This window comes from Phalacrocorax aristotelis, chromosome 8, assembly GCF_949628215.1.
Source record: "Phalacrocorax aristotelis chromosome 8, bGulAri2.1, whole genome shotgun sequence".
NCBI classification, from domain to species: Eukaryota; Metazoa; Chordata; class Aves; order Suliformes; family Phalacrocoracidae; genus Phalacrocorax; species Phalacrocorax aristotelis.
The window spans coordinates 7481834-7604235 of NC_134283.1; the positions used below are offsets into that span (position 1 = coordinate 7481834).

Here is a 122402-nt window from a genome sequence, read left to right on the forward strand (position 1 = left end):
CAATCCATTATGTGACACTGACACATTCAAAGCAATTTGCTAAGAGTCACAAGGCATGCCTAAGAGTTAAGCGAAGACTGATAAATTTTAAAGACCAAGACAACAGAGTTTCAAGAAAACTTCAAATTCTGCCAATTATGTCCAAATTAATTGGACAAGAACACTATTAGCCAACCCCAAAGGGGGACTGTTCCCTTCACACAACACCAAGGAGTCTGAACCTTGTTTTTCTCCATCAAACACGTCAACCAGTCATAACCAGCACAAGCCCAGCTCAAATTACGTCCTCTCTCAGAAGCCCTTAGCGCTAGGGAAAAATAACATAGGTTACATAAGAAGCATAAACCCTAGAACTGCTTTCTCCTTAATCCATGCTCCATGGCAGTTGGTAAACAGTATCAGACACTAAGCCTAAGACTACAGCAGTATTAAATGCAACATGGTATGCAAGAGTTTTGTGTTATACAGGCCATAACGCCACCTTAATCACATATTTGCTACATCACCTTCATAAGTTTTGGGCCCCTTATACCCTAACCTCACATAGCAGCACAAGCCCAAGGCTTATTTCACTAATGCTCCCACTCTTGGTATGCTTCTGACCAGGGCTGATATCCTGCCCTCACCTAAGAACAGAAATCAAGAAAATATATATATGTGTGTATGTGTATACATGTCTGTGCATATATGTCACAAGCAAAGACGACGTCATGCAAGGATATCCTTGCTTACTTGTGATCAATCCAGATTATAAACTAAGGGAGAAACAGGAAAAAAAATCTTGACAAAATCATGTATCTCGGATTAATCTTTTGCCATATATGAAACACTTTCAGCTCATTCAGCAAGTCTGAACAGTAGCTCTTCTCCTGCTGAAGGCAAATCATTTCAGTCCCAGTAATTCTTAAATGTTCTGAGACTGCACAGCTGCATACAAAGCAAATTCTACTGCTTGATGCAATATAAAGACATGCTGTACCAAGAATCTGGAATGCAAACCTTACTAGAAAACACAGATTCCTCACTGAGACAGATAAGTACAACAGTTACTGCCCTAATTGCAATACCAGTCTGCAGTAGCTTATCATGCAGTGACAGCAGGACCTGTGCTGGTAACGCCTAAATTGCAAGCCACCATAAAACTTTAAATTCTTCATCTGACTCCTGTAGGATAACACTCCCTGAAACAATTAAGAGGTAAAGACCAAGAGAATTCAGCGTGCTAAGTCCTGCCTTTAACCCATTTTCCAGAACATCTCCAACATTTTCTAGTGTCCTTATAAATGCATTTATGTCAAGATCCTGCACTAAAAGAAGACGCCCAATAATTTGTATAAGGACCCTTTCAATATTGATGTAATCCCACCATAATGAAAAATGCAAACCACAAAAGGGAACAAGAGATTTACAAAGGTTCAACTCTAACACCAAACCACACCAATATTTTAATATTTGTGGCTCATCCACAAATTTAAGTCACAGAAAAAGACATACCCTGTGCAGGTTGCTGAGTGAAACTTCAAACAGCCTAGCAAATTAAGTTGGAAAAGAAATCGTGTCTTCTGAGAAGAAAGGCAAAGCCCCTAAGCACCAATGCTTCATTATAAAATGAAACAAAAGCAGCTAATTAGAATCTCTAAAATACTGTTACTTCTATAGTGGGTGAGTATGTAACAGATAGCTAAACAAGCTTAGTGTCTAAAAGGATTTATGAACCTGCTAGAAAATACAACTAACAGGGATTTCAAAAGGTCATAGACATACTTTTTTTTTGCCCTAAAGGAGCATTGAATATGACATTCTGACACAAGTTCATCATCAGGTTGACTTGAAAATACCTTCAGAGATAAAAATTCCACAGCCTCCTTGGAAAAATCTTTACCCGAGTTTACTTGCTGCCATTAGAAAGTTTTTCTATATACTTTATGTAAACCCCCTGGCAGCCACACAAACCTTACTCCCTGTCCTAGCCTCTAAGATCATAAAAAGGAACTTCCCTTTAACAGTCAGCCTCTGTATATTTACATAATGTAAAAATGCCTCCATCAATATTTTTCTAGACAAAAATCAACTGTTTCAGAACTTGATGTCTTCCCTGTAGCTCTCCTCTAAGCTCCAAATTCCCCACACTTCTTCAAAAAGCAGTACACAAACCTGAACAAAGTTTTCTAACTAGAGGTTGCATATGGAAATAACACAAACCGAGTCTGAATACCAAAAGTACAGATGTTTAAACAACAACTTGATGTTCAAAGGAGCCTGTAAGATCAAGACTGTTATATTTTACCTTATGAGTAATTTTAACCTACCTATTCCTGAATTTGCTCCCGTGATTATAACCACTTTTCCACTCAAGTCAAGGCCCTGGAGTATTTCCATTGCAGTACTGTTTCCATCATACTTTTGTCTAGTAGTAGGTTTTACTGGATTATCTTCAACTGTAAAGGCCAGTCTTGGGTCAAGGTAGGTAGTCCTTTTGTTTATGTGGCTACAAGAGAACACAAAAATTCAACTGCTTTGACCCTTCTGTACCCTGCATTTACATTTTAAATGTATTTCAAGCACTGTTGTGTACAATTCCAGTGGATTATTTATATTCCCCAAAATCAAATTATTTTTTCAGTTTTGTTAAAATGATCCCAATTATTTTTTTATCAACCTTTTTTCCAATTGTGACAGTGTCCATTATTAATTGTATTCACTTACTTCACAGTGCCATTACGAACTTCACGTGAACCCGACACAAGAAAGCAGAATTTTGTCAAAGGAAAAAACGCATTCTATTAAGGAAGATTGTCTTCTCTTAGGAGCTCTATAAAAGGGGCCTACGCTACTCCCTTGAAACAATATACCAATGAGAAATGTAGCTCAGTACTTTTTTTCTCAAACAACTGAAAACAAATCATCTCAGCAAACAGCATGACTCGGGTCAGGCTCACCTTTCTAAAATGGAGTTTTAGTTTTCTTTAGACAATATCAGAAAAAGGCACTAAGCAACAACTTTCAGTCTTCAACCCTTCATTCCAGGACAGAGAGGCTACACTTACTATTTTGGCCTGTGAATATTCTTCATTCTGGCAAGTAAATTTAAGATAACTAGCCTATTTTGACCGTGCCATTAAAAAGATACGGAAGGAAATGTGCCCAGAAGTCTCCTTCTGCTTCTGCGAACTTCCTCCTCCCTTACCTTTCTAAAAATCTTTGCTAGTTCAAGCCCTGTCCTCTCTTCTTTCTGTGCTTTACAGGGCAAGTAAGTCAGAGCTGACGCAATTTTGTTTTCATCTTTTATGTTTAAAGCACTACCGCAATGTTAACAATCGGCCCTGAAGTTCTGGATACATTTTTGAAGTTATACATACACAGTTTATCCATGAAGGTATACAAACAAAACAAGCCTACACATTCATTGCCTGAGGGTCAGCTCACACTGAGACGCAGCTACGCAAGCCGCTTCGATCTGCCACCCAAGTAGGTATTTCTGTGCTCATGGAAGAATTTAGAAAACCACAAATGGGTGTTTAGACACTGCTACAACTGTAATATCTGCATATGGACCCTGACACTGTACTTACGAATTTCTTTGTCTTTCCAGCTGATGTTGTCAAGTATTGTAACTCAGAAAGGCTACCCAACATGAAACACTGTTGCCCTACTTGTCCATATTCTATATATTGATATACTTACTCCACAAAATAGACTTGTCCATTTTCATCAGTCTCCTGCTCCCATCCATATGGCAGGCCTAGGAAACACATAAAACGTTATCTTTTTGCAGGCATTACAGCGCACTCAGATTTGAAGTTCAAGTGATTTTTCGGTCAGATGTGGCAAAATTTTGCATTATTTCTGTAGGTAATGCAGCTACCTGCTGCACTTCAATATTGGAACATGGAAGGAGGATTGCTTCCCTAATCACACGCAACTGCTCTCTAATAAGAGTACAATACACAGGAGATCTGCTACCACTGTAATGACCAGAGCATTGAGCATAATCTAAAAATTCTTTATAAAAAGATTATTTCACGTTATAGCACAAACTGGCAAAATGCAACCATGCATCCTAGTACATACACGCCTATACCAAACACAGTTTCATATTCATCCCTGATAAAAGCAGATAGCAAAAACATTGAACTAAATGTAGGAAGAGTTACATGTAACACATACCAAAAGCTGGAAGATCATAACCCTCAAGTGGGTATGGGATACGCTAAATCAAAGTTGGAAGGACAGATAAAAACAAAAATGATAAATCTTTACAAAATAAATTCTCATATAGAAGACCCTACAGAAGTACCTAAGAGACAGCATTCCCAGTATTTCTAATCCTGGCTGAAAAGTATTCAATTATAATTCATTCAGCTCGAAATCTACTGACACATTGCCAATGCCAAAAGAAATACGGCTTGCCAACAGTATAGTACCTGTAGGTATGCCATATAGAAGCTTCTGGGAAGATCTAATTTAAGGCAATGATCCAAGGTCCTTAAGAAGTCATACCTTTGGAAGTGTCCTGCAACACTGGCTGTCTTCTGTTCTGGCACAACCATTCAATTGTATTAGAGAAAACAAGCAAAATTAAAACTAACGGGACTTCCCTTTGTGCCAGGGATATTCTTTGATCAAACATATTCTTTGAAGAATGTAATCCAACTATAAATATTATCTGATGGACACCAGGGTATCAGAACCCAATCAGAGAATTCCAGCCTTTGACTATATTTTTTACAAGCCACAGTAAAACAATCCCTTTATCCTGGAATTAGTACTTTGGCTTTATGGAGCAAAACAAGCCATAAAACTGCAAAGTGATCACTCTGCAACAGACACATAGGTACAACCACACTGAAATCAGCTCTATTTTGCAGGCTCGGTTTGCCTAGGTGATTAGTGTCAACTAGAAATCAAAATGAGATCTAGTTCATGCACAAAATCCAAATGATGCTTGTAACATAATTTCAGTTCATTTCAAAAGCTTAATACAAACCTCCTGCAACACGTTTCCTCTTGCCAGACTTCGGATGTTCCCACTGTGTTTTTTCTTCCAGGTGGCTGTAGGAAAAGAAAAGTTTAAGATTTTTTAAAATTGTTTAGTAATTTTTCTGATGTAATCCATTTCTTTTTTTTATATACAGTAAATACAGTTTAACTATTTTTTAAAAAATACAGTTCAGGAAATGGCTTGTCTTCCACAAAAAAATCCCAAACATGTCAATCCCTTGTTGAAGAAAGGTCAAAACTGCTGTTAGAAGTTACCAAGCTTCCATATTGCCACCGTTCTGAAGGAAAAGTAACTAACCAGAGAGCACAGGAGTCCATAAAAATTCTAATAAATATTTGACTTCCAATCTCAGTTTTGTTGCTTATGATGTGAAGAAAGAAAATGTTATTCTTTAACTACTTTTGGATTAACAGACTCAGAAAACTTCTCAAAAAGATGGTAAACCTTGGCAGGAAAAAGGAATAAAGAAGCAAGAAAATAGTTTATCAGAAACTAGTAAGAATAATATTAGAAAGTTTTCAAATAACAAAAGCACCTTTCTAAAACTGTTGTCTAATAATATTGATTTGCAAGCTCTTAGGTAAATATGTCTGGATGTCTACATGAGCAACTGCAGCTTTGAACAGGTAAGTTTATCCAAAGGCCTTGACTAACAGACTATTTATTTAATATGGGTGATAATGGTATCACATCTCTTCTTCCAATTCAGAGATTTTATTCACTTAAATAACTGTAAGAGAATTAGTATACTCTATCATAAGGGTTTCTGCACTACAGACTAATAAGCAAAGTGATGTACACATAAACAACATCTTACAATACCCAAAGTGCTAGAATCAGGTTGGATATTAAAATCTTATCTTTCATTAAAGTAATAACCAAGCTTGTATATAAAGAGTCAGGCAGGGATTACTAGAAAGAGTGTCGAAATTGATAGGTGCTCAAGGATGAAATAAAGACCGACGGCATTATTGAATAACATACACAAATAATCACTAAACTATAGATCTAGTACCAACAGCAACTTAGACATCACATAAGCAACTTTTCCTTCTTGTAACAACCACGCAGTTAGCCCACAGCGACAGCATACTGTATTACAAGAATCACAGCTGGGGGTCTGAGACTGACTAAGCATGTCTGTGTGACCTGCAATAGCACTTGAACTTCAGGACACTTGCACACTAAATGTATAAGACCCTGAGGTACTCCAGTCTGATGCAAGGTATGCTACCAAATTACCATAGCTCAACAAACAAACGCGTGCCCACCAAGCTTCAGTAACTGACTGTGTTCATACCCAACTCATCACAGAGACCTTTAAAGGTCTTAAACCAACTCTATTCCTGTTAAGTCTAAAGTTCACATTGTTGATAAAGTTTAAAAACAAATTTCCAGAAGATGCAGAGGTCTCACAGATACAGAGCTTATGTTAAAGGTAGCAGTAACGTAACACCTCTTCATGTCAAGTATTTTTAGACACACCGGGCAAGATTTTCAGCTGGTAAAGACATATTAATGTCATGTCATTAAATTAAATGGATTTAGTTCAGTTTCACAACAGTTAAAAAACAGAACTGTTCAATGAATTGTTTGTGTAAAAACTACTCTCAGTAATATCTCCCTATTTTGTAGGTGATTCCTCTTTAAAAGAGCTTTTGAAGTCAAAGCAAATATAAGGATACTTGACCTAAGAAAAACAAACACCTAGAGAGAATTTCTAGTGTTTATAAACCAAGTTCAGATAAACTAAAGCATAGCGTCCAGTGTTCTTAAAGCAGAACTTGGGACGAAGATGCCAACTCACCACAGGTGAGAATGCACAATGCTTTTCCCCCTTTTTATGTAAGGGAATAAATCTTGCCGCTTTAAACAGCCTGAAACAGGTTTTTCCAAGATCAGCACGGTTACAGAAAACACAAGAGACGAGAAAATATATAAATATATATTCTACTGAGTGAGTTAGCCCGGTAGCACATCCCCTTTTGTAACAGTAATCATTTGCAGAGTGGCACAAGCAGATGGTGCCAAATGCAAATTTTTAGTTCTTGTCAAAGCAGTGGCATACGGAAGGGCCGAGGGAGAGCATTTACAACTTCTAACTTCCAAGGTACCTCTTTACTCTCGATTCCTACAGGGAGGAAAACTAAGAGAACTACCATATTGTGTAGGCTCGCTGCCCGGGCGCATGGAGACTCCCCACAGAACCACGAGGCGTGCTGCGGCAGCCACAGCCGTGTGACAGCTCCCCCCCGTACCCCGGAGCGCCCCGAGCGGCCCAGCGCCGCTCCCAGCGGCGGCGGGAGGCTGAGCGCTGCCGGGGGCGGCCAGCACCGCACGGGCCGGCCCGCCCGCTCCCGGCGGGGCTCGGCGCGGCGAGGGCGGGCCCAGCTCACGCCCGACGCCCCCGCGAGTGCCGAGGGCACCGCACACGGAAGCCGAGTCACACGGACAGCGCTCCCGACACCAAGCCCCGCTCCCGCCCCGGCCTCTGTGGTGAAGGGCGGGAAATGGCGGCTCCTGCGCCTCCCACCCTCCCGTGCGCTGAGGGGCACCGGCAGCCCCACGGACGCTGCCCCGGTGCGAAGCGGCGGGTGGTAAGAGGGCTCCAGGCGCGCTCGCCCCCCTCCCTTACTTAGCGTAGTAAACCCAGCCGTCCTTGGTGGTGCGCTCCTCCCAGCCCGGCGGCAGCTCCTCCTCGCTGTCCGTGTCCTCCAGCCCCGCGTACTTCAGCGCCGCCATTGGGACGGGCGCCACGCGCAGCCCCGCACCGCCGCCAGCCAGCGGGACCGCGCCACACCGCCCCTTCCGGCCGGCCCAGCCAATGGGACGGCAGGGCGGCCCCAGGGCACCATGGGAAGCGTAGTCCGGCCGTGAGGGGAGCGCTCACCTCGCGGGTTTTACGCCTGTCACGGAGTTTTTAACCCCAAAGGAGCCCCGGGCTGAGTTGAAATCGTCACGGATGGCATAAGAATCTCAGATTTTGGGGGTATTAAGCGTTTACAGCCTTCTGTTTTCAGAGACGGGTGTGAATACAACGAGGCCCTTAAAAGTGACAAAATAAAAGAACTTCAAGATTTTTTGACATTAGTTATCATCTCCTGATCTCTGGGACGAGACTCTCCGTTGTAGCCGCGTTAGGCACAGCTCCTCCACGTTGCTTTGCTTGGTGAGGAAGTCCTGGCTGGAGAGAAGCACTTCACCACACCAAGCACCCACCCAGGGGGCTGCAGACTGCCTCACCAGCCCTTCCCCAGGCCAGTGTCACCTGGCGACATAAATACGCTCAGCTGCAAAGACTGAAGCACTACAGGTCAGTGAATTGACATTAACCTACAGTAACTCCTGTCCTGGCAGCTGGAGCTGTGACGGATGAAATACCACCCTCTCTGTCACCATCCCTCAGCTGACATGGCATACGCCCCCTGGCCTGCCTCGGTGCTTTTGAACCCGTACCTATATGCTGGCATAGTCGTATCTATTTATATAACCAGCCCTAGCCGTCAGCATTTGTAACAGTATCTTCCCACTGTAGTCCTTTGGCAGGTGTTTTCAGTAAAAAAGCCAAACCTCGTGCTGGACAGAGGCTGTGATTACTGAGGACTGCACCAGGTGGCAGCGCAACCCCACAAATGCAGGAGAGTGCTCTGACTCCTGCGGGTAACGTTTTTATGCACTGACACCGACCTATATGGCTCACTCACCCCCCACTAATGGCAGGCATATCTCTCTAGAAAAAGCAGCCTGAACTTTTTTCTGCCCTGCTGCTCCCTCACTTTGCAGGTTCTCCTGAGGAATTGTTTCCTCTTGCTAGAAGTAAAATCTCATGCATCATCAAGAGGCAGTTTTCATGTATTACTGGGAGTATTAGAAATGGTTGTGACCATACTCTCTTGAGTAAATATATGGGAAGGGAAACTTCAGTGACATGCTCACTTCTGGCCCAGGAAACAGCAGAAATATTCCATAGATAACTGAGTGGAGAGGTGTGCCAGGGCTCAAGAGAATAGATTATTTAATTAATAATTGAAATAGAATAAAAAGAGTATTAATCTAGCAGTAGTACTGTAGGAAAAGGTAGTTGTTAGTTTTCTTCCTGTTGCACTCGGTTAGTAGTCAGCATCCAGCGTTCCATGACTTCTGTTCAGTGGGAATGTGGAAATCCTTTTTGACAGTTAACCTACCCCAACCACCTGTATTGCATAAAGTATGCATTATGTCCTAAATGTAAACCGCAGAGTTGTAGTATTTGAATGCTAAGTGTGTACAGTGACTTTAGAAAGAGAAATAGAATCTCAAAATTATGTGTATACATGTATATATATACATGATTACCTACATATCTTACCAACATAATCCAAATTACACCAAGAAACTTAATGCACACATACGAGATATAAGTATGATTTCAGTGGGGATCCATGCAAGTTCAGGTTTTTGTCCGTTTGTATTAAATTGCAGAACTAGTTCTGTTCAGTTTCTCAAATGCCAGAAAGCAATGGCCATGATTTCAGTAAGAGCAGGACTGTACCTTCAGGACACATCGACATCTGTAACAGTTTTACTACAAACTAAGACACTTTTTCGAATCTTAAAATGATAGAAGTAATGCAGCCTTCCTGCTTATCACTTCTTCTCCATCAGCTCCGTGTTAGGAAAGCAAGAAATTGTATATAAATTGATTGAGTATACGCACTTATCTTTGAGGTATACAGTATGTGCATTGTTCTAGTTGGGTTTGGGGGTTTTGAGTTTTGTTTGGGTTTTTTTTTAATACAGGTTGTGTAAAGTTACTATCCGTTTTCTTGCACTGCAGAAAAAGAATGGGTCTCTTATTACAGTGATGTCGGTCATCATATTCATTGAGGCAGGGTAGTAAACAATCCATTCTGCTTAAAATCTTCTGACACTTGCTTTCAAAGTCATATTTTAGCAAACACGGCTTCAAAGATTTCATTGTGATCCATTGCTGCAGCAATCCTGTAAATTAATTCTTCTGATGATTCTAAGCATCACAGACCAAGATTAATTCCACAGCCTGCCAGAAAGTGGTTAAATTAAAACAAGAAGACATTTAGAAATGGTTGTTGATTTTACAATAACAAAAATGTCAATTAGAATATTAATCTCATTTTCTGTTGGCTGTACTTTAAACCATCAAAATCAAATGTGTTTGTCTAGCTTCTCCATGAGAAACATTGATAAAAATTTGGTCATATAATTACACTGGCAAGCCTAAGGCAGCAAAAACTTAACATTTCTTTGATGTTATTCGCAGGCTTATGTGCTTTGCTGAATCATGGCCATTGTCTGTCAAAGATCTGAGTACTGATTTTTCTGACAAGGATTTGGACACTGACAGTTGTCTGGACAAGAGAAAAATAATTGTGGCATATTTCAAAAGCATCCAGATGACACAGCAAAAGGTTGATTCATCCCTTTGATTGAGAATGTGTCTATTAGTTAGAAATCATGATTCAGGAATATGACAAAAATGTGAACAGCCCTCAGATCAAAATTTTTCAGCAGCTGCCAAAACATGTTTTCATAGGTTACAGCTGTTTCTTTTCAGGTGAAAATTCTGTCTCTGTGACTCATGCCTTTCTTACCTCAGCATTAGACTAAAGCCGGGCAGTCTGCATAAGGCTATGATTTTAATACACTGGGACCCGATAAATGACTGTTTGTGTTACTGCATAGTGTGAATGTGCCACGTCCTTCAAGTGAACATTTTGGTTTTTTGGTGGAGTTAAACTCAGCTTTCCACAAAAATGTTTACAAGGTCACTCTGGACTTTCTTTCAAGTTATGAAAACTGTTTAAACTTTTTAAATCCCTGAGTTTTTACCCAAGTTTATTTTTAGAAATGTCAAGAATTTTATCCTCCTTCCTTACAAATAATGTCATTTTCAACATAATTTCAAAGTTAACAGGATTAAAAAAGGCTTTGTTGTTGATGTTATTCCGGTTTCCTCTGAAAACAACATAAACAACGTTTTGCATATGGAATCTGTCTACGAAAACTCTGTGGAAACTGCAGTGCTGGAATCCCAGTCATAAGAGTTTCTGTGTCCATTTTTTTAAAATAAAATTTCCAGAGAAAACAAAATACTAATGGGATGCAGAAAACAGTGAAATACAATTGTTCCTTGATACACTTGTGGCACCAGTAACCTCCTCCAGGCGGTATTTGAATATTGTAAAGTCTACCTTTCATATTTAATTTAATAATTTAATATTCATTCATTAAGAACATGCACAGTGTGGAAATTAATGTGCAGGGTCATATTAGATGTCCTTACCTTCAAATTCTGATATGTTATGATAAAAATATTAAACTCGTTCAACTTAATTAACAAAATAATGGTAGGAAGTTATATTTAACAGTTTTGGTATAAATGCTAAAAAGGACAATATTTTATCCTTTTATTCATCATTCAGGCAAGAATGTTCTGTCACTCTCCAGGAGCAAACTTTACCCACTGCAGAAAAGTAGAAGTCAAATAATTCAAAAGATGAGGCGGTGTTCAGCCAAACCTTCAGCCCATATAATATGTTATTTCAAGAGCTTATAAGTTTTGCTTTATACACTAGTAATTTTTCATGCTATTTGTTTCTTTCTGAGCTTTAAGTATCCTTAGCCTTGGGTGCTCTGGTTCCACTAGTAGTTGGGCAAACACACTGATAATAAAGCGTTTCCTTTCTTCCATTTTGCATGATTCAGAAGTTTCCTTTTTTCCATAGCTATATATGTACATCAGCATGCATAAAAGCCTGTAAGATAAATTCCAAACTTACCAGTGTCAAAATTCATCATTCTGGGAACTTCTTCTGCAATGACACTGAGCCCCTCATTGAAGGCAGTTGTCAACCTTCTGTGAGCCACTGTATCTGTTAGTCTCCTGCTATGTCGGATGTGACTCAAAGTCAGTTCATTCACCCTGGATTCTATATCCATATTGGATGGACTGAAAGATTGATGGACTGTTCTTCTTGAGCTGGTTAAATAAAAAAACAGACAATAGTCAAGCCTCCCTAGGTACAAAACCTGTATTTGAATATAACAGAGAAGTATTTACTCACACCTACTAAGTAATTATTCATCTTCCAGGCTGCAAAATTGGACACTGATAAGCTAGAAGAAAAAAAAAAAAAGTGGAATTCGGGTATCTAAACTCTTTTAAACATTTGGCTTTAATTGCTTTGCACAGACAAGAAAGCAAGAGGTAAATAAAATTAATTAGTGAAAGAACACATTTATGGTAAAGTTCTTGCACCTCAGTGTGATGAACACTTATATTCACTTTTGGTATTGCAGTGTCTCCCTGAGGTCAGGGATGCTACTCACACATCTAAACCTAAACATGGAAATGTTTGCACCATCAGACCTGGAGGGTATAGGAGAATATCTGGTTCATCTTTCATTATTAGCCCAGCTCCCACCAGAGAAAACAATGAGAAAACTAGAATAAGCATGTGCAACATTACTGGCAATGGAAGAAGATAGGGAATTACCAGTATATTCTAAAATGAAGGTAAGAGTTGATATTTTACCACAGACATGAAAAAGATGAAGTTTTCATTCTGAGAGATTTAAAAGTATTCAGATTATTTGTTTGTAATTATTCAGGAGAAATCAAAGAGATGGAGCATAATGAAAAGAAAACAGAAAAATCATTATAACTGTTTATAAATATTAATCACCAGTACCCTTTCTTAATCAAATTAGCTATCACTCCTGATTAATCTCATCTTTAATGAGCTTCTTCACACCCATAAAGATGGATGCAGTCCATGCACAATCAATACAATTCAAACACAGTTGTTGTTTAGGTTAAACTCCAGCATTTTTCTTAGAAAAATTGTTCTTCCCTAAAAATTATTCTCTCCTAAAATGATTTCAGCACAAAAGCCCATTGTAACGAAGTAACTGCACGCAGGTCCTTTCCTTGATCTAGCAGGTTAGTGACCAGGACTGCCTTATTTATGAAAGCAACTCATTAGAATAGGTATTGAGCACTGATGATATGCAATTGCTTTACAGCACCATGGAAGAAAAGGTATTATCGAGATACAGGATCAAATGGAAAAGACTTCATCCATGCTAAACAAAGCATTCTACTCCATATAAAACTTCCAGAAAAAAAGAGAACTGCCACAAAGAGAAACAGTATTTCTGATAAATTTTCCAAAAATATTGTAGTGGACATTTTTTTTTCATAGGCTGGCTGCTGAATTATGTCAAGGGAAAACAGGACTAATATGTCAGAGATGTTAGTGCAGTATGGACTGCCGTTAACTTATTTTGGAAATACTCTGAAAAATCTTGAGCTGATTCTGGTCTTGCTTATTGATAACTGACACAGTGACTTTCCACTTGTGAGAGATTTAAATCCAGCCTGTATTTTAAAGGAACTTTAGTGTGTAATACATTCACATAAAGAAGTATCATACGTCCTTCTACACCCCCCTCTCAGTTACCTTTGGATGACCTACACTGTTTATCTGTTTAAAAATCTTGCTCTTGTTTCCATCTCTCTCTGAATCTCTAATGGTCATCCCAGCGAAGCACATCACATCTGGTTTGCGGTAATAACTTTACTTCCTTGGTAAGACTCTGGGAATTCTTCCTTGATGCATGTTACATACAACCCTGTAACAGCATTTCAAGGTGTCTGATAGAACTTGATTTTAAAGATGCTTCATCAAGTCGTTCAGGATATCCATATGCTTGGTGTGAGTGATACTGTACCTCTTAGAAAAACATCCACGAATGCAGGGGAAAGGATCCAACTATCTAAATTCAGCTGTGTTTCATTCATATTGCACATGACCTTCTGCAAAAAGTATCAAGCAAATCTTGGTGTAAGGCCACCTATAACAACAAAATCATGGCAAAACAGTTCTTAAGGCATGTGTGGGTTATGACAGGCTAGCCCGTAGGTTTTGACACAATAGAAAAGGGCTCCTCATATAAGGCTTAGTGAGTGTAGAAGGGATAGAGAGGAGCCTGGCAGCACAGACTAGTGACAAACACCTTGTTTTTGTAAAATTTGTATGTCAATCATTAGTCTTGTTTCTTTGTTTGAAGTTAAATGGTCTACAGTCTTGCAGGGCTGAAAATGTGTCCTGCAGAGTCAGCCTTGTCATCTAAATAAAATAAATTAAATAGTGTGAGGCCTAATGCATGTCCCTGAGGCATTTCACTGGGTTCTTCTCAGTGGTCTATTATCTCCTGTTTATGGTCCTTCAGCCGATTTTTGTTCTGCCTGAAAGTCAATTTGAATTCAGTAAAAGGCTAGCAGTACATTCATTTACATTCCTGACGTCTACTGATGCTGTAATTCAGTAACAAAAAAGCAGTCACAGTTACTTAATCTACTAACTTAGTGTTACAATGATCTAATGACAACAAAAGCATTTATGGAGGTGCAAATTAGTGGATACATTGGATTTAATTTCAAATGTTACATAACGACCTGGAAAACACCGTGCATTTCACTGAATGGTAAGTCCCTATAGGAGGAAAAATTTCAAATGGCCAAAATCTCATGCTGGCACCGAGTAGCTGGATTTTTCAAAGGGACTTAAGTTATTGAGTGTTGAATGCTGTTGAACCTTGGGTCTCAAGTCTGAATGCACTCTTAAAAAGCTGGTCATGAGTTCCCTTGAAAGTCTAGCTTATATTGTACAAGATGTTTGAATTAAGGTGTTCACCTTTCCTTACTGAATGAGAATATATGTTCTGTGGTTTTGAAGAGGGACCAAAGGGAAAGTTACTTCCAAAAATAGTTTGTGCTTGTGCAGCTTTTAAAAATGAAAAATAGATCTTTAAAGAGTAATGGTTAACAATGTGCCCTCATTACTCATGTTTAAATTGCTTTTCTTGGCACGAAACATTTCTATGCTGGAACCTCTATGCCGTAGTTGGAGAGAATCCAGCTTTTTAAATCTCAGATCAAACTCACAAAACTCTTCACAATTACTTTGTCTTCGGTGGTAAAATTAAACCCTCAAAACGTGTTAATAAAAATCTTCAAACACACACTTTTGTATCCATAAGCCAGACACAAGGCTCTAATGGGGATCTTCTGCTACAAATCTTCAACAAGTGTTTGGAACACTCAAATGTAGCATATGACACTGTTAAAAAGCAGATCTCAGTCCTCTCAGCTAAAGATCACATTCCAGAATGTTTTTCACATTATTCATTAGCTTCTAATAACAAGCGTGATTCCGTTGGGAGCAGAGCTTGATAACATACTATTTAACTTTTTCCTCAATAAAAGTCAACTGTGTCTTGATCTTACAGAATATTGTAAGGAGCCATCCTAGTTCCTGACACAAGAGGGGGAGCAGATGCCCACGTAGTTTACATACCACTGTCGAGCAAGAAGGTGGGAAGAAGCACAAGAGAAACAGAGGTTCTTACCTTACCAAGATATTTCCAGCAAAGTTTGCTGTATCATGACAAAAAAGTAGTATAAAAAGTCAGCTTTTAATACTACCTGGTTGACATGGCAGCTAAGAAAGACTTGTGAAACAGCCACAGATTATGGCTGTCGGGATGCTCTCGCTTTCTCAGGATTGAGTTTAAAGGCAAAAGAGGCAGATAGTTGTTGTCAGTAGAGCTTCTCAACTCCATCCTTAGTGATTTCATAGCTTCCAGAAAGGAAACTCACGTCTAGCTGTCTCAGGACATGTAACTTAAAGGATCTGACACTGTGGACATACCCTCTTCGTTCTATCCTGAAAAGTATCTGTTCTCATCAGCTGTTTTGGAGAGGATAGCTTGTCCAATTGCTACCAGGCAAGGCTGATCAGAAATCAGCTTGTCTTTTTTTGTTGCCCCTCTCTCCCTACCCCCCTTCCCTGCATGCAATCTCTCTTTCATCTTCCCTCCAAGAAAATAAAATTTTAATAAAGCCTCAAAATTTTCTGCTTAGTTTGATCATTTTTCCCCTCCTGGTTTTTTGGTTTGACCACAAAACCAGACAACCCATTATTCACGCAGTTCTACTAATGAGCTCCTTTCTCAGCGTTTTTGTACCCTGCATAATGAAGAACATCTGCATCTTGTGTAAAGCTTGACATTTCCCTGCCTATTCACCAGTGGCCTTTTTCTCTTTTCTTTCAATGACTGAATGGATTAACGCTGCAATACTACTAATGCAATGCATGGGAAAGGAAACTGGCAGGGTCTCCAGAACATTCTATTCTTATCAACTTCCCTTAATATTTCAGTAGAATTACCCAATTCATATGGTAATCATTTACTTCTAATCAATGTTTCATATGTAACCTTGCTTATTCACTCCTATTTATTCCCCCTTGCCAAGAAAGTTGAATGAGACTACTGGGGGTATCTGTCTTTCATGATATTGAGAACAGATTAATAATGCTGGCAGCATGCTAGCAAAAAGGTGTTTTTCATTAATTAACACTTATAAATAATTTGTTAAAGGTTACAGAGTGCTTAATGTGTGCCTTAATAAACAGCTATTACATGGACCAGCCAACCAATAAATTGCTTATAATTGTAAAAGCTCTTCTGATGTGCTTAGGGTACTTCTCAACCTTTCCAGAAACAAACGGCCACCTACTGTCCTGAGAAAAATGCTGCCTGCCTAGTCCTGTAGAAACAGACTATTTTGTGCATCACTGCCATAATGTGTTTCATATGAACATACTGTGTTTTATTATTCATATAAACATATGCCTTTTTATTTTGCCTTGATGCTTTGGTCAGGTGCAGAGGATTGTTTGTGAGACCATTTTTTTGGAAGGGAGAGACCATTTTGCCGGCTACCCTGTGATGTCTGTCAAACCACCAGTGGCCCAGGTTGAGGCACAGTGATGTATGGAACACACCGCTCACGTAAGATGCTGTCAGCAGTTTCCTTATTAACTCTTACTAGAAGAGTACTCGTGGACTTAGATTCCAGTCATTACATTATGGAACCACTGCATACACACACACAAGCATGCAGATACAGTTTGTATTTCCCAAGAAACCGTCTGTTTTTAATTCAACACTAGTAGAATCTCAAGTTTCAGTAGGGCATCTAAGGAAGAATGAAAAATCTGGATTTAAAAATTTGAAAAAAGTTTGTCTCCTGGTGGGTAAGGACTACATTAAGTCTCCTAGTGTCCCTGCTATGTCACCAAGACCCTGTGGACATTACTTAATGACCATATATTGCTAAAAATACTGTAGAAGAAATTATAGTGCTGTGCAGACAAAAGTTTGGGAAGATTCACATGCTTATAAAATCCCCATGAGCACATTGTCTTCCATTTACCACAGTGTCTCTATAGCTGAGTATACAAAAGAAAGATGAAGCTGTTTTCTTTGTTACCTGTCTCTGATCTCAAAAGCCGCCTTTGCTCCATTACCATTCCCAGATTCCACAATGTGATCTGGGCTGATCCCAAGAACTGAACTAGATTCTACACAAGATCCATCCACTACCACAGGGTTTTTTTGGCCAGTCTCAAGATAAATGCTTCCTTTCAGAATCATCTGAAAAATATTTTTTAAAAAAGGAGATTAGTATGTGATTATTTTACATTTGCTAGGGAAAATGCATGAAGTAGTTCATATTCTTTACCACATGTATACCAGCAAAACGACCTATGAAAATCTAGTCCTATATCAGTTAAACTCATTATGAACAAGTTACAAGAAATCATAAACCAAAACGTTACACCTCATTTGAAAGATCCCTTGTCCAGGCTAAACACACCTGCCAATTCTTTAGAAAGATCTCAAAGTACCACAGCAGTATTAGTAAAATTTTGCACCTGATAACACTTTGAGCTAGTTATGTATGTTCCATTTTATAGACAGGGGATGCAGCCTAGGCAATTAAGCAGTTAGGATTTAATTGCATTTAAAGCAGTGGAGAAATTCCACTGAGGTCTTTGCCTAGAATAAGTACCAAAGTTTTCATGAACTGGAGACTAAGCAATGTTCACATAATTGTCTTTACACACAGATTTTATGAAATGTAGGGTTTATGGTGGCCGAAGGGCTTCTTACCAGTGCCTTTTAACTACCTTTTGCAATGTTCCAGAATGGTTACAGTGATTCTTAGTAAGCATTATTCTCAGCAAATGTTGTGTTTTAATCAGCAAAAGAACATACTAGATGGTTGCAGGTAATACGTATGATGATTAACAATAAGAGTGGGTTGATAATGTCAACAACTCCAGAGCCAAGATAAAATTAGGCATGAGTAAACATCTTTGAAGATAATGTCTGAACCTCTCACCTTGGTGCTTGGAACGGAGGAAGCTATTTCTCATCTAGCGTACCGACACAATTATGCCTACAGACTACAGACCACACAGTCTGAAATCTTTGCATTAGCCATATTTTCATAGGAAAAAGTTTAACTTCATGTAGCATGTATGAAATATATTTGCAATAAGAACAGAAGTAGTTTTCTCTTCTTTCCATTCCTCTAACCAATTAAAATTCAAACATTATAAAAATACAATACATATCTGAACCAAGACAAATATCTCCATCTTTAGCGGGCTACAGTGAAATTAACTGAAATAGAGCCTTCTCAAACTTGGACAGTTTTCCTAAAATAAATTTGCCTGCAGTATCCATGTTTGCAATTCACCGTATTGTTCTCTGCTTAATTAGATAGTAGCCACAGTTTGTTTCATGCTTTTAATCTTGATATTTTTCACATTGCTTTAGCTAGCCTAGACTGATTGCTTAGCTAAATATAGAAGATGATAATTAGTTTAACAGCATGTTAGATTTATAGAGCAGTTCAACAGCAACTCATTATGGGCTACACTAATCACGTAGCGCACACTAATATAATTACTCTAGATGTACTGGAGTAAATATGAAATATAATGTTTATCAGCTGAACGTTTGGCATAGCATTACTTGACTCAAGAATCAAAAATAAGTTAATTTTACAAGGGCTTTTTCATAGGAGGAAAATTCAGGGTCACTGTCACAGGACAGGGTAGTTCTGCCAGGAACAGCCCTTGCCCTCCTCACTCTCCCAGCTGCTGTCTGTGTTACCCGGCACTCAGACCCTTCAGCCTGGCCAGCCCCTGTGCTGCTCCCACACATGTACACTCAACTGCTGCGCACAGGGTGCAGGTGATAATGCTTCACACACCTCAGGTCTGACTCTTGAGAAAGAAAGGTAACCTGGTGGCTGTTATACTGGGTCCAGAAGATTTCATTTTCTTTTTCTTGCTCGATGATGTTTTATTTCAATCCTTAATTTCTTAATGCTTCGTCTTCCCCTTTGTAAAATGGGGATAACAATCTTCCTTTGGTCTATCTGGACTATAAACGTTTTGGAACAGACACTTTGTTTTACCATCTACACAAGAAGTCCCTGAACATGGGACATACTAAGTCCCATGGGACATTTTAAGTTAGAGTAAGTAACTCTGATTATATACAGGGAAAAATTAAACATATCAGTCATCTTTTGAAAGGGCTAGTTCTGCAGCTCTCCTGTTCCTCTCCCTCTCCCTCTCCTCCGCAGTGCTCGACTCGGCGGAGAAGCGGGCCGGAGCCGGTGGGCTCTGTGCGGGGCCGGGGGCTGCGTCCGGGACCGGGACTCCGCCAGGGTGCGGGGGTTGCGCCTCTCCCCCACCGGCAGCTTCAGCACCGGGGCGGCGGACAGCTCCCCGCCCCGCGCCGCCCCGGCGCTCCCGCACGGCCACCCCTCGGGTCACGCCGGCCTCGGGGGGCAAAAGATCATCTCAAAAAGATAAAAAAAAGCCCATCCAGTCGCGGGCTGGCCATTGCAGAGCTCTGGGTGCCCAGGGCGGGCAGCTCCTGGGGTGCGGCTCAGCGCCCTGGAGCCCCCGTCGGGCGGGCGGTGAGTGCGGGCTGCGCGCACGGGGGAGCGCGAGAGCGGCGTGGAAACAGGTCCTCAAGCACGCAGCGGCTTCCCCCGAAAATGCCCTTGCTCTCGCCCACCAACCTCTCCCTCTGGGTCCTAGCGGAGTATTCAGGAGAGCTGCTCTCACGGCGGAGGTTTCTGAGCAGGGCCCGTCGAGGGACAGCGGTGATGGCATCGGTATTTAGGGCAGCCAGCACTCACCGGCACTGCTATGCCAGGAGACGAAGCCTCTTGCTGCTGAGATACCCCCTTATCCCACTGAGGATTCACACCTCTTTTGGGCTGGGAAATCATTGGGAAAATATCAGGGTTTTCTCTGCTTTTTTCCTTCTCAAGCTGATGTCTGCATTTACTAGTTTAAACACCTCCAGAAATGAAACCAGAGTGATAGACAGTAAAAATAGAGGACTAACAAGTTCCTGTTTTGACCTAAAGTCTGTTGAAGTAAATGGAAAAACAGTCCTTTTCTTTCAATAGTTTGCAGATCAGGCCTCTGCACCCTGAATGGACTGAAGGAGTTTACTAGTGAATACATCTCCAAAGCAAATGCCACTTAGAACTAGTTCTGCTTCTGTGTTTCCTTCACTGGGAAGGAAAAATTCACTGCTATTGGTGGAGGAATGAGTCTTTTCATTTACTGTTGAATTTTCTGAAAAAAGCAAAGGACCAGGAGCACCATCTTTTGAACAGCCATCTTCTTCAGGAGCACTTGAGAATGCCTGCCTTAAAGCAGACTGTGCTTCAACATCAGTGTATTAAGAGTTTGGGATAATCTGGTGGAAACCCCCTTGCATTCAACAGAAGCCTTCCCATTCGCTTTGAAGAACTTTGGGTCATGCCCTAATAATGCAACATTAGGAGGTTTCTGCTCCATTTTCCCTAAGGATGTACATTTTATTCTACAAAATGATTACCACTACCTAGGCAAATAGTGTAGTACTTCAGTAGAACAAAGAACTCTGCTACTGAGGGGGCTGAATATCCCTGGAAAAGCTATTTTTCATTATATTTGTTTAAATTAAGGAGAGAGAGATTACTCTAATTTGGAAGGGTTTACTAATTGCTAGCAGGTCTCATAGCTGTGATATTGTACAGAGAAAAGACAGCTCATTTAAAAGTACATAATTTACTTTAAGTTTAGTGTCTTGGTCCTGCTGTGCTGCTGCTTTTCTTTAGAACTACACCTGTATTCATCACTGCTGCCCTGACAGAAGGGGTCTATATTTGTGGAATTTTCCACATTGCTTCTGCAGAAGCATAGAAAAGCAAATCATGGTGCTTTAGTACGTGTACCATGTTGCCATGTTTTAGGTCTGAATATATCTATCTTATAGGCAGCCTGTGTAATTAAATGTGCCATCCGCTGGCACCTGGCCATACTGTATCAGTAACAGGCTTTATTCACTACCAAAAAAAAAAATTTTAAACTTCTTTCCTGCTTAGTTGACTGCAAGTATGAGCCAAAGTAATACCCTGAATGCCACAGGGTGATTTTCTCAAGAAAAACTGCAAGTGTTACAAGTTTGGTTAAACTAGGTTTTACATTGAAACCCCCGTACTACAAATTCTCCTTCTTTTCTGCACAGGCAGTGCAAATAAGCAACACTCTGCACGCACACCAGCCTCTGGGCTATTGCTCCCTAGCAAGTGCAAGTTTGGCCATCTGTACCCTCATTTTAGGTGCTGCTGCAGGAGGAGAAGGGGCTGTCTGGCACAGCTCAATACTGTCCCTCTATTTGTCTGAGCCTATAGACAGCTGCAGCTGGAGAGAGCGAAGATATATTTAAAATACTCTCAAGGCATCCCCTCCTGCCTAAAACTTGGCTGGAGGGAGGAATGCTGTATCGAGACCATCACTCCAAGGAAGTTATCTTTTGTTTAGACAGCATAAAGTGAGATTGGTGTTATATTTATCCGTGCAATAAACTGTTCTAAGGTACTCATAATTTAGTTTCCAAGATCTAGTACAGCTTTTATCCTTCTCTAACGTGATCCACAAGACAGAATTTAACAAGAGAAGAGAAGCTATGGAGGCTTTGTAGGAGAAAGTCTATAAAAAACTCCTATATAGTAAATAGAAAAACAATAAAGAAGGAAATATTTCCAAACTTTGAGGAGTAATGGCAGGCCAAAGAAGGGAAGAAATAAATGGAAAAAGAAGTAGAGTTCCTTTAAAGAAGAAAGTATGCATAGTTTAACCTTACTCTTTTTTCCCCCCCAAGAAAATAGTGCTGGAACTGTTAGAGGTTTAGCAAAGCCTACACGGGCCAAATTCTGCCTCAATTTGTAAGCATTCATCCAGCTGTTAGGAAAAATACAAACAATATAAGATTGTGAATCGTATTTTTATTTTAAAATGTGATCTTTGACTTGGTCACCAGAAAGGCTAGTCTGATTAATGGCAGAAGTTCCTTTTTCATGTGTTCATATGATCAGTAAGTAGGTCTGGGACTCCTTAAAGGAGATTGTTTGCCTCCTTCCAAAGGTGGAGGGACACAGCTTGTACTAATGAGAAAATTCTTGTGCAGTTCAAATAAGGCACAGCAAAACCCCTGGAGTACTTCTGTTCTGCATAGTGCTTTTCTGCTCAGAGAGGTTGCAAGGCAGGAAGCTACACACCTGATGCCAGTAAACAGGCTTTTTGTATACAGGTGGTGGCTGTGTGCGTAATCCCCACCTGTGTCCTGTGCTCAGCAGCCTCCTGCTCCCAGTGAGCTAATACAGCTCTTACTGAAGGTTTTGAGCTCACCTGGTCTGCTGAGCACAGAACGGTGCTTCCAGCTGGGATGCAGAAATTTTATCCGGGATTACATCCTCCAAACCCCTATCTTGGAGCCTGGTACAAGAGGACCTTCTCCTTTTATACACACCCCTACAGTGGAAGGAACACATCTTTCCTCATAGCACCGACATCTCTGTAGTCTGTAGAGCTGGCTTAATCCCAGAAGAAGGCTTAAATTGGAGATTAAGACCAAGCAAGCTGAAATTTGAAGTAATTTCCCAATATTTTAATGGATTTCCAGTTAGTTTTAGTTAGTAAACATTTTACTATTTTCCATTTTTAAAGCTTCTGCTGCTGAAATCCACATCACATTAATCCATCAGACAACCTGTGCCTTATGCACAGCTGAGAACATTTCACTGCAAACCAAGCATTCAAGTGGGAATGAGCGATGTACGCTAACAATCTTGGGCTGAGCTTAAATATGAGCAGATGTTCCAAATGATGCTCTTTGCTCCTACAGAGGAATCCCCTTTGCTTGTTGCCATCAGAGATAAGGCTCTCTGAGGCTGTTTCATATTGTTCACAGGTACGGTTGCTGTCCTTCAGTAATTACCCAGGTTTAGGTTGTTGCAGTGTGTGATTCAGACAAATCATATGCCCCTGTGAGATAGCAACAGGTGAATTCATAACTGGACTGAGCTTCCTGGGACAACATCAGTGCCTCAGAAACACTGAGTGCCCCACAAGGTACTAGGATGTTGCTGATGGATGGAAGGAGTTTAGCAAGGTTGATTTTTGCTGGTAGTAAGAGGAGTACTCAAGAATAGATCTTTAAAGTTTTTTAAATTGTAGACCTGGCTACAGAAGCAAATTTCTATGCTCCTAGAAAATTGTCTTTCCCAGGGGGTTAATGTGTATGCATGAAGACTATGGAAAATAACACATGGAGAAAAATAAATGGCAGGAATAAAAGTCAAGAGAGAAAGGTGAACAAGGGGAAAATACCAGTAAATAAGAGTACTGTGTTTACATTCTTGTGTGTAAGGCCAGCTCTGGGCTTAGCTTTAAATTGTAAGTTCCTTCCACTCCAAACTGCTCTACTTCATGCTTTATACTCCCCACTAAGCTCTCCAATGAAGGTCAGGGCAAATCAGCAAGCCTTGGACTCTGCTGTGCAGTTTGAAAAGCTTGGGAGATGCTCCTGAGCACCTCTCAGCTAGTATCAGAACTTTCCCTTCAGGAGCAGACCAAGGAGGGTAACTCTAGTACAGCGAAGCTCTCAGTTGGACACTGGTGCTGGCAGCCTCTCTTCCACCTCAGACTCTCCCCTTAGTGGCCAGCAGTGTCAGCAGGCTCACTGGAATGAAGACCAGCCTGGTTTAATATATGCAGGCAGGGCTGAGGTTGTCAAAAAGAGAAAGGAAGGAAAGAAGCTGAGTGAGTTGTTGAAAATCGTGTGAGATGTAGCACAACTGAAGCCAGACCAAACAATGCTGGGCATATACCATGTGTAATGGACAGGATGAAAGAGTTTCTCCTTCTGACAAGCTCTTGGAACTACCAGCTCTTACGCTAGAAACAAATTACTGCTAAAAGACGTAGTAAGGCAAAGAAGCAAAGAGATGTGAACTCTGCAAGGGACAACCTCTTGCTCTAATAAGAGATGAGTTGTCCAGGGATGGAGGGGAGAACGGTGACCTAAGCCTGTGCCACCCTATATGGTATGTGACTGTGAACATCTTCTGTTATCAAGTCATAAGGGCCAGGGAGGGAACTCCCTCCCTCAGGTGCCCACAGCCAGCTTTGCGTTCCTTTAGGGCAGGAAGGTGGAAGAATGAGACCTCCTTTGGGGTGAGACAAAGGAGAAGGGAAATCCTTGGACACATCAGATGCAAGGTAGGAGGACAAAGTGTGAAATAAGTGGGGAGGAAAATCACAGATTATTTAACCTGTGGTAATGCTGCAACACAAAGGGTGGTTTTAGTTTTTTTTTTAATGTTGTCATTTCATATATTCAGGGCACCATTCCTGAGGTTTACCACAATGACTGCTTGGTCTGTCAAGATAGTGTCCATGAAAGAGTTTAAGTTTTTTTTTTAAAAAATACTTATTTCTGCCTAAAATGAAAATTTTTGAATACTTGTCATAAAAATTAAGAAGAATGTAGGTTTAGCAGCTGAATGTTAAGCACTTTTGAAAATTAGTAGAAAGTCTTTAAAAATTTGTTTTCTGTTTTCTTGCAAAGATGCGAGTAGATGTTTGGACGTGTTACCTCTGTCCTTTAGCAAGCAACTAGAAGCAGATTTTGTTACAGTAATCGCATTTAAGTAGCACTTCAACTTCTGTAAACCCTGCATTCTCGTGTTAAACCACTAGGTGTGAGTGTTGGAGCTTTTTCTGTCGTTGGGTTTACAGTAACGCGTATAAAAGATGCTATCGTGTGTCCTGTTGAATTCCCAGTCACCCAAGCAATTCCCAACTGAACTGTGATGACTACCCAGTGTGCAAGTGGGAAACCACTGAGTGCCCACTCCATGGTACCGCACCCAGCTGCAGAGCAGAATACCCCAGCTGCACGTGAAACTCTAGCTTTTCCATCCCTTTTGCCAGTTGTACGTGCACGTACCGTGGAGCAGGGGTCCCTGGTGCACAGTTTTGTGTGACTTTTGCAGAGATGAGATACCCAGAGTTGGAATTTGAAGGGAAAACGTCACTGAGAGACCTCGGAGGATTTCAGAAACTAAATGTGGGAGACTGGTGTAGAGAAGGGAGCCCAGTCTGCTTGAATGGAAAAGATGGGCAATACCACCTTTATCAGGAGAGAGGAAAGGTAGGGAGCAAAGGTCTGGGGACAAGAACTGGTGCAGCAGCGGGTCAGAGCAGACCCACCAGGCAGCAAATACTTATCCTCACTCTGAGCTCACTTTGCTTAGGCACATTCAGTCATTGAGGGGAAAGGTAGTGGCAGTTAATTTGACAGGACAAAGTTTGTCTCCCTGCTGTGTTTCTACTTCATTTTCTGTCTTGCTCACATTGCAGGCACTTCTGGAGGAGTTTTTTACCCTCCTACCACCTCCTCTCCAACTCTACCCACCTGACCTTTCCTCCATAATTTTTCCTGTTTAATTTATGTCCCTTTGGAATTTCTTACCTAAGCGTTCTGCTGGGAATCTTCAAATTGATTACCGATTTCTGTGGGGTAGGTTTTGTCTTTGTGCAGTAAATCATCTCTAAAGAAATAGTTACTTCTGTCTCTGGTAGCTGTTCCACCGGTTGATAAACATCCACCAATAATATCTATAAAAGTTTTCAATTCCTGTGTACAACTTTAAAAGCTTGGTTGAAATAGATTGAATAGGACAAAAACTTATAAACTCCTCAAAGGTAACCAAGTTCTGGAATTTGTGGTGAATTTTCAATTTGACTGTAGCTGTAGGGATGTGCTGAGATACTGACCTGTTTCAGACAAGCCAGAGGTAAAGACGACATACAAAACTACTACAGACCTTTAATCATGTTAAAATACAGGTAAAAGGAATGTTGGTCACAACCTTAGCAAAGGTTGGTAGATTTGGAAATAAAATTGTAGATATTGGGGGTCTTTTTGCTCCTGTATTTTAACTCAGGGGCTAAGTGAGAGAATTCAGAATCAGGCCTATTTGTAAAATACATTGAATGTCGGAAAATTAAATTAATTACAGCACGTTACAGCGGTGCATTGAAAAATTGCATCTCATGCAGCATTTAGGTGAGCAGGGATCCAAATTTTGTCCTATGGCATATATGGACACCAAAAGAAAAATGTATAGAAAAACGCCCCCAGAGACGGTACTCCTTTTGAATCCTCAAGAAAAGTCCTAGGAAAGAGTGGCCTTTGCATAGATGCATAAGCTCTCAAAAATATGACGACAGCTAAATACCAGTAATTGCAAATTTATTGCATAATTTAAGAGAATCTTGTACAACTATAAGATTAAAAAGTAGGAATTAGCTTCCAAGCAGCAATATATTTAAATATTTAAATGAAATTCCTTTACACAAGAGAGAAAATGCTGTTTATAACAGGAAGGCAAATCTCTACTGTGAGAATAAGAACCGCAAAAAAAAATATCAGCGCATTTTAATTAATTTTCAAATGTCAGTTGTTAAATTGGGAAAATTTATATGTGGCCAAATGAGCAGCGGTTTGGCCCCATTCTTTTATGCCAATGAGGCGTGCTGCCTGCCATGTGAAGAGAGGTGAACGAGCGGTGATGATGTGCCCAGAAAGGGGATCCTTCCTCTCCTCTTGTTCTTTCAGGCAGTGTTACTGCCTGAATTATAAAGCCTCTTTCTGATCCTGCAGGAGAGAAGGCTTTTGCACACCTTAAGGCATTACATAGTAGAGGTATGATCTAGTCCCAGATTGGTTTCTTCTATGAGAATGTTCCAAATGACATCTAATATTTAACCATAATTGAGACATTTAGAAGCAAACGTGCTTAGACTAATTGACATTTTAGAACAGCTACTTCCCCCATTTTCTAGCAGTATCACTTTTAACTCCATGCAGTTTAAAAATTAACATCAGATTTTTCTGTTTCCTTTGGTTTTCTTAACCCATAGGTAAAACTTTTGGTGACAGATCCATCCTGTTAAACTCTATATGGATGAGGGCCATTTTTCACAGGAGCTCACATAATCCCAAAGTCCCTCTTAAGCGCTGGAACTGAAAGGATCCCTATGCCTTATATTGGCACGTTACCAGACAGCAATCTTTTGTAAACTTTCAATAAATTCACTAGAGTTCCGAGTTCAACTAAGTACTATCCTACCATGGAGAGATGAAGTACAGAAATAGGAGGTGAATTCCAGCAACCCGAACATCAGGCTGAAATAATATGCCAAAATATGATACAGTGTAGGTCAAAACATAATACATATTCCTGTACATAATGAGAGAACTCACTAAACATAACATTTTTAGCATCTGAATAGAAAATAAATTAATAGAGAAAACTTCTGTTTTAGGATAGAGTAAGTACAATGCAGGAGACAGATATTTTTAACTCACCACTGTCTAAGTGGGAGGGGTTACTAACAAGCAAAACTGCATGTTAATAACCCTAAACATGGTCATGGGCATTTGTAATGTAATTATGGGATCAGAAATTCACAAATATATCTTTTGGCAGTACGGCAGACTTCATCCACCCACTTGCCTTGTGATGACTGAGAAAAAAAGACACAGTTTTCACGCTTCCCCCCATTTGGTTGGGCACGATCCCAATTGAAGTACTGTAGAGCCATGCCATTGACATCAACAAATTTCCCTTCATTTATCATGTCATTGACACCCAACCAAAACTCAGACACTCCAGGCATACTTTTCTTGCCATAATCTCGAAGAGTGTTTGTTTCATCGTTATTCCTTGGGATAGCCAGCGTCCCTCCCTTAGCTATGCAGTCTTCGTTGGCTTCATGAAAATATTTGGTGCCTTCTGATGTGAGGTAGCACTTCTTATGGGCCTTTGTCCCACGAAGACAGACTGTGAATAGATATTGGTTTGCATGTTCAGTAAAAGTTTGGGCTATAGCTTTGAATTATGTTTCACAAAATGATAATTTTCTAAAGGTATGTTGGGAATTAAGCAGACAAGTCCCTCGGCAAGTGGGGGGAGCTCTTGCCTCCACAGAGTGGGCCTGAAAGTAGCAGTAAGGTCAGACTTTCCTGCTATTCCTGCTGTTCTCGTAGGACCTTGTATGCAGCCAGCACGTTAGCATGCCTTTGGGAAGTCTGAACAGACTGCTCACAGGCGCTCTGCAAAGCACCTTGGACTGCAAAGGATGACCAAAAGCAGACCATGCTCTTATAGCTGCTCCAGAGAAGAGGCACATAAAAGGAAGGACAGACATAGCTGTGATCTAAACACCATAAAGTGCTTTAGAGAATCTTTCCTGTGTTTACGCTGATAAACCTCAGGCGTGATCTTGAGCCCTAGATTCCCTCCAGCAATGTAATTCTCTAAATGTTTTTTCTTATTTTGCTGTTTCAAAATGCTAAAATATAACACAGGTCTGTTGTCAGTGTATCTAATTTTAGCAAATAGTCCTACTTTCACACATTTTTACCTTATTTCACCAGTCTTAAAAATGATGGAATGGATGAGGCAGGGATGTTTATATTGTTGGCAGACGTGAGTCGGTCATCAGGAAATCTATACTTGGTTTTATAATAAAGAGACAAATCTAAAAGTCTTTTAATATTTATGACATTTCAGTGCCAAAGAAAAGTAAAGTTTTATGCATTAACTAAATAAGCGTAGTTCCTAGCAAAAAAAAGGCAGGACAGAAAAGTGCTATTTTAAATGTGTCCTGCTCACCAGAAAAATATCAATTTGAAATTCATAATGCAAATCTCTGGATGATTGGTAGAAGTATATTTCCACCTGCAGGAGAGTATACATTTGCGTCTTTAGTTCTTAAATTCTGGTCTTTCCAGCAAAGTCTATCCCTTCAAACTGTAAATTCAAATGAGGTAAAGTGACTTAAATCTATAAATACTTCTAAAAAGTGTACACTTACTACTGAGCTTGCATGACAATCTGAACCAAGTAAACTAAACATTTGCATTTATAAATCTGTTTGCTTTTAGTTCTACTGGAATATATCAGGGAAATCTTGATGTAAAGTCCAAATGTACTAGAACATTAATTTGGCATGTGGTCTGTGACTGGAATTGCCCCGAAGAACCGCTGTCAGAGTTCTTCCAGCCCAAGGTCTGTGCAGGCGGGCTTGCAGGAGCGAATCCTTAAACTTTGCTTTCCAGCTCTCCCAATGCAGAGATCTGAAAAAAAGATTATCCCAAGAAAAATACTTACAAGATGAGGGTTCTTCTCGAAGGAATGTTCCTTCTGAGCTTAGGAAGGTAGCAAAAGCCTTGAATAGACTCCGGTAACAATTATTTTTAGAATCCCGTGTGTGACTACTTCCAGATTATTTCATTTATTGCTTAAACTCATCTTGTACTTATATTAGAAATATGTTGTGAAACAATATGAACATCTTCTGTCCTGATGTTTTCTATAATCTGTTTCTAATTCCTGTCATCTGTTCTTGTAAAAAAGTAATTATGTATCTGATCAACAGGATATGGAAATCCACTTTGGACCATATCCTATATGTCTCAGTTTTTTAGTTATTTCCAGTTGTAGGATTCATTGCATTCTTTAGCTGCATTTTCAGGGTCACCATTTTATATTAGCTCTTATCCATCAGATTTTGCCTTTTTCCACTGCTAATGGCCAAAGAAAAGTAATGAACATATTTGCTAAATGTTGAGTTCTCTAACAAATTTATATTAACAGGAAAGGTCAGAGAGACCTTATCTACTTCAGCAATGCTGCAGTAATGATGGAAACTGGCCCTCTTCAGGGAGAAACTCTGTGCTGCTAAATGGCATGTGGTATGATTTCACGGTATGTAGAAAGGAGTCTGAGGAAATTCAAGCAAAAGAAGAAATCAGATTGTAATGTGTGTCTTGGAAATGCCCATAACCTAAAAAAGCAGCTCCTTTTTCAAGTATCATAAGGCCATTAACAAACACACTCAGAGCTAGAGGGGTGATAGAGCTCTTTTTGCCAAATTTGGAATCCAGTTGAAGAGTGTGGGCTCTGAATTTAGAATATAGCTCAAAATAAGTTTTGAGGATAGAAAATCTCCTGGCTCTGGTTTCATTTCTAAGCCACGCCATGCTTACTCGCAAGCTTCTTCTGGAAGCAATACAAGAACTCCTTCTAAACAAGAGTTACTTGTCTAGCACAGGCTCCCTCTTTTAAGAAACTTCTAAAATCTTCTTATAAGAAATTTAAAATAAAAATATTTTGTAAAGCTCAAAAAGCTCTGTGTAACCCAAGATGTAAAACAGGACAACCTAGTTATTAGCATCCCTAAGGAAAATATGTTCTGTTTCATGTGAATGATGTAATTTCCTCTGTAGTGTCCTCTTGTACATGTTTAAGCCAAGTTTTGTGTCAACAGCTGTGAAAAAGCACAACTGTCTGGTAGGTGCATGTGTATTTAACCTTCTTATTTTGTTTGGAAATTTCCATCTGGCTATTTAAATACTTAAAGGACTATGCACATTGATACAGGATATTTGCGAACTCACAGTGGGTATTACTTTGAGGTTTTATGGCAACGTTCACATTTAAATGTCACAAACTGCAGACTGAGAAAAGTCTCGGTCCTTTTAGCTTCCTTTTTAGGGGTATTCTCAGCCTTTTCCAATAATATTTTTTGCCTTGATAGTTAGCCCATGTTCATACCAAAGCTGGGGATCTAATTCATTGACCATCTAAACTCTCAAACCCAGCAACACTCATTGTGTTGCCATTGTCTGATTATACCTAAAATCACAGCTTGGGGTTGTGCATAGAAAAGGCAAAAGTAGCTCTTGCTCCAGATTATTTCTTACTCTTAGTGAAGAATCATCACTTGTATGCCATTAGTTCAGACTTGATTTATTTGAATGCTTCCTTCAACATTTGTCTCACCATTACAGATGTGACATACCACACCCTTAAGGACTTGTATTTCTCAGTCACAAATCCCCATTGAAGAGAAGGATGGGAGGGAAGGAGAGAGGAAAGGCAGCGACAACTCGTGGAAGACACTGACCAGTGTGAGCGGCTTTACCTGTCTGAAGCGCTTGCATTTCTTTCAGAGCATTTACTTCTCGCCACAATTTGTCAATTTGGGTCTTCAGGTCATCCTTTTCTTAAATAAAAGAAATATAGAGAAATTAACAGATACATGTGCAAAAAAAAAATTTAAAAATTACATGTTAAAAGCTGTTTCAAAATATCATGGGTTTTGCGTTGCTGAGATATGTTTTGATTTCTTTTAAAGTTTTTCCCTTAATCAACAGATTCCTGTAGAGTTCCTATAAAAAACAGGAGGATCCCACCTTTACCTTTCACCCTCATAGTTTAAATCTCATTTTCAGTTGGACTGTACACTAGTAACTGTTTGAAAACCATGGACTGTTGCAGCTAATAGTTATTTAGAGTGTTGGTATCTAATTTACAGCAAGATTTGCCTATTTACTTTTGAACCTGTACACCATGGCGTACATATATGACATACAAATAATAGCAGGACACAAGTTTGTTTATTCAAATAAATATTATTTCTGTGAGCGTGCAAGTTTCATGCAAGACCTTTTTTAATGCAGTGAGGAACAACTAATACAAACTTCACAGTCTGAATGTATGCAGACAAACTTGCTGAGCTGCAATTTCCCCTCTCCAGAAGGAGCCTTCCTCTCTCCCCGAGTACAGAGAGGGCCTAGTGGCTTGAGTCACACAAATTCAGTCTGAATCACCATTTTGTTGCACTTACAAAGGCACCGAGAAGATGGTGGGACAAGTAAAGAAGCTAATTTGCACATAACTCCATTTTCATGTCCTCTTTTCCATTCTTTTTTCTTAATCGTTACAATATTCCACCACCATCAAAAAACTAGCAGGCATGTTTCCATTGCACAAGATGACAATTTCATTGCAGCAGTAACCAGACCTTCCAGAAGCCACACGAATGAACATGAGGAATAAATAAGCTCTTTCACGCATAGCAGAACTAGCAAAACCACAGTTCCTACAGATCTGTGTTACATCACCTAATCCTCCAGCTGCACCCCAGAAAGTTCATCTCTTCTCCATATTCTCTGCTGCCTGTGGAGATAACCCTGGCTGTCCTTCATGACTCCCTTGTTCCCCAAGGCAGGACTCCCAGTTCCTCAATCCATGCTCCTCCCTGTGATTCCCGGTTCACAGTAGCCTCCCCTTGTCCCCTGTCTGCTTCAAAAGAGGCAAAAAGCAGAACAAGCTGAGCTCCTGGTGCAACCTTTCCCTCGTGAGGCTCTAATGCAGATTCTCTCTCTTCTGTGGTTTTTTGCCTTGGTTTTTTACCCTCATTCTGAATTTCATAAAATATTGGGAAACTTATCGTCATGAGCTTCATTCTTCTGCCAAACTGTTTCAAATTCAAAAGTAGCAGAAGGTTGACAGACAAATATGCTGGCAAAACAAATGCATAAGCAGCCTGTCCTTAGGACACCAGGCTAAAAACTATAGAGATTCAAAAGGAGAAGCAAGTTTATATAACTGCAGCCCCAGAGCAGTGTAGTCATGTTGTACGATGGCTTTATCAAAGCTGCGGTTTTTCAATGACTAGTTTAAATATTTGCCATTAGCGTAACCTCCATCCTACCCTCTTTTCTTAGAAATACGTTTTTAAATTACACAGACATTTCCAGACAACACTCAGCATTTTCATTTGCTCTGTAAGCTTTGCTCTGGGAATTTATGCTTTACCTTTTTCTGCTAATTCTTTTTCATTAGTTTGACTTGCCATTTCACAGTACTTGTCACGCAAGTAAAGTAATATTCCACAAATATTAGACAGATATTCTGTTAAAGTTAGGAAATGGTACAAAAATCTGAACAATAACTCTTGGAGGCTGAGTATGTTGTTCTGCTCTTTTCCGCCATATGTACATGAATTTCCATTCTTCTGATCTTAGTCAATACAACTACATAACTAATGATGGGCTGGAGTCCTCTATCAGCTGTGCCTCTGAGTCCTAAATGTCGACGGAGGTGAATAGGCATAACAGGGCAATATATTTACAATCGTTATACAGCTCTATTTCCATAACTCACTCAGCCACCTTATTTTTAGCTTTGTTAACTCACATAATAATATTTTGAAGACAGATATAACATAGACTCAACTGTCCTTTGTTAGCAAGCATTTGTATAATGTTAGTTTCTGGTTCATGCAATGTTATTTAAGTACATAGTAAACTTGCATAGCCTGTAAGCTTCTATCCCTTCTCCCACTTAAAACCCAGTACCTTTCACTCTACGTTTGCTGTGCTTCCTGGCTTTGAGTTTGGAAGCATGGCTGATGGTCTGGTCCAGCAGTAGTATGCTTACGAGTAGAAAAATCCAAAGCCCAGTTTGTGCCATGTCTCTCCTAAAGCACTTTAGAAGGAGCTTTGAGAGATTCTCTTTAGCAGCTCTGAGAGAGTCGCATAGCCACGTCTCAGCAGGGACTGCCTGAGGTCAGTTTTATAAAAGTGTAGTGACAGGGTTGGCTCTGCTCCTTGCTTACGAAATGTGTTTAATACTTAAGCTGGCCGTAGCATAAGGCACCCCCTTGTTCTCACGTCTCTTCTGAAATTCCTATTTCCCTTTTGAGTTCAGCTGGGACAGGTTGCTCTTACAGAGGCTGTACCAGCACTGAACAGTGCACCGATCACCACTAATGAGCACTGTATCTCCTGTTTTAACTTCGAAGCCAACATGTGCAGAAAAGCAGATGGATGCTCAAAAACACCTTGTGCAATGCCAGCCTTATGGAGGGGTAGCCAAAAGATTTCTACAAATATGACAGGCTTACCCAGCATGGCTCTGACCCAAGCTGGCTAAGTCATGACAATGGTCATGGTCTTATTTACATTGAAACAAAAAAAGAATTTACCCCTGAGTAAATGCAGACATTGCAGCTACACACACACGCATACGTACGTGGATACTAAGATCACATTGTGTGAGGAGTGCATTTATTAATTTATGAAGGGTTAATAAATACCTAAGATATGACTGCATTTCTGATGAAGAGCAACCGTACGTGCTATCAGCAGGGTCTGGTCAGGGGAACAAAGGAGAGCCATACTCTTCCACGGGTTCCCAAGTGCTGACTACAGGGTCAGAGGAAGGGATGCTGCTCTCAGTAAAGCACAAGATGCTCAAAGCGGGACAGCGTCTCTCTGGACTCTGGAGAGCTCTCTGTATACAGATCTTTCATTTTCTCTTGGGCTCTGCTGAGCGTTTTGAGGCTGCCTTTTAATTGGGGTTGCTATAAGTAGTAGAACCTCTCACTGATTTTGGTGAACAAATGAAATTACCACAATAATGTGCCCATCCATCACGCTTTTTTGCTGTCCCCATGTCCCCCCCAACCCAAACAAGAGAGGGTTTGTTTAAAACGTTGACACTGAAGTCATCACTGGGCAATGGGGTGCTGGCAGGTGCAGTTCTTGGCCTTCAGAGCTGTGGTTCCAGGCATCTCTTTGCCATCTCTGCCTTGGTTACATTCTGCTCGTGTTGCCAGATTTTTTCAGAACTGTAACAGCAAGAGACTTATTACTTTATTAAATGAAAGCTGAGATTTAGGGATGTGTTGTTATACTACATGAAACACATACTGGCTTTTTGCAACCCCCATACAGTCTAAAAGCACTTCAGTACTTAAAATGTAAAACACACCTACACCATCTGTTTTGGATACTTTTAAACAACTAGCTATATTCTGATAATCTGTAACTAGTAAGCACCTATTATTAATTAACAAACTTTCCATAATTGCACCCTGATATGATAAAACTTAGTGTCAGTGGTCCTGCTTCAAGATATTGAAGTATGTTACACTGCGTAGGGAAACCTCTGCATCAACAATGCTAAGTCCCCCCTGCTAATACAAAGCATAGCACACCAGGGGTGGTTACTACAGGGTCCCACCCACCCAGGAGTGCCTAACAAATCGCTCACACAGCTTCACGTTTCAGTACACAGTGAAGCGTGGAAAAGGCTCTCATACCAACCAGCACACCAGACAGGGAATGTGAGCTGTCGGAGAGGAAAACAAGGAGCTTTGCAAGGGTCTAGTTCAAGATTTAATCAGTCATTTAGAACTAACCCTAAGTTCAGGGTTGATCCATATTTTATCCCAGCAATACTGGGGCATCAATATAAGTTAACTAAGGGCAGACAGCTGAATCAATAACTGCCTCCGGTTAGTTTTTCACTTGGTCCCTTGTCAGAGGTTGTGGAATTGCACATGAAGCTGATCGGGAACCACTGCAGCTTGTAGCCTGACATTAAACTAGTGCTAATTTTGGTTTACCTCAGAAAGGGAGATGTAAACCCCTGGAGCTGTTTCACGTGGAGCTTAGCTGTCCCACATGCTGTCAGAGAGGCAGGACCAGCAGCTGGGGTCAGCAAGCATTTTAGTGTGTGTGTTTAAGAACTCAGTACCAGGATGTATTTGTTCCTGCTCCTTGGAACTTGAGTTTTCTAACACAGGCTTTCTTTTCTTTCTGTGGAAAGAGTCTGACAGGAAAAGATTTGTACTCTACTGGGGCAAGCACACAACTCACTAGAAAAGGATGTATATGGAAAACACAAATTTGGTATTCTGAGAGTTGTTGGCCAAGAGCCTGAGTAAAAACCCGTGCTTTTTGGAGCGTGCGATGTTATGTCCTTTTAAGAACAGACTGAAACTCTGTTTTGAAAGCTTCACCCCCTCGTTCAGTAGTCTCTTTGAGCATTTTACCAATCTGCCAGTAGCTCAGCTGGACTTCACTCCTAAAACCTGAATCACAGAGCTGTCTTTGCAGCTGCTGTGAGAGACCACTAGGGTACAGAGGCTTGTTTGTCTAGAATTTGCCTAGAGTACCCGAGAAATAGGTTTCACATTTATGACTAATCTATAGCAACTGAGGAAGCAGGTTTATCTTCTTGTATACAGTGTGTGGGCAGGAGAGTCAGAGAAAAGTCAAAATATGTTGCTGAGAAGACATAAACTCCCAGAGCTACTGTGAGGAAGCAGGAAACAGACCCACAGAGGAGGTGCAGAGCCTCACTGAAGTGAGTACCTGGTCTGTGTATGGTCTTGAAACCAGTGTTACAATGTTATTTAGAGTTGTAATTTTTCTTTTATTAGCCTAGTTATAGTAATATAATGCAGCCCGGAGAGTGATAATACAGCCCTATACACCTATGTATAGATGTAATTTTTCCAGGGAGAAATTATTCCTCTTTCCATATCAGAATGTGCTGTACAAGTACAAATAGACTCATATCTTTACAGCTGCATCCCGACTAAGATGGGATTGCACTTTATTTACAACAGTGCAGTGGAACTTTTGCATACAGACAAAATCGTAGTTTCTCTTGAAGTGCTTAGTTCACTTCAAAGCACACTTGAAGTGCTTTGCTTGATAAGAAACATCTTGCAAAAGCTATAGCTGCTGTACTGCACAGGCACCTGGTTTTATGTCTCCCATCACCACAGCCCATTCTGTTTGCTTTCAGACAACTGAACCATTCAGAGCATAAACATCCTTTGGTAAAAGGTTTATTTCAGTTTCCCCACAGAGGCTTTTCAGGGTAAAAAGTCTATTCCCCTCAAAGACAGTTCTACCTTTATATGCTCCTGTGAACTGGCTCAGAAAAACTCTTCACACAGTTGTTTTTTCCTCTCCATTCTCAGCCATCACCGGGTTTGTGGAAAGAACATGCAATTGGGCACAGAGTATGAGAAGTCAGTGTGAGATGAGGACTGGATGCCGGGCCGAGATCCTGAAATAGGTCTGGCTGCAGAAGCCATTTCCCGTTGTGTGGAGTAAGATCCTATGTAGGGAGATCATGTCCTTTACTTATCTCCTGAGGTAGCAGAGCTACAAATAAAACACTACTTGTAAAAAAATATCTTTAAAGAAAATTAATGCCTCAGTCTGTTGAAATGTGAACTGCTCACATATTGCTAGTGGACTGGCTATGTTTTACTGAGATCTACGGTCCCCTCCATGCTTCAGAGCTAATTGTGTTGTGGCATGTTTGACCAAATGGGACACTGATGGGCTGTATCTGCTACTGAAATCATAGCAAACTCTTTTTTTGTGGCACCATTTCAGTTGCAGAAAATTCAGCTCAGCACAGGATTTGGAAAAAAAGCTTGTATGTGCATAACTATTTGCCCCATCTACTCAAGAGTATAAGGAGAAAATGAAAACTGCCCAGAGCTGTTGTCCAGCTAAGGTATTTCAAGTGAGGCAATCCAAAGCGCCAGTAAGACCAACAAAAGTAGATAACACACAGGTTAGTAAAAGATTGATCATCTCCCATGAATCAGTTTTTATGACTGTCTTGGTTGGTAAATGGGATCCACTGGTTGATTTTAATTTCTTTCAATTAAATGTAACAATTTCGCAAATCCTGCTAGTCAAGGATTATGTCGTGCTTGGAAAATTACTGTGTGCCTGGTTTCTTTGGCCTTGAAAAGTCTTGCAAAGCCTTCTTAAGGATTTGATCTCAGTCCAACCAGGTATGAGGTGGAATTATGGCTGACATCCCAACACCAAAGTTATTTTGAGGAAATTTGTACAAACAAACAGTGTGTTTAGAAAAGGGAAGGGCTAACCTTATGGTATGTGAGGTTCTGTGAAGCTTATTAATGATGTTTTGGGGTTTTGCAAACAGTTCAAGCTTTTCCCCTGTCATGCTTAATTGCTCTTTTGAGAGGAAATTTTCTAGCTACAAGTGATCTGCTCTGTCTATTAGAATTAAAGGAGGTTCCAGGTTTCCTGCAAAACTGGGCTGCCCACCAGTGACCTGCACTGAAGGTCACTGAGTGTTGAAATGAGGCCATTCATGCCATCTTTAGATATGTGATGCTGCTATCCCAAATGCATGCTTCACCTTGGCACGATGGTGCTGATAATGGGACTGATCAATAAACAGGCTTCTTGAGGTGGTATTTTTCACTGTTTTTCAGTTCCAAACCTAGCTGTTATTACCTACAGGTCTGGTGTTTTTCACTTCCTATGCTGTAAATACAAGCTTCAAAAAAATGAAGGAATTTTATACATATATATATACACACAAAATATATGTGTACTGAAAAAATGAATCAGGGCAGTATTTTGAGCTTTGGGAATAAGTGTTTTTTTTATCTCTTATTTAGGGTTTTTGTCACAACAGCATCTCACAGCTGGGTCTTGCCAAGCAGAGAGGGGGATAAGCAATTTGCAAGAGGAGCAAAAAGATGTCTTACATCTGTCACACATATTTAAGGCAAATATCATCATCTTGTCTATGGGACCACACTATCTCACCTGTACTCTTTCATTCTCTTGTAATGGCAGTGAATATAGATATGGGTTGTAAAGCTGAGAAGATACTGCTTATCAAAGTCAGAATAGATTCAGAAGTCAAAAGACTCACCCGATCTGCATGAAGCAATGTTAGCAAAGCCACTGAACTCTTTTTTTGGTTTCCTATCCAATGCCGCTCTGCACTGATAACCTTGCCTTCTTACAGGGTTCAGATATCTTAAAGGAATGGCACACTTGCTAAATCCTTTTTACTTCAGGCCTTTAGCTGCAAAAATAAGTAGGTGATGAGTGTTTTGCTGACTGTCATTGCCTATTTCTTTAGGCAGAAAGGACACCAAAGAAATAGCTACCTATTTAGGGATAAATGTTTTGATGGCTATGTGAAATGTGCAAGGGGAGCAAACCATAATCCCCCTCAAAACAGACTTTATTTTACAGATCAGCTGACTCTGTGTCATCTCTAAAGATAAGGGACTTTAGGAGACAATTTAAAGCAGTTTCTTTGCATTCCAGGTGCAAATAGAAGAGTTGAATGGGGTCTATTTAAAAGGCTGCTCCTGCAGACTTGGCAAAATTTCCATGTTGGGAATTATTGGCAGCATCTCAGCTTGTTTACCCCTCGGGATGTGTGTGAGAATGCGTGTCTCTCTCTGTTTTGTAAACACAAACTACCTGTTGTGCTAATTTTTCTCCTGTAATGTGTGCTGCCTTTTTTTCTTCCTGGAAATGATCTGAAAACATCCTAAGCATTTAATTTCTTCCTTTAAATATTTTATTTTTGATCATCAGACTCTCCCTAGTGTGAGGTTTTCCAGCTTCACGTTAACATGATCTCGATAGGTTCTGCTCATCCATACAAGTGCGAGACAAAACCATTTGGACAAAGCCTTGATTTAGGCACTGTGAGGCTCTCCAGACAGTCTGAATTGCACATTCACAGGTTCACAGCAGGTTACCAACAGTGCAGCTTTGCGTACTGCCAGTAGGGCCGGCCAGAGTGAGGATTACATTTTGGCTTGTGTAGATGTTTGTAGGATTTTCCTATACCAGATGGAAAATCAGACCTTCTCAGGAGTGTGCTCATGTCTCCCTTTGGTGGCTGCACTTCGCTGAGGACTCGAAGGTTCTGCTCAAGGGCCAAGGCCTTCTGCTTTGCCAACCCAGAAACTCGAGTTTGCAGCTCGTGTATGGCCGTCTGGCCTTTGAGGTCCCTAACTCCTGTGCCATGGCCCTTCTACAGAGGTGCTCTCAGAGGCGCTCCCAGTGCTGCTGCCCCTGCCCAGCCGGTGTGGCTGCCCGCTGTCAAGGAGATGCTTCAGCAGGGGCTGCCAGCCTGGCTCGGGGCAAGAAGCCAAACCACGGCTCTGCAGTCCAAGGCTGTCACAGGATCTGCAAACCGCTGACCCTGCCGTACCATGTCTTAGAAGAGCGCTACCCTCATGCACGGGCATAATCAGCTCGTGCACCAGGCCCCGGGGCTGGAAAACATGTGATGTGGGCCAAGTAAAGCACCGTTCTTTAAAATTTAAAGGAAGTTTTTAGCTGCCTGGTCAGGAAGGAAAAATAGCACCTAAATGTAAATGCTGGAGAGATGTCTGCTTGTCTGAGAAAGCAAACTGAAGCAGTGAGAAGTGGAAAGTGGCCCTGCCTTGCTGGAGGCTGGGAAAGGGGCAGCTGGGGGCAGCGCGTAGCTCCTACCTAGCAAGCCCTACCACCACACACCACGCACACCCCTGACCCCACGGTGGGATAGAAGTGCAAATCACACATCGCCTACTGAATACTGAGGGTGGAAAAGAAATAAAATAACCTGTATCGGTGCAATTTTCTTTTAACAGCCCAGTATGTCTGTTGAGAAATAACGTTCGTTTCTGGGAATGCTGCCCTCTTGTGAAAGGTCAACAGTATAACATCCCCTCCTACCCTGAGCTCTCCTACCCTTAAGGCTGGGTTTTGATGATACACAGATGAGTTACATGCTCTTACTGTATTAGATGTCATTTCAGACACGGTCCCTGAAATTTTCCTGATTACAGCACAGAAATCTGTGAGGGCTTTTTCGAAGTTTTGGTTACTTTTCGCTGCTAAATTCTAGCTCGGGCAGAAAGAACTATGATAAGGTAGCACAGCATCCACCTTTCCTGTTAGCTGCTGTCTCAAAGGATTTGAAATCTTAGTACATGTCTTGGGTGGGTACTGTAGCCAGACTGCAATGCCTGTAGTGAAAACTAGCAAAACACATACTTACCTATCTTTTCTGACATGTTCTGTAACTTGTTTGCTGAGAGCACTGCAGCTATCGGGTATAAAGCCGCCTTGTTAATGTCTATAAAATAGACTCACTGCACTGCCTTTGCAGATAGACCCTGGCTGAGATGCTGGCAATATTTAATGAGGAGAATTAGCCTGTTTCAGAAATCGTGGGATGTTCCAGCTCCTGCACTACGTGTTTGGTAGAACCCCAGTTTTTAATTAAAAGCTGAAGGGGTCAGCAAGAAGGTAGCTGCAGTTGTAGCTGAGAGAGTGCACTCATCTGACGTTCAGGGAGATTTCAGAAGCAGTGTTGTGGGTCTGGATATGCCATTGTTTGGGATTCAGAACAGAAGGAATCCACGTTATAGCATTATAACTAGCTAAAAGTGGTTGTTGGTCATGAAAATGGGGATACAAATCCTCATCTTTTCTTCTTGAAAAGTGAGATTCCTCTGGTAGAGTTGGGGGATGCTGTAAGACATGTATCTCTCTGTGCACTGATCGGGCTATGTGTGAACCTCATGTCACACTCCTGGATCATCACCCATCTGCCATGTATTTCCAGCCTGGTGCTGCATCCTCTCGCTGCACCATGACCCAACGAGCCAGGTGTCACCAGAAAACCTGAGCTGTGGGATTAAGCAGCTGAGGATCTGCAAGTGGCAGGGCCACACACCCTGACAAGATATACACTGCTCTGGGAAGCTCTTTAAAGAGGACTTGGAGTCACATTATTATTTGAAAACATTATTTGTAAGCAAGATCTGTAAGTAAAGGGAGAAAGAGATTTGTGTGATCCCCTGTAACCTACTACAAAGGCAGCTGATGCTCACGTCCACCCAAAGCCTGAAACCTGGCCTGTACTTTAGTGTCAGAGCTTCTTCCTGGCACATGTTGCTACATATTGTGCATGTATATCTGTTGTGTGACCTTACACACTAGGGAAGGAGTGAGTTCAAAGACTGCATTCGGACTTGAAGTTTTTGAGACAGGAATTTGATTCCTCTGTGGCAACTAGAACAGCAGGAATAAACAGGCTATTTATTCAAATATTTCCAAATAGTACTTTCAAATGGCAAATATTCTGGCATTGGCCAAGTAATTTCAACACTGTGTAAATGTAAGCTTCACAGATTTTTTCATTATTTCATTATTCATTCTGTCATGTACATTCTTACTGCAGTTTATTCTTGTTTCCAGCAGATGTCTTAAGTGCCCTAGGAATGATTAGGAGAGCTCTGATTTTATATTGCTTATCCATCAAAGCAGAAGTGAAAAGACCAGGCTCTCTTCTGTCTGCTTAATACTCAGGATAAATCCATTTTGTTGTATGGCCTTACACCAGTGTTACCCAGTACAGGATCGGGCTCAGTGTGGTTGTACAGTTTCTAGATACTTCATTACAGTAGGAAGAGCAGTTGCAGACAGACACCCCTCAGATCAAACATGTTTGTACAGTTGAAGTTCCAGAAGGAATGGGAGATTGTTTGTACTGGCTTTGTCAATATTGTTTCCTAAAATAATGCTATGGGCTTTGCCCAGATTAAATCAGCTTCATATGAAAAGGTGACATGATTTCACAACTTACATGGACATCTAACCGATTAATTGGCTGATTAATCTTCTAAAGACCTTTGAATCTCAGGATCATTTGTGTTTGACACCACTTCATTGCAGTGTGAGAACAAACACGTTAGGCTTGCCTGGATTTGACATTCACTGCCCACGTTCACTCTCAGCGGCCTCTCCAGCCACGCGACAAATCTTTGCAGTTCTCATACCCCTCCCTGCAGGGCCAGGCTCCCCCTGACATGGAGGCCTGCAGATAACATGGACCTGCCAAGTCTCATGCTTTACCTTGCTCGTTGCCCTGTGCTTCTCCCCCTGCAGCACTGGCAGCTGTACACAGCTGCTGCGCAGTGCTGGCAAGCGCAGGCTCAGGTTGCAGCCATGTGCCGTGGTTCCTTCCCTCTCGCATGCACTAGGCAATCAAGTAGTGGAGAGAGCTGCTATTTTATGTGCTCTCCCTTGCTCAACAGACTTGCACGTTACTGGAAGGCTCTCAGCCCACAGAAATGGGGAAGGGGAAGTTCCTGTGAGTTAAATTCTTACTAAAGGCAATAGAGTTTTGCCTGCGTAAGGCCAACGGCCCCTGCTCCTTCTCTGGCAATTAATGGCAAAACAGTCAGGGACCGTCCCTCTATGCAGAGGAGAAGTGCTGCCAGGTCACCAAAGCTGGATGTGTACAAATGAGCCGGTAATAACTGTGCAGGACTAGGTCTAAGCTAGTCCAGCCTGCTGAGATGGCGAGTTTGCCTCCAGATATGAGCTGGCAGGTTTGCACAGAGCTACATGCTGGTACACAGACCTAACAGCTTGGGTCGTCGTTACTTTGAGGAACTTGGCACTGCACACTGCTGCTTAATATAGATGCTCCCCGGGTTCCAAGCAATGAATGGTCTCCATCAGGGCAGTCCCTTTGCAAGGGATCTAGTGTGACCACGAAACAGAACAGTGGTTTGGAAGAAAGGCTAGCAGATTCATCTCTCAGTGCAGAACTTGTCAGACAAGTGCTTGCTTTATATATCCAAGCTTCTTATACTACCTGGCACTTGATGCAGGAGCTTGGCCGGCCTTTGCGCGTTGCCTCTGGTAGAGCGGAGGGCCCTGAATCCCCTGGAGTGTCAGAAGCAGCACAGCTGCAAATGCAGAGGAGCAGCTGTAGTCTCTGTGCAAGGATTTTCCATTCTTCTACCTCACTTACTTGCTCCAGTGGCTCCATAAAACCAGTATAAACAAATACTGCATCCTCAAGAAAGATAACTTGGTTTGGAAATGCATATGATGTATTTTAATATGGAGAATTGAGTAAGGATTAAAAAAATCCTCTTTTTTTTCCCCCACCAAAAAAGTTATGAGATCGAAATAAATATTACCCCTTGAATTTTTAATACTGCAGCTATGACTAGGTTCAATTAGAGGACCGATCAACTTGATGCTGTCTGTATCAAAGCCAGTGGTAAAATTCTGTGAGACTCCAGTTTAAGCTGAATTTACCATGTTAATGGGAATCAGGTAGGAAGCTTGCAACAATTATTCTTTTATTATCCTGTTTTGTTGGATGACTAGCAAACAGAACACTGTGTAATAACTTTATACATTGCTGACATGTTGAACAAAATGCAGATCAGAAATCTCATATGAATCATATTATGTACGCTTTATTAAGTTAACCGACAATGCCAGGGAATGCGCTGCAAGACAGACGATATTGAAGTGAGACTAACAATTAATGTGTGAACTGTGAGAACTGGTTAGAGCAAGTGTCACGCAGCGTAGCCAATGGCATCTAACACGTTTAGGTGATCGGTTGCAGACTGATCATTCAGGTGAGGCCTTAAAGACAATTCCTTCTGTAAATCTCCTGTCGCATGCCTATGCCGAGTCTCTGAGTACTGCTTCTCTCCACACGCTGCATAAACACACCACTGATGTACCGGTCCAACATCACTTGGCAATCAGACTTTATTATGGCACTCATTTTTACAGCCCAGTATGCAACACCATTTCCCATCTGAACCTTAGATGGAACAAGCCGGTTCCCCCATGGGGTGAGGATGAGCCAGAATGACAGGATCTGCAGTCTCGTCTGAATCTAGGCACTGCTTGTTGGAAAAGGTTGGGTTTGGGGATCGGGTTGCTCCTTTCCCTGTGATGCCTTGCCAGAGGCACTTACTCAGATATACGTGGAGAGGATGATCAAGAAAATAGTAGAAAATGCTTATAATGGCCACATTCGGTGTTGGTTCAGGTTCTGAGCTATTGTATTTGATGAGAAAGCACGGAAAATTTATACTGTTGTCTCAGCTGTGTATATTTCTGTGGGGCTTTGCTGACAGGGTCTCAGCTGGGTATTCAGCATCTCCTTCACTTTGGAGCAGGTATGATCTGAGGCACAGCTTTCAGCCATGGGGGCAAAACTTCCAGCTCAGCTGCTAAGTTTGATCAGGATTCCTTCAGTAAGTGGAGAATTAAATGCCAGAGACCCATAAGTCCTTAAACCAAAGGGCAATAGTATTGCATTGGACAAGTCACTTAACTTCATTTTTCCTGTCTACAGCAGAAATGGTCCAGGAACTCAAAGGGATGCTTTCATAGGACCAGTGAGATACTTGGTGAGTCACAGGAGACTTGCTTTGATTTTTTCTTTTTTTAACAGTGAGAAAATATTCCTAAGATAAAATGCAGACACTAGAAGGAAAAAACAGCAGCAGAGAAACAGAAACATAATCTGCCAAAGCAAACTGACTTAGAAAAGAAAAACACTTCAGTTGTCAACATCTCTCTTCTGAGTTAGCAACAAAAGAAATGTTTTCTCCTGGAAGCCTCTGGAAAACATCACTGATCTGACACATCCTCCAGGCCACACGATGCCTGTATCACCAGAAGACACCCCTGTCACCATTTAGCTAACTTCACCCACCACCCTTTACAAATATCGTCTGGTTATTAGCTTATCACCTGGCCAGCCCACGGGCCAGCCATTTCAGGGAAAGCACAGAAATCCTTATTATAAATAATGCACCTAGCGTATCTGCCATCTCATTCCGTTCTTCTAGGGCAGCTAAGATGCTGCATCATTTACTGCTGCACTATATAGTGAAACACATCTCTCCATGTGGGAAATGTACTTACAAAGATTACCCAGGAGAAGAGCACAAAATGATTTGTACTGGAACCTGCAGCTTATCAAGAAAATGATGTTTGGCAGCTAATGTCTGGCAGAACGTAGCACATTTCCAGTTCTGGCGGTTGCAGAGGCAGAGCTGCTTCCAGCAGGGCTGCAGGTAGCAGGAGGCTGATTGATGGCAGCTGGGCCTCAGAAGTGGGACCAGCAGAGCCCCCGTGCCTGGTGGGCACAGCAGCTCGCGGGAGCTGTGGGCATGGGTGCTGCAAGTATGTCACAGCTGTAGCTCTGAGAGCAAACCTGCCCCCAGAGAAGCGCTCCCTCCTATTCCCCAGCCCCTCAGCCCTCACATAGATTTTCCTCTGCTATTTTTCCCAGTTCTTTTGGGCTAATTGTAGCATCTCAGCATGGTCACTAAGCAAGGGAAAAAAAAAGAGCTCTTCCAGAGAGATCAAAGCCCTCCTAATCTCAGCAGGAAAACAAGCAGGCCCCCATCCCTGCAGCCCGCCCTCGGTCACAGACCCCATCGACCCAAACCACAGCCCTCTTCCCCTTTTTACAGCTGGCAGCTGCTGCTCCCAAACTAGCGCGTGCCAATGGCATCTCTTAGCCCACCCATTTAATCCCTGGCTGACCAGTTTGCAGCGTTGTCTAGTGGTGTCTGTACCAAGCATTAAACATCATGAGGGTTCAGAAGCTGCCAGATTAAAGAGCCTTCATTTGTCTTTTTAGGTTACGTTTTAGTTCAGTCAGTTTTAAAGCCTTCACCAACTGTGAAGCATGTTCCTTTCTAAATGAAAGCTGATCTTAGATGATGGCAGGTATTTGAGTTTTTAAGAGACATGACAATCACTATGAAGGCTGGCAATGCTTGTTCCTGGCTTTTTTTCTCATCTTGCCCCAAACCACCTGTGGAAGAGAAGAAAGGCTCCCATATGTGAAGGGTTAATCTACCTGTGTTAAATCCTCTAGGAGTTTGTATGTCACTCTCTGTGGGGGATGAAAGTGACTATGACCCAGTAGTCTTCAGGAGGTAAAAATTATTTTTCTTGAAGGGCTACCAGAGAACAACGATGATTATTGAGTATTGCAGGGACTCTAGAAAGCCCACAGAGGAAGGCTGGGACCCCCCCATCAAGCCTGGTGAGAGGTGGGGGGCTGTTAGAGTAGCTCTAGGGAGGATACTGACTTCAGCAGCAGTGCCAGCGTCAGGCACCCCTTTAGACAGTAAAAGGCTGCTCCTTTTGAACCTTCCCCTTTTCGGCTTTGCACAGCCCTGGCAGGCTGGGGTGCAGCTGCCCTGTTTACCTTTCAGCTCTGTGTCGATGGGCTGTTGTACAGCCTGGTGAACATGTGTGGCTTCCTACAGAGAGACAGGAGCTAAACTGAACTCTGAGCACTGAGCACTCTCCCCAAAGTGCGTCAGGTTTCCAGTGATGTGGTCAAAAAGGAGCAAGACCAGAAAGCCTTAGAGGCTGCCACACAGGAGTGCAACAGTCTGGGCAGCGACTGAACCCCATGCCTGTAACAAACCACCCTGCAGCCTCCCTTTCAAGCATACAAATGAATCAACAGGTAACATGCGACAGCTTGTATTCACTTGTTACTCTTGGGCAGAGATATATATGATTCATTCCTCTTCATACGTTCCTCCTCCAACTCCACCACCTTCCAGTTCCAGCGCAGCATTCTGGTGGCGAGGTGCCCAACACCGCGTTGTTACAAATGGCAAAGATTGAGGCGATGTTCAGAAATACACGACACGCTGCAGAGCTAGTTGACAGAGAGCGCTCAGGTAAACATGAAACGAATGGTTTGCTTGAGATCAACCGAGTGCAATCAATCAGCACGACAGCGCAGACGGAGGAGATAAAGCTACAGGTGCCTTTATGCTCTAACCTGTTCTCTCAAAGGACAGCGCTAGGGTGTTTGCCTAGACGTTACAAATTACTTGGAAAAAAAGGTGCCTTGATGCAGTGTCCTGGTTTTGGCTGGGATAGAGTTAATTTTCTTCACTGTAGTTGGTCTAGTGCTGTGTTTTGGGTTTAGTATGAGAATAATGTTGAAAACACAGCGATGTTTTAGTTGTTGCTAAGCAGTGCTTACACTAATCAAGGACTTTTCCAGCTTCCCGTGCTCTGCCAACTGAGGAGGCTGCAGATACGCAAGAAGCTGGGAGGAGGCACAGCCAGGACAGCTGACCCAAACGGGCTGAAGGGATACGCCACACCATATGACATCTTGCTCAGTGTATATATATACATGTATAATCTAGGGGAAAGCTGACTGGGGGCTGCTGCTCGACCTGGGCATCAGGTTGTGAGCAATGGCATTATACATCACATTTTGTGTACTCTTTTATCATTAGTTTCCCTTCATTTTCTGTCCTATTTAACCACCTTTACCTAAAAAAAAAAAAAAAAAAAGAAAAAAAGGCTGGGGCAAGAAGAAAGAAAGGGGGACGTTTGGAGTGATGGCGTTTGTCTTCCCAAGTCACCGTTAGGCGTGATGGAGCCCTGCTGCCCTGGGGATGGCTGAGCACCCCCTGCCCGTGGGGAGGAGGGAATGGATTCCTTGCTTTGCTTTGCTTGTGTGCGCGGCTTTTGCTTTACCTGTTAAACTGTCTTTATCTCAACCCTGAGTTTTCTCACTTCTACCCTTCTGATTCCTTCCCCCGTCCCAGCAGGGGGCAGCGAGCGAGCAGCTGTGTGGGGCTTTGCTGCCGGCTGGGGTTACACCACAGCATGCAGATAGCAATTACTGCGTGTTGGTTGGTTTGGCTCTTTCTGCAGTGAAACAAAACACTAGCTCACACCAAGGGATTTAGGTCCTGCCAGGGGAAGAAACTCCTGCACGGCTGTCTAGGAGCTGGAGTTGTGCAGTGTGCTGGCAATCATGGCCATACCAGAAGAACCTTTCCTAACAAAAACCAACCAGGATTAATCACTAAGCTCACAGAAAGTGAGAGGGGAAGCTAAAAAGGAAGAAGGGGTGAGACCCGGGGATACTCAGTATACTAGGATGTTTTTTGCACATGATCTGGCCAGATGCCGGGCAAAGGCAGCCCGCTGCATCCCTGCTTGCCTGGTAGCAGCCTCTGTGTGTTAGACTGTATGACAGGCAAGTATAGATGGCCCAGTGGGAAAGCTGGTGAAAGGCAGAGCTTTATTAGTAATCGCAGAGAGTTTGCAAAAGGCTATGGCTGTTTGCTTTCAGCCTTATCCTGACCCGGTGATTAGGGATGTACTGATAATTATTCGCTTATTAAGACTTGAAAACAGGGCAGAAATTTCCTCTGCTCCTCTTCACAGTCGGCAAGTGTTCATATGAGCCTTTAGATTATAGAGCAGATGCAGTTAACTGCTGATTCAGAACATGTCCTGCATGACTAGAATGAATGAAAGCTAACATTTCATCTTGTTTAGATATTAAACTGAGGTTTATTGAACTATTCCGTCTTTTCATGCAGGGAGACCTTTAAAGCCACGTACTCAAGTAGACTTGAAATGACCCGTAAGGTTTGGTAACCGTAATCCATTCTTTGAAAGGAAAGGTGTAAGCCTCCTTGCAGCCTTAAGACCAAGACCCAGGGAGAGTGGGGTTTTAGATTCTATCATGTCCTCCTGCTTTCTATTAGCTAATTTGGTGGTGGCTGTTTTGGATCCTATTTTAAGATTATTCCCTTAGAGTATCTTCACTTTTGAAAGGAACCGTCTCTCTGAGGATAACTTGTGCGTCAACTCATCTCCCAGTGCAATCCGAGTGCTAAAATTCTGGAAACTAGTTTCTATCTGTATCAAAATACATTTCCCTGAACACATCATGAATGGTGCTTATATCATGTTTTGAATTTCTTAGACTATAACATTCAACATTTTATATCTAAATTGTTAATGCTCTGTAAAGCAGCACACTCAGCCATTTTAATAGCCTCGAGGTACTCTGTAATAATAAAAAAATTCTTTGTATATCCCTCAGTGACCAAGGAAAATAAGACCTCAGATTTTTCTCTTAACCAATTCCAAGTCAGTTCCCTAATGACCATAATATTAGAATAAAACATGTAAGCCAGGATAATGCTATGCTCAATATTTTATTTATATTTTTATGTAAACATAATTTGCTTTGTAGGCACAATATAACAAAAGCTCTAAAGCAACAAATACAATTAAACAGTGTTTCAGTTCATTTCAATCAGGCTTAAGTTAAATGAGAAGCTTTCACAGTTCCTTTAAGGCAAATTGAGAAATAATTTGTTTCACTTGAAGAAACCATCCAATTGTCTTAGAGTTGTTCAAACAACACTGTCAGTAGTAAGCACAAACCTTCATTTTTACTGCAGTAAGACTTGGTCAGTAACAAGCCTCAGCATGGTCATTTTGGATAGCGTGCCCTCCACCACGGCAGGCGCCATACTACTGTTTGCGGTATTCTAAACGTTCTTAGGGCTTGTGGGCCAAATTCTGCCAGCACAGATCCTGCTCCCAGAACAGATACCTGAAAAATTTCCATTCATTTCAGTAGTAACCTTCATATATGCCATATTAATACCAGTAAAACACAGAGTTGAGTTTAGCTTGCTGATGGTAATACTCATCTGTGTTGCACTTGGGTAGACCCAGAAGTATTCCTTTGTACTCACTGCAATTACCCGATATTCTGCTGATCAGAAAATGGCCCTAAAATTCGTATGAATTAGCATGAAGAGTATTTTTGCCTTGCTAACAAAACCAGAAAGAACTAGCCAAAATTATTTCATTTGATTGTTGTCCCCATGGTGTCTGTGGCCACAACCAAGATCACCCATCGTTATTTGTCTCAAAGGGTAATTTAACTGTAGAGCCAACCATACTGCGGTTTATAACAGAAGAACGGATTTGCTATTCTGCTTGCCCTACTAATTTAAGGCCTTGAGAATGCCACTTTACTGCCAGCTCGAAGGTCACCAGCAATATTGCTCACTTTGGCGTCAAATCAAAATTCCTAGTTATGTTAAGGTTTGTTGCAGGACAACATCATTACACTAACTGCAAAACAAAATCGGGCATGTTTCCTACGGTTGTCAGCTTATGAGTCGTGAAAACTTAACGGCCTTTCTTAAAAGCCCAATTGGCAAGCCCAGAACGCGGACAACTCTCACCGAATATATTGTTTTTCTGTGGATAAAGTCACTGTTTGGGCCTGATATGGCACTGGAAGTGTAGGCAAGTCCAGCTGGCAAAGAAAATCAACTACAGTGAAGTTCTGCATCTAGAGAAAACTGAAGTTCTGGTTCGATTAATATTTCAAAAGCTTTTTTGGCATTTTTCTCCACAGTTATTTCTTCTCATTATTTCTGAATTTGTTTAACCCAAGGGAAACTCGTTCAGAATGAACATTCTGCACAATTATCTGGTATTAGAACAGCAACTTCATAAGTACAGTGTAAAGAGATGGACATTAATACTCAGGCAGCAAGATGAAACAAAGAGAAAAAACAAGAGAGAATCTTCTAAAACCACACATAAAAGTCATCCAGACCCACAAGTCCTTTCACTCTGAGAAAAGCCCGAGAAGTCCTCCCTTGCCGCTTGTCTATGTAAGTTTTTAACTTCTATCACTATGGGATGCTTGTAGATTTAGGTGAACAGCTAGCCATGCCTGGGGAAATACTTTGTTCTGAAAAAAATACACTAATTCAAAGATACCTGGCATTATACAAGGTCTCGGACATTCCTTTAGCATTCCTACTGTAGGTGATTGCAGTTGTTTTAAAACAATTGTTTTAACAAGACAGTTGAAGACCTGAGTAGCTGCTGCTTGGACAGGTGAAAGACATGGACAAAATATTTATTTTTGTCATGTTTAGATATAGTTTCCACTAGTGGGAGGTAGATAAGACTAGCTGGTCTTTGAATACTTGATCCTCCAAATAATTACAAACATAACTGTACACATGGAGCAGAGCTTTTGACAGAACTTCTCACCTAGATAAAGTTATCCCTGTGCACAATTTCTGATGGGGTTAAGGCCTAAAACTCATTTTTAACAGGGTTAACTTCTGTAGGAGTTCAGCTCCAGCGTGATAGTTGATCAACATGGTAGCAATTTCCGAGCAGTAACTCCAGTAACAAATTTCTTTCCACATACTGATGAGTGATCCTTACCAATACAATTTTAAAAAGAAATTTAAAATTGGTTTGGATTTTGGACACAGATGGGTCAATGTGTCCTCAGCAGACGTTGATCTGTCAATAACAACGCTAATTGCTACAGGCAGTTAAAGTTCCAGGTCTAAAAAGAGAGGCTCACTGACCTTTTTCTTCACCTGTAACGTACGGGGTGATAGTCAGACCAACAGGAAAGCATGACAATTGGCACTTTGAATGAAGTGTTTAATTACTGGTGCTGATGACTAATGTGATTACACAATACTAATCAAAGTCTCTCAATTAATGACTTCTGGAACAATTTCAGATTCCACCATTCTAAATGAGGTATTTTTGAAAATGAAGATAGGATTGCTTATAAAATGATAAAGCATGACTGAGGAAAACGGAAACTAATCTTTTTTGCAACTTTTATCTGTGGTTTATAAAAGGAAAACTATTTTAACACCGAAAATCCACAAAATTAAACTCCTCCCCCCAGTTACTAGAATCTTCCAGAAAGCAAATGGGGAATTTATTTTTGTTACTGTTTCCAACTTGCAAAAAAAGACCAAACCCCCCCAGTAACTTTATGCAAGATGTTGGAATTCGCATGAGAAAGATGCCCATCTAAAATTACACAGTAAGTTAATAAGACCTTTAAACCGGAACAGAAAAATCCATGGGACTCCTACGGGGAAATTGGGTATTACACAGGAATGTCATAATACTGCACTGGATGACAATGGCACTTGAGTTCAAAACAACAATGATCAACAGCTCATAGCTCAGCTGACTGCAGACAAATACAACACACACTGTACTACAGCATTTGTTCACTGATGCACAGAATAGATTTCCCAGTCTTGTTCCCTTCTACTTCATCAATCTTTCTGCTTCTGCCACCTCTGGCTGTTACTGGATGAATGGCATGCGCTCTTTATTCTCATTGTCCCCTTCATGGTCTTCTTCCTCTTCTCCAGCCTCACTTGTCTCTGTGCTGTCGTTGGCCATCTGTAGGATGAAAGATGAAGGACATCAGAGCACCTTTCATGTTGTTTTATTCATTCTTATTTCAGTCAGATTCATTGGATAAAGTGACTTTTAAAAATGAAAGACAACATGGTTGCAACACGAAGAGAAACATTCTGTCCGTGCAGAACTTTTGCTGGCACTACCCTGCTTCCAGCTGAAGTCGCAAGCTGTTCCCTCACGGCCTACAGCCGGATGATGCTACAGAAAGCTGCTTTGTAGGACAGCTGCACAAGCTGCCTCTGATCTCTGCACTTGTAGCAAACTGACACTAAGGCTCTCAGGAAATAGGACCGCGTACGAAGGTTACAGAATGCGTGAGACCTCTGGTTTACAACAACTGCTGTATCTGCTCTTCCCAAAACAGGTAACACTGTTCTTCAACACCAGCCAAGGGGTGGGATCTGGCCCCACATGAGGCGTAGTGTCATGAACACTCACAGAGCAGTTCTTTTATATAAAAAACAATGAAACTTCATGGAGCAGTGGATATGTGGATGCTGGCAGAATATACCCATGAGAGTGCAAATCTTGGATCATACAGGAGTGGGGAGAAACTGCAATTCCATGTTTTATTGAAGATGCCTGTACAGGTGGTGGGCAGTTGCAGAAACTTATAGTTAAGGAGCACATAATTTTTTTTCATGTGGTAGTATTTATTACAAGCTGTGTAAAGGTGCAAGACCCTCCAGTACACCCTGGTGAGACCCTTGTCAGTTTGACACGTCTCTGGAGACACAAGAGTCTGGTTAACTGGTCAGGGAGTAGTGTTTAACAGCATATTTTAGCGTGACTAAATTTTCTTATACACCAACATTACCTCTCTTAAGACAGAAGAAAATTCTTGTATTAGCCTATAACTATTTCAAAACCAACTAAGGAAGGGACCCATTTACTTTTACAGAGGAATGCAGTGACATTATACCTTCCCCGCTGTATTATTAGCCTCTGCTGGAAATAAAAAGCTCAACACAAAGCAATGCTCTGAAGCTACCCATCTTTTTAAATTAACACCTGTTCATGAAGGTGTATCAGATTTGTTCTCACCTTCTAACCAATGGCTAGTGTGAATATACAATATCAAGAGAAGAGACAGAATAAATGTATTAATGTTGTGTTAAGGATTCCTGTTTACAGTTTTAAAATGCAATTCAGCTACAAAATAATGCCCAGTTTCCATGTGTGAGGTCCCAAAAGCCTTCCTTTTTCCCGCAGCAGTTTTGTATGAGATTTGTATGAGATTTAGAGTAGGAGCCAGTAAGAGCTTAAGTTAATTCCAAGTTCTTTTCTGTTCTTTCAAAACAGGACATATGTCAGGTCTGAAAGCAAACTTCATAGATCAGTATCAATTTGAAGTCAATTTTTAATTATCTTCTTTACTGCTCTGTCCTACATCATCAGTGAACGTTTAGGCAGGAGCCTGACTTTCATTTACCGCTGCTATCTGTCATGTTTCAGTATCACGTCGAGTGCTCCAAACCCAGTGGACCAGAGCTCCATCATAACCATCTTCCTTCAGAACATTTCTGGAAGGAAGTATTTCGATATTATACTTCATGTAATATAACAGGAGTAAAAGGAAGTCGTAGCAAAGGTATGCTCCGGCTTCTCTATGGGAATCGGAAAGCACTCCCGTGTTTGTACACTGAAGTAATAGCGACTGGGTCTTTTTCTGTTCAATCCACTTCTTACTAATACAGGAATTTTGTATTACATGGAAAGACTATATGTTTTCCATCACAGGACAGAGATAAATGTGGCAGTTTTACCCTGATCTAAGAGTTGCAGACACATTTTTGGAGAGGCAGATAGCCATTCGGTATAGAAAACTAACTGCTGGGGATTACAGTTGCATTTCACTTTGGGTTAAAAACATAAGTTATGATTGTTGGTTCTATTCAGGTGCTATGGATCTACAAGAAAACAGTACAAAAAATCATAAGGGACATTTCTTCAAAGGTCACTACCATGCTTTACCTTGTGTGACTGTACACCGTGTATGTAGTGCTTTGCACTCACCAGGGGAGTGGGTGCTTTCTCCACATCCAGAATTAGTTTCCCTATATTTCCTCGGTCATGGATTCTCTGCATGGCCTCCTTCACCTGAAAGAAAGATAACCTATTGATGATAATTTTCAGGCACACACCAAGAGAAGCCTGAACTCCTTCCTTCCAAAACCAGCAACACATTTAAGGCATGCTACGTGCATGGTGATTCAAACAGCTGCTTGAAATGTAATTAAGAGTTAAACATTTTGAACAAATTTGTAAGGCCTGATTTTTGCTTTGTGTTTGCAAAAATAGGACGTGAGTCTTGATTACAGTTTCTGAATAGCGTAATACATACATAATGTTAATGTACTACAAAAGTAAAGGTTAGTGGAGGTGCAGAGAGAAACATAGGCTCAGGGAGTTAATCCTTACAGGTTCGTTAGATTTTCTCTTTACAGAACATTTATCAAGAAACCCAACTTTCACCGTAAGTACGAAATGTTTTTCTAATTGACCTTTGGTATTTTTCAATTAATTTTGTGTTCCTGTAGAGGTAATGCCACATCCCGGCAGTGGCTGTGATTAGTGCAATACCGTCGTTCGCACTGCGTGACTACTTCTTTCCTTCTTTTTTCCACTTTTTTTTCTTTTTAAATTTTAAATAAGTAGTGTGCCACAGATACCACTAAGACTAGATGTTTAGCAGCTGGCTGCAACTAGCACATGTGAGAGAGGAACAAAACCCCCCTTCTTACTAGTGCACTGGAGTGGAGCTTATTTTGATGTATGAAGTTTCAGAACTTGTGAAAGCTCCATGTTGGTTAATTGAAGTTGTGTGTGTGTTGCACTGAATGTTCAAAGTGCAGCATGCAGACCACTATTAAATCACTGAAAATTGCAAGGTGTCAAGACTTTCCTCGCTTTCATTGTAGGAAACTTCAGGAACTGAAAATGTACTCACAAAGGCTGTTTCATATCCTCATCGCACTATTTTTTGCTGGCATAACAGGATATATTGAGTTTTATGTTAATAGAATCTACCATCTGTGACATAGTTTTATTGAATAATTTAAGAATAATGGCATAGAAGTTTGTAACAATATGCTGACTTGGGAACAGGTGGGTCCCACAGTACATTTAAATGCCTGAATTGGGGTCCAGGCACCTCAGACCATTACTGAATATCTAATACAGGAGGAGGTATGAGATTTTTAAAGATACTAAGTGAATACAGCTTTCAACTTCCAATTAAATTTAATGGATGCTGGGCACAAAATGTCTTTACCATCTGTCGGCCTTATTTTGAAAGCTGACTGCAGTGAACTCAATATTACAACCTTAATTTTGCCAAGTGGTTCCCTCAATTAGTAAATAGCAGACTTAAAAAAATAATCTGTTAGAACAAAGGAAAAATTGCACTGCAAAGCACAATGGGGCATAACTGTAAAGTAACCTTGGAAAACACACTCTTAGGAATCCCATTGGATAGAAGGTCGACCTCTAAATGTAGCCCACGAAACCACAATAACTTTTATGAAGTTACCTCACAGCATAAACAATACCTAACTATCCTATAAGACTTGTTCTGCACTATGGACAACAATCCTTTAAGAATATCCAAGAAAGACTTTGAAGAAGCAGCAGCTGTATTATTTTCTATGACTGTTGTTAGCCAAATCAAGCTTTTAGGAGTCTAGAGCACAGCATAAATAACCAACACAGATGTGACAGAATTGGGAAAGTCAGCAAGCACACTTGCCCATCCATTGGAATTTATTACCAGCACATCATGCGGAAAGCAGGGCACGCAACATTTGTTTTAATTTGTACCATATCATATTTAGCAAGGTAACTTTGAGGAAATGTGCTTTCCCTGCATTTTTCACATGCACAGTATCAAATTTAAGACTCTGGAGTTCAGGAGTTGTTTCCAGGATACTTGTAAGTACCTTGCAAATGCAAACAGCAGGCAGAGGGAACAATAAAACTTAAAACAATAATAATGACAATGGGATCCAGATGGAGCTATGAAAATATATAAAATATTTGGAAAAAAGCTTGAAGAGCTGATACAACATCTGTATATTTTAGTGTTATTTAGAACTTACATACCCAGTTAGTCAAATTCTGTACTAGTGCAATACCTTTCAGTACACTGTCTGAGTTAAGAGACCATGATCTATTTTATAAATGAGTAATTTTTATGTTTATGGCTGCTAATGGTCCACTTATTCAACCAAGTCTGCAACTACTTGTTTCCCAAGGTGCCTGAATATTAAAACCATTCCCTCTTCTGCTATAAAGAGCAGAGAGCATTAAAAACCTCCTTTGCTCTGCAAGTATGGCTAAGGCTTAAGTTGTTCTATGCAGACTAAATAAAACCATTTTACTTTTGTTCCAGTGAACATTTAAGTGCTGTGTATAGCCTGCCTTTCACAGAGTGCAGCATGGAGCTGATCCTAAGCCTGTGCCTGAGTGTGTGCACGTTACCAGTAAAGATGGTGAATTACCCCGTACTTGGTTAAAATCAGGCCTGGGCTTAACTGGTGGTACAGTGAGGCATGTGGAAATCTGGAATTTATTGGAGGTTCTCTGAAGTGGCTGAAGTTTGATTCAAAATAAATACCCTTTCCAGAAGCAAGGATCAAAAGGGTTTCCCTCTTCTTACAGAACTGTGTCCCTAAATTACCGTTCACCAGTTATTCTGCATTGGTTGCTATTTGCATTTGTCAGCTCAAATGTAAAGCAAGTGGATCCTACGTCTTTTTTTTATACAGAGGAGCTAATTGAATTTCTTCTTGTGCAGTGTCATCATCAGCGGGCTCTTGGGTTGGAAACAGTGCAAGGGACTCTTTACTAATATAAAAAGTTTCCATTGGAATAAAGGACACAAATTCTGTTGGCCTTTGTTTGCTTTCAGTATGGCCCAGCCCTTAGAGGGTTTGTGTCTAAACTAATGCTGAACTACTGATTTTATCCTTGAGAGGCCCCAAATTGACACAAGATGTATCACAGAGCTCTGCGATGGAATCAGAACTATTTTTACACATCAGTGGACAATTGGAAAATGCTTCCACTTTCCCGTAAGGAAAGCTGGCAAACCAGTTACCGAAAAACAAGACAGACCCAGAACGCCGCACAGCCACGCACTGTCTGATGAATCCAGCGTGGGCCCGCCTCGGCAGCAGGAGAAGAAAATGATTAATAGCAAAGGACAAATAAAAGGATTCCCAAGTTTGCCTTTTCCCTCCAGCACGCTTGCATTAATTCACACTTTAGTTTGACATACTGTTTTTAAGCATACTCTAGAGCAGAATCACCCTCTCCTATCTGTTCAGTCTAGTGGAAAAATGGTAACAAACACAGGAAAAGAACCTTGCTAACCCCGTTTGAAACAATTTGCATTTGCTTTAGGGAATACATTTATAATTGGAAAAACAACTTTGAACAAGCGTATTTCTCCTGTCCCCTTCAGCTCTACAAATGGTAGAGTCATGGATATGTTATCATACATTCAAGTGTTTTTCAGCAATGACAGTGAGTCTGGAAATTAAGACGACCTATGCAAAAATGAGGTAATCTGTAAAACAAGAGACATGGTCTAGAAAGACAAAACCAATGTACCTCAAGGTCCTTTACAAGCCTTGCTTACCATGCCCTGTGAGAAATATTCAAATTCTCATGTTCCATCATAACTCCCCAAGCGCCGCAGATTTTCTGAGCCTTCTACGAGCTCCCTCCTCATACCACTCTGCTGGACCCGAGCAGGGAGGCAAGGAATATAAAATGTGTAGAGCTTAATTGGGAACGTACAGAAGCATTGCTCTGCGTTAGCATTACAGGCAAAATTTAGCAGCTTTAACATTTCTTAGAATTTTCACCTATTAACACACACTTGTGAATTTAAAGAGGCGTTATGCTACCAATGCTAGCAACAGAATTCTTCAAAGAAGTCTTGATACAAACGTAAGATTAAAAAAAAATAAAATCACAAAGCTGGCAGTGAAGGCCTGTTGTGAAAAAGCCTATTCAAGTATACTTTTCTGAGGGGATGTTATGGTTGGGATCTCAGAGCTTCTCTTGGATCAGAGCCATTTCTGTCCATCTGTATTGTGTATCATACCAAGAAGAGCAACAATTACTGTCAAAAGACCGTGGTAGGAGGGTAAGGGCAGAAATGCCTTCGCGGTACTGGTCAGAGAATGTTCTAAAGGAGGTTTCAGGACAGCTGTGTTCTCTGGAAGTATGAAGTCTGACAGCTGTACTGACGCCTCTCCAACACCACCGTGGTGTCTCTCTTGGGGTTCCCCTCAAAAGCATCAAGAACTTTGGATATGGTGTCCTCTTTAAAATTTATTATTCTGCTTCAAATAGGCTCTTCTTCTTCAGCCTCAAATCAAGCCAAGGCACTTATCTTAACAATGGTAATTTTCAGAGTACTGTTTATACTTTCACCTCCTACCAGACTGGATTTTCTGTTTTCAAAAATAAGCTGTAACGAGGCCTCCCTCTAGCAATTTTTATACAGAGAAGTATTGCAAAAAGTTAGTGTTCTTAAAATTCTGCATACAAGCTCAAACAGAAAAGCAAGGAAGAAGCAGGCTGAGCAGGCACACTGGGTTCTAGATTCAAGGGGCAGGTATCTGCCTTGCCTTTCTGCTTTCAAACATCTGAGCACTACTGGCTTTCAAAGGCAATGCAGATAACGATATACACTAAAGAACAGGATTTTGGGAATTCTAACAACGGATAAGCCTGGAATTCCATGTGCGTCTAACAGACTTTTAAAACCTGGATTGAGAAAGCTCAGTACCTGTTCCTCCCAATGAGAACTGCGACAATACTGGCTGTGCAATACAAATTCAGAAAAGGCGCCATGCCCACTGTCGCGGCATGGAACATGCTGTTCAACCTTCCTTTACCGACTGAAAAATTTAAAATATTGAATATTCTAATCCTGTCCTGTTCAGAAAAGAGCAACACAAAGAAAACAACAGGAAAATCTCAGCACATCTCAGGGCAATGCTTAGACTAGAGAGGTGTATGTGCTTTGGGGTATTCTCTTTTGTGTGTTTTGGGTGCGTGTTTACTTGTGCTTTGTGATGGGAAGAAGATTACTCTGGTCTTTACTTCTTTTTTTTTTTTTTTTTTAAATATACTTTTCCAGTGGAGCGGGTTGCTAAAATTATTCACTCAGTGTTGCTGATTCTATTGGACTTGGGGAATTTTATATCATTTTAGAGAGACGGGTTATGTACCTTGAAATTACTGATACTTAGGTCTTGATGCTACCTATTACCAAAATAAGCCAAAAGAGAGACACAGAAGTTAAATAATTTTTTAAAGTTTCTCTGTGAAATTTTAAAATGGTATCTTTTTGTAACAAACTTAAGTTGTCACTGCAGCAAAGGGAATATTTTCAACTAGGCTGCAGTTCACAGAGATTTCTATGCAGCCTCAATTTAACAAAACAACTAATTTAGTAGTACCACATTAGCTCTAGAGATTGTTAAAGAGAAATAGCACGGTATTATAAACACAAAATGTTTCCTGTTCCTTGTAGCAATGATACGCTAAATTGATCCAGCATCTCTAAAAGAAAGACGGATTTCCATATTTCTTTAGCTAATACCTCATGGCAGACACTATGACTTGCAAAGCTTTCATTTCAACAAAAGCAAAAGAGAATACATTACAACCACAGCCATAAGTTATTTTCCTCTACTGAATACAACAGCAGTGCATGCACTGGAAACATGGTATGACTTTATTGTAGCCAGTCTGTCATTAGTGAGCTGATAGCAATTCTCATACAAAATAAAGTACAAGCTTGCATTAAAAAAAAATAGAGAAAAACCAAAATTTTTATTTTCTTACTAGCATTTCTAAAATAGTAAAGTACTAAGAATAGCTGAGTCCTAATACTGCAACTAAGAAACCAGCTCTTTTAGGAATCACATTATATCCACAAACGACTTACATAAATTTAATGAAGTGCCCCGTCAGTGCCCCTGACTAATTTGCAATACATTTCTATGTGAGAAACATATGTTAAAAAAGCACAAAATTAAGCATGTTATTACCTATAGCCACTCAGACCAGAAAAAAAGATTTTCATACTGAAATTAAAAATAGCAGCCACAATGCTTTTTTTACTCAAATAATTTCTGCAAATATAAAATCATTAAAAACAAGAAAACAAGGTATATTCCGAACAGAGCAAGTAACATAATACGCTATCAGATTATGACATTGTATTTGGATATTTGCAGCTAGCTTCTGATTACATTGCTTTTTGACAGCTTTTGATGGGGGTGTGTAAAAACAGTCCATTTTAAATTGACTAAAAGACTTTTTTCCTGAAATGCATCTCGTACATCTGCCTTAGTACTCATTTTTTCCTGTGTTCTGCTTGGATTTTTCTTGTTTGCTATACTTTCCCCACCTGAAATTAGTAACTGGGACAGATTTCCTTGTCCAGCTTTTCATTTTAAGTCATTGATTTCAGGTCTCCACCTCTACTGTCCTAGTAGTCATGGCACTGATCCTTTGTTTGCTGAAGACTGCAACCAAAGCAAGGAGTGCAGTGCCTTACAGAGATATGATATAACCTTGGATCCTCACCGCGGAACAAGCTTGCAAATTGTACTGAGACGATGATTACTTCGGAAAGTCCTGAATAGAGATGTTTTCCCGGATGTAAGTCTGACCCTTTATAATTAGTACATGCCTGAAACAGTTACGCTTCAACTTCGTATTGCTATAGTCGAGCCTCCACTTATTTACCCATTTTAATTCAGACTAATCTGTTGGCTGTTCTGCGTTTGAAATCAAGAGCCAACAATCTCTACTGAGGTACTCATAAATGCTTGCTGACATTCAGTTTTCTCTGGAACTTCATTTTGTAGTTAGAATGTAGCAAAAGCAGTCTACGGCTTCATAAATATAGGAAAAGTTAAATGGAAAATGTACTACTAATTATCTGTTGCACCACTTCACAGCATGAAAGATAAACGTAGCCTGCCTAAGAAACGGATGCTACTTTTCAAGCCTTTGGATATTATTTTAAACATAATGATCCATTTCTGTATTTGGCTCTTATAAGGCACCAATCTCAGGAGTAAAATAACAGAGACTGCAAAGCTGGAACGCTAAACCGCTCACTATGCCAATATAACACACTGGGGTCTTCAGGCCTGTGCTGGTAATACAGATGCTGAGTAGAGAGAAACAATGAAGGCAACATGCCATGGAAAAACTTCCTAGTGTGAATGTCAAAACATAATGCTTTCAACATCCTACATGAAGCTGTTCAGCTCAGTAATATAATGAATTTTTATCTTTTTCTTTTTTTTAGTAGAGTTATACATTTACTTCAGGAAAAAAAACCTGAAAGACATTGGTGCAACAAGAGTGGATATTCTTTTAACTCCACAATGCTGAATGCAGTTTGTTGCACCAACTGCCATCTACAGATTACAGTTTCAAGCTTGCAGATGACTTCTTTACCCCCTCATTCTCAGCTAAGGCAGGTTTATTGGATGGTGGTGGTGGACTCTGTACTTTCTTTTCTTGGGCCTCTCTGGTGACAATGGGTTTCCCTGAGGTATAGGAAAGGATTTCTGCTTACGATAAAGCAATCCTTCATTCCCTGTTTTAGTAAATTAGGCCAAAGAGGCTGAGAATCTTATGCCAAGGTTACAAATTTTAATCCAAGCCAGAAGAGAAATTAGTTCAGTTATCTCAGCGTAATCTGTCAAACTCGCCAATTGTTCTAAAGCTGTATCATCATGTGTTGTCAAAAAGGTGATCAGCACCCCAATGAAGGGAATGTCCCTCACCTCCAGATGGGCACAATGGAACAGAGCATTAATTTAGTTTATGATCTACAACCATAATTTTTCCTTCTCATTAGTCTCACATTAGGTGCAATATTGCTGTTTATTTTCACACATCATCTCAAAGAATCACTTTTTCTCCTCTGTTTACACATTGAAAACATCCAAGCCTTCCAGCATGTCAAGACTGTTCCCCTCTAGCCCTGAAATAAGCCCCTCCTCCACTGAAACCTGTGCTGCAGAGATCACCCCAAAGTCTTACTTTTCCAGCTATGTCCCTTCCCTCCTTAATCCTTCAGTTGATATTTCAGACTAACAGTGACAACAGTAAGTAGCAACATTTACTCTCTGCATCAACCCGAGCCTTTTCTGCCCCCATCACCCGCTATGAGCACTTTTATCCAGTATTATTTCAAGCACTGCACGGTTTTAACCTATGCTGCATTTACACATAAAAAATAGTCCAACAAAGACATCTCCAGAGCTGGTGCTTTAGTGATTCTTTACAGTAATCCCCCAAATGGCAATGTCATTACACACCTCAAATTCCTCCTAAGTCTCTTTTGGTGCGTATACGGGAGGCTGAAAACAGCTCATTATTTGAGAAGTAGCAGCCATCGTCATGTAACAGTTACCCCATGCTCCCCCACTTACTGGCTCATACCATGTGATGCTCTTGGACAGTTTTGGGAGCAGGGACTGTGTCTTCTTAGGGGGTGTGTATATCATGTCAACAGAACCCCCAGCTGATCATAGCCAAGCCTGCTCATCACAGCTGTAGCACACAGAAATAGTACCAACACCTTTTAACCATCTGTCATTGTACAGCCGATTTCACATATTCATAACAGAGGTGGAACAGAGCATTTTGCAACAGCAAAATACCTTTATCCTGAGGCTCTCTTACTTCTGTTCTCCAAAGAACGTGGGGGGACAGGAGGGAGCACCCATTTAGCCTGCTTAACCATTAGAAACACAATCACATCTGTTCTCAAAAGTTTTCTTTTAACTGTACTATTAATAAAAGAACTTTCAAGTTCAGGAGGGAAAGCAATAGCAGCAATGTAGAGGCCAAACAGAAGAAATGCAGAAACTACTGAAGGGATTTAGAAAGTTGTCTAAACATACAGGCATGTGCTAGAACTTAAAATTAGAAGCCTTAGTGCAGAAATAGGTTGGAAAAGACAAAAGAAATATATATTATCTCATGGGATCTTTCTAACACTCAGCGTGGTCTTTGGTTTCGTATTGCTGTGAAGAACAGGTCCAAAATCTACTTCGTAGATGTTGGAAAGCGTACAGCATGATAGCTACTTTTTGAGGATAGTTTGGAATATTCTGTACTTATATGAACAAATTTCACTCCCTGCTCCACTGGTGTAATTTCCCCGGCATCAGTGGGTTGCATGTGAATAAGAAGAGCAGGTCCTGAGAGAAGATAAAAGTCTCAGTTGATAAAGGAATACTAGTAGTGTTCAATAGGCTTCGATTACTCTAACATGCATTCTGTAAATAAAAAGTCTCCTTCAAACATGGTTTTCACAGAGGTCAACACTTTCTGACCACTCCTCCAATCCTGGCAGAGCACGAACTTCCTAATAGGAGAACGCAGTATTTTCCTTATGAAAGCAGAGAGCGCTTCCTCCCGTTACCCTTGCCCTAGTCCTCTATATGTAGCTAAAACAGTAAGTTTAGCTTCTGCATTACTTCTGTGCAGGAGCTCTTCGACAGAGAGAAGAGCTGTCTGCAAGAGCATTCCTCACCAATAATTAATTCCTCTCTTGTTCACTGTCGTGTGTCTGAGAAGCCTGCAACTGCACCACGTCTGCAAAATCACATGGACAGGATCTCCATGGTGACAGTGTCATGCGGTACGCAAACATCAGCTGGCTAGTCAAGGTTACTTTGGCAACCCGAGTGTCACAGGTAATGATCCAAATCTTGTTCAGATTCATGAAAGAATTATCTGAATTAAAAACTTGCCCGTTTTTCATTCCAGGGCTGGTTCTGTTCTGTTGCTGTTTATAACGGCAGAGCCTATTTCAATGAGCCTGGAGCTATCTCCATGAGAATTACAAACACTAATATCAATAATATTTATTTAAGCATCATTTGTATGCAGTAATGAAGAAAAAGATGCATACTGCAATCTATTCTAGCCGAGATACCACATAAGCAAAGCTTTAATACTACAGCTTTCATTGGTGCTATAAGGCAACATGAATTTTATTATCAGAGTCACTGCTGTGGTCTATTACAAAGATATGTTGTCTTTAATATGAATTATGAGCTGCATTATAATTGCAGACGCTCTTCTCAGACCCAGAGAAGGGTTTTCTTTCCTGCCATTGGCAGATCTGGCTTTTAAAACAGAGCACAGCACTCCATATGAGGAAGAATCACATAGTCTGTCTTCTGGTTTATGCCCGTTTAGCTTTGGTCTGGGGAAGGGAGGAAACTCAAGAAACCAAGGATAACAGTTTCTTAACTTGCTGGCAGCTCTGAGGGGAGTGAGCTGGTATCCTACTCCATGCAGATTTTGCCAGGGCATTCGGGCATGGGAAGTATGGAGCAAAAGGACGTCTCCCTTTCAGGCTGCATTTGTCAGAGCCCTGTTAAGGTGGCTTGGGCCAAGGGAAGGGACAGGACATGGGCTCCCCAGCTATCCTGTGCCACACGCACGGTGAGCAGCCACTGGGCTCCTCTGCACTAATGACTCTGTCCTTCTGCTCCCAAAAGTGACATCTGCCAAAATTTAGTCCTATTGTTTTGCTGGCATATTTCCTCCTCACTAATGTTGAAATGGCTCCCTCACGTTTATGCAATATGATTGGGTGGAGTAATAGTTAACTGGGAAACATGCTGACTTTTTTTTTTTTTTCTACTATGAGTTTGCAATACTTCCCTTTCTCAGGCTAAGTCTTCTGTACAAGCTTTTGTAGAAAAAGTGTGATTACTGACAATCACCCTATCACACACAAAGTTATTTGGACAAAACCATCCTTTTGCTGGTAGGGACTATTTCCCTTGGGAACGATGGAATAACCTGTATTGACCACAACACACTTCCATGGGAATGATCTGCATTCATGATAGGAATATTTTCCTCGCACCGTGTAGCAGAATAGCTAGCAGGAAAGTGCTTCTAGTAATTAACTGACTTAACCGCTGTGACAAAATCCTCCAGTTACCTGTTTGTGTGGGAGCTGGGTACATGGGAGGCTGGCAAACCCACACCTGCAACTGGTCTGCATTATCCTCTCTTCCCCAGGCTGATTCTCTTCTCTTACCTACACCACTAATTCTAAGGAGCCCTGTCAAACTCTTTGCTCTCCTAGAGCCTGAGGGTATACAGCAGCTTGCAAGACAGAAAAGCAGCATAATATTTTCAAGATTTTGTGTAGGTCCTGTTCCTGCCCATGGTGAATACAGCCAGCTCTTAACATGCAGAAATCAAGCACTGAGCATAAGCAAGCAGACACATCAAACTCAGGGTATCTGGGCCCCAAATTTCATAAACACCTACTGATACAAAAGTGCATGGGGAAAACAGGGATGTCATCAGAATCAACTGCTAAAGTGTTAAAAAGTTAGTATCCTTAGCCATGATTTTGAGCTGATTAGAGTATTTTAGATACAGGAGTAGGAAAGTAACTTGGGTCATGGAGTCTATTTCCTTGATGTGAAGCCAACACATCGTGTCATCCTCCTAGTAGCCACCTGAAATCAAACATTATTTTGCCCAACTCACCTGTTTATGGTCCGTTACACTGAACTTTTGCACCAATGCTTTTGCCTGCATACATGCAAATAGAAAGTACTTTTTAAACCCTTTTCATTTCTCCATTGCTATTCACAGCTGCAAACAGCAGCTCTGGCCTTTATTCCCTTTTGCTGCCTGTCGGCAAGGAGAGACCTTTTCTCTGGAATACCTTTTAGCCTCACTGTATGTTGCCATGGCAGCAGGACTAAAACCAGACCCAAGATGAGAAAAATGTCAAAGGAATAAAAACTGACGCTACAGGCAAATTCTGACTCTGAGCCCTCCCTCAGCTACTGAAGACATCTATTAAGTTATACATCTTTTAGTTTGGAGGGCTAGAGCTGCAGAACTGTGCTGTTTTCACTCTTTCCTTATTCCTATAAGCTCTTGCTGACGTCAATGAGTATTTGTTTTGCCTCAGTAAAATTCAAAGAAAAAGAGATTTAAAGCCTTGTAATTAGAGAATAACTGCACCAAATCTTGCCAGCTTTAACTTAGGGAGTCAACAGGGATAAAGCAGAAAAAAGGCAAAACCACCATCAAATTAAGTATTTAGAAGTACTGAACAGCAGTGCCTAGATTATCATTGTGGAGGGAGCCTTCCTACGTGGTAAAAGAGAAAAGACCTTGAAATTTGATCCACCAACACAGAGAATTCCAGCAAGTTAGGACAGCTCAGGGGTATTCAGCGCTTGGACAGATAAAGACTAGTGTGTTGGTTGCAAGTGAAGTGCTATAGAAAGAACACCTCTGTAAGACTACGTGTATTATCTTAGCAAAACCTGCACAGAATGAGAAGAAAAGCTTTTTTTAATTTAAACTGGCACAACACAGCTTTTCTCATTATCACTTGCTATTCACACAGGCTTGAAGGGGAATTTTTTTTGTGTTAATATGGGAAATAATTACCTTATTACTTTCAAAGTCAAGGGTTGTTTCTCAGGGGTAGAGATTTTGTGAAGAAATCCCTGGAATGCACTTGAGCAGAAAAGTCACATCTTGTGCATCAGGGAGAAGCTTTAAGGATCCTGTGCTGGAATTTCTTTTAGAGGAGCAATACCGCCGGATCTCTTGGACCCAAGCTTTCTGCAGCAGTCTGTCTAGTTGATAGCACAATACAATCATATTGACTCTCTACTGAGGTTAACCAGTCTGAAGGCAAGCACACCATTGTGTGGAAGGGATATGGAACTACCGTGATAAAGTTAAAACGTTCCTCAGATCCACTCAGTAAAGGGGAATCCCGCCTACATCACACTTCTGGTTGCCACCATATGCCTGAGAGCTGCTGCCTGACTCTGGGATTGCTGGTAGAAGTTATGATAGCATGGTCCTGATTTGTACTAGGAAGGTGGCTTTCAGCATGTCAAAGCCACAAGTGGAGGAGCTCAGAACTGGTCACCTTTGCAGTACCTTTCTCCATTCTGAGCAGTAATGCCTCTTATAATAAGTTGCAGCCAACTGTGCACACAGGGGTGCCCCAGACACTCCTGAACCTTGGGGTATTCAAACATGCAGTGGTTCAGATTCCACTCTAGCGCTCTGCTTTGGTCCACAGCAGCAGCTCTTACACTGGGGAAAATTCCTTTGGCTGCAAAGAAACAGGCGAAAGAAACATGTACTCTCTATTTGGTTAAGATGCAGCAGTCTCCTGCCTAAATTGAATTCATATATAAAGTTCAGTTTGGTGTATTCCATCACAATCCATCATAACAATTTATTGCAGGAAATAAAGTTTATTACATTCATCACTATGCAATAAAAAAAAAAGAAGACATTTTATGTTGTTATTGACTATCAAGCTCCATGACATCAGTTTTTAAACCCTTGCCTCAGCAATGTTGTCTTGTGATGTCTGAAAAAGCCTTTGGAGAAAAACTGCACCACCCCACAAGTACATATCATTTGCCCTCTTTCACGTAAGCATGCTCTAACAGCTAGAGGGCCAAAAACTGTCCCCCTCCTCCACCCCCAGAACATGCAGACCCCACTATAAGCGTACCGCTTTGCATAGCGTGTTGTTGTCTTTCCAATTACAATGCCTAGACCGGAGAAGGTGAATGTTGATCTCTGCACAGCCATGCAGCAGCAACCCTGCCTGGTTACTTCTTGGCGGCAATCTGGCAAACAGAGATCCCTCTTCACACACAAGTGGAGGATCAGACAGCCCTTCTGGAACTGCACTGTTCCTCAGTCATACAAGAACTCAAGCCTGAAATACTTCCAGAACCACAGCTTTTCACACAGACCATCTAGACACTGGCAGGACACTTTTTAAAGACAGAAGAATCTTTGACACAATATTTTGCATTGCCTCTGAGCTAACTAGCTTCAAAGCGTTCTGAGTCAATCCATGTCTTAACTCTGCCTCTGGGCAAATAGGCACAAACATTGCCACTTGGGGGAGGTGGGGGGTGCCCAACAAATCAGCTTGTAAAATATTAGATGATTCCTGAACATGCATTTATCAAGAATCAATGCCAATTCTATCGTGTTTTTGTACATGCATGCAGTTACACCAGAGTATAAATGAAATACCAAAGACTCGGCTCTTTTCCGCAGGGACTCCATCTCATTTGAGCAACACCTGGGACTATGGCACCCCGATTCCCAGTGTTTCCAGGCACAGGAGACTTTACATTAATGGTAGAGTTAAACTCCCAGTGACAGCACCTGTGGATATTATTTGTGGATTTAACACTGCTTTGCTGTATGGCAGTGTGCAAGAGATTTGCGTTACATGCCTTGGTTTCTTTGTCTTTATGACAACACACAGTATTTACACGGTTCATAGGAATACTGCTGCGTGGCAGTGCAGCAGTCAGGCAGCCCTTTAAACCATAGCACAGCTTTAGTGTAAAGGCCATTACAATTTTTAGTGTTCAGAGTCAAGTAATGTAAGGAGATTATTCCAGAAACTCAAAATGTGTGTTCTATATGCTGTTTCTTTTATTGTCTCTATAGCCAACAGCCCTTGTCATGTTAGAAGCTGAATATTGGTATAGATAAAACCCTGTTCTGACCTCATGTGGCCATTCATAAGCTCCAAATGCAATCAAATTAGGGATAATGCAACCCGAGCTCACCCAGGTACACGGAAGTTTGAGGCATGCATAAAGACAGACATTTAACTCCCACGCGTTGTTAGTGCCGGTTACTCTGCCTCATTCCACGGTGCAGACCTACGCACACCATTTGGGTTTGTGCGCATATGCAAAAGATAATTTGTACTATCACTTTTTTGCTACTATAGTTAAAAGCCAGCTATTCTTTTTTACAGTTGTATATTTAGACCAGAAGCCCTTCTAAGTACCTTCTGGATACGACAAAGCCAAAAACCCACACGTGGCTACTTTCTTGCTCTTTCCCAAGCTTTTATCACTACCGCTTTATTCAAATTTCTGTTTATTGGCAACAAATCAGTTTATTTTATATAAAGGAGATATTTCTTTGTGTTTACTTCACTAGAGAGGATGTGCTTTGTTTTAGGAAACTGCAAAACTACAGAATACTTTCCAAAAGCAAGGTCCTTCATAATCTCACATTATTCGAGCAGCACTCTGCTGATGGCCTGTGTTACTCCCGCCTCCTTTGTCTTTCAGCCTTGTTCCAGTTCTCTGATCCACCAGAACCATCATACAACAACTGGATCTTCACAAAAACCTCATTTTTACAGCCTTGCTATTACAGATTTCTCCATAGCTTACCAGCACCACCCATTTTTTCAGTATTTCTCACCAACCCTTTTAAACCCAGACTTAAAAGCACCTGCGTGACAGTGGTTTCCCTTTTTTCTCCCTTAACCTTCCCTGTCGTGGCCTCTCTTCTTTATCTTGCAGTAGCAGGGGTTCCTGACTAAGCCTTGCCTTCTTCTACTTGGACCTTGTAATAAGATCCTGCCTCATGAAATGATGTGCTTCTTCCTCTACCGTTCCCAAATAGCAGGTGATGGGGTTTTTTTTATTATTATTATTTTGGAAGTCCGACAAAACCTGTGACCAACATGACTTCTGCCACTGTAACTCTTCATCACGTTTTCTAAACAATTCAACTGAGTCAAATATTCTTACTCCCGAAGACATTCTATCACACGTTCCTCAGGCTCTCCTTGGGCTCTATTTTGCGTTATTCATTTCACAATATGGGATCTTAAAATCAGTAGTAAAATATTAGAAATTCCTGTACTGCCTGTCTGCTTGTTCCAAGGAACTTTAGGTTTTGCTTTATTACTACTACGGAGAAGAAATTGTGCGCTGTTCCAGAACCACTACTCCAAACCACGGGAACTAAACTTACTGGTTACAAAATACAGTAAACATTGTCTTCCAGATAGTAAAGATGTAATCAATAAAAAGCCTTGACATCATAATTTCCAAAGTCTGAGAAGCTTCACAGCCAAATCCACCTACTAGCATCAGATTACAAGAGCACATTAATATTGGGTCTTTGGAAAAAATCTCCATGTTCTTTTGTAACAGTGGATTCTCTCCAATGAAATCCGTCCCTCATCAATAAACCAATTATGTAAGTTCTTGAAACTCATGAAGGTAAATCCCAAAGGTCTAGAAAGATCCAAATGAGAAAATATGTCTCTGTTGATTTTGTCTATATATTTTTTTTCTTTCAGAAAGTAGTTCCATGAGGACTGCAAATCTCATTATTCACAAGTCATCACTGTGTTTTTTGATTATTCAAAAAGGTCTGACATCCTACCATTGGGTGCCACTCCGTAACTTCATTAAAATTATACTTGAACAAAACCAAAATCCACCAATATATTAAATGGTGATGCAGTTGTGATCTTAGAGAGTATGACTCATGCTCATCCTCAGTTTGGGCTACATCAGTTTACAGTAAGACTGAAATTGTTCATCTAGGTAAGATGAAAGGTATTTAAATTTATCTTGTTTGCTGGTTGACACTTTTACCATCTATTTTGCAGTCCTATTTGCTCTATTACTTAAATGTTCCTCCTGGCACTGTTAAAAACCTTCTCATTCTAAGCCTATATTAAAGATTTTTAACTCCACATATGTATTGTACCAATGTGATTGCTATAAAAATGGCTTTATTTTACAAGTTTAATGCTCATGCGTGAATACTCATTCAGCTTAGCATTACATTGCATCAACAGAAATCAAGCTGCTATGTAATCGGTAGCAGGGAGCCAAAGCAGAAGCGTTCACGTGACAGAACGTCACTGATTCAGCTGAGGTAGTTTCTTATCTAATCCAATTAAATCTGTGTGTGTAAATGCACCAAAAAAAGCAAACGGCGCGTACACAAGCTACAGTAATTCAGGAAAATAGGCAAGAATTTGAACACACATTTTGCTAGCTCTAGCCTAATATAGGCTTAACTGCAGGAACACGTAGAATTATGCTGGATGTTTCCTTCAAACTGAAGGAAAGATAGTGCATTGTGTTACTTCTGCTAAAAAATTCAAAGGTTATGCCCTTTTTCCTCAGGAAGGCTTAAGATCTTTAAGATTTTACCCAGGACGTAACTATAGCATATAATAGAAAAACCCTCAAGTTCTTTCTCAAGGTTGCTGGTGTTTGGTGATGGTAGGGAATTCACTTTTACATGACCTTTACTCTACTAAACTGAATGCATTTAAATGAAGATTTGGAGCTGTAATGTGCGAGGATTTATTTCTTATAGATAAGGCCTACATTTTCAAAGGTCTGCACTTTAATCCCACATTCAAAGCCTGAACTTTGATATTCAAACTAGCATATTCAGTAAACTCAAAACAGTGGAAAATCAGTTGCTCATCTGAAAATCTTAAATTACATCGCTTCCTTTTAGTATTCTTTTCTCTAAGTCAGTGTTTGTAACATACAGCTTTGTCCTACAAAATACCTTTGTGCTCAATCATTCACAGCAGGCTAATATATACAGGAACGCTTTAGTATCGACAATATACTTGCTTTGCTGCCTTGGTGTTAATTTATATCATTATCTGTAATGAGCAATAATATCATCACTAAACTGCAATACCACATTAAACTCAATTATCGCATTAAATTTGGATTATATTATGCTAAGAGATGTCTTTATGCCCAAGAGTAATTTTGCTTTTAAAACTTACCTGTGTTTAAAATGATTGAAAAGAATATATGAGCAATTTTCATTAGGTGAGAACATTTATCTTGATTAATGATTGTTATGCACTAAAATAAAGTGTTATTTTGGATAAAATAATTGTACTTTTTCAGGGTAAAACTACATAAACCAGAAAAAATAAACTTGCTTCCAACTAAAGTTCCCCACTACACTTAGAAAAGAGGAATTTAATCAGAGTACACATTAATGCTGTAAAATATTATAAAATCTTAAAGATTTAAGACTTAAAAGAAAAAATCATGACAGGGAATTTTGAATGATCAAAGAAAAATTCCAAATCAGAACAGCCTCATAATCGGGTGGCCTCAGAACAGAGCTGTACATAGTGCGTGCTTGGTGCTGCTACTACTGAGTAAGTGCCCATGACCAACTTCCACAGCGTCTGGGGAAACAGCATGAGTCTCTTGGTGAACCCCAAGTGTGGGAAGATGCAAGTTTCCACTGACTGGAATATTCATTCTCTTGCTCTCTTCAGTAATGAATCAGTCCATGTTGTGATGATCCAGTAATGAATCTCAGGGTGTGTAAGGTAGGACTCAAACAGTAGAATACAGAATCACACAGAAGCACACAGAATGGTGGGGGTTGGAAGGGACCTCTGGAGATCATCTCATCCAACCCCCCTGCCTGAGCAGGCACACCCAGAGCAGGGGCACAGGGCCGCGTCCAGGCGGGGGGTGAATGTCTCCAGGGAAGGGACCCCACAGCCTCTCTGGGCAGCCTGTGCCCCTGCTCTGGCACCCGCACAGGGAAGGGGTTTGTCCTCATGTTCAGGTGGAACTTCCCGTGTTCCAGCTTGTGCCCGGTGCCCCTTGGCCTGGCGTTGGGCACCACTGAAAAGAGCCCAGTCCCATCATCCTGACACCCACCCTTTAGATATTTATAGGTATTGATGAGATCCCCCCTCAGTCTTCTCTTCTCCAGGCTATAACAAACCCAGGTCTCTCAGCCTTTCCTCATAAGGGAGATGCTCCAGTCCCCTGGTCATCTTGGTAGCTCTCTGCTGGACTTGCTCAAGCAGTTCCCTGTAATATACTGACTCAAAGTTGAACATTCAACTGTCCTTCCTAATTACAGTCAATACCAGCAATGCATCATCTGCTTAATATGTAGATTATCTAGAGAAAACTACAAAATTACCTTATCTACAAATCTTGTAGATAAGACAGTAGTAAGTGCTTTTTTAGGGATATCGGCAAAGTTGTATGAAATAGAACACAAAAACTGTGTCTTCTTTGCAAAAAAGAGAATCTAGTAACCTAATTAGACTATTACTACGAAAATTTTAAAAAATTAAAAACAACAACCCAGGAGATTAATTTTGTGCTACTGCTCATGAGATTTCCAAAAATTCTAGCAGTCTGCCAAAACTAGTCATCAACACAATTAGCTGCTGAGAGACAAGCTTGGTTTTGCTAGTGGAACCACAACATCAGCTCTTGATCGATTTGATTAGCTATTGACCAGCTATATTAGTTGATGGAACTGCTAATAATTGGCTTTTCCTTTGGCTACTGTTACATAGACAGACTGATAAGCAGATCCCAGAAGAATAGCTAGAACGTTCACTTTAGAAAGGCATTTCTAAAACCAAACAGGCCCAATTGATTTCATTCACCAGAGTTCTACGTCTAACAACCAAGCATCCTTCTACTACAGCTAAAAGCTTATGTCTATGTTATCTCTTCAGAGGCCAAGCACCCAAAATCCCCAAATGCAGAAAAACATGAGCTAGAATATACAGCAGAAATGCTGAAGGCGTAGTACCTACTGACGTTTCTCACCACAGAAATTTTGCAGTCCCCGAAAGCATCTCATTCCCTTCTGCTCTATTAACTCTTCTGCTCACTGTCAGTCATGGAAGATGGCCACGGGGACCAATGATGCCAACGTAGTGTCATTTAGACAAAAACGGACCTATCACATTTAAATATAGAGAGATATTTTCCTTATTCTTATCTTCCACTCCCTTTTGCTTCTTTTCAGTGACTCCTTAGATGGCTTTCTAGGCATTGATTAATGCTGTACTAGACCCAGATTATAGCCAGAAAAAAACCAACCAAACAAAATAACTAGTCTGATTTTTTGCAAATCAGAGACCAAAACTTCATCTAAAATCACCAGGGATCTCTTCCCAGTCTGAAAATAGGAAGGTTTCAAAGGCAGGAGGAATCTGAATTATTTGTATTCTGTATTGTGCCAGACATATAAGGATGACATCTCTCAGCTCTCTCAACATCACCAAGCAGACTTCATTATTTCTATCTCCATTTTTTAAAGATCCTTAGCACCTGGGAAAATAGGCCTTTTGAAATTTGAACTGAGACCAAAAAAAGTTTCTGAGAGAATGAAAACAGTCACTGGGAATTGTTAACAGAAACCTCAGATTTCTCCTTCATGATACCCTGGGAGAAAAGCTGAATTTCTCACATTAGCAGTCCCTGCCAGTTCAACTTGAACAACCGAGAGCCTTCTTTCTGAACCAGTCAACTAATTAACAAAGAAGCGTGAGTGGAATTCTTTGACACAGAGGAAAATCCCAGGTTCCATTCACAGGCTCTGTGGCTTAAACTACACACACTAATAGTACCTAGCACAAGAATGGAACGGCATCTCAGTGTGTCTTTGAAAACTTAGTTTCCAATATCTTCCCTTTAGTACCTGCTATTTATCTAGTATTTTTCATTTATGGCATCCAGTAGTTACTTCTGAGTGACGGAAAACACTCACTGTTCCAACTCTTACAAATTCCTTGCCAGTTAGTGGTACTGCCAAATCTGTGGAACAGGAGATAAGCAAACTTGCTGTCAGAATCCATTTAAAATTATTTCTGCTGGTGAATGTAATGTATCGACATACATTTAATCAATCTGCATGCAAGACTGGGAGAAGACAGGCAGATGTTTCATTGCATTATCATGTAGAAATAAGAAGGAATGGATCGAAGCATGTTTGGATCAAGGGTATAAGAACAAGTAGCTTTTGTTCTTTAATACTTCACGAAGAGTCTAGAAATTGTTTTTGAACAGGGAAATGACTCAATGAAACCCTGTTTTCCTGACTCTTGAGAACAGCTTAAGTCGTATGATACCAACAGTAAAAATAAAGTGTAAAACAAACAAGTTAGAGTCAAACATTCAAGATAGAGTATATTTCTTCTATGTTTATCTCCTGGAGTTATGTACACACACTAGTGTTTTTAAAGGTGCCCTTGATGCCTAAGGCATATCCCCTCTGCTTTGGTAAAGCTTTCCCTAGCTAGGTCTCGGGTTATTTTCTGCATGGTACAGGATCACCAGATCAGTTCAATGCATCAGGAATGCGTGCCAATTTATTCCTTAAAAGCCAGCTAATGTATTTCAGTAAGCAGACTACTGTAAAATACTGCTTCTTCACAGTAATTAATCAGCAGCTTGCTCCACATAACAGGTTTTGTTATTATTTTTTCTAATATAAGACAAACCAGTTTTTCCCCCTATACAATCTCCTGTTGCTAATTTAATTAACTGGAGGCATGTGACTAGTTTATCTTTAATAGTGCACACTTTCTTGAGTGGAATCTGTCAATGCTTCTTATATTATTTTCCTGCCTATTTTCCCCTGCCCCTCACATTATCCATCAGGAACTAAGCCTACATGTCGCTTTCCTTTGGCGTGCAGTTACAGAAAGCTATTATCTCCGTGGCACACAAGGGCAAAGAGAAATGACAATCTGTCCTGACCCAGAAACACGCATCATGACTCACCACCACAATTCCAACTTCCAGTGTATCACGCCTTCTAGAAAAGTATTTTCTGCCTGTGTATCTCCATAACTAATTAATTCTTAGCAGAGTGCTTACTAAGTAGATTAGAGAAGTGCTGTAGCTGTGGGCTGTATTTATGTTAATTGAGAGAGGCTTAGTCTCACACTAGTCAGCTTCTAACCTTTGTAACAGCAACATTTGAACACAGAATCAGTGTTCATCGGAAATACTGCCAAAACACTTTTCCATGTCTGCTCCTTCATTCCAAAATATTAAGATACCATTCCCTTGAAATAAAACGGCTTACTGAAATTTGGTAGAACACATACCATTCTGAGATCAGAGCCCCCCGTAAACGCATCGAATCGCAAAGGCTCAAAGAGATGCTGAGACACAGCCCAGGGGCTTGGCTGTCAGAGGCCAGAACTGAAAATCAGAGACTTTCAGGCTGATCCATGATCTTTCCACTAACACGCTGCGTGGCATCAGGCAAGTGAAGATATCCAACTCCTCTTTTGTTATTTATCTATTAAATGAGTATTACAGCATGAATATTCCCAGCATGCACAGAGGAACATTCTGAAGACTCTAGACGGCAAAATTGTTTAAACACAGGTATTCAACTGGCAGGTTAGGCAAAACTAAAGCTAAGACAAGCTAAATTTCAGAAGCTGTAAAGAAAAGAAAAGAAAAGAAAGCGCAGAGCTGAAATAAATTACTTGTTTAATTAAATTCCAATCATGTAGCTTGATTTTCATGCAGTGTTTATGAATAATATATAGCAATTGAAAATAATTGACTTCTGCTTACATACTTAACAGACTTAACAAGTGAAGTCTAAGCTTCCTAAAACAGCTCATTTACCCAACCTGATTTTGTGGTAATCATAGCTAATGTCATGTATCTGAGGCCTTATTACAGAGCCACAGTGCCTTCATCTAAGTGTCATCTTACTTCTTTCTATCTCACTCTTTTAATAAAAATCATAACCACATTACATTGCCATCAACGGCATGTGAAGCCAAAAAGACCACTGGGTTATGCCATCACTTGCTGATGCAGTTAGGAAGGGCAGAATGAATTATGAAGTAATATGAAGTCCTGTTAAACAGAATTAAATGGGGAAGAAATGTAAATGAAGTTATATAGGCATTTAGTAGGAACTTAATAATTCATGTGAGAGCAGCAAGGATCCCATCATGAGGTATACACAATGTTTTAGACAGGAAAAAAAATTGCAAGACCTAATTAATCTCCAGTTTTATTCTGCTAAGCATATAGCTCTGAAATTAGTTGGAGTTTTAATTAATATTTACTTCAGATAAGCATCTTGGGAAAAATTATTTGCGAAGTATTTATTAAAAAATCACCTTACCTGTAGCTCAACTTTCATTCATTTAGAACTTGCGTTCATTATATTTAATGTTAGTGAGGTAAAATTCAAGTGGAATAGCTTTCCCCTTACTCTTCCCAAAATTTGAAAGATATTTTGGCCTATACCTGTGTATAATTTGATCATGAACTAGATAGAAGCAAGCTACCCTGAATTATTCAGGTTTTGCTTCTCAGTCTGCTTTCCCCACATCTCTATTCTGAAACCTGTTCCATCAGTAAGACATAGCTCCTTGCATTTTTGTATGCTTTAATACAAGCTTCCTGCAGATATCCAACTTGTGTTAGACTTGTTTGTACACAAAGCAGCAATGGTGATGTACAGATAAAACACATTTACTTTGAACTACAGTTGTTTATTTTATACAGTGAAAGGGAACAGAATCTCACACGTAGGAAGAACAAAGAGCTCTAAGGCAGTATCACAGGACAGTATATATGCAGAGCTAATCCCTGTAAATCAGGAAAGCAGTTCATGAACAACTGCAAATGAAGTACTGTCAGAGAAACATCCGCAGCATCAAACAGGCAGACGCTGCACTGTAGTGCTAAAGGAGCAATCGTAGCAAAGGAAACAACGATGGGCTCATGGGAGTTTCCACAGAATAAGTTACAGTTCCCTCTTTCTACAATATAATACTGCAAAGTAAAATATTTTATGTTTATGAAAAAAAAATTATTTTGTGTATTTCAGGGTGGGTTATTACTTTGGTTAGAAATGAACTTCCACTTCTATCATGCTTCTCCAGATTATTTTGCAAACCTTGAAGAACAAATACAGGTTCTAAATGCTATGGAAGTCGCTTGACTTCAAAAAAAGTGTAGTTGGTTCAGCTGAATAATCTGTTTTCATCAAGCAGAAAAGAGAAAAACCTGCGCATGCCATTATTATTATATTATCACAAAAAAACCCCAAACCCTAAAAATAAATACAAGATGGCGTTTAGTATTCATAACAAGGTACCAGCCTGATCTGATATTATTAGATTGTCCTCTTACTATGTTAAAAGTAACTAATGGGTCAATTTTCTCTATGTCTTACTATTGTGATACATGAAAGGCTTTTTGCCCTAAAGCTAAGATCAGTGAAAGGTACGAATAGCTTTTGATGTAATTAAAGTCTCTCCTTTAGGGGGTTCACTGTTATTGTTCCGCTATCATGGGTTTGAGATTTCCCATCTCTCTACCCCCAACAATGTTGATATCCTTGATATCTAGAAGCGGGCACTGAGATAGTAATTTATACAAGAGGATGAGTTCAGTGGAAAAAAACAAACCCAACAATCCAGGTTTACAGTACCTGAATCCTTTGAAGCCACACAGAGCTGTGCTAAAACCAGACATGTTGAGATGGCTTTGCCCTCCCCAAAACATGCTACAAATTCTGTATGGAAAGTGTTTCTTCATCCAGCTCTCACCACTGGACTGCAACTTGCTGAGGCTGTGATCTTAGATGTAAGGTTTCTACTGTTTTCCTTTGCGTGCTAATAACATTGAGAGCTAACGCAGAGAACAGAAAGCATGCGAGAACAGCAACACACAAGAAAATGCTTCTTTTAAAGGAAATTATAGTATCAGCAGGTATTCTATAACGTTATTATAATGTGACCACCTGCACTGTCCTTAGCAATTGACTATAGAGAAAAAGCTCTGGCTTCAAGACAAGGAAATCTCACTTACATAAAAACTGTATTTACAGCTAGACCTGCAACATCTCTCAATTTTTCAGCCCCAAAAAACAGTGACTGATAGTGCAGTGATCCTTACAAACTAAATTAAGGTGCAGAACTCTTTCCAGTCAAAAAAATTTTACGCACTGAGCACAAGGCAGTCATTAGAGTCCTCCGATACTGATATCAAGATCCACAGGGCTTGATCCATATGTGTATTTAAGTGCCGCAATTCCACTGATTTCAGTCACAACTGCATACCGCTGAATATTCCTGAATCTGAGCTACAACTGTTGTGTTACTATTTGCTAAGTAAGGAGTTGCTACAGACATTATTACATTACAACTACAAAACAATGATACAGGGTGATGTTCAGTGCCTACTGTAAGGTACTGGCCTGATCTTGTAATATTATCAGATTACCCTCTTACTTTTTAAGAGTAAGTAGCAGCTCCATTCCACAGGTTTCAGTATCTTCATCATCGTTACTGGCCCTAAGGCAGTACAGGTCTTTGATACCATTATTACTGTGTAACAGTGCACTCCTTTATATCATTTGAGAGCCAGGAGTGCAGTGAATCCTTTGGTACACAACACGCATCTGTCAGGATGTTTCTCCGTAGCCTCCCTGGTCACCTGTATGGACTAAAATAGCCCAGGGCTGAAAACCTGACATACCGAGAGTCCTTTTTGAAACAGGTAGTCTGGCATGAGGGAAAGGGGCCTATAGATATTTTCATGGCATCGAATATATTTTGTATTGTCACTTTCCTGGCTTGCAGTTCATGTGCAAGAATTTGTGAGCTTTGTTTTACATGCTATCAGTGCCATTTTTAACTGCTGTAAATCACCAAAGAAGGTACATATAACACCTATGCCAGCAGCCCATTCTACCTTGAGTATGTATTTTCTTTTGCAATTATAAAAAGCTGATGAAAACATAATTTTAACAGAAAAGTATAATGTGTACAGTTTTATTCAACGCACTAGATTTTTTTGAGAACCTTCACTTTTCATCCCACTTAACAATCTAGAATCGTTTCCTGTGTAAAGCTGAAGATTCACAGACCCTCGGGAGAATGGTACTGCATAGATGCACACTAGAAGTTAATCAGAACAAAGAAGAGTGACTAACTGCAAATTATAGCTTCGATAAGTAGTTACTAACAAAAAAACAACCACAGAGCTCAACAAATATTCACTGAATACTAATTCGGTTTGAAACTCCACTGTGTGTAATGAAATGCAATCTTACCAGACAATCAGCTTTTTACTACAGAACAGTATTTTAAGTATGCACCATCTACAAATTATCTTGTCTTTTAAACACTTGAATGCATAAACAAATAGCTGCAAAATAGCAAGACATCTCAAGAGCAGCTAATTTACTGTATGACTTCACTCATCTCATGATGAATATTTCCCCAGTCAGACTTCCATTTTAAAGCATCTATGGATTTTGTTACTCTCTCTCTTAGTTAAAGCTTTCTTACATTAACATCATAAAATGGCTGTAACAGCCTACTAGAGAACAGACTTGACTAGGATTTATGGATGTAAACTTGAGACAAAATTACACTTCCCAAGCCAACACCAACAGATAACACAGCAATACAAACGGTTTTGCTCCATAGCAGTAGTCAATAGTCTAGATCCTGATCTCCCTTGTGTCAGCAATAATCTGATCCACTGAAAAAAATGAAGTCACTTCTAAGTTTCCATCCATAATAAATTCTATCCCATTCTCTCTTCAGTCAACTGGTAAATTCATCTAAGCAGACTGTACTGAAGAGGCAGGGCAATCCTTATCCTAAAACAAAGGCCAGTGAAACTAGGAGTCCTTCCGCTGACTTCCACAGCCTTTGGATGAGGCCCTGCAACAGAAATCGGAACACCAGGAGGGATTGTATCCTAATCAGAACGATCTCATTGACACTCAGACAAACCTTCATTGTCCAACAGGCATCAGGCTATGTCTGTCTAATAACTTCTGAACACTGTCTTAAACACTTTCGACAATCGACTAGACATCACTTATATACACTATGTGACAGACAAATAGGAGTCCAGTAACTTTCTCTAAACCCTGTATTACTGCCACTTGAAACACTTTGAAATGCAAAATCTCACTGCAGTTAAAATATTCTCTAATCCGTATATTCTTTCAAGTTCAAAAGTACACATCCTGTGTACTCCTGCAGAAAGTATTAAGAAATAAATGCTGTTCAAGGAACCATACCGGGCTTTTAGAACAATGACTTTTTTTTTTCTTTCCCCAAACACAGTTCTCAGAGACCTATTAGAACAGACACAAGACCTTTCTCTGGGGCTGTTCTCACAAGCACTAGAACATAAAGCCCTCAGTTTTGCAGTTATCATGCAAGGAAGCGGTCCTGTAGCAACCAGCCGTAAGCAGCAAAGGGAACACCGCTGTAGATACAACTCTCTGTCTTCTAAAGACAGCAAAGATGCTTTTCAGCTCCAGTACACGGATGGCTATTGCAGCTGATACGGAATTCAAAAGGTATTTGTACTGTAATACAGTTTTGGATGAAAACCAAGTGGCTCCCATGTTGGCTTTAGGGAATCTGCATTAATTTGTGAATTGATATTTGCACAAAGCAGGAATACATGAAAACAAATGCAGATGCAGAGCGAATAAAACAGGCTGAATGGATATACTGGGGATATACCTTTCATATACAGAGCAAAACTTTTATGTATGTGAAGATACATTCAGGTATTTAACATTAAACATTTGGAAAGGTGTCCCATGGTTAAGGTTCCCCTGAGATTTTTTTACTTAAAATATTTTCATTTTTAATGTCACTTACTGGATTCAAGCTCACCTCTGTGGCAGAATTACTAGTCAGAGGACAAATTGATTCTGCCGTGAGCCTCTGGAGAGGGTGATATTCTGCCATAGAGAACTATTCATCATGCATTTTCAAATGCCATGCAGGGAGTCCACCTTTCTGCCACTCCGTAGTTAAACATACTTATTCTCAATGCTCTTATGGGTCATGGAATTTCCTCAGGAAGCATCAGGGGTAAAAATTGGTCATATTGGTTCGCTCTCTAATGAACACTACTGAGAATGGTCAAATGGAAGTGGACATTTGGAGAAAAATCAGGCTGACTCAACAGGAAATGAAAAGCAATCAAATGTCAAACTCTGAAGGGGGGAGATGACAGAGCTATGGAGTTAGAAAAAAGAAACCTCTGAAAAGAGAACAAAAATACACACCAGGCTTTCTTCAGTCTGGTGCCATTTAGTCCTTAGCTATGACACATTTTTCTGTGTATCATATTGAGAGTCAGCCCTAAGTTACTTTTATACCCACACAAATATATCCCCAAAATGAGAACGCCCATAAGCAGAGGTATTTCAGTAATACTTTACAATCGATTAAGGACACCTCTAGCACTGTTATATTCCTGAAGACACTAGCCAGACATTTCCTTTGTGAGTTACCAGATAGCTCTTGGAAAGTGAGCAGGCGTGATAAATGAGCTGTAGTTTTCTAGACTGTGCTTTTTAAACAGATGTATTTACACATTTCACAACCTACCGGTAAGGATGGTGCATATTACTACCAAATGTTAGATGAAATGTTATCAAACAGAAGTCTCCCAACAAATTCCCATTATGTTGACTATTAAGATCAGCCATCCATATATAATTTTTCATGTTATGTCCTTGATCAAGATTTTTTTAAGCTATTGTTACGATTTTAATTACTCTTTGCTTACTCACCAATACATTAAAAGTATATATTTGCATGAACAAAGAAATTGCAGAATGCCTACCTAGAGACTTATGCCACTTGAATTTTAAAATACTTTTGTAACCTTATTTAATAATTAAATAAAATAACCGACATCAAAAACCTAAATCTGATCCCATTTCTATTTTATATCGCTCTTCAAATGGCTCTCCCTTTCAGACAACAGCAGAGGATTCTCTCTTGTCTGAGCCAGCTGCTCTTTATAACAACACCCGATTTCCCCTACGCAGCTCCATGGTGAGAACTGGCCGCTCCCAAGCCACTGGCCGGTAACACCCCGAGGCGTTACTGAGTTGCCATCGGTGACAGCGCGGCCTCAGGTAGATGTTGTAGGGAACAGAAGAGGTTCCTGGGGAAGCTGTCATTCCTCGCCGTTTTGCTGGAGAGGACCAAAGGGAGCCCATAGCGTGCTGGACGGTTTGCACCTGCTGCACCACATGAAGTGGCACGAGGGGGTACGCTGGGGCACATGCAGTGACAGCATGACGAGACATGTAGTTCCCACGCTAGCACAACCTAAGGCAGGACATGCCTTGTCGTAACACGTGGCCCAGGCACGCACGAGCCCCAGTGAACAGGCAGCACATCCTGCCCAAGCACTGTCAGAGGCTGCGGGGTTCCCCCGCGCAACTCGGGACCTCTCCCCGCGTCCGTGACACTGGTGGTGCTGTAACGCCGCTTGAACGATGAACAGCACGCGGGGCTCAAACCCTGCCCCCTGGGAACTCAAAATCTCAATAAAGTACAGTGTTATTAACACATTAAGTCTGATGGTCACCATTTCGTCACGGATGCATGGTAATACCAGCTAGTGTGTTCAGACTGACAGAGTTGCGTCGCAGCACCCTCTGGATAGCAGCCGTGCAATGATACAACCACAACCCACATTCGGCAAAGCTCGTGCAGATCATGCATCTTAAGTGACGTGTCAGGCTCAGTGCACTTCAAACACGTAAAACACAAATACTGATCTGGCAACACTACTACAGCTGTTTCTTCATGTTAATCTCTGCTCACACCTCCAAAAATACTTACGTTCATTTATCAGTGTCTTAAATATAAAGGTCTCAGAAACAGTGCTTTGGTCAAGGGGCTTACAGCTGTTCAGGCTATGATCAGATTAGTTTCTTTACATGTCTTTAAGGAAAAAAAAGAACCAAAAACCCCACACTCCACAAATGTAATTTACATTAAAAGTGATTTCTGATTTGACAGCCTGTGACACATTTTCGGTAAATTCCTGAAAACCCCAAGCTTCCCAGGTTTGCTAGCACAAATACAACACTAAAACTAAAGCTTATGTATTACGTTTTTTCCTCAGAATAGGTTTTAAGTTGTTTTCAGTTATGATGTCTGCATTTCACGCTGCATTTTTAGTCACGTTTCATGCGCTTAGGAAACAAACTATTTTCTAAGATTAAACAACCATATTTATTTTTAGTATTTTCAAGAACTTTGCACAGAGCACTTGAAACTCCAGAAATATTTTTGAGAAATGTGTGGATAACACTGAATCACAGAGTTTCTGAATAGCAGGGGCTTTGGAGACAACTTGTGCACAAACTAAAAAGCAGAATACATTAATAACTAGAAAACATATTTAAATCTAAAATCTAAATCTACATCTAAAAGTGTACATATTTCAGAAATTTCAAAATGGGGACAGAAATTTTACTCCTACCTCTTCCAAGGCCCATAATGAATCAACCACAGGCTTGATCTTCTTATTGTTATATAGATTTAGGAGTTTGTCCATCACACCCTTGATCAGGCCACCTCGATTCTGTTTGAAAAGTAGATTCAACAGGGAAAATCCAGCAATGACTTTGTTCTCCTCATACAGCTTGATAGGATTTACTTTCTCAACCTGCCACCACTGGAAAGCAATGAACAGCAACAGGGTTAGAAAAACATTTTTCAGGAAATATACCGGGAAGTTCACAAGAAAAGCGCCTGGGCAGATGTGACATACGACTCATCTGTCGGATCTGAAGCAACAGCCAAGAGAAGCAACAGGATTTTATTTAAGGAAGAGGCAAAAGACTATGCAGCTGACTGACATGCGGAAATAAAACACAGGCTTGTGTTGCATGAGATTAGGGTGTTAGAAGAATGGTGAACAGATCTGGTTTTAGGACGTGGGTTGAGAAGTAAGGAATTTGGACCCCACTTTCTACTATCCTTTGTTATCTCAAGAGAGCCATGCAAGCTTCACAAACGTCCGCAAGCAACTCTTGACTGTTACTCTTCTCTCAAAAACAAGGAAACCACACACTGCTTCTCAGCTTCCCTTTACTTTTTGCCCATTACTGTGCTTGTGATATTTGAGCAAGCCTCATAATATCTAATGAAATTATTTTATCTCATTTAGCCCAAGAGCATCCTTGAGACTGAGATCCCACTTCCTCACAAGTTTTATTTGAATGGGTCAATTTTTAATTAAAAACTTCATATAATTTTGATGAGTTAATTTTGCAGTATAATTACATAAAGCAACTAGTTATACTTTTATACAAAATTTGATATCCTATTTTTTTACTAATTCAACTTATTAATATTTGTTCAGTCAATAAATACCAGTACTACCTGAAAAACATTTCAGTTGAAATTGGTTTTGCTGGGCCAACCTCCCCTACAAATCATATGCATCTGGATATGTTTATGTTAACAGTAAAAAGGCTGCACAGTAAAGATTATCTTGTTTTAGTTCAGAAACACAGGACAATAGCAAAGATTGTGTCATTACAACCATTAAGAAAATGGAGGAGGCAAAGAACAGCTTCTTGCTACAGTTTTTGATTTATCTTGTTTTCAACTACATCGAGACTTTTGAAGCTAATTTCTCCTGGGAAGGGGTTGTTGCTGGAAGCTGTAAATGAGCTCTTGGCAGAAAGATCGCATGACAGATCTTCTCCCTCTGTTTTTCTTGTCTGAAGGAATCACTTTCACTCCCGGTTAACTTATTTCTCACTAGCATTTTATTTGATATATTTGTCCCTTTTTTGATCTGTAGGATTTCTGAGCAGAATTTTGTTGTTGTAGTGAGCTGAAGGAAAAAAAATTGAACATTTCTGTTTTGTATTTGTTGACCTCATCAGTGAGGGAATAAATGCATCATCATCATCTCTCTGTCACTTGAAACGAACAGGGAGAACTGAAAAGTGCGTTTCTGTATGGAACTAACTTCTGGTTAGGTAGAATTGACTGGACACAAGCCCCATCTTAAGAGATATATATCCTTTAATATCTCCTTTTATTCACTCCACTGTCCTGACAGCGTTTTCAGATACGAGGAACCTACAGGGCACAGACACCCACACCCACGGATATTATATTCTACCATAAGTAAACAAATAACGCAGTCTAAACTTAGCTGTGTAAGAGAGATATGTCTGATAGCTAACAAGTTAAATACGCACTGCACACAGATCCAATTCCCGTCTAGCCCTCCTACCAGAAGAAAACATGTCAGACCACATTGCAGTCAGAAAAATCCTCTCTTCAGCAACATCAGAAGTAACAACTTAGTAGAGATAAATGAGAATGATAAAGATGGAAACGCTATAGAAAAGACTGAAGTCAGAGGAAAGAGCAGAATCGCGGCAGTGGGACACTTACTGATTTTGCAAAACTGAAGAAGCTTTTTGTCTCCCCAGTAACCATGTTAGATGAACCTGTAAAAGATGAGTACATTCACACACAACTTATTCAGGCTGACAAGCAGACCATTTATTTTATGTAAAATAATTTCCATGATCGTATTTAAGAAAAAAAAACCTCCCGGTTTAAAAGGGAAACAAATAACAAAGAGGCCAAGGTGACAGAGCCCTACAAGTTTATAGGTATTCTGAGATGACAAAAACTACCTATCAAATCTTCCACAGGCAGGAACAGGTTCAGTGCTACTAGGCGTCCTGACATCAAAACTGTTCTACAGCTCTCTCCTCCTCTGCCGTAAAACGCCATTTGTCTCTGAAACACTATTTAGCAGCGATCACCACACAGGTACCCTTTCTCTGTACCTGTAAAGACACACTTATCTGACCGCTACGTGTGTGAGCATACATGCGCTGTACAGTACAGCCTGTTAATAAATGTAATGACAATTCACTGGCAGGGACTTCATTACAAACAGGCAACCAGGTTGGCTTGTACAGTCCAGGCAGATATCCGAGTGACAATGCGTCCGTTATTGCCACCCTGCTGGCTAGCCAAAAGCCCGAGGAAGCAGGTACGCTTATCCATGATGCCACCGCACCTTCCACTGCGATACAGAAATATTCTTCATTTCAAAAGTTTAGCAGTCCCTTCAGCTGTCCTCCTACAGAAGCTTGGCCTGCTTTACCAACACACAACATGGCAACCTGGCAGAACTGCAGGAAAGACGTGTTTACTCAGTATATGGAGCAGCCCGTGTACACGAATGGAAATTTGTGAACAGAAGCCTGGGCTTGAATTCCTCAAAGTCATGTCAAATAAAACCAATAGCATTCTTCCTGAAATCTTCCTCCAAGCTTCCCTCCCACAAGAACTATATTACAGTCTCCTTGGCCACACTGTGACTCCTATGGTATGTAGAACAAGATCCAAGCTTTCTCCTACACTTCTCTTCTACCACCCAATAATGTGTAACAAATCTGAAACATATGTTCAGTTTCACTTTTGGATATTTTTTTAAATTTAAGATTTCCTTTGTATTACCGATTGTTTCTCAATAATTTAGGTCATGCTCAGCTCCACTAAAATCCTTGATTGGAAATGGTCAAATTGAGAAAGTATAACATGGTGGCCTCCAGTTCTGGAAGGAGTGGCATGGGTGATTTTAAGAGATTTTAAGCTTTGCAAAGCTTTAGTTTTGAAACATGTACCTGGATTCTTCCACTCACCATATAAAATATATGTCCCGAGTGGTTTGAGAAGACTGAGGCCTTTCCCAGTATTTTCTCCACAAAGACAGTCCAAAACAATATCTACTCCATCTGTCGAGATTCTGAAAAACAAGAAGGAAATCTCACTTTGCAAGAAGATCCACGGGACTGGCCAGCCAGCATGATACAGGCTGATTGCTAGTATAACACTAACATTTTTGAGGTACTTTAGAAATTACTCTAAATCTGAGGCTTTGACTACATGAAAACTTTCTCCTCTTCAAGAGACAACTGAAACTCATTCAGTGCTGGAATGTGAGTTTGTTGGGCCAGCCAAGCCACACCTTTCAGGCTTGGAAGAGTGGGAAACCATATTGTTCCACCTTTTTGAGGGCTTTCAGTAAAATTACATTATCAAAACCAGGTGACAGATATATAGTTCTTTTTGAGTGAATGCAAATGTCAGAACACCTTTTTTCTGGTTAGTGAATGGCAAAGAGGAGAGACATTTTTGTTATTCACATCTTCGTATCTTATTTTTCTGAATTTGTAAGGAAACAGATCTTCTTATCCTAGTTCTCCTCAGACAAAATGATGTCCTTGTAAAGTTATTTAAAGAGTCCTGTTTCAGACTTTGTATCAACTAGACATCAAAAGGTTAAATCAAGCATAAAGAGATGTCACCAAGAGCTAGAAATCCAGCTTTAAGGACACAGTCAGGACGTATTATACAAAGCAGAAAGTATTTATACTGTTTCAATAAATAGTTTGCATATTTATAATTTTCCAACAAACAGCTTTGCGAATGCAATGTCAATATGATGCTGAAGAAAAAAATACGCCCAAAAATCCTGATTTAGTTATTTTCTTCTGGCAAAACATCAGCCTGCAAAATCCTGCTGCTAGTTTGATCTAATATCCTACCCCCTAACCACGTAAACAGCCCAAGCAGTAGTAAATGCTTGATTAATACTCTTAAACAATTATGCAAATAACTGATGCAGACACTACAAGAAAACTGCAATCTGAAGACTGTCAGAGGTTTAAGGGGCAGTCAGTAGCATCTAATCCCCAGGAACATCAGTTAGCTCCTGAAGATCACGCCTTCTGCAGTGGTACCGCCGCAATTAGCGGTCAGGAAAGAGGTAAAGCTTTACCGTTTGTAATGCACCTTTCTGTTTCCTCACAAAACAAAGGTGATAATCAGGCATCCACTGGTTACAACCAGCAACAAAACTGCTGCTGTATGGGGGGTAATAAATTGTTTCTATTCGGGCCACTGGATGAGCTTTCACTGTACATGAATAACGACTTCGCAATTCAACAGCTTTCAGTGGCTTCCACAGTTGAACCGATTCCTCATGCCGCAGGAATGTTTCCATGTTCCTGTTACCACTGGGGGGAGTGTTGGGGTGGTGGTGTTTGTTCATTTGTTGGGGGTTTTGGGGGCTTTGTTTTTGGGCTTTGCTGCCTGATGAAAGCTCCTCCCTGGAATACCCCAGTCACCTGCAACAAAGCACGTTCCTACCACAATCCTCTCTCAACCATGGGCCCACTCTTTCCTGCTCTCAAACTCTCAAATGAAGAGCTTTCCCCTTCCCTTAGGGCTCCCCCTGACCCAGTGTGCCGCAGGCAAATGCAGACTACCCGTCCCCCCTGCTGACCAGCCAAAGGTTTTAAGCAGAACATAGTTTACAGCTAATGGCCAGCAAATCAAACAACTACACCCTTCCCCCACTGCCTCTTTCAAAAGACAATTTGTCTTTATAGCATTCTCAGGCTTACCACTGTACTTTTAAATTATTTTTTGCAATACAAAGTGAAAATACAGGGATCTGAGCAACAAATCAGAGTATTGGCATATTCTACCGAGTGCCAGTTCTGACTTTTAATCAGGACTATCAATTGAGCTAATACTACGCACCTCTATACCAGGAAAGAAGCACAAACTAGCTTGTTGCACCTACATTTTATCTTTTGTACCCACCGGTTCTCTGCTTCATTGGTCTATTGCAAGGTAAAAAACGTGTGTGAAAATGCAGGATCACCACAAGGGATTTTAACAGACTTAGAATTTCACCCCTTCATAACCAGGTCTCCTTTTGATTTCGCTAGTGATGGTCTGTGAGAGTCAGGGGTGGTGTCAGTGACCTGTCCCAAAAAGAACTGTCCTGATGAAGGGCAGGAACAGCCAACATTATCTGCAATCATAAAGTTATCAGAAGTTAACAGGCCTTTATTCCTTTTTTTTAAGGACTGATTTCTGTTCTATTTGCTACCACACCACATACCCACTTAGATCAGATCTGCTGCTGCCCCTGCCAAGAGTTAGGATTAAGGTTGGTGCTTAACTCTGATTAATGTTTTCAAGTGTTCTTTCTTGCTGAACCAATGTTTGTAAAGTGGGGATTGCTAGAATTCAGTCTTCATCTCACTACAGCAATTTTCCAGGGGCAGCAAAACAGGTATGTACACTTCCCCAAGAGAAAGGCTATCAAAGTGCTGAAGAAATGTGCTGCAATTCTTCTGAGCTGTAAGAAAATGGCAGGGGTGTCATCTGCTGGGCAAGGCCTATCTTTTTTTGGTGAAACTTCCCATATGGAAAAATTCTCCTTTGATATAAAACATCCTCTGTGATGGATCACTTCAAATGTTCTCTTAAGCCCTTGGGAGAGCTCCAGAAACAGGAGCAAGACACCCTGCTTTCTTCTCCAATGCCAGTCTGGATTGCTAACAGCTCAGACAAGTCTGCTACGGACTGAAGGGCCTCTCTGAGGGCTAGTAACCCTCGTACTAAGAGATCTTCTGCAACTTTGCACGTCACTCGGAGGAACGCATAAGTTTGTCAGGAAGCCTGCTGACTGTATTACCTTGGGGTGCACTTTGAGAAATTTCTTGTGTTACACCCAGCTACATAATCTCGTATTTTGACAGATGCAAGATGAAGGGAAGACATTATTCTTATCTGTCTGACAAGTAAAATAAAAAAGACATTTACTAAGATTTTCTTATCAATTCTAAAGTTTTGCCACCTGTATCAACATCAATATCTAAACACGGACAAACTGGAAAACAAACTATTTGAAGGCATGTAAATAGAAACACACATGATAACTTCAGAAGGCAACAGGATGATTCTAATCTGAACGCAAACAAACAAAATCTAAGGATCTGAAATTAAAACAGACATCATGTGCTCCGATAGCAATCCCTGGCAGAGGATAAAAACCCAGGCAGACAGAAACACACCGGAGAACTCCAAAACCTGGATAACTTACGAGATCCACTGAAAATATCTTACTCGGTGCATTACAGTGAGCTACAACATATGCAAATGCTATCAATGTACATCTTTCTGTTAAGATTTTATTCTTTTTCACTTAATTTACTTTATTCGCAACAGATGTCCAAGCATGAACATGGACTAACAAAGCTTATGTTCCTTATAAAGAAATAGGGCGATGCTTGCTATCTCGTCCCTTGCAGTGGACAGATGGAATATCTGGAATAAACCGCAGTTCCCAAACTCACAAATGTAATTTCTTCCCATAAATATGATCAGCCCGGTGTCTTTCATAGTATTTTGCCAAATACTATCCAACCCTTACCTCAGGAAAACAAAAGATTACCTTTTTACTTCTTGAACATAGTCTGCATTTCTGTCAAACAGGTGAGTTACTGAGTCTTTGATTGCTTCATGTTTGAAAGATGAGGCTGTTCCAAAAACAGTAACATTGGGAATAGTTGAACAGAGCTGAGCAACAGCTTGACCCTGCGAACACATTATTATGTTAGTTCACTGACATGGAAATTGGTTGACAGACTTTGCAGCTGCCAATTCACTCATGACACAGAAAAATCCAAGACCAATCATGTGCAAGGACTTCCCAAACTAATTTCTTGCCAGTGCAATGCAGTTAGCCACAGGAAAAAAAACTGACTTAAAATCAAAAGGATATTCTGAAGACAAAGAAACCGCAGGGATAGAAGTAATTTAATGTATTAAAATTTGTATTTGAAACGAGTTCTTCTTGGTCTTTTAACAAAGGCAGTGTAATTTAAAGGAAATGGCATTAATTTACACGGACCACCAAAAATGATTACTCGAAGACTGCTAGAGAAATATTTCTCATTTGCTACTTGGATCCTGTGTGCATTTCCCCTGGAGCCCCTTGAGTAACGTCAGCGGTCCTCTTTGCACTTCATATCTCAGAAAAGCACTGACTGCTTCCACACACGATTCAAACCCTCTCTGCTCACAGGGAAGGCCTCGCAGCACCTGATGCCAGAACAGAACTTCTGGCAGATAACGCAGGAAGTACTTGGCTCCTCTGGTGCTCAGACACAGCTCTTTGCAGTCCTAATACACAAGGTCTAACGCAGCCAGTCCCAGGACAGCATGCAGTCTACCATTCCTAAGCAATCCTATTTTATGACGGTTTCAGTAGGAGACAGCAAGTTGGTATAACAAATACTGCAGAGTAAAACAAATCCAGTTTGCCTCTTATTAATAACAATAATTATCGCTGATTGTTCAAAACGCAGGAATAGCCTTGAGTCACACTACCAGGTCTGCTCAGGCCAGCGCCCCAACCTCAAAGCTGATCAATAGCAAAGGGTATAAAATGGCCTAGAGCGTGTATAGGGAAACCATTCTCCCAGCGTGCGCATCCTGCGCCTGGGCAGGAATCCAGTGGAGTCAGTCAGATGCTATGCCAGTGTTCAGGTAGGACCTGGGGCATTAGGGGAGTTGTACTTTGACTTTCCAGCTTCATGCACTAGAAGGCTTTAACTTCTGTAAGTTTTAACCTCTAATTTCACGAGGCTGAGAGAGGAAGGGAAGCGCTGCACAAATGCTAAGTCATGTAGATTTCAAGAAGATCCTAACAGGCCATCTTTTTGTAACCCTGGGTTTTGTTTTACTCTTAACACACTGACAAATGGAAGACAGACTTTTGGTAGCCACATCCTGCCTCTTGCTGTAACTGCATCATTCCACTGGAGCTCGCATGGTTACACGGATATGCCCAGAAGCAAGAAATGGCACAGTCATTCTAAAAATAACTTCTGGTGGAATTCAGCAGATTCTTGCTTACATTTACAGCCAAAAGACTGTAATTTGTAAACTGTACACATGACCAATAAAGTCATCCATGGATAAACACATTTCTGTTCATTCCAATCAGAAACCCTGATTATTAGTATGTAAATACCAGTAATAAGTGCTTTGGTTTTATTTACAGTAGAATAATTAGATAAACCTGCACACCCTGGGGGTCTTGGCATCCATACATATAATGCTGAACATAATTGCTAGTGGCAATCCTCTGAGCTGAACGTCACAAGAGAGGACAACATTATTATTTGTATCTGGAGGCATCCAGGAGTTTCAGATTGGTTTCCTACTGGATTAGTCAGTAAAGAGCTGCACAGCAAGGAACAGTTTGTGTTGTCCTTTGGACAGGTACCGACAGACATAGAGAAGAGCACAGGAGAAGGGATGCATTCTCATTCTTACTTTACAGATGAGAAACGGAATAGCACAGCAAACTGAACAACCTGTCCAACAGCTCAGAGAGACTTATAGCAGGACCCAGGTATGAATGCTGATTTGTAGCATGGTAATCCAATACCAGACATAAGTGACCTCTTTTTAAAATCATCTACCATTTTACTGGGTTGGAATCCCCAGTCTCTTAGAAGTCACAGGAAAACCCATTCCTGAGGGGCCTCACCTCACAAGATGTAATGCCTTTGGGGAGCGGAAAACATTTCACCCTTCTCATACTTTATTTCTCTGTTAACTTACCATCTCATTCTGAAGCCCAGGTTTTGGCCTCCACAAATATCATAACATAAAATTGCAAGAAAAAGAATTAACATGGATTTTGTATCCCTCCTTTTCTTAGTCATTTTCTCTAGCAATCCTCTTTTCGCATTGTGCCTCCCAGAAAACCATCACCCAGAGTGATTCAGATAAGTCAGTATTTTATAGCGTGTGCTAGCTGAGTGAAATTCTGCCATTATTGACCTATTCTCTAATTACTTTTCTGCATTTTCAATCTAACTTGGGAAGACAAGGGATAACGAGTGTATCCTGAATCAAAACCACTGAATGTTTAGAAGGTCATATATTAGAGTAGAAAACATGTTGATTTTTATCCTGCAGAAGATGATTAACATTTAACAAACTGACAGTCAGATGAACAGGAGAAACGCACAACAAAAACCCAAGATGTGCACAACCTATTTTCCTCCTGACTCAAACTCGTCAGTTCACCCCTCCCTTCACCCGTAGAGATAAGCTTATCTAAAACCCTAGATCAGGATACTTTCCAGCTTTCTGGAGATAGTTAAAACCTAAAACTGACTCATATGACCAGTACTTTTATAATTGGATCAACATCACTGAAGCATTTTGAGGCAATTCCACAAAACATTCTTCTACAGCTTTCTGAAGATTTTACTCTGACACTGACTCTTAATTATATCTGTGCAAAGTACTCTCAGTATTCATATTTCAGAAAGCTTGGAATAAAGGCTGCTATTGGGCCTTTCACGCTTTTCCCACAAAAAATAGGAGAATTGAACTCAACCTATCAACTCAAACACTTCACTAATTTCTGTGGAATTTGACTAAGCTTCAAAACAGCACTGTGGCTATGCAAGTCACTCTTAAATCTTTTCTAATCCTTCGAGTCATCCAGCTACCCCTGGATTAGTAGCTCGCATTTAGAAGGCCATACATTTTAATTGCAAGTACGTGAGGCCCCAGCGTTGAGGATGTCCATAGCTCACACATGAAGTACGCACAAAGGGTTTTGCAGCTGGAAGGAAGGACACCCTCTTCCCAGGGCCGTGGAGGGGCAGGCGAGGTATCCTCCTGCCCCCTGCACACTCTCACCAGGGAGCACCCTTTGATCACGGGGGCACACGAGCCCTGTCCTGGATTTTGGATTCCAAAACCATTCGCCTCCTAAAATCTGCTTTGTGGTAGGCAGAGCCAAGAGACAAAACCACATCGTCTCTGCTACCACTTTTCACCGTGGAGACCACGTAGATATGGAAGCAGGCACCATGTTATCAGAAACAGTGTATGAATACTAAAACCTTCTGAGAGGGTATCTAATTAGATAAGCATGATTGGAAAAAATGAAAATAAAGCTCTTCACACACCTAATTTTGCATATATGATGCAAATTTCTACATACAAGCACAGACTAGATTCTTGCTTCCTGAACCTGGGAAAATTAATAAGTGACAAAAAATAATTCTCACTTGGACAATTAATTTTACCTTTAATAGGCTTTAGCAATCTTCAAAAAAACCTGATCAATTGCTTTTCTGAAGGAATAGAATATTCCCTTAAAATGGAATTAATCTTAATATGTGTTTTATATACTACTTATCATGCAGAACACCACATGGTGAGTCCTCAAAGAAATTAATAACTTGGATTAAAGCATTCTGTGGAGATGAAGCATGTCTCCTAATACTGGATTTGGCATAGGAGGCTTGTGTATCTTTAGCTTCAAAGTCTGTTTGATGGATTCCTTTTCAAGGTACCCTGTCAATTTACAAAACCTGTATGTTGAACCTAATCTACACATACGATTATTACAGAATTCATTATAAATAGACACGCTTATCGTAGCTTTAGATCCAGTAAAAAGATTGAGATTTCTTTACATTCCTCTGCTTTAAAACCCACCTTCAAACCTGCAGGACTGGAAACTTCTCATACTGAGATAATCACATAAAAGAACGGAAAAGCAGATTTTTAAGAAGTAAAAATCAGATAGACTGTTCTGTGCATTTTAATGCAAAATTGCTTAAACAATTTCAAACGAAAAAGAAATGTCATTGACATTTAAAAGTCAATACAGAAAGCATGAACAGAAGAAAAATTACTAATCTAATTAGCTTATTAATACTAACTTAACACTGGATGACATATAAGTAAGGGGTATAAGTTAGTAGATTTCCAAAACGGTCTGACCTAATGGCACAAGCCAGACCTCAGTCTGATGTGCAAGCCGTGCACTGAATTACAGCAGCTGTAGGTCAGTATACTTTCAAGAAAGCATCTTTTTTTTGCTATTGTGTAGGCTGAGCCCAGCTTTACAGCAGGAGAGAACAAACCATCTGAAAGATACCACCCTGCAAAACTACGTCTATTAGAACCAATAGCATCGATAAGAAATTATCATTTCCAGGATATATTTTTGCAGCCCAAAGGTGCTGCAGCAGCTTAAAAAAAAAATCATTCAGACTTTATCTTGCACAAAAAAACCTGTCTGGAACCAAACGTGAGGAGAATCCATGTTTCCAAAATGCTTTGATGCCACGTAACCATATCTAAAGGTGGTACAAAGTACACAAATGTAGTAAGAAAACAGCAAGAGAAGACATCTACTAATCTCCTGGCATTAAAGAAAACTTTTTCTGGTGTTTAGGAGAAGTCAGGTACACAACACTCCGTCTCCTGAAGGTGTCGTTTTTCCAATTACAGCAGAGGGAATTGGAAACCAAACGCTAAGGCGAACATTGCAGAGCAGACAAACTGAAATGTAATTCTTGAACAAGCGTAAGGCAGCATCTGCTGTGCTGAGTGCGCCACAACTGAATTCTGGCGCAGAGGGAGGGGAAGAAAGAGTCACCAGGAGATAATGATCTCTCTTACCCTCAAAATATCTTCTTTTCTGCGACTATTACCAGGGTGTGTTTTTTCCTACCCCCATGCAAAATTGTCCAGATGAGGTGCATCTAAAACTCAGGGCGGAATCTCCATCTGGTATAAATCCTCTCCAGTTTAGTGGAGCTACAACAACATACCCCAGCCGAGATCGTCGCCCAGAGGATATAAACTCTACCTGAAGAGGAGCAGCCAAGGAAGAGTTAAGCACTGCCCATCTGTGACATGACTCAGCAGGGATTCAGGGAAAGGACAAGTCCTTCGGGGACTGCAGGGCTGCGAGAGGCAAAAAAGAAAGGCCTTCATAGACTGCACCTTGCTTTGGTCAGGGAAATTGCTTTTTGTGTATGACTCGCCAGGCTTTTGTGTTTGATTAACACATTACGCTCTGAGGCACTGTCTGGAAATAGACTCAGGCATGGCACTGGGACCCTCCTGAGCTGCTGAGGGAGCGCGTCCATCGCTTCAGAGGCATTCAGCAGCACAGGGCAGCTCAGGGGCCAGAGACCCTGTCTGGCTTCAAGTGAGATAGCTTGGGTACTTAAAGCAGCCTAGACTTGGTTACACAGAGCTCTGTGTGAGCTGATTTATTCCTTTCCTTGGCTGCTGGAGATGAAATAAGAGGAAAGCACTTCATCAAATGCAGAATGGCTATGAACTGCTAATACAAAAATCGCAAGTGCAGTCCTGAGAGGTACCAGGTAAAGATTTCAGCAAAGTGGGAAGTATTAATGCCATTGTACTGTATGCTGGCCAGTCCATCAGAGGAGTGGAGTAAATTCTAATTATTCACATTCAAGAAGGACTGACTCAAATACAAGAGTGCTATTTAATGTGCTCCTACCTGCTAGGTGCAGACAGACATAAGTTCAGTCTACCCATACAATGTTTAAAAGGATCAGGGATGCTGTGAGACCTATTTTAAAAGGCTCTGGCTTTCACACCAGCTTACTGCTGTTTTGCTGCCAAGCAGCTCAGGGCCCGGGAAATGTGTATGTATCTACCTGGACCAGAGTCTGTAGGATGGCCACGGAAACGGACATCTGACCTTACAAAAAAAGGGGCATGAACAAACCAACCTGCTTTCAGCCTGAAAAATACAGGCCAAGGAGAGATTTGATTCTAAGTTTGTTCTAGCCATAAACACATATACATCCTACCAAAAAGATCTGAAAGAAGTGTCCCAAGAGAAAAGAATAGCTAATTTTGATTAGCAGAAGAACAAAGATACACTAACTGGCCACAAATAAAGTCTGGAAATTGAGAAAGATTTCTCACCCACCAAGGCACAGTAGACAGCATTTGAGGGGGTAAACACATAGGTATTTCTTTTTTTAAGAAGTCTGGTAATTCTCTTGAAAGGGTTCCTATATGCTGCCTGTGACAGAGGGTGACTAGATTTACTAAGGAGTGCCAGTTCTTTGTCAGATAAAATATCACCACTTCAGTGATTCAGTTTGGAATACATCCTCAAATATTTGCAATTTATGCAGGGGAGACACAATAAAAAAGAGGGTTCCTGCCAAGCAGTAACCAATCCTGCCAGGATGACCTAAATCTGTTGCCAAGTCAGATTTACCCTTCAAATTCAAACATGAGAGCTGCATCTGTAACTTACTCCACCTGCACTTCCTCTGCTGCTGAGCCTGAAAGGGAAGGTCAGAGCACAGCTTCAAGATAGCAATTAATGCTCCTGTGTGAAAGGCAGCTTAAGTTTAGCATCTGTAAGACCAAAATGCTAAAGAATTGGCTAATAATTCTGCCTTGCATCTCAGGGGTTAAGTGATGAAGTGTTTACACAATCTTGGTAAACAACCAAAGTTTTGTGCTCTAAATATTCAGAATAGGAAGGACATAAAGAGCAAACAAATAAGCAAATGGGCATAATGGCTGTCTCTCTCAAACCTAAATCTCTGAAAGAATTCATTTTCCAGGTAGATATCATAGAGGCTGGATTTATTAAAGCTAGAGAGAAGAGCCTCACTTTGCCTTTTTTATTTTTTGGGGGGGAAGGGGAGGGGAGGGAAGAGTGTGTTGGATTGGTTTTGGGTTTTTTTAATACAACAGTCCTGTATTTATACTCATTTAACTAGTCCAGGAGACAGTTTACAACTTTACATTAATAATTTTAAGAGCAACTTTATAATCTCGTACAAGCCTGTGCTGCGACTTGCACTGAATGCGCTGACTTAAACAGTCTTCATTTTAAAGAACCAATTGCTTCATACGGCAGAGCACCCCGGCAGGGTGTGTGCTGCTGCTCAGTTTTCTGAGTGTATTTTCTTCAGTCACCACTTTGCTTCACTTGAACAAAAGACATGTCTTACAGTCATTTCAAATATTAATTACAGTGTTTTGCAGTTAGGATAGGCCGATATATGTCCTACAGTAAGTCACATGTTCTTGCCAACTCATATTTCTGAGCATTAATTTCTATGTACAGATAATAGGAAGTTTTTGAAGTTCAGTGTTAGCTGACTTTCTCCTTATTTTAGCAATCAGTTCAGAAGGACACTTAAACATTTCCACAGCTTTAGGCATTTAAAGTTTATTTGTATTACATAATTGTATCTTTTGTTAATTATCAAACTGCACTGCTACTCAAAATAACTGTTTAAGTAGAAGTTTTAAGCATCCTGCCAAGCAGAGGCCTGAAAGGGAGTGTATGACAACCACTGTCCTTGTTAGATCTTCGTCAGTAGCAGCTTGAGCAATAACAGAATGCTATGCAACGTATTAATTTCTCGAAGTCTGATTGCATCATGCAGTGCAACTGTGAGCCTGTACCATGCTTTCCTAAAGGCCCCTGAAATTTCTCCAACCTACTTCACTCTCCAGGTTGAAGGCTGAAAGTCAGTCACTCTTAACTGCCCCTATCTCAAGAGGGTAAGTGAGACAGGAAAACCAAACCAACCCCAGAGCAGCCCCCTCTCCAAACAATCAAAATCAGCAACCCGTCCCTAGGAAACAAAGCAAATACAATCTCTCCTTTCAAACCCCCTCTCTAAGCACTGCAGCAGGTCCTCCTCTTCAGATGGAAGGCTACGATATACCAACAGCATCAGAAGCAAAGTTTGAGAGTGCCCACCTCTCTCCTTCTGGTTCAGAGAGGCAAGGGGCTTCCCTACAGCCAGCCCTTTCCTACCGTAAGAGGGAAGATCACGTGATGCCCTGACCTTTCAGCCGAGTGGGCAGCAGGGAGGGTACTCATTTGGTGTATGGAACGGGATTCAAGTCTCTGTAACAGAGACACATGTACGTGAGACTTTTTCAAGGTAAGTTATCTTCACACACTTCCTTTTTCTCAGCATCACCTTCTGATGTCCCCTGGAACTTCTAGAAATAAGCAAACTGACTTACCTAAAGTATCCTGTCAGGCTCTGAAGGACACCGTCACATACTAGTCATACACCAGGCACAGATGGGGAAACAACTGCTACAGTTGCCTCACTACCAAAAATACCTATACACAAAAATAAGGCCACGTGGGTAAACTGAGGCAATACTTAAGTAAAAGTCCTAGAGAACTTTCCCTGACTCAATTTACTGAAAACGCTGCAGGATCCTCCTGAAGGGGACTGGGGAGCCAGAACAAAAGAACCTCACAAACATTTTTGAAGCAACAAGTTCTTTTTCATAAACTGCCTGAAGCAGCTAAAGTAATGATCTTGCATAATGAGAAAGGAACAATTAGAAACTTCTAGTCCCACAGGGAGCCTATTGTGTCATTAAAGTGTTCTGGAATTTCTGTGACATTTAGAAACAAACTGGACAGGTTTCCCACTTGCTGAAAGCGGGAATGGGCTTTCTATCTATTAAAGCAACAACACAAAAAAATACCTCTTCCCACAGCGATTTCAGTGCCAGTTTTCTGTTTTATTAACTAAGAACTTTGTGAGAGTGATTTGTTCGATGGAGGCTGTTAAATTTTTCAGAGGATTAACAGACAGACTATTAAAGTGGTTTAGAGTGACACAGACCCCTCTGAAATTTTTATGTCTAGTTAGCAGAAAGGAAAAAATTCCATGCATCTCCAGAGTGGTATTTTACCTGTAAGACCTATCAAGCAATGGGAAAAGCCTGTCCTTTCCAATTCTCCAATTCTACTATACATGCTCTTCCCTTACAAGGAACAGGCAGCGTGAGGCATCCTCCCTGGTAACACAGCGATCAGCACCCTGCCTTGCAGGGCAGCCAGCCCTGTCTCCCCCATGCGCAGGGACTGCTTTTGGGTTTTGCGAATTGTCTATGCTCAGCCAGGGTCTGTATAGTGTCGGCTGGGCAAACGGCCTTACAGCTAAAGCTGAGCATTCAATTCCTGTAGAATATACAGTCCCCCTGAATGCGTGGCCTCATGTTCCTTTAACAGTCCTAAATTCCACATGAAAAGATTTAATATTAAGGAACAATAAAGTAGCCATAACGGTCTAGGTTGTACTGTGCCGAAGCATAATACGATTATAAATTCCATTCATTTAGCAAAGTATTCCAAGAGGACCATTTACTGCAAGTAGGATTATCGTTAGCTAAAAATACTTTGTACAGCAAACTTACGAATTTATTCCTTTGATTACAGCCTTCTTTTATGAGAACCTGAAAGAAGGTCTAAAGGCATAGAATTAGGGATAAGGTGTTTGGGGCTGCCCACCAGACAACAGAATATAAATTTTGCATAAATAAAACATTAACAGGAAAACAGAAAAGGTACTCTGATTTGAAAGGCTGATGTCTGCTAATGTTCTCAGGACACAAAATCTGTCTTAGGGAAAACAACCGCATAATTTCAAATGTAAACAAACTCCCCTGTCAGTATCTTAATATTTTGCACAGCTTAAATATTTTCCAAAGGAGAGAGATTTTCCTAAAAGATAGTCCAAGGAACTGGTGACACAAAAATGCTGACTTTTTATTTCATTGAGTGGCCTGGCATTCCACCGAATTCATCCGACTGTTGCTTTGCCCATGCAATGCATCACCTCCTTACTAATGATCCAAACTATGACATGCAGCAGCCACCACTGACTCAAATTCGGCATTTATATGTTTTCCTCAGGGTTGACGTGATAATGCTTTTCATTGCTTTCAATCCCTCTACAACAAAGGGGGAAAATAAAAATAAATAAAATTAAATAAACAAACTGTCTTTCACAGAGAAAACATCACACACACTCGCACATGGTACTCACAGAAGCATTCCAAGAGGACCATTTACTGCAAGGAGGATTATGGTTACCCACAAATACCTTGTGCAGGGAGTTGATTTATTTATTCCTTTCATTACAGCCTTCGTTTACACAGAAGTACAAGATGTGTAAGTTCAGGAATGCCATGCTTGGGACAACACTTGCTCCTTGATCTCCGACAATGAATTAGGGGGCTTTGGAAAGGTTTTTAAGTAGAATTTCTTGTCAGAACATTTGGTGAAATAAAAAAGCTCCTGCCAACCATTCGGATCAGTGTTTTGATGGGAAAACAGATGCAGTTCCTCCCACCGCAATCCCTCACACAGGGAAGTCTGATACCGAATCAAACTGCAGAGTCTGGCTCATTTCAGAAATTGAGATGCATCAGACCGCTTCATCTACTTGATGACAAGAAAGTAAGAGAAGTTCCAACTTACCACCCCACCTCCTGCCGAGTGAACCAGCACAGACATGCCTTCTCGCAGGTTAGCAACTTCGAAGAGCATCATGTAGGCAGTTACAAAGTTCATGGGAAACGCAGCAGCTTCAGAAAAACTCATGTCATCCGGGATCTTGTAGACAAATTCTACTGGGGTACATACTACTTCAGCCCATGCGTTGTAGTTTACAAAAGCCATGACTCTGTCTCCAATCTACAAACAAGGAAGAAAACAACAGCTGCAATTGAGACTGCAGAGAGCAGCTCACAAAACCTGCAACTCTCCCTGTTCAAGCTGTGGGTCACTGACTTGACTGTGACGATACCGGTGCTTCACATCTGTGGCAAAATAGCAGTTAGCTTTGCTCAGCTTTGGGCTCCTACCATTTTTTAATTGTATTTATTTAAATAAGTTGAATTTAACAAAAATATCCAAACGAAGTTAAAGCCACCTCTTCTTTTTTGCTACTCTGCTTCTCTGATGGAGCAGTCTTCCATCATCAGGAATACGGATCACCTTTTGCTAGCAGAGCTCCTACATAACAAATGGGGCCGTACACAATGAAAAGAGTATTCTTACTAATAACCAGGAAATTTGCTTACAGAAAAAAGGAAAAAAAAAAGAAAAAACATTAGAATAATATTGAGGAGATGCACAGAATAAACAAAATTACACCTAAGATAATTCTCATTTTGCTTTCTCAGTCTTCACACCAATTTAGAGCTACCTTCCCTCTCTGCGGATTGAGAAGGGGAGGTCTTGTACTCTGGTACACAAAGCACATGAAAGGGTTCAGAAACCACCCATTTAGAAGATAATAAAAATAGAGGCTGGATACAGATGGTGTTATCTTAATAAGGGATTCTACAAAAACATTTCCATGACTGTCATTTCTACAACCATGTGTCAGAGCAGAATTTGATCCTGCAACTTCAAATAAGCCACCTTAAACATGAAAAATGTACCTCTGGATTCTGAGTCACTACTAAGCCTACACAGCAAGTTTGACAGCATTTAAAGGAGCAATGAAATATTCTCTTCAAATGCAATGTTTCTCTACTCGATCCTTTGGAAAATATATAGTAGTCAAAGGGTATTTCACTATGGCCAAATAAAGATTTTATGTCAATATTAGATACAATTGGTTGCTCCTAGGAACCTTTCAGAGGTCTAGACACATCAAGTTCATACATGATGCTACACAGATGGACAAGAATAATAACATGGCAACTGGAGCTCTGAGGCTCCTGCAGGGGTACAACCAGACTTGGAAAGCAACACCTGCATAAAAGTAGAAATTGGTCTACTGGGGCTACTAAGGAGAGCCACACTGAGCAAATGTTTGGTCAATATATATTAAAATCTTCAAAGGCACAAACCTTACAAACTGTCTTGTCCCCAGCAGCCCCTACACATCTTTCACCTTGTCTTTCACTCTTTGCCTTTCTGTAATACCTCAACAAATATAGCATCCTTACCCATGAAAGGAGCTCTTCAGTGGAGCCACAGTATAAGTTATAAGGCAGGAATAGCATCAAACTTCAGGACTTCATGTTTCAAATAAAACTAACAGCAGCTGTCCCTCTAAAATAATTTTGCTTAGCTAACTAATATTCTCTGACATTCTACTAATACCCACTAATGCTTTAGAAATACTACAGGTTGTTCTTGAACTACTTCAACTACATTCCACAGCAACGGAGTAAAGCACAACTCTCTCACCTTCAGGCAAACATTTATAGCACAAGCACATGTTGGTCTCCCAAGTACTTGTCATCACTTTGGCTTTGGGATATTGTGGGTTTGCTGAAAGCCAAGGTACTGCTGACAGTTCTGAAGGGTTTGTCTCTTACAACAAGGATGCTGAAACAGAACTGTCATTCCAATTTCACCAAAATGCCTCGTCCTTTTGAAAAACACATTCAAATTAACAATGCCTCACTGGTAACCACTCTGTGGTTTCCTTTTGCTGTTAGAGAGGCATCTAAAACTTAAAAGACTGTTAGGATTAATTAGTGAAGATGTCAACATGTCCTATATCCTTGCAAGCAAACATAACTGATTACCAGAAAGAATGCAGAGAAGTCTCTCTTGTTGATTCCCAAGGCATTTCTTAGTAATAATACCATATTTTACCACAAACTCTACACAGACCCTAATCATCATGTCAGATTAGACCACAGCTCCTGAGAATCATCCCCACAACTAGAGATAGATCAGTCCTGATACATTTGAGCTCAGTAGAAATCAGCTTTTCCTTTTAATGGGAAAAGTAATAGGCATTATGCCATTATTCAAATTCAATGTAAAATATGTTCTTACACATTACTGTCAGAATGGGCTGCCATTCAATGCTGTCATTTGTCATATGATAACACAATCACAGCAAATGAAGACAATAAATGGCTGCCAATACCTCAGGTAGCACAGACTAAGGGCCAGTAAGATACATTTTTCCAGAGCACGAAATGCCCACAGCTTTAACATGACTTGAACTGGAAGAGATCCACAAAGGGAAAGAAGGTCAGAAGATGTAGGGTGCAATGTTCGCTATTCCCACCATTGCTATGGGCAGCGGTAACAGCATATGTATGTCAAGGAGACAACAAGCATCTGGTGTGCTCCTACCCTATGCAAGAAATCCACAAAGCCAACAGAATGTTCTTGCGTCTTCCTCATGGTATGTTCTCCTGTTGATGGGTTCATACCTGTACACAGCAGTTATCCTGAGCATCAACCCTTCTTCTAGACCAAGCACTACCATGGCTATGCTGATTGTATGCAAAAAATAAAATACCACGGCTTGTTTCAATTTCAGGGAGCACACCAGAGCACAAACATGTTCTATAGGCAGAACAAAGATACAACTTTAAAAAAGACCCCGTATATTCAGTCCGGTGCAATGTCATTCAAACAAACACCATATGCTGTAGCCTCATGATGCCCTTTAAAAATAGCAAGAACTTTTAAACTGAGAATGCTGATCTAGAGCAGATTTTAATACACCCTTCATAGAATACTCTTCAATATGGAACGATAAAACACAGCTACCAGAACGGGAAAACTGAAGCAGCAGAGTTTTTGAAACAGCAAAGTTGGAAGATTATGACTTGTTTCAAGGCAGAGATGGGGCAGCAGGGGGAAGGAGGAGAAGTGTCCTAAGAAGAGCTCATCACTGAGACCCTACTAGAAACTAAATTGGCCATTATATTCACTCAACTGAGAAATTTTACAGCTCTTCTAGAAGAGCAAAAATGTTACCTTTAAATAAAAAATATTTTAGGTAATTGCTTTCTTAAGACCAAGACGCAATAATAATTCAGAAAATTACTTGATGACATGACTGACTCAGCAAATAGCTAAGATAGAAAAATTTTGGAATAAAAACTGAGGTTTGACATGCATTAACTATCTACTTAGGAAATAAAGTGCCAGATTGGAGGGAATATAAATGTTTAACTTCAATAAAGGAATAGGAGGTAGAACAGAAGGCTGCTTATATGTAGTAAGAGATACCAGAGTACATAATGCCAACCAGTTATGAAAGCTTTATTAAATACATTAACTAATTGTCATTTATCCTACTCTGTTAGGTGAGATACATCTTTTTCCTGAGTGATCAGAGTAAGTCCTATACCGAGAACCAGGGTCCCAATTTTAGCTGCATCTCATGAATGCACATGGTTGTAAGAAGCAATACTTGTTCTAGACAGGGTCTTGTTAACTCAAGATCAAAAGTAGAAACTAGAATCAGCAACACATGGGCTTTGAGGAACAGAGCAACGTTGACAGCAAACAGGACCAAGAAAAGAAACTTGACAAGTTAACTCAGTTTCTTTTACCTTCTTAAAGCACATCAGTCATGCTTTCCAGTTCCCATTTAAACCATCAGCATATGCATGTGGCACAAGTGACTTTTCAGGAAGAATTTGAAGATGACAGTGGTGGCTTTAGAAACTAATTCAAGAGGTCATTCTCATGCTTGGGAAGCAGCAAGGAAAAATTGTCCTTTCAAATCTCAACAGGGTGGTGAAGGCTGCTGTTGCTGGTAGACCAGAAGGGATTAGGGACAACATACCCAGTGAACTGGTGATTACTTAGTCTTGCTCTTCAAATAAAGAAAACATTACCTCAAATCCTTTCACACTATCTCCAAGAGCTTCTACAATTCCAGAGCATTCAAACCCAGGAACAAGTGGTGTCTTCGGAGGGTTGTCGATATTCCCCTGTCGCACCATCAAATCAATGAAGTTCAAACCACTGTAAAACACAGGAAAATAAAATAAAGGCTATTACTGTAGATCAAAGCAGAGGAGGAAAACTCGACCCAAGCAACGGGACAGCCAGAAAACTTCAGGGCAGCATTAAGAAGCGGGGCACCACAGCATAAGAGGAACCCAGCAGACTTTCATACTCTTCACGTGTGGAACCGACCAACTTTACACCATGCTGGACACTTGGGCAGAAGAGTACACATGCAAGGCAGCCACATCTGTCACTGGCCCCAGAGCAGACAAGACTGTTTTCTGAGTCACACGTAGAAATTCACAACAGGCATTTACAAATTCAATACAGTGAAATGTTAGGATTTCTAAGACTGCATTATGAGCTGGCAAGTGAACCCAGTTCAATTTAAGAAGAAACCCCTAAACCTCACACATTATAAGATGTTTTGAGCCACGAGCAACCTGATGTAACTGTCCTAACCTCTTATGTGACTCCAGGAATGAATCTTGTGTTCGTCCCAGGCAGGAGTCCAAACTTTGACATGAACTTATTAAGTATCAGATAGGCTGACGTTTTAAAACAGTTCCTTCTGGATCACTTTTGTAGAGTTTTGCAAAGGTTATTTAGGTCTTTGGAGCCCTCAGGGTTGCTGCTTGGAAAAAAGTACAGATCTTCCCCTGTAGTCTCAGTTTTGAAAGACCTTGAAGAGTATGTGCTTTGTCTTTTATGTGCTATCCAATTTTATTAAGTAAAATTTCGTGGTTTTCTAAGCAGCCACAAAAAAGAAAAAAAAAAAAACCCACACAAAAAAGGTACCATTTATCTACTATGTGCATATACTGATTACTGGCACAAATGCCATGCATAGCTAAAACTTCTAAAACTCCTAACTGGCTAAAATATGCTTCAGCATTAATCCATTGTTCCAAAACACAGCCCTGTATTTATTGTTAGCGGAAATTGCTGCACACTAACTCCCCCGACTCTATGAAGCTATGCACACAGCCAGTCCTACTCATGCATATGATACCAGCAACTGCTTGGATACATAAAATCACTGATGTGCACAAGTATTTATAAGATAGAGCTTTAGTCAGATACTAATCAAGACAGAAACAGATTGAACAGACCCAACAAACAAAAAGACAGAGTAGACACACAGCATAAGCTGGAAGACAAGACAGCATTCATGAGATGTAGGTCACTGGGGGGAGGGAAGGAAATTCCACCAAATGTAAATATTTGTAATTGTGGTGGAGGGTGTAAGAGCAGCCTGAACCCACAACTTTTACCTCTGTAAAGGCAGGATTATAGATTATTTTTGACAAATATGATTTTGACAATCTAGCTTGACAAACTTAGGAGGAAAAATTAAAAATACCAAACAAACCCCAGCATGCTCACACACAAAGCTCATAACATTAACCAAACGTAAGGTTAGGAGGGGTTTGGCACAATTAAGTTGGAGCTTTGAAATTATTTTGGAAAGGCCACTCCTTACTCAGTGGCAAAGACCACCTCCTACATCATCACTGTAATGCTGATAATGAAAGAGAAATTACAAGTAACAAAATGCCTGCAAGGCAGTCATCATTGGGGGGGGGGGGGGGAAACAAACCCAAAACCAAACTAACACCAATAAAACCCCACAAAACCAAAATCCCCACAGTTCCCCAGAGGGAACCGTTGTCTGTGTGCATTAACTTCAATTCTGACCTTCTGAACACATCTTTCCACACTGTGAGCATTTTACAAAAAGTTACCTTTTTCTACGTTCCTGCAAGAAAGGGCAGCTGGAGGCAGAACTGCGATCATAGAATCATAGAATGGTTTGGGTTGGAAGGGACCTTTAAAGGTCTTCTACTCCCACCCCGCAGTGGAAACTGGGAAACCTGGGTAGGAACACACCCCATGGCATCATAACCAAGTAGGCAACAAGCAGCCAGGTGAATATGGCAAAGACCATAGCTGTTTGATAATGCCATATGATTACAAACACATTATAGCAGCCTTCTAGAAGCATTCATTCTTACAAAATACCTTGTCAGGTGATTTTTGAAAGGGCACATATCCAGTTTTGCATCTAACGACATAATACCAGCAATTCAGTTCTGTTCTGGTTCCATTTCTCTTTCATCTGTCTTTATCCAGCAATATTAAATAAAATAGAGAATTCATCTCTATTGCAACGAACTTACAAGACTTGATACTAGAACAGGTCTGATAAGGAGAGAACAGAAACACTATACAAGGTACATAATACCTAATTCACTATTTATCATTTTAATTACTAGTGGAACAGAGAGCGTTGATCAGCATTTCTAATAATTTCTAGTCACTTCCCAGAGAGTTTCTTCTTCATTCATTTCACCTTTAATCTCCTGTATGTCTGCAGGTTGTCACATCCCTGTTACTCTCATACATGCATTAGTTTCCATTCTCCTCCACTTCCAAACACAGACAAAAATAAGTTGTTTTATTTTACCTGCCAAATTTGAACAAGCCTTACCATCACCAATAGACCTGAAAGCACAAGTACGTTGTATGGTAAAACCAGCAATTATTTTTTTTCTCCTTTGAATAACCTGGAGGGCCCAAGGATGCATAGCTAGTTTAGTAACTACCTCCATGACACCCAACCGAATCAAGTCCTTCATTGAGATTCAACCTAGAGCCGACAGGAAAAGGGGAGTTTAGCTGCACAGAACATCACAAAAAAAAAAAGTCTCTTCAAGAGTGATGGTTTTAGAGAATAAGCACAATTTATTTCTTGTATCAGTACAAACCAGCATAACCTGTTCTGGTGTGCAGCCAGAGAAAGCGACTCCTGAACTTCAAGTAAGGGCAAACCCTGAGGTAGACACGTAAGTGAAAAGTGATTCAGTGACAAGAAGTGCACAATTTCTTGCAGTTGTGTGTTTTTAATCCTAAAACAAAAGCTGGACACAAATGAAGATAGGGAAGGATATGAATTACCAAGATTGATACATCGACATAGGGGTTCTGCAAGAAGCTTTCTATGAAAGAGCAGGGTTGTTAGTGTGAACTGCATAGACTGCATTACCTGCGCATCTCTGGAGGCAGAGCTTATCAAACATGGAAGTATCTTTGAATCTGAGTTTTTAAGTCTGCAATGCTCTGCCTCAACACCAATTTTGAGAATCTTTAATATTATTTTCTACACTCGTGTTTTAGCTTTGCTACATTTTTTAAGTGTGGAAAGTCCTGCAGATAGAAGACCGTATTCTAGACTTTCACCATCAGACCAGCAATGGTCAACTTGGTTCTCCTTGCTCTGTCCCATGCACTCGAGGATGCCTAATACCTTCCACTGCAAAATACTAAATCATGCAGACCATCCTTCACACTTTGTTTTGGAGAGGTGCTGCTTTTCATCTGTCTTATTTCACTGTAAGACTCCACTGAAATTAATTACTGAAGTTAATGAAATACAACAGGGCAAATAAAAGGACCACTGAGATTTACACTCTTAAAATCCTTCCCCTTACCCCTGGACAGCAAATTGCCTGACAATCTTTTAAAAAACTGGAAAGGTTTCAAAAGATCATATCCCATGCTTTTCACCCAGACACCCACAGTATATGAACAAGGCTGCCTTCAAGAACAAAACTCATACTGTCCGCTATTCTGCTATATTTAGGATTTCCTTTATTTTCTACCAGGTTTTTTACAGTGTTGTTATCTCACAGTCACAGAGTCAGAAGGGTCACTTCTGCCTCATTCCTCATGACACGTACGTATAGCCGCACAAGAATTATAACAGAGAAAAGGAAAATAAAGGGAGGTACTTACAGGACACCATTCCTTATTCACACCCCCCATCTGAAATACTGCTTTGGTTTGTACTAGCTACTTGTCATATCTTTTAAACATTATGTATACTAGTGTTCTGCAGGCTGTAAATTTCAATACAAACAAATACAGCAATTTCAACTGCTCTGTCATTATCAATCAAGAATTATTTCAGGAGATATGCAGAAGCTGTGACTCAGTTTGGACATCGATGGCTGTTCCGTTTCTTAGTCACTGAATGAGGCTAACACATGACTCATCTCAGCTGACACATTCTCAATTGGATTGCTGATATTCCAGACCTTCAAAAGAATTATTCATCTGGTTTAGTGCTAATAACAACATATCCGCCATCTCCTCCATTTATAGTACCATACTACAAAATGTATACATATGATTTAACAGGTGTATACATGTGATTCAACTGGTTTCATCCCCCAGTGAATGTAGAGAGAATGTAGGACTGCACTTTTCACTGATAAATAGTATATATCATGCATGCATACCTTCTTCTTAAAATAAAGATGATTATTTTTCTCCACAGGTTGATGGAGAAAACTAATCATCATCTATAATGATTGCCAACTGCAAAACTGATTCAACTAAAAACATAATTTGTCATCAATATGTTTTACTCGAGCAGCCCATCTTTGGGGTATTCAGCACTGCACACATTATCTCCCCAGGGCAAAGCCAGCAGATGTTTGTCTCACTCAGTCTCCCACACTAGACTGCAAGTCCATCATCATCCTGATCAATCTTCTGTATTTACAGACTCGGGTCAAGAAGATCGGCAAATTGATTTTGCCTTGTTTGGAAGCACACTTTGGTGACCTGATCGCATTTCAGCCCTACGGCCGCTTGCAGCCAGGAAGGACAGGCAGGCGCTACACAGCCTACAGGCTCCTCTGGCATGAGGGGAAGCTTCCAAAACACACGTGGTATTGTGCAACCTGGCAGTAACTACAGAGCAGCTGAGCAGGTCTACTGATGTCAAACAGCAAGCGTGCAACTCTCCAGCTCACCAGTGCTAGTGCAAGCCTGGAAAGCAACTGTAGTTGTAGCAGAGCTGAGTATTTCTATTTTACAGCCACGTGTTCTTTTGCAGGAAACTTGCTATTTGTGATACACACATCTGCTGCTTTGATGAAAGTGGAATTCATACAGCTACTGCAGAGTGCTGTAAACTCCTCAGGTGTTCAAAGGAATATGTCCATGACCTCAGAGCATTTTAAGTTTTGCATGTTAACTTTTGTTAACTCAATGGCTGGGAAAAAAAAAATTCACTCAGAAAACAACACAGCCTATTCTCAAATGGAATTACAGCCCTGCTTGTTAGCAAAACGAGCTACCCAGCAGCTACTGTGCTACCGCTATTTCTTAGCGTGGAATTTCTTGCATTTCCCATTGTGCCTGGTAAGAAAAAAAATAAACAAATTAGAATAAAGAAAAAAACCTCTGCCCTTCATCTATTAGTCCTCATTCAGATTGATGGATATCACCGTTTTTCATGGGCAACACCTTGTGGCGGGGGGAAGAGGGAAATACTCACATAGGTCACAAACCTTACACTGCCCATTAAGTACAGGACTGAATGCCCAGTGCCCGAACAGGCCAAGACATTCAGCTACATTAACCTACTCGGATGTTCCAAGATCTGAAGCACATCCACTGGATACAGCTTTCAAAACAAGCTCACTGCCCCATACCAGCACGATTTTGAATTCAAGTTCCTTCTAAAATAAACAACTTGGCCTTCACCTTGGAATCTGTGTTCCAGAAGGACCATGTTTTCCACAGAGCAGAAGAGGACAACAAAAGATAAATCCCTGCCTAGGTGGAATTAATTTGGTCCTTGGTGCACATCACTTTGTGCAATAAGATCCTATTGTTGCTTCTGTCACTTAAAATAATCCAATTTTCACGAAGGAGCATGTACTCTGAGAACCAGCTATCTAGGAAGAACAGCCTGCTCTAATTGTCTTGGAAAAAAAATTAGCCTTCTAGGAAAGCTCGTTTCGGGATGCTACCAGATTGCTAGCCGCTTGTCAGCTGGGCACGGGCATTAAACACGGGCAAGTTATCCCCAGCTCCAGCCCCAGGCACACTGGCTCCGAAGAACAGTTATGATGACTGAAGTCAGCGATTCCCGGCAGGAAAACAACAGCTCGTATCAGAAGGGAAAGGGACAGGTGCCGAGAAACGCACGCAAGCTGGCATCCGCACCTCTCAGAAAGCAAGCGACAAAACCCTGAACGCAGTCAGCCAGGGGTTTCCCCCCCATTTCTCCCGGCTGGTACGGTGAAAATTAATGACAATGGGTCTTTTTCCCCCCTTCGCAGCTGCTGCTGGCAGCGCACAAACCCCGGCTCCACCTGCACCGGGCGGCTCGGAGCTCGGCCCCGGCCCGGGCGGCCGGCGCTGCCGCGGGGCCCGGGGGTGCCGGGGCGGCCGGGGGTGCGGGGCAGGGGGCGGCGGGAAGCTGGCCGGGCGGCGCGGCGCGGGGCTCCCCACCGGGGGGAAGCCACAAGTGAGGGAAGTTCCTGCAACAGCCGCCCGCCCGCGCCGGGAGGGGAGGCTGGGGGTTCCCACCCGCGCCCCCCGGGGCCAGCCGAGCCCCCCCGCCGGGAGGCGGCTGTGCGCGCGTGGGGGGCCTCCCGGGGAGCCCCCCCCCCCCCCGACCTCCCGCCTGAGGGGGGCCCGCGCCCCGCCCGGCCCCCGCGGCCCCCCAACCGCCCCGGGGGAAGGGGAGGCTGAGAGGCGATACTGGACCAGGCTTTGACGCGGATCTTCAGCTCCCCCTCCTGCGGCTCCGGCATGGCTTTCTTGGACACGCGGAGCTTGTTGAGCCCCCCGAAGGCGGACAGCACCACGGCTCTCATCTCCTTCGCGTCCCCAGCCCGCAGGCTGCCGGCGCCGCTGCCCTCGCCGCCTTCCTTGCCGCCCTCCTTCTCGATCATCTGCTCCGTCTCCTCCGCTCGCTGCGCTCCCTCCTTGGCCATGGCGGGGCTGCGGCGGGTCCCGCCGGCTACTCCCCTGCGAGGTGCGGTGCCGCCGTCTGGAATGGCCGCGGGCGCGGAGCGGCACTGCGCGGAGCGGCACGGCACGGCACGGCACGGCGGTCCGCCCGCCCGCCGCAATGCACCGACTAGCTGCGCAGCGCCACCCGCCGCCCCGGCGCGGCGGCAGGCGGCCCCGCGGCGCCCCCGGCGGGACTCCCGGTCCCCGCCCGGGTGCCCGGTCCCCGGCGTGGGAGGAGGGCGCCGCTGGCTTCGTGGGGGATCGCCCGGGGCCGCCGCGCTGCCGAAAATCGCACCTGGCGGCCGGGCGGGACCGACCGGGCGTTCCCCTGAGGCGGCCGCGGCCGGGCCCCGCGCTCGCCCCTGCGTGAGGCGCTGCCGAGGCAGGGGCCGGCGACCCCGCGCCTCCCCGCAGGGCCGGGCGCCCGAAGCGGCGCCCCGATGTCTCGCCCTCCCCACCCGGCAGCGTCCCGCCGCTGGAGGTGCTTCCGCACCCTGCGAGGCAAAGCGGAAACCTCCCCCCTGCCCCGATACCCCCATCCTAGGCCCGGGCACAGCCCGAAGCCCCCGAGGGCTCGGTGCGCTGGCTGGGGAAGGGTTCTCTAGTCAGAGCAACCTTCTTTGACGCCCTCGTCCCATCCGTGCCCTGCGCCTAATGATGTTGTGGCTTACATCTCCACTCTTAAGTGGAGGTCTTGATCAAGACCCCAGGCCTTGATCATCATTCGGGAACCCGGTGGGCAAAGTCACTTCTCACCCAGTGCTTGCCCTGGAGCTGTTTTCAGGGCCAACTGAGCAAATACTTTTAGCATCAGGAAAATGGTGCGGGCAGTTGGCGCACGACTGACACACGCACTCGCAAACGAGGGGCCGGAGCGTGAAACTCTGCTGTAATGAACGTTTAAGACTTCATACAGCAGGTCCCTTCCTGGTGACTGATGCCAATGTCTGCTGGTTCGTGCAGGGAGCTCAGTCCTGCGAAGCGAGCGCAGGGTGTGCTGTAAGACACCCACCAGCTGGAGCTGCCTGGGACTGGCCCGCTTTGGGGGCCCTAACGAAGCCACTGAGCTCTGTGTTAACAAGGTAGGCACCTGCAGCTTCACCTCTGACAGCTGAGCGTGGATTTTGGGGGTGGCTAGTTGTGGTCCTGTGGAGGTCCCCGTTTTGTCTGTTGAGTTCAGTGTTGGATGCCTGCATCAGTTTGCTGATGGTCCCTTGTCCTGAATAAACCCACCTCTTAAATGCCTAAAATTATGCATGTGTTTATGGAGTTTCAAAATTCATTGCAGCGTGCTGGGCGTACAGGGAGCATTCCTGCAGACCTCTCTGGGGACACAGTTCTTCCATCAGCCCCCCTGCAGCAACTCAGATCTTAAGAAGTTTCAGGACCTTTCTGACTCATGGTAGGGATTACCACCACCATCTCCTTGGGCTGTGGATTTGTCGTGGTCTGAGTTCATCAATATTCCTTAATTTCACAGTATGCCTTTATTTCCTCTTGGGTTATGTATTCAGTGTATTGTATTTAGAGGAAGCAAAAAACTTGTAAATGTCTTAGCTATAATGAGGAACAGGGTGTTGTGTTAACAGGTGAAGAAATTTGGCAGAAAATAACCCCCCTTTCAATCCAGCTGGTCCTCAGATGTCAGAGGGGCTGGGGGCGGCTGGGTTTAGATTCTGAGTCATACCCAGTTCAGCACCGTTAGTCCACGAGGGATTCGCTAACAGGACAGTCACTATTAGTCTAGTCGTGCCTAATAATGCCTCACCACCAGATTCACTAATAGTGCAGTTTATTGGAGCAACAGAAATACAGGTTCCTATTGGACTGCCAGGGATAAATTCACTGTCTGCAAAGCACGTGCAAGTATAAAGCACCAAAACACAAAGTAACAAGCTTGTTCTCTGAATTTCCCTGGGGAGATCACTTGGTATAACCAAGTGTTCGAGTCTTACCCAATAGGCGTCCGAATGGGGGAGAAGAGAGCTTCAGCCCCTCGACTGATCCCAGTAGTCCACGATGGTATCTTCCCTCGTCCGTCTCTCTCGGTGTCATTTTTATACTACTTTATGTTTCAGGTGGGGCTTGAGTGATTCTAGACATACATACTTTTGTTATTGATTGGTGTAGAAATTCCTCGCTTCAATTTAAAGGTATAGGCTAAGAGAAATTCAGAACACACGCTCAGTATGGGGTGGTTGTACCTTGGAGGCGGGTAACTTTGGGATGGAGATGTGTATTTTAGTATTATAGTGAGGTTATAATGAGCAAAGTTCACCCACAGGGCATGATGTCCGGGCATGGTTCCATGGTTCCATCCAGCCCCCATATCTGCAGTGATTTATGGACAAGTTTGGCCATGAAGCCTTTGCTTCACTCCCTCCTCCAGTTATCTCCCTTAGATTAGGACACTGAGCTCCCTCAGTGTTCCCGTCTAAGAGTGCAGGTGGTGTTGCTCAGGGGACAGTCACTGAACCAATTTCCAGCATGCCAACCGCATTCCACTCTGGAAGTTAACTTTTATGAAATATGGATATAACTTTAGCCTCAATAATTTCAACCTCAATAATCTCACCCTCAGTAATCATCCCACATGGGGTAAACCATTTTCATTCACGTTAACACAGTGAGATAGCGGAGAAATGGACAGAGTTTTCGTATTTCTTTGTACTTCGTGTGTAATACTTTTGGGTTTATTTCTGTCTAGTCTGTAAAAGGTTTTCAGGCAAAATATTTTTTAAAGCTAATTTCTGAGAATTTGTCATCTGAGCCTGTCATAAGTGAAGCAGTAAAAAAATACATGTAAGGAGCAAAGGAGGAGGAGTACTAGCCACAGGGAAGCTTCACGGGCTTCATTATCTCAAGAAGTTCAAACATTTTTATCAGAAGTAAAGGCTGATGCCTCAAACACCTCTTATGTTGTCCTTAAGAAATGTTTTGGACAAAGATTCAAAACCAGCTCACTAACACCAACGAGAATTTTCTTTGTGACGTATTAAAGTGATGCCGTCCGCTTCATTCTAAATAACAGCTTGTGGAGGGATCTAAGGGTTGTAAAGGTCAGGAAGCTTTATTTCCTCCATTGCTCCCCTGGTAGTACCATTAATATTCCCTTCCCTGTTCCCCACACTCGGCTAATTCAGTGCTGTAATAGGGAATACAAAGTTCTGTCACTTTAGATCTGGCCATTTGAATGCATGACCAGGCGGGCAGCAGCTGAATAAAAAATAACATGCGTTTGACTCCAAATGATTCACTCAGCGGGCATCTTATTACAGTTCTAACTCAAATGAATGATAAAGTGCAGAATGACTGGGGAAAGTAAAGCAGATAGCATATGTCAACTAAGTGACACCCAGAATAATGAAGAGGCCGTGGTGCAGCTCAGTCACGTCACTCCAGTGGTCTGAAACACCCAAAGTGAATCTGGACCTTAGACTGCATTTGTCTTGCATGGGTTTGTCTGCTGCTGTAGTCCTGTCTTATGCTGGTAACCTGGGAGTTTTCTGAATGACCCTACCCATAATGATTTAAAGCGACTTAGAGCTATTTCTCATTGATCCCGAACCAAAATTGATGTATCCTAAGTGATTTAACCGTGTACTGTTTGCAAGTCAAAATGATTGAAGGATGGCCACTTTGTAGAAACATGATGTCTTGCTTACGGCAGAACCAGTACTTGCACCCATCAGTTGTGGCAACAGAGGTAACGTAGCAGGTATTTTTGCGTAGTCCTGCTTCCATTATTTTGATTTAATTGATAACCACTTCTTTAAGAATATTCAGTACAGATGCCGTACAGAAGCTTACACTAAGATGTAAAAGCAGGATTTATTATGACAGTTGACTGTAAATTTAACCACTCTAGAAATAGGCTGTGGGATGGCCATTCATATCACTTAAGACTTCAGTAAAAACATTCTAATGGTGGCTTTCTGTTGACTTCACTGGCTGGTGGATTAGACCTGTAACAATGAAAACACAGGACTCGATTTGATGGGTGTAGCTGAGTAGTGACAGCATTAGTGATCATGCTGCGAGAACCTGAACAAAAGGGAATTAAGAGTTCTTTGATCACCATCTTTATCTGCTGGTCAAGTTGGTGCGATCTATTCCTTGCAATAGTGATTTTTAAAAATGGTATCTAGAAAAGAAGGGAAATGGAACAGTGTATTTGTGGATAAAAGCTGGCAGTTACAGTTAACATCTCTTCCCGATTCCTTTACTTTCAGGACATAATAATTTATTCAGCAAAAGAACCTATGTCAGGGACAAACCAGTCATCTTCACAGATATTGTTTTGAGGGATTGTGCCTGAATTTCACGGAGGGGAGCAGCCATTCAGGTTAAATCTAGTTGTATTACTGTACTCTGGGAGGAAGATAACTGAAGAAATAGAACTGGAAACACATGCCCCATGCAAGGGTGTGTTCAGTTCAAAAACTGAAGTAGACGAGTTTAACGCAAGGTTTGATTCTGTGCAGAGATGAATAAACCCAACCCAGCCAACCCTTGGACCTTTGTGGAACAGACCTAGCCTATATTAGATACCTGTTATGTACTTTGTGTCATGTTTTTTTGGAAGAACAATGAGATTTGTGTTCAAAAAGGATGTCATTGTATCAGTTTCCCTTCTTAGCAGGAGCAACATTTAAGACCGTGATTAGTGGCTAATTACTTTGCTCAAAGGAAGTAGCACATAGACGGCAAAACCAAACCCTCAGAACGGATAACACTGCATTTTTTTGTCTCAGTAGTTTTCTCTGGGGCATAAATCACATTCTATCTTGAAAGTATTAAAAATATATTTAAGCTAAATGATGCCTTTTTTCTTATAGATAACATTAGTAAAATCATATTAATATATGTTCTGGCTGCTTTAACGCATAAACAGGGCAGCTTTTAATAGACTGTGTTCCAAAACATTGTTTTCTTTCAGTCCACTGTTATAAAATCCTGTGTAGTGCAAGGACAGAAGACAAATCCTCAAGACTCTCTTAACTTTTTAACCTTATTCAACGTCTTCTCCCTACAGCTTTGTGTGCCATAAAACGTCCACGTTGCTTGACAGAGGGTGCATCTTATGTTTTGAGAGCATGTTCAGAATACCCATTTCAGCTGTTGTTATAACCTATAGTCCACACCGTCTCTTATCAATAAGAAAATGCTTTTACTGACTTCTCCCCCCCTGTAACCATGAGTGGAATGTATTAACAAAGAAAGAAATTTCCAAAGGAATCTCTAAGAATACAGGATGCTACATTTATTTGTTTGGGTTTTTTAAAAACAAAAATGTCCTCTGTTTCCTAAGGTTAATTCACACTGAGATAGTTGTTTTATTTTACATTATCTTATCCAGGGGCTTTCTCTTACCGGTGGAGCTACGTATGAATCATAGAAGCAATGAAGCAATTCTCTGTTTATAGTCATTGAAAAGAACCGTACATTTCCCTACAGTAGAGAGAAGCAATTTAAAGCTCCTCAGAATCCTTAGGAGTAATGAAAACGTGCTGCCTTTTAAATTAAAGAGGAAAAGAAATCAAAGCATTCATGCAGGATTTGGCAAGGCCAATATATGCCAATATGACTTACCCTGTTGACTGCTCAGTTATTGTATTCCTTCATTATTTTACCATTTGTCATGTACAGAAATGGTGCTCAGGTAATTCCATGATGGGTGCAACAGAAATTAAATAAAGGGATCACATTATTGTTGATCAAGAAATAATACGATTTAAGAAAATGTAAATAGATTGTGAAATCTTTACATCATGGTGATGATAGACGTCAATAAACACAGACAGACCAAAATAACCCCTTTTAACAAAGCTTCATTTATATATCTATTTTTAGAGCCATACTATCCATTTGTTTGGCTCACTGAATACATGGTATAATGAAAAAATCCTGTTCAGGATCTTCGCCTGCTGTCTGTACATTCTAACACTTCTGTTGTGTTTTCTGAAAGCTCCGACTATTATTTACACTGAAAAAAAGACTATAATATTATCTTTTACAGTAAAATTGAGGCTATATGTTTCCTTTTTAGACTCAACTCTGAGAAATAAGTTTAAAAAAAGGGCAGGAAGCAGTTATGGAGATGGATTGTAAATCACAGTAGGCAAAGTTACAGATGAGGACATCGGTACTGTCATTGCTTAAAAGCGTCACTCAGGACATAAGCAGACTGGCTGTACTGTCCTGACTCCATCATTTCAACTACGACTTGTTTCCCGCTTTGTAAAGGAGAGGTCACTCGTGTTTACACCATATGAATAATGACTAGTAATATGCACTCACAGTTCACTTGTAGTACTGTGCAAGCACTAAGTACCCTTAGACTTTTTTAGGATATTACAATGCCATCCCTGAATTCCAGCAGGTTCAAGGCATTATTCATACCCTGTTCTTTAAGGTAATTCATAGCAAAAGTAAAAAATATTGCACATGTTAAATCTGCCGTCAAAAGTACTGTGGCCAGTAACTGGACTGTTATGTATCTGGGGACGCACGCGATGCTTTATGTACTTATTCCTTCTGTGTGACTCCAGGCATCAAGAAAGGGTAATCCTGCTTGGCATTTTGACTCAATTTGGTCTCAGTAATTATGGATCCAGAGCAACTTGTTAGCAGCTTGTGAAAATATGTATCTGAACTTTACAACAGAGCTGAAGCAGACAGAAGAATGAGAATTCAACTAATACTAAGTTTGAGAAGCATATCCAGTTGTTATACTGGATACATCCAGTTGTTATCCACTGTTACAATACAGTGCACAATATCATCAGGAACATCTGCCTGTGAATGTTATCTTCCAGACTGATTACATCTAATAATGCATTGTATTTTTCATCAAAGTTACCTTCTACAAATGAGCAAGCTATTTTACCTTTTTGTGGCTCTTGTTTCTTTCTCGTTGAGTATTTATACAGAAAATACAGGTAGCTCCTGAATCTGCTCAAGGAAATGGAAGTGACCTTTTAGGTTTACTAAGCTGAGCTCTGCTTTGCATATTTCTGAAGTTGCAGTCCAAGAGCACTTGATATAGAGGTTGCTGCTCTGGAAGCCGTGATGCTTCTAGCTTCAATTTAAACTTGAAGGCATTATACTAATTAGCAGCTTTTGTGAGAGCTCTGTCACAGCACAGAATTTCCACAGGATTTACAATACAAAGAACTCTCCTTTTACCCCACAAACTCTTGATGCAGCTTTTGGTACCACTCCGGTTGTGCCCTCTGTGATGGACCTTTTGAAGAAAGGAACAGGATGCTCTTTAGCATAATTGTGTTTTCTGTGGAGTGTTTTATCATGGGCTATTAAGGGTCTCCTTTCCTCAGTTCCATAGCTAGTTACAGCTTTCTAACTTACTTGATTTTAATAAACCAGCTGAGCGTGCTGCTGTATTCTCTTCTACCCTTCCTCTGGAGAGAAAAAAAAACCACCCATAACAAAAACCATAAATGCCAGCTATTAGGAGATTGGTTTACTCTGAGCACCCTGAAGATGCTAACGGCACTGTTCATTACAAAGCTGCTAGGTAAGATCTCACTTGGGCTGGCAGAAATAGGGATTTTCGCTGAATAAAAGCATATGAGTTTGCAGGCAAGGTTTAGAACCTGTATTCTTTTTTTGCTGGGATGGAGTTAATTTTCTTCACAGCAGCTCATATGACGCTGTGTTTTGGGTTTGTGACCACAGCAGTGCTGATAACACACCAGTGTTTTAGCTATTGCTGAGCTGTGCTTACACAGCATCAAGGCCTCCTCTGTTTCTCACGCTGGTTCAGCAGCGAGTGGGCTGGGGGTGTCCAAGAAGTTGGGAGGGGACACAGCAGGACAGCTGACCCCAACCGATGGAGGGGCTATCCTATACCATAGGACATCGTGCTGAGCAATAAAAGCTGGGGGAAAGGAGGAGGGAGGGGGGACATTCGGGAGGCCCTGCTTTCCTGGAAACGGCTGAACGCCTGCCTGCCTGGGAAGTAGTGGATAAATTCCTTATTTTGGTTTGCTTGTGCGTGAAGCTTTGCTTCACTTATTTATCCGTCTTTATCTCAACCCACAAGTTTTCTCAATTTTGCCCTTACGATTCTCTCCCCCGTCCCACTGCAGGGGAGGGAGCCAGCAGCTGTGTGGGGCTTATCTGCCTGTTGGAGTAACCCACAACACCGCCAAAAAGACAGCTGTCTTCTTTTTATAGTAATTTTAACAGGTAAACAGATAAATGAGGAAACAGGACTGAAAAATCCTAATGCCGTTTCCACCTGGAGAAGTAGTTCCTTAGACTACAGTTCAGCCACACTAGTGAAGTACTTCAGGTAAGCTTATACTGTTGATAGTGTCATTGTACCCAATATTTATAACAGCGCTAGAGTAAGCGTTCTAGTTTTAAGACTTATTTATTGCATCTGTGCTGTATTTCACAGTCCTGGAAGGTAACTGAAAAACAAGTATTTGCTGACACGGTGTTATTACAGAAGAGCACTGACCGTGCCATCCTGTTTCTTAGGGGCTTTCAAGGAGTATTGTCTTAATTTCCAATGTGGTTTTCAATAATATTCAGCTAAATATTAGATAAAGGTGATTCTGGACACAAAATTAATGTAAACCTTGCGTGGCAAACCTTCATAGTTGAAACTGAGACAAAAGATTCTTCAGCGCTCCAGCCTTTTGAGAAGTCAGATCTGGTCCAATAGACTCCATGGTTTGTAAGTGCATTTGGAACTTTTGAGGGGAAGAAAGTCAGGAGTCGAGAGGCCACACAGCTTTCGCACACTTCTTTCACTGATGCCAAGTCTGCGTGGTAAGAGACATCTTAGCAGCGGGGCAGGACGTGGTTGTAGACTCAAGGTAGACAACATATCTTGTCGCATAAGGGAAGCATTCATACATTTCTCCCTCTATAAACTGCGCACATGGATTCTAATTTTGATAACTTGTGAAATATCAGGAGTAAGTATTCAGAGAAAGTATATGAACATGAATTGTAGAACTTGGCCACAGTGGATGTTAGACCTTGAGGTCCCAGCTGGGACTTGGGATCTGTTGTGGGGTCTGCTTACTGCCATGGTGTAATCACATCACACAATTGTGATCGCTGTGCATTTCAAAAATTTCTCTGAGACATTGTTAAAGGGCTTTGAAGTCCTGATGAAATGATCTTTTATGTGGAAG

At 41.2% G+C, this 122402-nt stretch overlaps 3 protein-coding genes across 10 annotated transcripts in view; all 3 read right to left on the reverse strand.

Annotated features, from left to right (window-relative positions):
* The window catches only part of WWOX (WW domain containing oxidoreductase), a 537265-nt gene extending 529456 nt beyond the window's left edge, over positions 1-7809 (reverse strand). For 3 of the 7 annotated variants that reach the window (XM_075101317.1, XM_075101319.1, XM_075101321.1), the window contains exons 1-4: positions 7638-7809; positions 4988-5052; positions 3685-3742; positions 2310-2488 (exon numbers count right to left, since the gene is read on the reverse strand). In XM_075101317.1, coding sequence (XP_074957418.1) covers positions 2310-2488; positions 3685-3742; positions 4988-5052; positions 7638-7744 — 409 coding nt within the window. In that variant the 5' untranslated portion in view covers positions 7745-7809. The remainder of the gene's footprint in view (positions 1-2309; positions 2489-3684; positions 3743-4987; positions 5053-7637) is intronic. The other 4 variants (XM_075101323.1, XM_075101324.1, XM_075101322.1 and 1 more) reach the window with 2 other exon arrangements.
* Positions 7810-26539: 18730 nt separating this feature from the next.
* CLEC3A (C-type lectin domain family 3 member A) lies at positions 26540-33704 on the reverse strand. Its single transcript, XM_075100981.1, has 3 exons — positions 33518-33704; positions 31297-31377; positions 26540-28148 (listed from the first exon to the last, which is right to left on the reverse strand). Exons 1-3 carry the CDS (start codon positions 33630-33632, stop codon positions 27757-27759), a joined length of 588 nt encoding a protein of 195 aa, XP_074957082.1. The 5' UTR covers positions 33633-33704; the 3' UTR covers positions 26540-27756.
* Positions 33705-49577: 15873 nt separating this feature from the next.
* Positions 49578-113668, reverse strand: VAT1L (vesicle amine transport 1 like). Of its 2 annotated transcripts, none has more exons than XM_075101332.1 (9): positions 112981-113668; positions 106299-106428; positions 102166-102381; positions 91480-91622; positions 87869-87972; positions 86601-86656; positions 84664-84858; positions 54641-54766; positions 49578-52645 (listed from the first exon to the last, which is right to left on the reverse strand). In XM_075101332.1, the coding sequence occupies exons 1-9, from the start codon at positions 113208-113210 to the stop codon at positions 52547-52549; spliced, it is 1299 nt and encodes a 432-aa protein (XP_074957433.1). In that variant the 5' UTR covers positions 113211-113668; the 3' UTR covers positions 49578-52546. The 2 variants fall into 2 exon arrangements, with proteins under 2 accessions (XP_074957433.1, XP_074957434.1); XM_075101333.1 differs by having other exon boundaries at positions 54683-54766; positions 112981-113665.
* Positions 113669-122402: the final 8734 nt, after the last annotated feature.

Excerpts from the sequence above, each read along its gene's own strand:
- VAT1L (XM_075101332.1), bottom strand. The coding sequence starts at position 113,210 with ATGGCCAAGGAGGGAGCGCAGCGAGCGGAGGAGACGGAGCAGATGATC. Across the intron at positions 91,623-102,165 it reads ACTCGGCAGGAGGTGGGGTG|GGTCAAGCTGTTGCTCAGCT; the intron begins GTAAGTTGGAAC and ends ATGTGTTCGCAG. Across the intron at positions 84,859-86,600 it reads TCTTCAGTTTTGCAAAATCA|TGGTGGCAGGTTGAGAAAGT; the intron begins GTAAGTGTCCCA and ends ATTGCTTTCCAG.
- CLEC3A (XM_075100981.1), bottom strand. The coding sequence starts at position 33,632 with ATGGCACAAACTGGGCTTTGGATTTTTCTACTCGTAAGCATACTACTG. Across the intron at positions 31,378-33,517 it reads CAGCAAACGTAGAGTGAAAG|AAAAGGATGACCTGAAGACC; the intron begins GTACTGGGTTTT and ends CTTTTATTTAAG. Across the intron at positions 28,149-31,296 it reads AATGCAAGCGCTTCAGACAG|TCTGTCTTCGTGGGACAAAG; the intron begins GTAAAGCCGCTC and ends ATCTATTCACAG.